This window comes from Xyrauchen texanus, chromosome 34, assembly GCF_025860055.1.
Source record: "Xyrauchen texanus isolate HMW12.3.18 chromosome 34, RBS_HiC_50CHRs, whole genome shotgun sequence".
Lineage (NCBI taxonomy): Eukaryota > Metazoa > Chordata > Actinopteri > Cypriniformes > Catostomidae > Xyrauchen > Xyrauchen texanus.
The window spans coordinates 9,256,462-9,378,993 of NC_068309.1; the positions used below are offsets into that span (position 1 = coordinate 9,256,462).

The following is a 122,532-nucleotide window of genomic DNA, read 5'->3' on the forward strand; positions in this document are numbered from 1 at the left end:
TACCTTCTGCAGTTTTGTGTTTCATAATTACTGTTTAAATGCTGCTGAAAAGCATATCAAATGGGACTAAATTTTTTCATTTTGTTTCGTTCAATAACTTTTTCATTGCAGTTCCGGAATTCTGCGGCCTCCTTTCCAAATGGAAACAGGTTAGTTTAGTACGAAATAAATGAAAGATTAAAAGAAAATTTAGTTTTAAGCCCCATTCACACCACCAGTTTCACTGTGCAAAAAAGCAACACAATTGCATTAATTTCAATGAGAGCAGAACGACTTCCGGCGATATGAGCTACAGTGACTGTTGGCGACAGAGATCGCCGTGGCGGGTGACGGGACAAAGTTGTCGGGACAACTTTATGGAAATGACGAGCAGAATTCAGGAGCAACTACCAATGAGAGTGACGATATTGAAGTTCACGTCATCCATCTCCAGGCAGTGAGTGTGCTAGATACTGGAGTCGAGAGCAGGCAAGACGGAGAAGGTATATGTCGTCTGTCATCGATTTCACTGTTCTATATAATTTGTCTGTAATCACATATCATCATTGATATAGCCTAATAACAATGTCGCGTGGAAAACCGTGTCAGTATTCTGAGTGAGTTTGATTCACATATTGATAGATCACTAACAGTAAAGCTACAGCAGTAGGATCTCCAACCAGTGACACAGATTGCAGTGACAATTCCGATGTGGTGTGAATGGGGTTTAAGTCTCTGTGCTAAGGGTCAATAGGTATAGCTGCAGGCCGGAGATCTTCAAATGGGGGTGGAATCTCCAAATGAGGGAGGAGTTACTTCAAAATGTGGCGGGGTTACACCAAAAGGGGTAAAACAAAAGGGAGCACAAACTCATAGGTCTTGGGTCTTTATCTGTAATAAGTTGAAAGAGTAGATGGGGAAATTTGAACGCTGCTGTTAATGATTGGTCACAGTGTATTGTGCTCAAGCTTTCTGTGACTTCCTTGTGCAAAAAATTATGCATGCCCACAGAGGCAGGGTTTTAAGCAAACACATGCATGCTGGGACATTGAGACATGTACAAACACACACAACACAAACACCCACAAATATGCACAGTCACAAACACCCACACACTGCACTTAATTAATTAATTGCAGTAATTAAGATGAATGTCAACCATCTGCACTGGCACAGAAATACAACAACCGATGCAGCTCTTGCCCGAGATCACACATTTTCACATTCCTCAATTCCACCCCGTCTTCTTTGTCCTTAGAAAGAAACATTAGTTTGGCAAGAGTGTCTGGGCACACAGCCAGCTATGACTGTTACGGGCGTGATGGAACTCTGTCTACCACATTGTGTTAGTGTCCAAAGGTGATAAGTGAATTAACACATGCTCGCAAAGGTGTGCGAGAAAGTGTCCGTGAAATTATAAGTGAGATTTGTGTGAAAGAAAACTAGCACAGAAGTTTTTGCCTATATGCTTTGATGTTATGCCTGATATTTTGGCTTTGCCCATCCCTAAAGCTTGTGCTTCCACATTTTGATAAATAAAAAAGAAAATGTAAAAAATATTATGTTGTGGTTCCAGTTTTGTGGTGTTACAATGTTGCATCCTTGAACTAGAAACTAACAAATTAAATTATGTATTAGGTTAATGACAAAAAAGGAGAAATTGTTCAAAAGACATGCACCAAGTTCTTCAATTTGATATCTTTATATTTATGTTGGTTTCATAAATTTTTGGAAAACATTTTTTTAGAATTTAAATTTTTTTAAACACAGTTTTCAACCAAAAAAAAAGTGTGACTCGAAAAAAGTAGTGTAACCATCAACTAAAACATACTAAAATAGTAATAATAGCCGTTATATACTATAAATTACTGATTACTTCACTAAAATTGTAATCAGATTACTTTACTAAAAATGTCATCAAAAAAGATATTACATTACTAATTCCTTTATTGTTGTTACTTTCTAAAACATTTTCAGAGAAAAGTCAATAAACTTCATTGAATGTCATTAACTGTAATCTGATTACAAAAATGTCAAATGTAATGCATTACACCAGATTACATTAATTAATTAATTATTCATTGTGAATATTGTCAATCATCAAGGATATCATTTTAGCAGCAATTTTCATTTTAACTTCATTCTCATGGAGTATAAAGCGTAGCAGGTCCATCCATGAACAGTCTAGCAGGTTTTAGTATATACAAAATTTTTTAAAATAGAATAATGATAATAATAATACATTTTATTTTTTATAATAAAATAAAAAATATACAACCTTGCTTTGCAGGGCTCCCTAGAGGCTCGGGGGCCCTAAGTGGCCCTAGCTTATAGCAAGAAACGGCCCTGGTTTTCACACACACTTAACGTCCGCCCCTGCCTTCTTGGCCTGCAGAATTTCACTGTGCAAAGGTGACCACAGCTTACTGCCAATAAATAGGACAAAGATGTTTTTTAAACTGCTTTACCTTCGCAAAACAAATAAATGTAAATAACCGTTCAAGAAAGAACAATGCTCCTATTTATCGGAAATACAAACGCAAACTTAAAATCAAGACTAAATGTTGCTTAAATAATAACCTTTCTGAAGAATTTAAATGTAAACTTACTGTAGTGGTGTATTCGACATTATGCGTGTATGAGCAGGTAGAGTGTCGTTTGTTTTAGATAATTTCTATTGTAATATCCGGGGCTCGAATTGAGGGGGGATGCAAGGGGATGCCATCCCCCTTGTTGCAAGAAATACCAAAAACCATCCCCCATTACAATCCCCTTTAGATCAATTGTGTCATGTAGCCTAGGCCTCTTACATGATAGAACTAATCATAGAAGTAAAATATTTAATTCTCTACGTTTGGTAAATAACAGACTTTAAATATAGGCGATTAGCACACCAGATTGACATGTTTGGGGTTGTCAGATTTCAAGAGGTGAAATCAGATCTTTACACTTAAGCAGTTTGGAAATATTCTGCCAGTGTGAAGCTTTAGTTGTGCAATTTGGCAACCATGAGCATGTGAGCTCTCTCTCCACAAAGTTTTCTGAAAACACTGGTAAACAGGTGTGTTGGAGTTTAGCGACGATGGGTTGACTAGCGTATGGAAACTTACGCCTAAAGGTAATACAAGTTTTTAAAAGTTTTCCGGACTTTGCAAAAATGGCAAAGCGAACAGTTAGAGGAAATGTTTTGTCTTTCTTAAAAAAGAACAGAACTGATGGTAAGATATTGCTATGAAAAATGTAGTTACAACACGAACATGTTTTTAATTTACGTTTGTGTGTAGAATGACTTTTTCCACCACTGTTTAAGCATCCTTCATATAAACAGCCCAAACATCCCTTATAGTTCGGTTATTGGAGTAGAAACAAATGCATGTGTGTCTGTTTCTTTCATGATCAGAACATGGATTTATTCACAAAATTAATCATAAAATACAATAACAGAGGGTAACAGGTATAGGCCTAAATATGGCCATGTTTAAGGGTCAATGACATGATGATAATAACATGCTGTAACCTGCATGTATTTGTTGTTTGTGTTGACCATAAAACTGAGTGGACACCTTGAGACCCTCAAGACAGCAAAAGACCCAAAAGACAAGTTTAAAAAAAAAAAAATCTTTTTTTATGAAAAGGCATTTTGTTCTGGTTATGTGGTGTAACCCTGAGAAAATTTAGCGATGTTTTTGACTACAAAAAAATCATCATATGAATAAAAAAATATTAAAATGTTTCAAAGCTTTTTAATTAAAAATTATGTTTTCTATCCTCTCATGCATTAGTAATGTAAATTACATTATATTTTACTCTATGGTTAAACAACATTGTTTGTGTGTGACAAGCACTAATGTAAACAGACACACAGGCTGTGTGCATGGATAATCACGCTCGATCAGCATGTTTTCACTGTTTATGTTATTATGTTTTAAACTGTTATAGTGGTGATTTGTGATAGTTTGGCTGTCTCTTTCAGAAAACAAACATATAATGTGCCTGAAATGACTGTTTGAGTTGCTGATTGTGTGAATGAACTGCATCAGCACCTAGTAAGCAGATGTGGCTGCGTGCATGGGAAGATCACGTTTAGATATGATGGCTTTGCATATACAAGCTGTGAACTGTTATTGTTGTACTTTGGTGACAATATGGCTGTTTATTACATAAAATAAACATATTATGTGCTTGAAAAGAATCTTTGAGTAGCTGCTTGCTTGATGGATGACAACCGCTAATGTAAACAAAGCATTTGATGTACTGACTGTGCCTATAAGAGCTGTAAACTTTTTATCGTGGTGACATAAAAAGTTGGATGTATGAAGTTGGATGTATGTACACGGGCAGTAAAAAGTTTGGAATAATGTACATATTTTGCTATTATGGAAAGAAATTGGTGCATTCAACTGATCACAAAGTATAGTCAGGACATTAATAGTGTGAAATATTACTATTACTATTCGTTTTTCAGAACTTCTGAAACTACTTCAAAGATTTCTCGTCAAGAAATTCACCATGTGCAGCAATGACAGCTTTGCAGATTCTTGGCATTCTAGCTGTCAGTTTGTCCAGATACTCACATCTGACATTTTACCCCACACTTCCTGTAGCACTTGCCATAGATGTGACTGTCTTATCGGGCACTTCTCACACACCTTACAGTCTAGCTGATCCCACAAAAGCTCAATGTGTTAAGATCCAATTATCTGTTGTCCAATGTCTGTGTTTCTTTGCCCACTCTAATCTTTTCTTTTTTTTTTCTGTTTCAAAATTGGCTTTTTCTTTGCAATTCTCCCCATAAGGCCTGCACCCCTGAATCTTCTCTTTACTGTTATACATGAAACTGGTGTTCAGCAGGTAGAATTCAATGAATCTGTCAGCTGAGGACATGAGAGGCGTCTATTTCTCAAAATAGAGACTCTGATGTACTTATACTCTTGTTTAGTTGTACATCTGTCCTTCCACATCTCTTTCTGTCCTTGTTAGAGCCAGTTGTGTTGTCTTTGAAGACTGTAGTGTACACCTTTGTATGAAATCTTCTGTTTTTTGGCAATTTCAAGCATTGTATATCCTTCAGTCCTCAAAACAATGATTGACTGATGAGTTTTTAGAGAAGGCTGCTTCTTTTTGCCATTTTGACCTAATATTGACCTTACAACATGCCAGTCTATTGCATACTGTGGCAGCACAAAGACAATATTAAGCTTCATTTAACAAACCAAACAGTTTTCAACTGTGTTTGATATAATGGCAAGTGATTTTCTAGAACCAAATCAGACATTTAGCACGATTACTCAAGGATAAGGAGTTGGAGTGATGGCTGCTGTCTAAATTTTATCAAAAATTACTTTTTCAAATAGTGATGGTGCTGATTTTTACATCAGTAATGTCCTGACAATACTTTGTGATCAGTTGAATGCCACTTTGGGGAATTAAAGTACCAATTTCCTTCTGAAACAGCAACATCTATACATTATTCCAAACTTTTGACCCTCAGTGTATATAAAACAAACAACTGTAAAAGACTGTATAAGTAACTGTTTGAGCGAATATAAATTACATACACTTGACCAGCGCAGCATGTGTCGGCTTTAAAGTCGCTTGTAACGTAAATGGCTGTTGCAGAAACATATGTGACGCTACTCTGCCGGGCACAGTTATTAACCACATATGTTAACACATATGTGTAGCAGTAAGTATGAAAGGGCTCATGTATGTATGGTATGAAAGGCTTTTTTACTGTCAGCTGTCCTATTAAGTATGTGGATGTAACCTAGAAAATCTTGTGTCACATCACTATGTCTAAATAGACTGAGGTCTCTCAAAATTTTTAAATGTTAAACTCTGTGAGTGGGCCGCGAGTGGCACGTTTTCGTTTCAGTACCCATAATAACACTATTATTACACTGTTCGCATTGCAAGCGTGAGTCGCGAGGTAAAGCATCCCAGACACAGCAGTGAGCAGATAGTTTGGCGTTGAACTTATTGTGGCCGTGTGGCTCACCCTGAGCTCCTCGGCTCTGGGAGCAGTACCACACTAAAATAAACAGGAGATTATAGAAAAGACACAAAAGCAAATCAAAATTAATCAAATTGAACCTATAGACCTTATTCACGCTAGCACCATATTTTATTTTTAACGGCAATGACAACTAAGCTGTGAGGGAAACTTATAAACTTGAAGTCTCTTCAATGGCACGAATGGTGTAAAGCTGTAAAAAAAAAAACTAGAGCTGTCTATTTAACGTGTTAATTCAGTGCGATTAATTTGACAAAAGATAACACATTCAAAAAATTAACGCAATTAATCGCATGCCCACGGACGTATAAGGAAGATTCCTGAGAAATGCAAGCTTGTAGTACTACCTGTTTACTGCAGAGGCCAGTAAGTGACATTTGAGCTGTATGAGCAACGCGCAGTTTATATAGAGAAGAAAACACTTGAAGGAGCGCAAATGCGATCTAGGGGATCTCAAGATGTGTTTAAAGATTGAGTATTAAACTATATTTAACTTGACACAGTAACCTAAACATTTTATGTTTATGACGCAACACACCCGAGACGCTACACAGGCATGTCTGATGCAGGTGTGACGGGTAAGGTTGCTAGGGAGGGTAGAGTCACATGGGGTAACCTCCTTGTGGTCGTAATTAGTGGTTCTCGCTCTCAATGGGGCATGTGGTAAGTTATGTGCGGATAGCAGAGTGTAGCATGAGCCTCCACATGCAGAGTCTCCACATTGTCATGCACAGCGAGCCACGTGATAAGATGTGCGGATTGGCAGTCTCAGAAATGGAGGCAACTGAGACTTGTCCTCTGCCACCTGGATTGAGGTGAGTAACTACCCCACCACGAGGACCTACTAAGTAGTGGGAAATGGGCACGCCAAATTGGGAGAAAAAGGGGATAAAAGAAAAGAAGAAAATATGGCACTAGTGTGAATTAAGTCTATAGTACACTACAATTTATATATGTCAGCATGCAAGTAAACTCAATAAAATAACTTATAATAGGCAGACAACAGGGTTTGGATCTCTGAAGAAACAGATCTGTTCTGGGGTAGCAGATGGTTTCTGGTCTGTGTGGTTATGGAATAACTGGACAAAAACAAATACAAAAAAATTTGACAAAGAATACATTTAAAGAGATTATTCGTTCAGAAATGAAAGTTTAAATAATAATCCATATGACTGAATGTTCTGAATTTTCGCTATCTTAGTCACCTTTCACTTTCATTGTATGGAAGAAAGATACAATAAAAGTGAATGGTGTCTGTGGGTGTCACGATCCCCTGTTGTCTGCCCTGTGTTTCACCTGTCACCTGTCATAAACTACATTTCCCAGAGTTCCCTGCCCTCATCACTGCCAGCAGTCATTCATTGTTCTCACCTGTTTGTCATTTGATCATCACTCTCCCTGTGTATTTAAACCCTGTTTGTTCTCCAGTCCTTGTCGATCGTTACTTGTTTGTAGATGTTGGATGTCGATGTGTCAGCCCAGTTTACCATGTTCATGTACCCTTTGATGTTTTCATGTTTTTGTTTCATTTTTCCCATCATGGATGTTTCCTTTGTTCCTGTCTGTCTTGTTTTCACCTTTATAAATAAAACCTGCACTTAGATCCTCACTCCTCGTCTGCCTCCTCCTACTAACATAACAGTGGGTTTGTTACAACATGAGGGAAATTAATAATGACAGAAGAAACTATGTACTATGTACAAAGAAGTCACAAAGGAGCTTAAAAACTCACATCTAATATTTTAGATTTACATTTGCAGGAGATTCCTATGAAACCTGTCAAGAATATGCCCAGATCACATTTCATGCCAAAATTGTAAGAAATAAATAAATGAAAATTATATTTTCCTTATATAAAATGAAGACTATTTTTAGGATTATATGCATTTTTGGCATTGTGACTATTGTGATTATTTTCAAGTCAATAATGCACATCTTATCACTGTGATACGGATAATTGTAAAGTATTTATAAATTATAGTATTTGTTGTTCTGCCTTTTAATTTTTGATTTTATAATTTATTAAAGAGTTTAAAAAATGTGTGCATTACAGTTCTGAAAAATGCTTAATTTCTTTACACAAAATATTATTTCCTGTTTTAGTACTGTTGATTTTGATGGAAAATGTGACCTGGACATGTTTTTATTAGATTCACCCATCGAGACTTATATTTCTGGTAGCTGGAAAGCTATTGTGTTTAAATTGTCATTTAAATACCTGACAATGCACTGCACACTTTCCATTTTAGAGTACTGTATATAATGCGACTGCATGAACTCAAAGGGGATGTACATTTAGTATCTTTATGCTAAATGAAGGATGAACGGTTTGTTGGCAAACACAACATTGATTCAAATCAAAGGTTAAATGTCTTTCTTGTTTCTTTCTAGTTTTTGTGTGGCGGCATTTATCTTTCAGCACATCATGGTGTTGCAAATAAATATTTATCACTGTCTAACACTTGGTTATTTCTGTTCTGCCAAAATAGTCTGAGCTTCAAAGACAGCACACTGAAGGTGCCGTGCAATAATGTATTGTGTTCTCGGTTCAATGGCTGTACGCGCGTCACAGGCAATAAGAAGTAAATAGGTTGATGGCACGTCTGAAAGACTCTAGGCTGTCTGCTCTTAAGATAATTGTCTGCACCGTGACATGTCTGAAAAGCGGGATGAAATTTTATTTCCACTCCACCCTATAGGGTGGGGTGACTAAGGGAAAATATGCACTGTACTCAAAATAGCTTCATAATATGCTATTTATTATTTATTATGTAAAAGTATGCAAATGTTTTGTACTTTAGTGATGTTGTGTGATGAACCAGAAAATAAAATGGCAAGAGATAAGACAGGTAGCAGATGCTTTTCTGAAATGCCTTAAAAGGATAGTTCACCAAAAAATGAAAATTCTCTCATTATTTACTCAACCTCATGCCATCCCAGATGTGTATGACTTTCTTTCTTCTGCTGAACACAAAGTTTTTTAGAAGGATCTTTCAGCTCTGTAGGTCCATACAATGCAAGTGAATGGTGGTCAGAACTTTGAATGTCCAAAAAGCACAAAGTCAGCATAAAAGTAATCCATAAGACTCTAGCGGTTAAATCCATGTCTTCAGATATGATAGGTGTGGGTGAGAAACAGATCAATAAGTACTTTTATTACTACAAATTCTCCTTCCTGACCAGTAGGTGGCGATATGCACGAAGATGCGAATCGGCAAAAACAAAAGAAGCTGAATGTGAAAGTGAAAGTGGAGATTTATAATAAAATAACTTCTGGAGACATTTAAACCAGTGTTAATCTCGTCAACGAAATCACTGACAAAAATGCTCAAAGGTTTTTTTATTTTTTACTTCGTCAACGATAACAAAGAGGAGAGGGAAAGGGTGCATCATGATGATAATTAAACGATTTCAATAAAGCTACTGTTGACGAGAATATGACGAGATAAAAAGTATACTGCAAGATTTTAACAGTGCAAGATATAAACAGAACAAGAAACATCTTGAGAATATAGAAGAAAATATTAGACATGGATTCAGGGGCGTCGCACCCGTGGGGGATGTGGGTGTTTTAACACCCACACTTTTCCCGATGAGAGGGTTCAACACCCACACTTTTTCTGCAATTTTGCCGCAGTTTTGCACAAACGCCTTACTACAGCCGCTCCTCCGTGTCTCTGGCCGCTCTGTGACTGCGCTCGCTGCGGCTGCCTCCTCTCCCCCTCCCTCTCCTCTCAAACATGACACCGGCTTTGAGTGTGACCGGCTGATGATTGGCTGTTCTACCTTAAGTCCCGCCTCTCTTGGGGTGTTAGGTTTATCGGTTAGCTCGTGCTGAGGAGGCGGGAACTTATGGTTATGGTTATTTGCATCTCCCTTTTCCAGGTACTTTGAATGAGTGTTTATGCTTTCGAGGTTTTTAAATAAGCTTGATATGTGTTTGGGAAGATGTTCTGTTTATGTTTTGTTGACATGTCGAGTGTTTTCGGTATTATATTTAGTTTTTTAGACTAATGCTAAGTGGGATATTGTTCAGCAGCTAGCTAAATTTGGTTATGTATGTGGCATGCAATGTATAAAGTAACTGCGATGAAGGCAGGGAATTGATGAGGAGGAGGGACAAATTGTCATTGTTAAGCAGTGTATTTATGGGTTTATTGCCAGTGTAATTGATTTTGAAATTTTGAGCATTGTTTGTTGATTAGCTGAATACTTTTGTGGATACTTACCTGTTGTGTTTGATTGTACCTGTTGAGAAGAAAAAAAGTGAGAAATGATGACATTGTTTGCATACCTTTTGAAGAACTATGAAAGAAAAGTGTATATTATTTTATGTTTAAAAACAGTAAATTGTTACATTATTTATACCACCAGAGAAAAAGCTTTGTGTGGGCGTTTTTTCAGGGTGCAAGTAAGCAAAATTTAGCAGTCACAGTCCTGTCAGACCCATGTCACTATCAAGCTTACCAGTCTTTTTGTCACGCAGAATCATTAAGATGCAGAAAAGAAAGAGGCAGGAGAAGATTGACACCTTTTTCAAGAGAAATCTTGTAAGTGAAAGTTAAAAAATGTTGACATTAAACAACAGTAGCCTATTACCATTAGATATTGTTTGCATTTATTTCATGATATTACTTTTCAATATTCACTGAGGTTTGCTAGTGCCACAGCTGTAACTGTTTGACCCTATTCCTTTACCACTGCACCCTTGTTTAGGAGAGGAAGTTGCTGGAGGCATTAGTTTCAGAGAGAGCACAGGAAAATTCACAGGTGAAATGAATGTTACCGTTTGTGAAAGAGGTCTATGAAGGAAGAGAGGCCGTGTGTGTGTTTTAGGCATGTGCCGGTATCACATTTTCATGCTGCGGTTAATTGATTGAGCTTTTATCACGGTATACGGTATTATCACAATATTTTAATTCCACAAGAGAAACGGATGGATTGGGGGGGGATGTAAAAAACAACAACTTGCATCACAATAGGTGTAATTGTGATTGGCAAAACATTTGGTAACTAAACAGAATTTTATTAAGTTTAGTGACAACATGTTACAATGTTTACATGGTACAATGACTGGTAGGCTACTGTTTGTATTATTGCTTAGCACAATTTTCATGATTTCAGTTCAATTCTTGATTTGATTTCAATCTTGATTCAATATTGACTTATTTGGATAAATATTAGGTAGGCTACAGTAGATAGCCTACATGTAAATTTTTCTCAAGGAAAAATATATCTCACATAATGCTGTAATCATACAGAGAGCCCTATCAGCTGGTATTATTAAAGTTTGAAAATAACAAATTAAATATAATGTGGTTTTCATTATAATAACAATTATGTAATGACACAAGTAAAAATATAATAAATATGTAATATAGTGCACATAGCCTATTTAGCAAAATTATTTTTTCTAGTCAAATAACGAGCTGGTAATTAAATGGCTTTCCTGAGGTAAATGTAACGTTCTGTGACAATATTGTTCTCCTGCAGTTTTATTGACATCTTTCCGTGGTTGAAAAACACTGATTAATCGATATCAAACCACATCCATCCCCCGCACTTTTGAAAAGCTTGCAACGCCCCTGCATGGATTCATCTAATAGTTAATCCAGTAGTGTTTGGGATTTCTCCGCTTGAGCTGTGTAGCCTAAGTTAAACGCGCTAACACCGCTTTAAAACGGAATAAATACCTCATTCAAACGCATCCTATTTATACATTAGTTGAATCACTATATCCGGAACATACTGTATATGTAATATAACAACTTACATCTGCACAGTGAAGCGAATGAACAGGTTAACTTAAACTAAATGATGCGCTAGTCAGAACATGCGTAATTTACGTTGCGTTACTTGCGTTGTGAATACGCGGTTTCCGTAGGAAACACGCTACACGCGATGTAATGTCCTTTCACAGACTATTATTCAAAATACAATAGACTAACTTCTATAGAGTAGCTAATACTTCAGTCTATTCATTATTATTTCAGGAGCTCAGTTTTTTTCTCAACAAGAACAGTCATCAACTAAATGATACAATTTCCGTTGACTAAAATTATGTAATTTTCGTCAGAGTAAAATTAATATGACATGACAAAATATTTACTAATTTTAAAGGACACTTTCTTCATAAAACTAAAATTACGGCTAAAACAAAAAATGCTGTCTTTATGTGCTTTTTCATGCCATAATAAACTGAATAGCAGATTAGAAAAGGACAATATTTATACTGATATCTGAGAATGACCGACATAGTGAGGGTTGCTTAGGTATAAATTGATCATTAAAAATCGACCAATATCTATAGGAAGCAATAAGTTATAAAATTGCCAAACAAGCATTTTTGGTGTAGAGGTGGTGCTGAAATAAGACTCTTATGTTGTCATTATTTGTGCAAGTACCCTGTGCAAGATTTGAATCCCACAGAAGATAAAAAGGTCTTTAGGATTTATCAAAGATCCCTCTCTATCAAGATGATGCTGATATGTTGCGTCCTCCTCCACAGAGCAGCCATAAAGAACATGTGCTGCACTTTGCCATACAAATTTAGTTCATTTTTCACTCATACAGTGAGCCCAAACAGTATTTGGACACTTAATACACACTTAAAATGTATGAAATTCCATGTCATTAGATACAAATCACAAACCTAGGTGTGGCATAAGCAAACAAATGAGTCTAGACACTTTGTTCACTTTTCTGAGCCATCTTTGCAATTACTTTTAATCTGCTGGTTTTTTATTGAAAGTCAGATCCACTCAAGTGTATTACATTAACCAGTGACGTGCGGTGATGTCTTAAAGAGGCTAGGCACTGAGTTATGAAAGCCAGATTACCTGATTTATTGTTTAAGCTAATACGTAATAACAGTGAACGTTACGCACAAGTGCGGTATATCAAGAAATGTACAAATCAGGATGTATCGTGTACACTCACTCACTCTCTCACACACACACACACAAGCGCGTAAACAGTGAACGTTACGCACAAGCGCAGCATATCAAGAAATGTACAAATCAGGATGTATATCGTGTACTCTCTCTCTCTCTCTCTCTCTCTCTCTCTCACACACACACACACACAAGCGCGTAAACAGTGAACGTTACGCACAAGCGCAGCATATCAAGAAATGTACAAATCAGGATGTCTATCGTGTACTCTCTCTCTCTCAAACGCACACACACACAAGCGCGTAAACGGTGAACGTTACGCATTTATCAGATCCTTCAAAACCTCTCGGTTTTCCTTTACCTTTTCATTGTGGTAGGTTATATTCAGCTTCCTTTGCTCGTCAAGTGCAAGGTTGATCCGAGATTTTCCAAAGGTTTTCAGTGTAATTTGACACTGGATGTGAGCTGACGACTTTTCATGCTTGGTTAAAGCTGCTGGCAGGTTGTTCAAATCACAATATCCTGCTGAAGTCCAAACAGTCTGACTGTTTGAAAAAAGCAGGCAGGGATAGCAGTACAGCCGCTGATTGTTAGCGCAGCCACATAGCCAATCTTTTCTTACATACCAATCAGTTTGAAATGATCGGATAATTTTTGGGCCCTTTTGCTGTGCTAGTCCATCTAAGGCTGGCGTAGACCTCCCTTTTGCAATTAACTCATATTTGGTTATAAAATTTCTTAATTCCGTGATTACGGCCGGTGTTCTGTCATTTTGATTTTGAATTTGGCGGGGATTAGGCATGTACGCTAGCTGTGGTGTAATGACGTTAGCTACGCAAATGTCCAGGAATATCTCGATTTTAATTGGTTCATGTCTGATACGTAACGGAGATGATTACGGGCATAACATATTTACGTCAAAAGGCACAGCAGATTTGTGCTTTTTGCCGTACATGTTAAAGAATACAGGATCGAAGTGCGCATGCGCTACATGGGTTTTCCGCTTGTCGTCTGCATGAATGGACCGTAAAAGCACTGCTTATTCTACCATATGTTTTTAGTTGATTATGCGTAACTGCTACATTTGTCATCATAACGTCTAAACAATTGGAATAACACACATATTGCATATATAAATCACAAGAATAAAAAGTAAAAATACAAATACAAGTTTATTATTTAATAAACATTTTATTTTTGAATTTTGGCAGGGTAGGCAGTGCCTAGTTTGCCTACCCAGACCGCACGTCAGTGACATTAACTATGTACATGTTCCACTAACATTTGATAACCAGAAAGTGGCCAAATACCTTTTTCTTGATTTTGAACAGTGCATCTATTTTTTTTACAATTTAGGTGTCTTTTCTAAAACTTCTTTGTCAAATGTTTTGCATAAAATGTATGCTTGTGCTAATTTTAAAATAATATTAAAATGTATATTTTATTATCGAATGCAATAGCATTAATTGTGTCCAAATACATTGCAAGACCACTGTATAATGTTACCTGTGTTTTACCTTATTGCAGGAGTCCTTCTCGTGTATAAAATTACACATTTACAAATAATAATCTTAGGATCCCTGCTCAGGTACTATTTATTATTTTGGCATTCCTACTATAAATATATATAGTTATAGCTAGATACAACATTGTTAGTCAATACCAGGCTTTTTACAGTATACAGCAATAGCCATGTACATTCATTTACAGATTACTTTAATTGGTACACTAGCTGAGGTCTGAGTGATATTACTGTAAAAAAGTAAACTTTACAGTAACTAGCTGTAATTATCCCATATATCCCATATATTATTATTTTAATATTTTATTTATTTATTGATTATTATTATTATTATTATTATTACATAAAGTTTAAAACACATTTAAAACACAGTTTCTATTTATTTAATTTTTTATTGGAGCATGGCAAGAATGGGGGAACTGGAGCATGACATATAGTAGTTACATATAGTAAAACATTGAAGTAAAAGACTACACAACATAGACAACAGTTAAAAATGTATGGTTACAAGGATAAACATTTTGTGACAGATTGAAGTAGGTCTTGTCAGTCAGTGCAGGGTCACCAGGATCAAGTGAACACTGAAAAAAAGAAAATTTTATCAATGTTAATGTTAAAGGTAATGTCGTTTATTTATTTAGCACAATTAAAAACAACGGGTAGTTGACCAATGTGCTGTACAATTTGTAAACATATGCAAAGCGCAAAAATACACAAAACACTAATATTATACAACATGTACATCTAACTTCTCACATAAAAACAACAAGCTACTAACATATCGGCAACATATCAGTAGGAGTTAGACAAGAAAGCCAGAGAAAAAAGATAATTTTTTAAAAGAGATTTAAAAGATACCACTGTGGATGCAGTTCTAATATGCTAAAGGCAAACTATTCCATAGCTTCAGAGCCAACACTGAAAAAGAACGATCTAGACCTCGGCAGACAAAGGTTTCGTCTAGACCTCGTGACAATCAGTCATTTTTGGTCAGAAGACCTGAGTGATCTTGGCAGTAAGTGTATCTGTAATAAATCTGAGACATAGGGTGGTGCCATACCATTTAGAGATTTAAAAACAAACAACAAAATCTTAAATCAATCCTATAATGGATTGGCAACCAGTGTACAGAAAACAAAATTGGAGTGATGTGGTCCCGGTTTCGAGAACCTGTCAACAATCTTGCTGCAGCATTTTGAACAATTTGCAATCGTGTCAACGTTGATTGACTAATCCCTACATATAAGGAATTACAGTAGTCCAAACGTGATGACACAAATGCGTGCATCACTCTCACCAAATCATAAAATGACAAAAATGGCTTGACTTTTGCCAAAATTCTTAATTGGAAAAAGCTTGATTGGACAATCTGTTTGTCAAATTTTAGGGAGTAATCAATAATTAACCCTACGTTTTTTACTATGTGTTTTCCATAAATGGATAAAAGGCCTAAATCAAAACAGGCGAACCCAGATACATTAGGGGGTGAAAACACAATAATCTCTGTTTTGAATTAATTTAAATGCAGGAAATTGACAGCTAACCAAGTTTTTAAATCATTCAGACATGCTAGAAGAGGCCCTAACAAATGATCCTCCTTTTTTACTGGCATATATATTTGTGTGTCATCCGCATAACAATGGAACGATACTTTGTGTTTTTTAAAAATAGCGACAATTGGAAGCATTTACATTTATGCATTTGGCAGATGCTTTTATCCAAAGCGACTTACTGCAGGGACAATCCCCCCGGAGCAACCTAAGTTAAGTGCATTGCTCAAGGACACAATGGTGTTTGCTGTGGGGATTGAACCAGCAACCTTCTGATTACAAGTTATGTGCTTTAGCCCACTAGGCCACCACCACTCTAGCATATATAGTGAAAACAGGATGGGTCCCAAAATGGATCCTTGAGGAACCCCATATATAAGTGGTGCCGACAATGACGTAAATTCATCCAGGGCAACTGAAAAATGTAATTATAGTTTAATATTCTTGATTTTATTTTGTTCTGTACAACACAAACAAATATTTTTAAAAGAATATCTCAGCTCTCTTGGTCCTTACAATGCAAGTAAATGGTGACCAGACCTTTAAAGCTCCAAAAATCACATAAAGGCAGCATACAATTAATCCATAAGACTCCAGAAGTTAAATCCATATCTTCAGAAGCGATATGATAGATGAGGGTGAGAAACAGATCAATATTTAAAATATTCAGACCATATATTAAAATGCTGCCATGATGTGCTTTTGGATCTCAATTTTTGGACATCATTCACTTGCATTGTTTGGACCTGCAGAGTGGAGATATTATTCTAAAAATCTTTGCTTGTGTCCTGCAGAAGAAAGAAAGTCAAACACATTTGTGATGCCATGAGGGTGAGTAAATGATGAAGAATTTTAATTTTTGGTTGAACTATCCCTTTATTCCTTCGATTTTGTAGCCATGCACTCTCTGACTAACAAGCAGCTTGTATGTGTGTGCAAACTTTATGTATGCGTGTGCTCCGAGTGTGTGCCAATTTGCACCTGAATGGTCAAAAACAAGTCTTGTCAAGGTATTAATGTAAATCACAGTCAGTTATGTCTAAAGTGAACAGTGCATCTTTCTCATATCTCACAGTGCTCTTACCCATTTCATGATACAAAGAGCCCTGTTTCACCGTCACCGCTACTGGTTTTCGTGGAGATGGCTCCTCAATCTTCATTAACTCATTACAACACTGTTTCCATTGGCCTACACAGAAAAAAAAAAAAGACTGTCAATCATAAAACAGTTCTTAGTTGTTCTGTCCGAAGGTGAATGCATAATTGTACATACCTGAGAACTTAAACAATGGTTTCGACTCAGCTATGAGAGAAAATTAAGACAATATTTTGCAACAGAGTCCAAATGTCTGAGTCCACTAGGCTTTACTACTGGACATTATCAGCACACTAGCTTGAGTGACCGAAATTGTGACCGCATCCCAATTCAAGTAGAATTGCAAACTTCCATGACTTTTAGCATTTCTAACTATTTGGTATGCCCCCCTTTTGCTTTATTTACAGCAAACACAACAGCTGGCATAGAAAAAGCTGATGATCCATGTTATCCAGCATAATTTGAAAATGTTCCAAAGAGCTTCTTAAATATTTCTTCATTTTATTTGTTACATTTGTTTAGATGCATGTTTAAATCATTTTTTTTTATGTGGTCTCAGACTTTTTGGACCAGTTTACAGTAAGAGGTGTAGGTCAAAGCTATGCATGCATGCCATGTAATAAATACCTCGCATTAAAATAACCTTGACAAGGATGCTTTTTATGAGGCGTTATGTAAATGTGTCTGCATTTTTATGTAAAATATGTATTGAATGTCAAACCTCCAGGAACACTAGTAGACATTTATCAACATCTCAAACCCATCACATTACACTTGTCATTACTTCACACTAAACAGCCTGCATGTTTTCCAACTTATGACACATAAAGCCACCAGACAAGGACATACTGTAAGATGTGGCTGAAAAGAATGAAGAAATGCTGCAAGTAATTATAGAAAAACTCCTTTTTCACAAACAATAATAATAAACCCCTGTTTAAGTAGAAACCATGACTGACTACACGTAGACCCACGTCTCGACAAGATTTCAACCAATTCAATGTATATCATGTTATCATATATGATAAGATGTGACGTTTGCATAACGCCTATTCTACATTCTAGATTGGGATTAACAAACAAATGTGTAATAAGTAGCATGCATTGTACTCTTTCCAGTTGCATAAACAAAACAATCAAATTACATTCAATGTTGTGATACACTGCAGTGAAATTTATATCTTTTGAACTTGAATGTCGTAATTCAGGATGTTATTCAATAAGGTTGCTTTTTTCACTTTGAATTAAATATTGCTCAAATAAATAAAAGTATGCAAGTTACTCAATGTGCCATAAATTATGTTAAAGACTAGTTAAAATATTTTTCTGCATTTGCAATCTCTACTTACTTGATAAATAACATTTGTGATCGACCGATGTGGGTTTTTTTAATGGACGATGCTGATATCTAGAGAGCAGGATGGCCGACATAATCTCACCGACCCCTTTATTAGGAACGACTGTACATCTACTTATTCATGTGATTGTCTAATCAGCCATTTTTGTGGCAGCAGTGCAATGCATAAAATCATGCAGATACAGGTCAGGAGTTTCAGTCAATGTTCACATCAACCATCAGAATGGGGGGAAAAAAAAAATATCTCAGTGATTTGGACAGTGGCATGAATGTTGGTGCCAGACAGGCTGGTTTGAGTATTTCTGTAACTGCTGATCTCCTGGGATTTTCAGGCACAACAGACTCTAGAATTTAATCAGAATGGTGCCAAAAACAAAAACATCCAGTGTGAGTCAGTTCTGTGAACAGAAACACCTTGCTGATGAGAGAGGTCAATGAAGAATAGCCAGATTGGTTTAAGTTGACAGACAGGCTGCGGTAACTCAGATAACTGCTCTGTACAATTGTAGTGAGCAGAATAGCATCTCAAAAAGCACAACATGTCGAACCTTGAGGCAAATGGGCTACAAGACCACATCATGTTCCACTTCTGTAAGCAAAGAACAGAAACCAGAGGATGCAGTGGGACTACCATCTGTGTACCTCAGCAGAAATCAAGATTCATCAGACCAGTCTATGTTTTTCCAGTCTTTAACTGCCCTGTTTTGGTGAGCCTGTGTCCACTTTAGCCTCAGCTTTCCTGTTCTTTGCTTACAGAAGTGGAACCTGATAGGTCTTCTGCTGTTGTAGCCCATTCGCCATACGGTTCAACATGTTGTGCATTCTGAGATGATATTCTGCTCACTACAATTGAACAGAGTGGTTACCCGAATTAACCTTTCCGTCAGCTCGAAACAGTCTGGCCATTCTCCGTTGACCTCTCTCATCAACAAGGGATTTCCATCTGCAGAACTGCCACTCATTGGATGGTTTTTATTTTGGCACCATCATGAGTAAATTCTAGAGACGTATGATGAGATTTTACATTTTACATTTTTGCATTTGGCAGACGCTTTTATCCAAAGCAGGGACAATTCACCCGGAGCAACCTGGAGTTAAGTGCCTTGCTCAAGGACACAAAGGTGGTGGCTGTGGGAATCGAACCAACAACCTTCTGATTACCAGTTATGTGGTTTAGACCACTACACCACCACCAATAAATGCGTGTGAAAATCCAAGGAGATCAGCAGTTACAGAAATACTTAAACCATCCAGCCTAGCAACAAAGATCATGCCATGGTCGAAATCACTGAGATACCACTTTTTCCCCATTCTGATGGTTGATGTGAACATTAACTGAAGCTCCTGAACCGTATCTACATGATTTTATGTATTGCACTGCTGCCACACGATTGGCTGATTAGATAATGGCATGAGTATGTAGGTGAAAAGGTGTTCCTAATAAAGTGGTCGGTGAGTTTATATATATGATGTATGACATAGTAAATGACATGTACATAAAATTGCTAAAAATAAACTAAACTTTTATTAAGCACAATTTTTACTCAATTTCGCACAAACCTGCGTTTGCTAACTTTGTGTGCGGTTTGCTAAACTAATCAGCCAAACAAGATAATGTTTTAGCTGTGCCGGATCATTTAAAAACACCAAATATAAGCAGATGTATAGGCTGCAGCAATATATCGGTCAACCACTAAATAAAAGCTAGTTTAGAGAAAAACGATTTATATTTGTCTACAAAACTATTTTGAAGCCTTTAGGCCAATTTTGTCCAAACTTTTGACTGGTTGTGTAATAGCTGATTAAAGATCACGACAATGTTCAGCCCAGAAAATTCAAAGGTTGTGTGAATATAGTATATGGCTACAGGCATTTTAAATACAGGCAATTTTTCAACTCCTCCCATTCTTGATTTCTTTGTTTAGTGAAACTGCTATCGGTTGTCAGACCAGGACAAAGACTGTAATACATGGTGCAAACTGTGTTTTGAGATACTGGTCAAACTGAGGTGATGCCCAGACAAATTACAAGACAGCAAGAGGATATGCGTGCTTGTTTGATTTGGAAAACAAAGTCGGTATCTCATGTTTTCTTCAACAAAATTTTGCTTAACATGTTGAAAAATTTGTTGAGCAAGCACTGCTATTCAAGCAGAACATTCATGTATTTCAAGCAGTCATGAATCTTTGTCAGGAAGTGCTAAAGGTGTCAATGATCCATTTTACAACAAACGATCGTATCTACTTCTTTTGCCTTAACAACATTATAGTTTGTTTATGGTAAACTCTAATATGTATTTCAAAGCAGTTACATTTTAATGCTTGGGGTGAAATCCTCCTACAATTTTCTTGATTTTCCAGTATTTTTTGGTTTTACATCAAAATTCTTTGGGTAAACATTTATTGATATATTCTGTTATTTCCTTGAACCAACCATTTGAAAGCATCCACCCATGAATGTCTGTTTTCAGTTCAGTTCAAGAATGTAACCTAGAAACCAAAAACACTGTTGAGTGAATGTTCCATAGTACAGCCATGGTTGGCTGATTGACAATAGTTTATATCTTCTAAAATGTGGAATTTCTGAAATCATAAATGTTGGGCTAAATGGAGCCAGTTTCTGCCATTGGCAGCCCAAAATGTTCAAACTGTCTGACATAACCATAACAGTACGACTCCATGTCATGAACTGAAAAATGAGAGATTAAACATACAATGCATAAATAAATACTGTACTAATATATATATATATATATATATATATATATATATATATATATATATATATATATATATATATATATACATATATCTATATACACAGACTGACTATCCAGCAAATGAAGTACAGTAAATACTACATGATGTATAAATGCTACATTTAAATTATTGTCCTTAAAAAGGCTCCATTTTTTTTTCTCTCCAAAATGTAGTTTCTGTTCATTTTGGGGTTAAATAGGACCAAACTTTTTTTTTTTTTTTTTAACTCACTTGACAGGCAGAGGGTTTACTCATAGTATACACAATTTTCCATGGAGCAAGTGTACAAGGGGCCATTCAGACTGAACACATTCTAGTGTTTAAAAAAAACAAAAAACTGAATTCTGGTGTCTCAAGATTTCTTTTAAGGGACTGTTCAGATCAAATGCATACTTGAATGAAAAGAAAAAACTGAATGCAATACCACGAATGGAACAAAATGCAGGTATCTCCAGACCATTTAGTTAAACAGCAAAAACTGCATATGTCCAGAGAGTTAACAGCACATTCTTGGTACTTCTCATGAACTTAATTTAACTTTGCACAAAATTTGAAATACATTCTCCTTGGACATTTAACAAACTAAAATGTGAAGGAATGGTAAATAGTAATAATAAAAAAAGATTTTGTGGTTAAGTAAATATAGCAGAAAATATTAAGTACTTTCTACTTTGAGTAAGTTATTTTAAGCAAGAACATGGAAATATGAAGTAATTTCCACAGTACATTCAAACATGTAAAAATGAATGTTCTAGCTTATAAGTAAATATTATTTACGATTGTTTGTTATTTTTACATTGTGTCTTCATGTATAAATCCTAAAGTAGAAAACCATGCCACATGTATTTGCTAATTTGAGTAAATTTCACTGATAAATATAATAAGTAAATTTTACTTAAGATTTTAAAACTGGTGTTTGTTGCATGCACTTGGCTTGAATTATTAATGAGCTTGCATGGTTTTACTGTTTTCAAGTTTATTTACATTTGTTTTTATTGTTATTTGTGTTATATTATTTGGTATCTTCTTGTATTGTGCAGTCAAGTTCATTTTCTGCTCAAAATTACCGGTTCATACTCAATAAAATAAAAACTAAGCAGTGTTGGGGAAGCTACTTTGAAACTATAGTTTGGCAAGCTACAAGCTACTCATTCATAATTTTAAGTAGTTGAACTACAGTAAAGCTACTCTTTTGAAAAAGTAGTTAGCTACACTGCGAGTTAAAATCAAAAAGTAGCTAGCTACATTGAAGCTACTTAATGAGGCAATATATTTTTTAACGTTACCATCAAACCAATAATATAAATAACAAAATTTACACTAATGACATTTATTAATGTATTAAATACACTGAATTAATAGTAACTTTAATACAGTTAATAATGGCCATAAAATACAAAACAAAAAAAAAAATTTTTATACATCACAATTTTCAGTCCTGCTGCTGCCAGGTGTAGCCTACTTCCCTAAAAATATATATTGTTTTATGACAAACTCTCCTTTGGGTGGCATTTTTTGTTCTTGTAACATAATATTTAGTGTAGATAATATGTGAATAAAGACTCAGGGCTTGTTTCTTCCCTCACCTGGGTTCATGCTCATTGTATTTTCTGACATTGAGACTTTTTTGCCATTGACATGCAAGTGCCAGCTTTACAGGTGTCATACAGAGGTTGCTCTACAAATATTTATTCGCTTTGTTCAGGTCCAAAAAAAGTGGACGGAGGGTCATCTTAGATCAGGGGTCGGGAACCTATGGGTCACAAGCCACAAGTGGCTCTTTGTTGAAAAAAAAATAAAGTGGCTTGCTGAGTGTCTCACCATTCACATGATCGTTTAAAACTTTCTAGAGATAATTATCCTGCAGAAAGTGTACAGCCTACTCCTGGTGAACAAGGTTTGAAATGAACACCTGCCAAAGTAGTATTTTGCTGATGTACCAGTCAATGTGGAAGGCGACCTGTAAGACTTCTCGGAGTGATATATTTCAAGAAATTAGACAAAAAGATGCATGTTTGACAAAACGTGATTAAATTTTGAAGAACAGACAAAAGAAAAGCTGCCGATGGGTGTCTGATTTGATAGGTGCGCAGTGAGCTCTGCTGTTCACGAGTGCAATGAAAGCACTTCTCCTAGACATGCACATTCATAAAGTTTTGGGCCTTGTTTCCCAATAACTATTGAGCTTAGCTGTTAAGAGCATTTTCTACAAGTAATTTTATAAATCATAAAATAACACAAGACACGTTCACCTTAAACCTAAAATTTTGCTCCATTTTCTTTTCTTTAGGCAGCTTTAGGAAGCTTATAGGCTTATTTATTATGATGATGATGATTATAATAATCTTTACATTTATAATTGTCTTTAGTTCTTAATTTGTACCTGTTGCCATGTACTGGTACTTGCGTGATGGCAAATGGGGCCATTGGAGACTGTAAATGTTTGGATTTGGGGAGGTAGTTAAATAGAAGATTTTTTAAAAACCTAGTTATTTTAATAGCTTTTTTAGTTTAATTTAAAGTGCAATTTGAATTTAGAAAATGTCTTAAGTTTTTAAATTAAAAATTTTCAAAATTGGCTCCTTAGTGAAAAGTTGAAATTTTTTTGTGGCATAATAATAATTATTTGCAGAATATAAATTATTTCTATTACCAATAATTTTATTTATTTTACATGAAATTAATAGTTAATGTAATGCTAAGAAATTGAGAAATCAAACCGTTTTGCATGATAGTAATTATTATAATATATACTGTACATTTATAATATTGTGTGATCTATTAAGAACAAAGTGTCTGAAACATTATTTGTTTCATTGAAGAATAAAATGGTGTTCTTTTATTAACCATCAGAATCTCTTATCCAAGTGAGCTGTAATAAGCGCTCAGTAGATGACGGTAATTCCCTATTTTTGTTTGTGATCTGTCATTACAAAAGATGATGACGCTGCCTGATTCTGATCAGCAGACAGAAATATGCTGCCAGATCGTTGGATGTTTTGCTCCAACACAAAAAGGAAGTCTAGTAGTTATAATCTGACCATTGTAGCGTTTGGTCACGCTAAACCACTACTTGCTGTATAGCAGAGGGGAACTGGCTCCCCCAGCTGAGCATGGTTTCTCCCAAGGTTTTTTTCTTCCATTAACTAACATGTTATTGAGTCTTGGGTTCCTTGCCATAGACACCTTTGGCTTGTTCACTGGGGGCCTCATTGTTGAGGTATGATTTTCAATGACATTCTTCAGTGAAATGATGACTTTAAGACATTAAAAGTCATAACAGCATAGTTTTCTATAAAGCATGTGTATTTGAAAGAATGTGTATTGTGAAAACTGCTATACAAATAGAAATGACTTGAGTTGACTTATGCCTAAAAAGATTCTATAAAGAACCTTTTTATCTGGCTACTGAGAATCATATATGGTTCTATTTATTGAACCCTTACAGGGTTTTTCCTGGCTCAAAATGAGGCGGAGGAATACTGATCAAAAAGTGACATTAAAACACGTTAACATTGGTTTTGCGTTAATACACTACTGATGACCTGGTAACTGAATACTAGTGTTAATTTTGTCATCTGTTTTTTAATTTAGTCAGTCGTAATCCTGTCAAATATCCTTTTTAGTTTTTATGTATTTAGTCAATCTTATCCTATTCTTTTTTTTTTTGTATGCACATATACACACACACACACACACACATTTATTGATAAAGTGACAAAATCTACGAGGAAAAAGCAAAAGAGATTTCACGAAGTAAACACCTAGAGAATTAAATTGATGTCTCTTCTAAGAACGATGCTGCTTATATTCAGGAATTGTTGAAATATTTTGTATTTGGTTGAATGTGAAAAAGCAACATATTTGCAAGACAAGATTTTAGTAGCCACTGGCACGTTAATATTCACAAAGTACTTAGTCCATCTTAAAAACCCTGAAAGTAGCTTGACAAATGGAAAAAATCTTTACATTCATCGGAGGCTTAAAACTGACAAAATATATCATCAGGGTGTACGTTCATGACAAAATGTATAGCTTGTGTATTTATTTCATGGCCTTATGATAATCTAGGTTGACTAATGGCATTGATATTCTTATGAGTCATATGAATATGATCAGATGAGTCATTGCAGAAACGGTTTAGGTGTGACTCCCCATCAATATTTTATATTCTCTTTCTTCCTCCTCCTCCTCTCTCTCTTACTATGACTTCTTTTTGCCATAATTTTTTTGTGCATTTATTTTTATTTATTTTGGTAGTTGAGATGATTTTAAATACTTAAAATTATATTAAAAAAATACAATAATAATAATTATATATATATATATATATATATACAGTGAGGAAAATAAGTATTTGAACACCCTGCTATTTTGCAAGTTCTCCCACTTATAAATCATGGAGGGGTCTGAAATTGTCATCGTAGGTGCATGTCCACTGTGAGAGACATAATCTAAAAAACAAATCCAGAAATCACAATGTATGATTTTTTAACTATTTATTTGTATGATACAGCTGCAAATAAGTATTTGAACACCTGAGAAAATCAATGTTAATATTTGGTACAGTAGCCTTTGTTTGCAATTACAGAGGTCAAACGTTTCCTGTAGTTTTTCACCAGGTTTGCACACACTGCAGGAGGGATTTTGGCCCACTCCTCCACACAGATATTCTCTAGATCAGTCAGGTTTCTGGGCTGTCGCTGAGAAACACGGAGTTTAAGCTCCTTCCAAAGATTCTCTATTGGGTTTAGGTCTGGAGACTGGCTAGGCCACGCCAGAACCTTGATATGCTTCTTACAGAGCCACTCCTTGGTTATCCTGGTTGTCTGCTTCGGGTCATTGTCATGTTGGAAGACCCAGCCTCGACCCATCTTCAATGCTCTAACTGAGGGAAGGATGTTGTTCCCCAAAATCTCGCCATACATGGCCCCGGTCATCCTCTCCTTAATACAGTGCAGTCAGCCCTGTCCCATGTGCAGAAAAACACCCCCAAAGCATGATGCTACCACCCCCATGCTTCACAGTAGGGATGGTGTTCTTGGGATGGTACTCATCATTCTTCTTCCTCCAAACACGGTTAGTGGAATTATGACCAAAAAGTTATATTTTGGTCTCATCTGACCACATGACTTTCTCCCATGGCTCCTCTGGATCATCCAAATGGTCATTGGCAAACTTAAGACGGGCCTTGACATGTGCTGGTTTAAGCAGGGGAACCTTCCGTGCCATGCATGATTTCAAAGCATGACGTCTTAGTGTATTACCAACAGTAACCGTGGAAACGGTGGTCCCAGCTCTTTTCAGGTCATTGACCAGCTCCTCCCGTGTAGTTCTGGGCTGATTTCTCACCTTTCTTAGGATCATTGAGACCCCACGAGGTGAGATCTTGCATGGAGCCCCAGTCCGAGGGAGATTGACAGTCATGTTTAGCTTCTTCCATTTTCTAATGATTGCTCCAACAGTGGACCTTTTTTCACCAAGCTGCTTGGCAATTTCCCCGTAGCCCTTTCCAGCCTTGTGGAGGTGTACAATTTTGTCTCTAGTGTCTTTGGACAGCTCTTTGGTCTTGGCCATGTTAGTAGTTGGATTCTTACTGATTGTATGGGGTGGACAGGTGTCTTTATGCAGCTAACGACCTCAAACAGGTGCATCTAATTTAGGATAATAAATGGAGTGGAGGTGGACATTTTAAAGGCAGACTAACAGGTCTTTGAGGGTCAGAATTCTAGCTGATAGACAGGTGTTCAAATACTTATTTGCAGCTGTATCATACAAATAAGTAGTTAAAAAATCATACATTGTGATTTCTGGATTTTTTTTTAGATTATGTCTCTCACAGTGGACATGCACCTACGATGACAATTTCAGACCCCTCCATGATTTCTAAGTGGGAGAACTTGCAAAATAGCAGGGTGTTCAAATACTTATTTTCCTCACTGTATATATATAATATATATATATATATATATATATATATAATTATGATCTGTTGAGTCATTACTTTCTCACTTACAAATTACTGAAATTTTCAATTTAGTTCAATTCAGATTTTCACCCATAAAAGCTGAGGGTATTTTATTTTTTAAATCTTTACTTATTTTTATTCATAAAAGGATAGCTTGACTGTTATTTATTTTAATTGTATTCATTTTTTTTTTTACCACAGATGAAGCAAGGGTTGTATCGACAGTGCCAAATTCTCTTAAAAGGTACATTTTCTTAGATGACGTTAAAGTCATACACCACTGATAAGACTAAAATCAATAAATCATACCCTTATAATTTTTTTCTCATAAACATATTTAACATGAATATTAAACAATGTAACACCAATGACATATTTACATTTCTTGACAATTTGAATAATTTTTAAATGACTGAAAAGTCAAGGGACATGCTCGTCACCATACTAACAACCTTTAAAAACCTTTACAATTTTAACCAAAAATCTGTTCATCTATCTCTATAGTTTTCAACCTTTCATTCTCTCATTCTTGCTCTCCTTCATTAGGTCATCATCCCCCCCATTTTTAAGAGCGATTTGGGATGAATTCCAGTTTGATCATGTTGTTTTCATGTACCATTGATGTACATTATTTCCTTTAAGTAATAAACACTATATCCTCATACCAAAAAGTAAAAAGCGGTCAAGTGCTAGCAAATACAAATGCCGACTCGCATATTTACACACAAGCAAATGCTACTGCATGCACAAAAAATGAGTTTTCCATTATGTCATTGTTTATCTCTCGCTCTCTCATCAGTAAACAAAACATCTTATGAATGATTGCCAAAATGTAATCGACACAACCTTGCTACTATTGTGGCTACATTAAAATCTTTCTTATTACTGATTCAAATAATTGACACACCACACCACATCACTCCACTACACACAACCCCTCGTAATTAACATTTATTTATCTTGTAGAAAATATCCCAGCAACAACGTTTTACTGTATTTTTAAATCTGTAAAATTCCAACGATCCAAACACACAGGACTTCCATAAACTTGCATTAGAACAGAGCAAAAGCCTGTTTACTAATATAGAGGATGGCAACAGCTGTCAAGGCAGAATTAGTCAGTATTGATTTTAAGGCCGAGCTTAATGCAGGATCATTTGTCAAAAACTGCATTTTTACAAAGCATTGCAGCTTATTCATATTTTCCCTGTCACAATTGCAAACATTGCATCATAGTTTTTAGTGCTGTTCTTCAAACCTTTGAAATCTGCTGTATATACTCTATATTGTTTATTTTACTTCTGTTTTGTTTGCATAGGTACCGTCAGCCTTTGAATGTCTTCTATTACACTACATGCTCAAAACTCTTACAAATACAATCCCACAATACCTAACTGTTGCAGTCACTGTATAACAATAAAGCTGTGTTGTGTTCAAAGGCACTTTGTAACGAAGGTGCAGTATCAGGGAGCAGTAACTTAAAAAAAGCTAATAAATCTATTTTAAGCTTTCACCTGCCTCTAAAATTTCAATAAGACAGGCCTAACTGGTCGCCAACGTACTGCTAGATCATGTTTTGAAGCGGAAATTAAATATTTTCACACCTTTAGCATTTAAAAATTCCTGCATATGCAATAACTTAAATTTTTCACTTTTACATTTTTAACCAGCCAAAGGCTCGCTCGTGTGTGTTTCGCTGGAAAAATGTTGTGGCCCCTCCAGCAAAATAAACCAGTTCAATGCTTCATGCTGACAGAACAGGGAAAGAGGCATTTATTTTTAACGGAAACAATGCAAATCTTTTTGCGGTCTACTTAAATATTTTTTTTTTATGCAGTTATCATTTTATAAAAGGTGTAAGGCTTTATATAAAGGTGTATAGACATTTCTTACATTAACAAAAACATACTTTTTATAAGTACTATAATTGCAGATTAGAAAATTGGAATTTAGTGTCTCATTATAATGGCAATAAGATTGGGATCACAGTAAACCTTTCAATTTGAGGCTAATCAGAACTGGAAATGCCTTTTAAAAGTGTGAGACTAAGGCAGCTAGATATTATATAAATAGATAGACAGACAGACAAATAGAAAGAACAACAGAGCGATGGATGGATGGATGAACAGACGGACAGATGGATAGATGAATGGATGGATTGATTATTATCATTAATATTGGTAGTCACTTCCAGTCACATGTTTTTAAACATAGAAAACCAGATTCATCAAATTAGTCGCACATACATTCTGTTGCGAGCATTAGCCACAAAATGTATAAAACAAGCTGTGAAATTCAGAGTGACAGCTACTGTTGTGTATAGTGTTTTTTTTCTTTCAATTTTAAAATATGTATAGTTTAACTGCTGAAATCAAACATTTAAATTCTGCTTCACTGGGAATCTTTTTTGGGAATTACTGGTCTAGACTTTGATATCTGTCCGCTTGGTAATTATAAGCTCAAAACCAAATTCTAAAAAATATAAATCAGTATCTGAACAATGCTGGCTATGAGCATTTGGCAGAGGTCAATTAAGCATTTCTATGAAGGGTTTACAGTATGACAATCCTTCAATGTGGATTTAAATAGTCACTGGAACTTATTGTCATATCTCAATTTTAACTAGTGATACTACAAAACAATCTTAATAGGAAGCCTGGTGTAGAGGGTGGATGTGGGTATAGCATGGTTTGTCTATGATTTCTTGTATATTCTGGAACAAACTTACTCATGTCATAGAAATGCTGCCAGAACGCTTCCATCCAGCTGTGTGTGTCTTGAGGCGTTTGCATGAGAAGTGTGTATGTAGTCTCATTGGCAGACTGGTTACTTATAGTGATACTTTTGGTATTTAATGCAGGATCTCTGTCTGTGGCACGCACACGAGTGTCCTAAAGCAAGTATACAAATAAACATCTTAAAAATATGGTTCCAAGACAACGTGAACATAATAATTATGATAGATGGCCAATGTAGTCAACAACTTCCAACGTCAAGTAAGCTGTAACACTGGATTTACAAGACACACATAACATATTTTGCATCCTCTTCCTGAAAACAGAAGCAATGTCACATGCACGCACTAATTAATGAAGCATGAAGAGTTTTACAGCAAAACTCTCACTTATATAACAAGACGTTATGTAGTTTGATTTGCAGTATAGACACATCGCTAACGTTTCAATATAAAATCCCAAACTTAGCCTTGTTGAGTGCCCTCTATTGGCTAAAAGGTGCAAGAATGAGTGTCTGAACAGAGGTCACAAAAAGGATTAGTACATTTAAACTGTATGAATTTCATTGCATTAGATAGCAAAATACCAACTAGCGTCTAATATTGTGGCTTCATCTGTATGCACTGACTAACCTTATTAATTGGAATAGTGAACATTGGTTTCTCTAAAGATTCAGTATCATCTTGCTGCTGGTAACACTTTAAATCAGCCCCTTTCAGGACACCGTAGACGTCTATCCAATCCTCCGGACTGGCCTCTGACTGCTAAAAAGAGAGGTAAGACACTGAATATATGTAATGAAAAAGGGACATTTTTACCCATTTGATTATTAATAATACATGATCTACTGTATATGAACTTACCCCAACTCTGAGTTTCCCACTCATGACCTCTTGAGTCATACAGAGAGGCTGGGCCACAAGCTGACAGCACATATTGCCATATAGTGGCAACCAGAAAGAGGAGTCCTCTTAGACACATAAACAGACAAACAAAAACATGCTAACATGTGCAAAGAAACATAGGCTATACAAAGAAATACATAATGCAAAACATAAAAAGGTTCTGACAACATTCCCAAAAAAGTAAACGAAATAATGTTTTCTTACCTGTGCCAGATATGGTCAGGTCATGGGTTCGGAAAGAGTTCTGTACATGACACATGGTCAGAGATTTGTGTGCGAGGAGCTGATATTTAGGGCCCCTGAGGAAAGGAGGCAAAATTTAGGGCCCCTATGACCATGTTACATTGTCTTACAGTGTCTGAACTGACATTTTAATTCTATTTTGGAGTTGTTGTACATAAAATGGTCACAGAAGATTAACTAAAACTCAAATAAAAGTTGTATTTTAAATAGTGAAAACTTAGAGGGGGGGATTTCCTAAAAACATGTGCCGCCATATTTCATTGCAAATACAAATGAAAAGAAAGAGATAAATAAGCCTGTTTTTTTGTACCATAATGAAATCCACAATCTCAGTTCTCATTAGGGCAAAATTGTCACAAAATGTATTACAGTAATAGGAACCATTATGTCTGAACAAAAGAAATGTGTTATTATTAAAATCAGCATTAAATCAAATTAACGCCATTAAATCATCAAAAATACCATGATGTCTAAATACTTCTAAATTCAAACAATAGATCATTTAATTTTTTAGCATTACAGTAATCAGAATTGGTGGGTCATTGGTTTAATTATCATGAAAATGCTTAATTTTCTTTGTGTAAAATATAATTTCTTTTTTTTTTTCTCGTTTGATTTTGGGGTGAAATATGGCCCGAACATGTTTTTGACAGGTTTTGTGAGATTCCCCCTAAAATATTGAATTGGTTTCAAAATCAATCAATGTCTCTCAGCATATCATTGTGTTTTTTTCTCTGCTGTTTTATGTTCTAGTGTCAGACTGAGTGAATGTTGAGATAATCTGACAAGGTGTGTCTGTCTGTATAGACTGACTCTTCGATTGCATGTTTTCATGTTTGCGTCTGTGAAGTAAATGGGCAATTGACATGACATATACTTTTACTGTCATCAAAGAAAACAGACAGTATTTTTTCTTTTCCATTTTTATAATTTGGCAGGAGAGCAAAGAATACATACTTTGTCCATACAGTTGTTTGTTCATTTCTATATACCTTATATAGGTATATTATACCAATATACCTAAAAATCGCCCTGCAGTGTAACAACACTGTGCTGCGGGGTGACATGCTAAACTGTATTTATTGTGCAAGCAGTTCTCATAAATCATCGCAGAGCCATTGAAATGAACAGGGTTTGTACAGATGCTTCAAAGTTAAATTCAAGGACTTTCAACGACTTTTCAAGACTTTTTTTTTTTTACATTTTTATTTGTTTTCAAGGACTATGCTCGAGATGTCATTAAAACTAATTCTTTATTAGATTGTAAATACAAATATTTGATTCATTCAGTTAATTGTTTTTTAAAAAAACACCACTTACTACAAGTAAAACATATCTCAATGTGCATTTTTAACATTCTCACAGTAACAATTCATGGTTCCTTCATGACAAAATTGATGTGCAATTATAGTGTGCTCCCTTAAAACGCACTTCACATTCCAACAAATGTAAATAACTGGGTCCATAAACAGTAGTCCATATGACTCGTGCTGTGTTCCATGTTTTCTACAGTCACACAACAGATTTATGTGAGGAACTGACTGAAATTGCAAATGTCTCAACAAATGTCTTTCCATCGTACAAAATATAGACATTTTCCGTTCAGTTTTTGCCCATAAACACTGAGGGTAAAAACGGTGTAAGTTGACATTATTTGTATTCATAAACTTGGCGGTTGTTCTCTCTTCTATTATGTAATTTTGTTTCAAGAACAAAGCAAGTTAACACTAAAGAGGTTTAAATGGGTTGCAACACCAAATTTTGAGGGTTTAACGGGGTAAAAACACCACATTTTTCTGTGTAAGATATTACAGTTAAAATGTGAATTTATAATTTTTTTAACTTGCTGGGAAAAATCACTATATGCATATTCAATTAGCCTCTGAACTTCAACCTTAAAATGTATTTCCACAAAGTTATGTATTAAAATAAAATGTTAAAACATAAATAAATGGGTTTTAACATTAATAACCCCTTTGCCATTTAAATCAACAGACAAACATTCTTTTAAAATTAAATTATTATTAATATTTTAGTTATGCTACTTTGCACACTTGTTCGCCTTGCACTAATGCTTGTATTAAAAATAAGTACAAAATAAACACATAAATAACATGTCATCGAAGTGGTGTACCAAATGAAGGAGACAAGGATTTTTTTTCAGGCAACTGACCATTTCAAATATATTTGCAAACAAATGTGCAAAACAGAGTCAAGCCATTTCATATTATTAAAGGTTAGGATATAGAATATCCTTATTTTTTCTTCTTCTTCGGCTATTTTCTAGACTAAAAAAGTCAATGGACATGTTTGTCAACATATTTTGATATTGATCCAAATGTTGTCAGAAACAACCCATTTTGTGAGACACAAAGCTTTCTTTACACAAGGGGCGCTAGAAGGCTTGAGATACTGAATCCTCAATTGATCTGCATTCAAATCTCAGAATATTTACATCTCATCTAATTTTTTCACTCTGTAGAGTAATTAGGGGCCAAGCACGAAGGTGCTATGGCACCTGTTGTATCTGTTAGTATTATTATTATTCTAGCTGGGAGTCTATGGTAGCCTGTAACTGTACAAAGGAAAATTATTAAATTTGTCACACTGATAGGGGTGGTCATGAATAGCCACCCTAATGACCATAATGCCTCTCCACCACATTGAAAATTTTCTACAAGTCATCTTGGTGGCTCAGTTGCCTCCATGTCTGAGACAGTCAATCCGTGAATCTTATCACGTGGCTCGTTGAGCGCTTTACCATGGAGACATAGCATGTGTGGAGGCTTCACGCTATTCTTCGTGGCATCCACAGACAACTCGCCACACGACCCACCGAAAGCGAGAACCACATTAAAGCGACCACGAGGAGGTTACCCCATGTGATTCTACCCTCCCTAGCAATCGGGCCAATTTTGTTGCTTAGAAAACCTGGCTGGAGTCACTCAACATGCCCTGGATTTGAACTCATGGCTCCAGGGGTGGTAGTCAGTGTCTTTACTTGCTGAGCTACTCAGACCCCTGTATACATGTTGTGGTGCAGTGGATAGCACACTGAACTGTGGAACATAAAGTCATGGGTTCAAATCAATCCAGGGACAACTTGCTCTGTGAGCTGTCTGAATTATGCTCTAAACAATGACAAACCAAAGCAGCTTCATCAGGCCAAAGACTATGCTTAGAGAAGTGCGGATAACATCTTGTACAATCAGGCCAGTAACACAATAAAAAAAGAGATTAGAGTGGCTAAAAGAAGCTACACTGAAAAGCTGGAAAACAAGTTTTCAGCTAACAATCCTGCATCAGTGTGGAGAGGCTCGAAAGACATTGCTAACTACAAGACAAAATCCCCCAACACTGTAGGGAATCGACAACTGGCTGATGACCTGAATGTGTTTTACTGTAGATTTGAAAAGGCCAGTCTTACACCCAAACAAACATGAACACCCTCTGCAGGTTCCTGGGCTCTACCATCTCACAGGGCCTGAAGTGGGAGACCCACATTGACTGTGAAAAAGGCCCAGCAGAGGTTGAACTTCCTTTGCCAGTTGAGGAAGTTCAACCAGCCACAGGTGATGATGATACAGTTCTACTCAGCAGAGTCTGTCCTCTGCACTTCAATAATGGTCTGGTTTAGTTCAGCTGTGAAATCTGACATCAGAAGACTACAAAGGACAATTCTGACTGCTGAGCGGATTATTGGATGCCCCCTGCCCTCCCTTCAGGAACTGTACACTTCCAGAGTGAGGAAAATGGCTGGAAAAATCACTCTGGACCCCACTCACCCAGCCCACTAACTTTTTGTGATTGCTCTATGCTTGGTATATGTCCCTTTGGTGACTGTCAGTGTTGTAGCTCTGTTGTGCGGTGGACTGTGCAGTAACCTGTTGAACAGAAATTTGGAAGTTCAAATCCAACCTGAGGCGATGTGTAATGTTGTGTGTTTGAGCTTTATGTCATATGTAATCTTTGGGTTGTGGTTAATGCTGTGCAATGCTTGCCATTTCGGTGCTTGGCCCCGTAATTGCTGCTTGCAGCTCTATTTTGTAATTAAAACTGATAGCTGCAAGGATTCATACTTGTAAAATCAGCCACAGCAGTATCTATAAATTTTTTGTTTTAAATCCTCCAGTAACAATTGATTATGATTGGCCCATTCTGAACAGCGCTGCCAAAGGTAACAGGTGCCACGTGACAGCACCACCTATGCACTGCTTCTGCTGTGGTCTGGACCTATGCCCTTATGGTTAAAAAGAACTGGCTCATAAGTGTAATTTGTTTGTGAATATGATTCTACTGGTTGCATTTCTTGCTGCACACCCAACTGAATAGCACATCTCTAAACACTGTCACAGTGTGTTAGTACAGTGTTTCGTCTGCACCAGCAGAAAAATGTGCAGTATGTTTTTGAACCATTAACGGAACTGACAGTCATGAAAATTATCCGGTATTTAATACATTTTTTTATCAAAGTGGTTCTGAATAAGAAGCATACGGCACACAGAGAGAAGTATGCAAAAAAAGATTTAAAAAATCCTTTAATTCTCCATGATTCATGACATGAGCCATGAGTGAGAGCAAGAAGTGGAAACAAATGAATGCATTTAATTTATTAAATGATTTAAGCAACGTATTTAACTATTTTTGATCATTCAAGCACTTTTTAAGCACCTCTTGGTAAAAATGGCTATTTTCATGGGTTTTCCAGGACCTACATTTTAAAAAGCCAAATTCAAGTACTTCAAGCACTTTGTACAAACCCTGAATGAACTAGAGAATACAACATTTGATTAAGGAGTTGAACATTTAAAATAAACAGTTGAAACCATTTTAGACAACATTTCCTAATTGTACTATAATTATTGTGCGTTCAGATATTATCTTTGTACTATTAAAAATTCTAACTAGTAAATTCAAATAGTTGAACATGGTTGTAAAACGTCACCAGTTACAGCAACTAACTTTCTTTTATGAAAATATATTCTACTGCTCAGAACAGTGTATTAATGTGTACAGTAAGCTGTACATGTTTGTAAATGCAACACATATGGTACAAACAATCACACATATCCTAGTACTCACTGCACAGACAGGGCAGGCAGCAGGACCGGAGACACTAATCCAGGTGAACCCCCTTCCCCGGATCCCGCCCCGCTGCTGTGGGAACTGCAGGAAGCTGCCGTCTCCAGAGTTGCCATGAATTTCTTACTGGAGGCACGTGTAACAGAGCTTCCGAGGCGGCTCAGTCTCCTTGCGGAGAAGCCCATGCAGAGATCCTCCTCCACACAGCAGCTGTACAGCTCCACCCGCAGGTCGAAGCCTGGAGGTACATCAGTGCTATGAAGGAGAGAGAGAGGAAACTAGAGGTTTAGGATTTCTATTAATGTTTCAATAATATATATAATAATGCCTAAATAATATATATAATAATATATATAATAATATATGCCTAAATGAAGAATTAAAACATTTAAAGGGCTCATATCATAAATTTTTTTTAGAAGACTAATTTTCCTAGATCTTTTGATATATAAGACATTCTCATTCACTATTCACTTTCATTGTATGGAAAAAAGGATGCAATGAATGTGAATGGTGATTGAGACAACTGCCTTACATTTCTTTTTGTGTTCTACAGACGAAAGTCATATTAAACAAACAAACAAACAACAGAAAAGTCAGTTGTGTCAGGTTTTGGGGAAAAAGGGACATAAAACGAAGAGTATCTCACAATATCACTGTGTCATCGAAACAGATGTCTGTGAGTGTTCTGTCCACAATTACGAGATCGGTGTCATGTATCTCTATCCCAACCTGCAGCAAGCAGAACACAGCACACTGGTGCAGCTCTAAACAGAGAACGAGAGAATTAGTGAACAACTGACACAAATATTAATGACTTGGTGCGAGTAATAACTTGTCAGACTCACCCCCTTTGTTTTTGAAGTACTCAGAGTCTTTCCACATAAGAGGAATGCGGATATCTGAGGATATTAATTTGCACAAAACATTATAAATTCAAAGTATATCAAATACACAAAAATTATAAATTAGTTAGTCAGTCTGTGTTTGTTACCCCACAATGTGTGTGTGTGTGTGTGTGTGTGTAACCCCACCTGAAATGGCTACTTTTCCTGTGCAAGGTAATCTCTCGTCAAAAGCCCCGCCATCAAATGACCTTAAACAAACAAGCAAATCAATCAAAATCCATTCATCCATCCAAGCCATCATCCATCAAGCCACTATCTACTTTCCCATCCATCAAATCACCAGCTACAGTACTTTCCCATCCATCCATCCATCCATCTCATTATCTATCCATCCAAATCAACAGACTAACCAAATCATAATCATCCTCAATCCATCCATCCACCAAATCAACAACAAAACAAATTACCCCTCATCCATCCATCCATCCATCCATATCAACTAACCAAATAATTATCCACCCATCCAATCCATTAACCAACCAATCAAATCACCATCCATCATATCAATACATATATATACACACATGCAAATCAACAAACCAACCAAATCATTATCCATCCATCCATCCATCCAAATCAACTAATCAGCTAATCAAATCACTACTCATCCATCCAATTAACTAACCAGCTGATACAACTGCCATCCTTCCATCCATCCAAATCGACTAACCAAATCATGATCCACCCATCCAATCCATTAACCAACCAATCAAAATCACCATCCATCAAATCACTATCTATATATCCAAATCAACAAACCAACCAAATCATTATCCATCCATCCATATCAACTAACCAGCTAATCAAATCACTATCCATCCACCCAATCGAATCACCATCCATCATATCCCTATCTATATATCCAAATCAACAAACCAACCAAATCATTATCCATCCATCCATCCATCCATCCATCCATATCAACTAACCAGCTAATCAAATCACTAGCCATCCACCCATCCAAACCATTAACCAACCAATCAAATCACCATCCATCATATCCCTATCTGTATATCAAAATCTACTAACCAACCAAATAATTTTCCACCCATCCAATTAACTAACCAACCAATCAAATTGCCATCCATCCATCCATCCATCCATCCAAACCTACTGACCAACCAAATCATTATCCACCCATCCAATTAACTAACCAACCAATCAAATTACCATCCATCCATCCAGCCATCCATCCATCTCTAACATCACTTGATATGTATATCCACCCCTCTATAAATCTGTTTGTCACTCCCAAACCACTCATTCATCTCTCACCATTACCTGCGTCCAGCTTTCTGCATGGCCTGGGCTTCCTTCATGCGTTGCAGCTGGCTCATAAGTGCCATTATGCGGCTGTTAGAGGTAAGGAGGGTCTTGGAGGCCTCCAGAGCCTGATCTCTCTGAGAACAAGCAGCTAACAGCTTACAAGCCCCTTCTCTGATCCTGACCTCCCTTTCAATCTGTTCCTGGACCTTACAGTCCTGCAGAGACAAAGAGAGTTTCAACCAAAGTAGTTCTAAAAGCACTAGAGAGGCATCTGATTCTGCTTCCAAAAGTGTGGATACTCTTGGCTCAAAAGATGATGCTGTTGGGTTGGAATAACCCAGAAACTTTTTGTGACCTCAAAAAGGACATCAAAAGGAAATGAGGCCACGGTCCAAAAACCAGTGTTTAAGAGCAAAGCAGGTTGACCGTAGTTTAAATTGTTTTGGATTAACAGGAACATATTAATCTTTTGTAGCATGTATTTTTCCCTATGCAATCAATCCACTTATAACATTGATCAAGGATTGTTTCCATTTTCCATCCTCTTTCTGACCCTTAAACGTGTTAGTTTGAAGTCACGTCACATGTGACATGAATTTGTGGTAGTTTTATGGCACTGGTATAGGTTACTGTGCAACACTTCATTAACACGGACTGTCTTTTAAAGCATTTCTTTTCTTGTTTTACATTTTTATTTAATATTTGAGAATATGATAATCGTTTGACTTCATTTTACGCACTTATGTTCTTTGCAATAAACAATAGCTACGACACAGTGCCGATTGGTTTATATTGATTTGCTGCCCCCTTTTGTGGACGTAGGAGAAGACAACGGTTTAAAAATCAGATGTCTTATAGATATACCTGAAATATTTTTTTAAAATTCAAATAGGTTTCGACTTAATATTTCAGTGAAAAATTCGAATTTAGTTTCTCAGCCCAGTTGACAGCCCTACTACACACAAACACACACACATGCACACACAGCTCTCACAATGAGATCCTTGTTCATTGCCCTTATCACAAGAGAGTGCTGTTAAAAACTTACAGAATAAGTCATGAAATGCAAATGCATGTCTGTATAAAGTTCAAATGAGGTAAAAAGATTTGTATGGATATTTTGCTTTAGCTTTAGAAGCCACTGCATCATGAAGCGTTTTTCTCAAAGTAGGCCAGTAAATTGGTCACATGCCGAGCTGACTCGAATTAACTCCCTCAATGCAGAATACATTGCACAAAAGTGAATTTTTTTTCATGCATTTCAACCAAGTCGATTTCGATGGATAATAATTTTGTAAAATGTACTTTCTTAGTGCATTTTTTCTAGTATAACTTCAACTACCAGGATGAACACAAATGCCTCATTTGATCACCTTCAAAACATACTTATCTTGCCATGCAATATTGGTTTCACAAATGATGTTTTAAAAATGCATAGAAAGCTCTATCCACAACTTTAGAAAGTCACGGTCTATGGCATATGCAACGCACAAATCATGTTTCAAAGGTGGACCAGCCACAAACTCTGACCAGTTTAAGCCTCTTTAGTACAAGACCAATTCAGTCCAAAGTTCACGCTTACTAATACTCACTCAAAGGGCTTAAATATAATAACGTATTGGTTTTTTTTTATGCACAGGCAGTCACACGTTTGTTTTAAGTGCCTAAAGTATGTTTCCAGTGCTCTGAATGGCCACTGTTTTAAACTTAAAACAATATAGTTTTGCCATATATTTTGATAAAGGTGGGACCAGTGGCAATTGTCACACAATTTGTTGACACATCTCAGCACATGCTCAATAAAGTCATCTCTCTTCCTGAAAAAGATTATATTCTTCTGCTTTAAATTTTTTCGAATTCTTTACATTAAAACTTCTATTTCACCTCTATACTGTAGTTGATTAAAAGTAGCTGGTAGAGATCAAACAATATTTTATCTTAGACGTGAGTCTGAGAGCAATTAAAATACAAAATACAACATTTGATGTTTTGTGACTTATTAAATTTTTCCATTTCCAAACAAAGCCTTCCACAGTATAAAGATAGAAATGCACTAAATAGCACCAATTTGTGTAACATTAAATATTCCCAAAGTCTAAGTGGGAGTTTGACTGATTTAAATTACTAGTCCCCACATAGGTTGCATAGGCTTATTCATTGCAATGGGCATTAAATCTCTTAAACGCTCATCCTCCACAATATTAGTCTACCGGTATCCGCTTTGTAACAGCAATGATCGCATCAGAGCGCCAACGCCATCAACTCACCAAAAAAAGCTCTTGCAAACAAACACGTCTCATTCTGTGATTTGCTGTGCTTCAGTGGTAATTAAAATGAGCCTTGAATAGGCTGAAAAATACTTGATTTCGATCACAAGTCCCATCTGGTCTTGTTATGTGCATCAAATAGCATTAAGAGTTCCTTTCACCTTTTATCACAGAAGTGTGGTTGTATGTGTAGAGATTATTTTATTTACTTAGATAACCTCTGTGGCTCAATCACAGGAGAGAGCGTAACAGTCAACCAGCATGTTACGACAGTATGCCTTTTATGCCAAGCTTGTAGGCACTCCTTGTTAGAAGGCATCTGGCGTGTGGGATGTGCTTCAGTGTAATACTCCAGGCAGAACCATTACAAAGGTTTCGCCATTCACACCAGTGTTTATGCTTTATTAACGGTCAATGCTTTAATTGTGATTAAATCAAATTAATCGCATGCACAATTTATTCTTGACCGCTTAAAGATGCACATGTCCGATTCACTGTGTTTTCAGAGATTAAGTGGCATTCTACTGTTCACACGTACAAGTGAGCGCTTCTCGCAGAATAATCACATGTAACAACTTTGTACTCTTCTCTGTCAGTCATCTGGAAACAGTTTGCAAGTATAGTGTCGTATATTTAAAGCTGAACGCTGCAAATGACCCCGACCATCTCAGGATCTACTCGAGTTTAGTTCGCTTTATTTCCACAGAACAGTGTGAACACAACTCTCAGGTTCACTGTATTTTGACATTGTAATTCCAATGATTCCAGGTGTTTGTGGTTGTATACGTAAAGCAGAAGGCATTCAGAGACATGCAGGACTACAGGTGAATTGTCATGTGTAGTCATATTAGTTTAGTACAGCCTCAGAAATGGTGCTTGAAGAAGCTTCTCTTCTTGTCTACTCTTAAGCCTTTATGCATATTGCAAATGTACTATTATAAAAATAATAGTATATGGTACTATTATGTGTTATTTATGCTTTATGATTTGTTCTATTTATATTCATTTCTATAAATAGTAAATGTATATATATAGCAGAAAAATACATATAATCTATTTATAAAACAATCAAAGTGACTGGTACATTTTGGCATTCACCAGCCACTGTTAATTTCATTATTACTTGGCTACTAACCAAAAACAAATACACGGACACAAAATATTCATTACGCTATTATGTGAGAAGAAATAAATCGCTGAGGAGTTGAAATCCACCTCCGGATTGCATCGGAGTTCTGTTGGTGTTTGATTGCTCATTATCATGCTCATTAAAAGACTACTTCACAAATAAATAAATAAATAAATGCACATAAAACATTGATTTGAGCTGAAATAATTGTATTAGCTTACTTGTAGAGATCGCACAGTAATCCGAGAAGAGGGAAAGATGGCTCGCAATACCCGGATGAGTGGTCCGATATGTGGATCAGACCGCTAGATGGAGTCATTCACCAATCAGAAATTGAGTATTCCAGGGAGCCTTTTAATATATACATATATATATATATATATATATATATATATATATATACATTTGAAGTCAGAAGTTTACATCCACTTGGATTGAAGTCATTAAAACTCATTTTTTTTAACCACTCTTAAGAATTATAGTTTTAGCGTTTAGAAATCTACTTTGTGCATAACTTGAGTAATTTTTCCAACAATTGTTTAGACCTTTAATTGACTATCACAATTCCAATGGGTCAGAAGTTTACATACACCAAGTTAATTGTGTCTTTAAGCAGCTTGGAAAATTCCAGATAATGATGTCAAGCCATTTAGACAATTAGCTTCTGATAGGAGGTGTACTGAATTGTAGGTGTACCTGTGGATGTATTTTAAGGCCTACCTTCAAACTCAGTGCCTCTTTGCTTGACATCATGGGAAAGTCAAAAGAAATCATCCAAGACCTCAGAAAAAAATAGTGGACCTCCACAAGTCTGGTTCATACTTGGGAGCAATTTCCAAGCACTTGAAGGTATCACGTTCATCTGTACAAATGATAGTATGCAAGTATAAACACCATGGGACCATTCAGCCATCATACCACTCAGGAATTAGATGCATTCTGTCTCCTAGCGATCAACGTAGTTTGGTGTGAAAAGTGCAAATCAATCATAGAACGACAGCAAAGGACCTTGTAAAGATGCTGGAGGAAACAGGTAGACAAGTATCTATATCCACAGTAAAAACAAGTCCTATATTACATGACCTGAAAGGCTGCTCAGCAAGGAAGAAGCCACTGCTCCAAAACTGCCATAAAAAAGCCAGACTACATTTTGCAAGCGCACATGGAGACAAAGAGAAATTTCCTCTGGTCTGATGAAACAAAATTGTAACGGTTTGGCCATAATGACCATTATGTTTGGAGGAAAAAGGGTGGGGCTTGCAAGCTGAAGAACACCATCCCAACCATGAAGCATGTGGGTGGCAGTATCAGGTTGTGGGGGTGCTTTGCTGCAGGAGGGACTGTTGCACTTCACAAAATAGATGGCATCATGAGGAAGGAAAATTATGTGGATATATTGAAGACATCAGCCAGGAAGTTCGCAAATGGGTCTTCTAAATGGACAATGACCCCAAGCATACCTCCAAAGTTGTGGCAAAATGGCTTAAGAACAAAGTCAAGGTATTGGAGTGTCCATCACAAAGCCCTGACCTCAATCCGATAGAACATTTGTGGTCAGAAATTAAAAGCGTGTACGTTTCAACCATGTTAAACAATTTAAAGGCAATGCAACCAAATACTAACAAAGTGTATGTAAACTTCTGACCCACTGGAAATGTGATGAAAGAAATAAAAGCTGAAATCAATCACTCTCTCTACTATAATTCTGACATTTCACATTCTTAAAATAAAGTAGTGATCCTAACTGACTAAATGTCAGGAATTGTGAAAAGCTGAGTTTAAAAGTATTTGTCTAAGGTGTATGTAAATTTCAACTGTATGTGTATGTGTGTGTATATATATATATATGTATGTATGTGTGTTTTATGTACCAAAAGATAGAAGGCATGTTTTTATTTATAAGGAAGCATTTTATAGAAGCAAATACGCTTGCCCAAGTTTAACCTATATCTTTAGATAAAACCTCTTCAGGAGTAAGAGGATGGGCAGTACTACTGTAAGATTTTCAAAAGAACTAAAGGCAGGAAAAAGTGGAAGGTGGTTTAGCAGGGTCAGTCCTCAACTCTAACACCAAAATTAGGGGAGGAAATTGAGTGGAAATTGACATGTAAAGCATGACAATGATGATTATAAAGTATCAAGTGGATTCCTGACAACAAAATCTATGGGACAAAATGTCTTCAAATTACACTCAAGTAACAGCAGGTGAATCTTATGAAAAACATGTAAAAAAAAAATAAAATAAAATCATATCAATTAAAACAATTCTTTAATCAAAAGTCATAATTTCTTATTTTAATTTCATTGGATTTTGGGGTGAAATATGACCTGGACGTCTTCTTTGCGGGTTACATGAGATTCACCATAATGTGTTACATGTAGGTGCACCTCCAATCATACACAAACTGACAAACTCACTCTCAGACATATGCAAAAACAAAACGAGGGTTGTGAAATTGTTCAGGTCTCTTTTCTATTTTCGCCTTCATTCTGTTTATGGTAGTCAGATAGTTTGGCAGTAAAATACCTCTGTAATCTGTTTACATCCTGTAAACTGTGTTGTAAGGTGCAGCAGTTACGTAAGAGCTGAAAAGAGGGTTATCTAGGAGTATGTTTTAAGATTAACACAATTATCTGCATGATAATAATTAGGAATTTGATTGTTTATCCATCAGGTTGAGATTAAGAGATCTAATGCATCTTCAAGGAATTTACAAAGGTAAATCTCAATTTACTTTAGCCTCAAATCCAAACCGCAGTTGAATGTGTGCCAAAGGAACAGTCTTAAGAGATTAGATGTCATGTAGACATGTCAAGGGCTAATTAGGACTGCGAAATGATAACACAAGTGCTTATGGTTCAAAAGTACATCAAATATCAAGTATGATATTTATGCATTGCAATGCGATAGTAATGTGATCCTAAACCAGAATATTTGTATTCATGTATGACTGAGCTCTGCAACAAGAGATTACATACACACACAAACATTTCTTGTTATGACTTGTGAGTGGTGTTTCACATTGACTTTTTTGTTCCCTGACTAATAGTCGGCCCTATCATGTTGGTTCTTGCTGCTCAGTCTATCATTCTTTAGACAGCAAGCATTGTGTGAAGCCTTGTGATGCCCTCTGGGCCACTTCTACAGTATGTCAAAAAGGATGTCCTTTAGTTCTTTATAAGCAAATTGGCTAATATCCTTGCTGCCTAATGACACCTTGCCAAAGTACCTAATCCCACCCAGACAAATTGCAGTAATCAAACTGTTGGACACTAATTGATGTAACAATGCTGAGCATTTCCTTAATAATAAGGCCACAGAAGAATGTGTTGAATTGAGTGCAAGTTCACCTGTTAAGTGTTAAGTTTAGAAAGTAGGGTAATCCACAAGTACATTGAATTGCTCAGTGTTTATTTATTGACTTTTCAGTTGTTTCATTCAAGTAACAACTTTGTTTCAGACGTTTCTTGAAAGAAAAAAAAATGGACACAAGTGAGAATATAGTTGATATACAGTGACAGTATAAAGCTATACAATTATGGATAGCATGAGACATATTTTTGGTCTGGAAGAATGTGATGAGAAATATTTCACAGAAGGGAGTTCATATTAGAGGAATATTCTATGTTCAATACAAGTTTAGCTCAATTGACAGCATTCGTGACAATGCTGATTACAGCAAAAAATAATTCCGACTCGTCCCTCGACTTCTATCCCGAGGTCACCAGAAGCGGCCAGATCCAGCGCCATTCCTGCTTGGTATCTGACTCCACTGCTACGAGACTCTGAGTTATGATGACTAACTGCAGCTGATGCCAGCCAGATATCACTTCAGTCTATTACGATGAACCTCAGAGGATGAACTGATGCCAACTCCAACCACAAGACATGGAATAGCTCATATGCCATTGCCTGAAACTTGTATTTAGGATAGACCTCACCCAAATTACCGGCCGGTTCAACTGGGAAGCACCTCACTGATCTCGGCCTGCATCACCTTGATCTAATGATGGACTACACTCTTAAAATTGAATAAATAGACTGTCAATTAATTGCCAACAAAACCCTTCATCAGCCAACTAACAACAGACAATATATCTATATGAACTTCTGCAGTTAATCCAAGATATTAGTCATTCATTTTACAGTTGATACAAAATCTTTGCTTAAACACTGGACCTTAACGCTTACTTAATTTACACATTTTAAACTATGAGCTGCGCTGCACACAAATAACTAATATTGGCATTATATGTATGCTGTTAGTCAGAGGGGAACTGGCCCCCACAGTGAGTCTGGTTTCTCCCAAGGTTATTTTTCTCTATTTACCAACATCTTATGGAGTTTTGTGTTTCTTGCCACAGTCGACTTCAGCTTGCTCACTGGGGTTCTAAATACAATTATTATTATTGAATTACTTGTTTTTATACACGCCTCATAATCGTATTTATTCAAACACAATGATCACTATAAGACTTATATATATATATATATATATTACAGATTCATTGTCTGTAAAAGCATGATTTTCAGTAAAGCTGCTTTGAAATGATGTGTTGTGAACGGCGCTATGCAAATAAAAATGACGACTTCTATTTAAAAAACATGGTTGTTGTTGCAAAAATCGAGGTTACAGTGGAAGTGAATGGGGCCATTTTTGGAGGGGTTAAAGGCAGAGATGTGAAGCTTATAATTTTATAAAAACACTTACATTCTTTCTTCTGTTAAATCTCTTATTTGAGCTTTAGTTGTTTAAATCGTTTTTTACATCGTTTGTATACCACAAATGCTGTCGGTTGATCTTAGCTCTATTTGAGCTATTCCTTTATAACAGCTAAATATTCCTTTATAACCTCTAAATATTCCTTTATAACCTCTAAATATTCCATTATAACCTCTAAAGGATAGATACTTGCATGCAATATAATTCCACTCTGGGTTTGAACTGTTGTGATGGTTATTCTGTGGATGTACAGGTGTGGTGCTTACCTGTGCGGAATCTTCCAGCACGCTCAGCCGGAATCGTCCTCTCTTCACCTCCATCTCCATTGCGGATCCACGGGCCACTGTGGCTCTGGAAGTTTGGTTTCTGCAGAACATAATTTTGTATGTATTATGTTGAATATCCGCTTAAAATAATCGACCGAGTGCACTTCGAAATGCTAAGTTGAAATGCGGTATTAATAATTCCGCCCTAAATGTATGAATTTATATGTTAAAGGCCCCATCAGTAAAAAAAGATGTCAAATCCAGTTGGAAATGTAGCTGCAACGATGGAAAGACGGGGTGTTTTCTCATTGTGTGATGTGGGTGGCGCTTGAAGTTTTCAACACACACCAAAACAGCGCCCCCAGTGCTGTGATTTATTAAAATGAACATTAGGAGGAATAGTTGCTAATGTTTTTAATGGTATTTAAAGCAAATTTACTCCAGAGGGTGTTTGACGAATTGAGTAAATCTATTCCTCCGTTCAACCGCGTTCATATTTCAGGACCTATTTTTCCATCACTGGAGAAATCGGTACATTGGAAGAACAATCGTTTAAATGTGCTAATTCCATGTATTTCTACCTGAGGTACAAATGGAAATCGGCACAGACAGTCTTTATTAAACTATTTTTTTTTAAATACCACATCCAGAAATAGAAATAGACTTTGATTGGTCTATTCTGGAGAAAACCGTTCCAGCGCAAACCCCGCCCATTTAAGAGTCTTTCATGGTAAATGCCATTCTATCCAATCATTCTATTTTAACGGAATGCAATAACGTTTTTATTCATACAGAATTTACCCAGACCTTTAAGGAATGTTCCAGGTTTAATACAAGCTCATTCGACAGCACAATGACAGCATTTGTGGCATAATGTTATACATAAATAATTTTAAGGTTACAGTGAGGCACTTATAATTGGGCCAAGTTTATTTAGCGTTCAAAGACAGAAATGTTATAAGCACTTACATCAATTCTTCACTTAAAACTTGTTTATTGTGAGCTGTAAAGTTGTTTAATTTGTCATTTTGACGTTACATCGTCATGGCAACGAAGTTTTAAATTACAACAAGGTTAATTGACAATTTCATCACAGTAAAATAATTTTAACCTAGATATTCTTATGTCTTGTTGCTTTACTTTTGAAACGGTATGTATGTTAATGATTACGGCTTGGCCCCATTCACTTCCATTGTAAACGCCTCACTGTAACCATGATTTTTGCATTTTTTTAAAAGAGGAGGAGGGACAGGTCCAAATAAATTTTGTGGTAATAAACATTGTCACAAATCCTGTTGATCTTATTTTATACTGGAATATTCCTATAAGTTTTCCATTTTAAATATTAGATATACAGTAATAAAAATACAATATTCAATGCAATATTTACAACATAATACAACATTTTATTCACATATTTACAAATACATAGGTAAAAACATTTGCTTGTGAACATTTGTGAACAAATATGAAAGTATAACACTGAATAATAGGTTAGACTTGCTGGCAAAACGCATACATGATAAAATGCTGCCAAAATGGCAGAAACAATCTAAAAACGTAATGCGCATAGACAGCATGGTACAAAGCTTATTAAAATGTTGGTTTGTTTTAAAACTGCTTTTTAAAGTTAAAAAAAAAAAGCAATAAAGGAACTGATCAAATACAATATTTCCAGAGATGAAAATTTGGTGCTGATTCGTGACTGAGTAAAAAAACAACACCATTCACAGTTATGCTGAGATCAAACATGAATAGTTTTACAACCTAACATTGGGTGCAGTGCAACTGCATCAGAAAATTTGAATTAATACTTTAAAATAAAATTATCCTTAAAAATTAAAATGTCATAAAATTAAATCTGTTAGACCCTATTAATGTTTTGAGTCCTTTAACCAAGAGCAAGTCTGATCCTTGACATGAGGTGTCAATGCATTTTTGCTGTATCTCTTCGGGTGTGGTCCTTCTGATAGTTCAAAACAATAGGCAATATTTTACAACATTTTTGACTGGTTAGTTGGTTCATTGTGTCTGGGTCCTTCTTTCAACCTCTGGCCTCAATCCATGTCTTCTAGTTCATCAACCTCAGTAAAGATATCACTGAAAAAGTACTTGGAGACACTGGTGGGTTCTTCCTCGGAGTTCTGCTGAAAGATACAGGGAAAACGAGAGATAATTATAAATATTTGACACTAGATCAAATCTAGTTATTTAGTAACAAAGTTACAAAGCTTTCAGGTGACCATAAAGGCATTTACAAATTGAAATATTTGACTACAGATCAACTGTACCTCATTGGCAGATGCAATGGACGAAGTAGGAGTTGGTGAGGGTTGGTTAACTCCAGGGTTTGTTGCCGTGGTAAGAGGGCTGGACGCTATTGGTTTCTTCCCGAGGCATGCAGTGTTGACTGTTGGTTTCTGGGGGCCTGGCTTCGCCACTCGTGGAGCTGCAGGTGGCCCTTGGGTGTTCTTGGAGGAAATAAAGGACAGGAAGCCTTTGGGTCTTCTACCAGGTCTATGGGAGAAATCCAAATAAACAAATTGCATACACATTTACTGTAATATTATGCCAGACTGTTCTAAAATATCAAGGGCATATAATTTAGGCCACGTCTACACTAATATGTTTTCATTTGAAAATGCATTACGCTACATTGTGGCCTTCCGTCCAGACTGAGACAGCATTTTTGTCCGGCAAAAAGCTTTTCGAAAGCACTCTCCCAAGCGGATAAATTCCGGAATGTCTTCACGTTGCAGCGTGGACTGGGAAAATGTAGATATTCGAAAATGATGACGTATTTGTTGTCATGTGATGCAGTCATGTAATCCATTCAACCCATAACAATCAAGATGGCGGCCCATATTGTAGTGGCGTTTTTGTGCCTGCTTATCCAATTCGATAGCATTGCACAAAAGACAAATATTACTTACAGCCTTCACATTGCATTCCTTCAAAGGCGACGGGTAGTTTACTCGTAATTGTTTCCAGCAGCAGAACACGAGGTCAACTGTGTTTCAGACCGTACATAGAATGACACAAGGACACTCTTCTTACCAAATATTTCCTGCATGTGCAGTAAGGGGATTTAAGCATTTTCAGACGGTTTAGTGTGGTTGAGCAACGTTTGAAAATGGCAGTGTGGACAGAGTGCATTTAGAAAACGAAAAATCTGTTTCTAACGTGGACGTTGCCTTAATCAAAACTGGGTCACTTTAAAATCAAAACAAAGTCCAGTTGTCAGTGTCAGCCATTTTCCACCAATATTAATTGTTTCAAAGTCTTAAAATATTCAAGTCTAGGAGAACTTAATATAGACCCACCTTGCAAGTACCCCAGTTGTTGCAACAGGAGTGATTTGATTGACACTTTGTGAGTCTGTCCCTGACCCACTAGCCTCTATCTCAGCAAATTCATCTGTGACTTTGCCCGGGAGGTCCAACTGTCCCATAATGTGTTGGGACGAGCCTTCCTGGTCACACTCTTTAGAGGTATCTTCTTGACTTACAAGCTGAGGTGAATCAATCACATCTGTGGAAGACTCAGGAGGAGTCAGTGTTGGGAGTGCTGGATTATCAATGGACGATGAAAGACCTCTGGCCATCTCTCTGTCTGAGGCGATGGCTGATGTTGTTGAAATGGGAGCTTGTACAGTTTTATCTGGCACTGATATTGTCTCTTGTGAAATGAGAAGTGAGGTAGTCTCTTTTAAAGAGAGTTCTGGTGTGTCCTCTTTAGCATGGGCGCCTCGAGCATTTCTCCTTGAAACTGGGTTGGGTTTAATTTGCAGCTTTGCTAAATATGAAGGAAATAGAAACAAAGTGTAAATTAAACGGTTCATTGGTAGAACCCACAATTCTACAAAGCATAGCTGAGATTGGCCACATGATTGGCTGATTAGATAAATCACATGATTAAGTAGCTGTACAGGTGTTCCTAATAAACTGCGTGTATCAGATGTGAGTCTTATTCATATTTCTAGAAACTGGAATATTGGCGTAATCTGGTTATTGAAACCAGGTTAGTTGGGCATATACATGATGCATAATTAATCGGAATATGACCAAATTCTGGAATTAATATCAGAAAATTGTTGTGCACATAAATATATATTACTGGAAAAGACCTGCAGTAAATATTCCAACTTATTTCCCTTTTCTTACCTCTCCTGGATCTCTCAGGTAATTTTTTTGTCTTCTCCGGATGTTCCTTCTCTTCAACACTCCGCTCTGCAACAGGCCTTTCCAATACTTCCACTAAGACATAAAAAACAGAAAATGGGTTATGGGTACAGTGTAATGGACGAGCAGTTGTAACATGACCAATACATTTCCATGCTGACAGATTTATAATGAAGAACTGAAAACCTTCTCACCATGATGTTCTGCCTGGCTTTCTGCTTTGACAATCTAGAGAGAAAACAACCAAATTATTAGTTACCCATCAACTTTTCAACCATTTATCAAGCATCTTAGGTGATGAAAGCAAAGACATATTTTTTACCCCATGAGATCTTGAAACTGGTGTCTTGCATTTCAATTCTCCTGTCTCTATTGTGTTCCCGTCCCCACCTCCTTTTGTCTCTATTTCCTCTTCCTCGGACACAGGAACTAAAGCATCTGTGATCAGAAGATGAGATACTTCCCTGCTCTGTTTCACCATTTCATTAGTGCTGAAATTAAGTGTAGTGGGGGAAAAAGTGCATTAATAAAATAGATATTTACATTTTCAGTAGAGAATGTGAGAGAAGCTTGTCTGTGCAAAAGCAATGCTTGATACTACGATGCTAATGTGTTCTGAGTGTATTTTAAAAGTTACTATACGGGAGGTCACGTGACGCCATGCGAGGTTTGGATGTATGAACGGCGAGCTCTGTGCACTTTGCTAGTTTTAATACTTTTTAATGTCATAAACTAGTGAGATTTGACACACACTGATCCATAAATGTTCTATAATGAAAATATGTCACAGAATTCAAAATCCTCAGGCTCTGGATACATTAAAAGACACTTACGTGCTCAAGCTGATGCCTCCGAGCAGACCACAAGCCCGGGAGCCGATTTGGACAGAGAACTGAGGGAAATTCGGCGAGAATTGTTAAACATGTCGGCAATGCTGACATTGTTGCTGACTTGTAGGATCTTGCTTTAATACATTGATCGATCACTGCCATAGAGACAAAATTCACTAAGGTGGTTACAAGAGTGGGGGATGTCGGAGATGGTGGATTTAGAGCACCTCTGGGAGAAGTTGGAGGATATGGAAATCCGTAGTGGGCGGAATAACGTCCATATTGTTGGAATTCCTGAGGCAAAAGAAGGTCGGGATATGGTGAAATTCCTGGACGGGCTCTTTCCGAGTCTGATCGACATAACAGGCCATGAGCTGGAAATCGAGCGAGCTCACAGGGTTTTGGCTCGGCGATCCGCTGAGGGAGACAGGCCCCAATCAATTCTGGCCAAATTTCTGAGATCATCCGATAAAGATCTTGTGTTACGCAAGGCGAGGAGTAAAGGAAGGCTTTCTTGGAAGAACCACAGCATTTTATTTTTCCAGACTTTGCGAATTCGACAAGAGAGAAACGTGATCACACTTACATCAACGGACGGTCGCTTTTAAACTGATGTTCCCGGCCAAATTGAGAATAGATGCTAAGGATAGCCGTAAAATATTTACATGTCTCCAACAAGCAATGTTTTTTCTCATTTGTCAAAATGTAAAATGTTAGTATGAGTGGATTGTCTCTCTCCACGTGTAATGTGAATGGGTTGGGACACCCCATAAAATGAAGGAAGGTTATTTCTCTTCTTAAATGTTAGAAATATTATATAGTTCCCCACAGGAAGCTGAAAGATTTGGGAAGATATGGGGTGGATGTGTTTTCTTTAGTGCTGGCTCAAGTAAGAGTCATTACACTGATAAGTGAGCATCTACAATTCAAATGCCTGAAACATATTAAAGATAAATTAGGGAGAGTCATTATTGTTTTAGCAGAAATTCAGGGGAAAAGTTTTATTTTGGCTAATATTTACGCAGCTAACGCTGATGATCAGGGCTTTTTTATAGATCTTGAAAACCGCTGGCACCCCTCATGAGAACTCGTGGAGTTGGAAGGGAATATTAAAAGTGCTGAGGCAGTGCTGAAGCACCGAATATCATCTGATGGCCTCAGAGAATTGACATGATTGAAATACAGACATAAAACTATTCAGGGCAAGACAGACATACTTTGAATCAGGGGACAAAGCAGGGACGCTTTTGGCTAGATTATAAAAAGCAGAAAGAGTCTTTTTCTACCATTCCCTCAGTGATATCTGCTGGTGGTGAAATATTTACCCCGGCCATTGATATTAATAATGCTTTTAAAGAATTCCATCTTCATCTCTATATTTCCACGTCTTCGTCTACTGATGAAGATATTAGAAACTTTGTGGAACCATTAGAACTCCCTAAACCGATGACTGAGCAAATAAATTCTCTTGATTCTGAGATAAACTTGGAGGAGCTTGGCGAGGTAATTAAGGCCTTGCCTTTAAGGCAAGGCTCCGGGGCCAGATGGCGTTTCCATTGAATTTTTTTTAGATCTTATGCTACAGAATTGGCTCCACTTTAGCTAGAAGTTTATACGGAATCGTAAAAAAATTGAAAGCTTTTGCCAACCATGACACAATCCCGGATCAGTCTGATTCTTAAAAAGGACAAAGATCCAAGCGAGTGTATGAGTTACCGTCCAATTTCCCTGATCCAGCTAGATGTAAAAATATTGTCAAAAATGTTGGCTAACCGATTAAGTAATGTTATATCTCTTATACATATAGATCAGGTGGGGTTTAATCGGGGCCATGTTAACATTAGGCATTTCATCAATATCATGTGGTCAGTGGTGAATGATCAGACTCCGGTTGCTGCCATCTCACTTGACGCCGAAAAGGTTTTTGATATGGAAGAATAGGATTATCTTTTTAAGATTTTGGAAATATACAGGTTCGGGAATACTTTTATTGGATGAATTAAGTTACTTTATAGACACCTGATAGAGGCGGTACAAACAAATGGATTAATGGTACGGTACAAACAAATGAATTCATTTCAGATTATTTTACTCTGGATAGGGGCACCCAGCAGGTTTGCCCTCCTTCTCCATTATTGCTCTGTCTTGCCCTGGAACCATTAGCAGGCGCAATAAGAAATAGTTTATTTTCCAGGGGTGGTGGCGGGAGGTATGGCGCATAAGCTTTTGCTTCACGCAGACGATATTTTATTATTCGTCTCTGACCCCACTAGATATATGCCTTTTCTCCACAGAATTATTAATTCCTTTTCCAAGTTCTCAGGATACAGAGTCAATTGGTCTAAATCTTTGAGTTTGAATTCTTTGAGTTTGGGAAAACTGAAAGGCCTACCAAAATAAACTTCAAATCTGCATTCATTTGGTTAGCAAATTGTCAGCAGGGAAAAACAGGGACACTTCCTCACAAAATCTTCCTGTTTATTTTTGAGGCATGTGTAATGTTCTAGAGTCCAGGTGGACATACAATTAAACATTTGAAATAAAATGTACCTTTGAGTATCAGTAGGTGTGAGGGGCTCAGTCCCAAAGCCCACCTCCTTTTCTAATGAGGGTGGGATTTCAGTGAGAGAGAGTATAAAGACAGGTTCATCAGGGGCGGGGTCAGCATATGTGTCCACTGATACACTTCCAGGATGTTTTACTGAAATTCTTATAGTGTTTTCCTCCGACATGGTCACAGTGTTCTCTTTGGACTCAATTTCAGAAGCAACTTGCAAAGGGACATCTTTGATTTCCTAAATAAAAGAGACATAACGTATGAGTGACTGATCCTGAATGCCATGTTATAGCCTAGCTCTTAAGTGTTAAATGAATCTATTTTGAATAAATCAAATTTAGATTTCACCTCTACAGATTCGGCATTCTGTCCATCTTTTTCTTGTTGAACTTTATTTTGGGAAACATCAGGGATTTTAGTGTCAGTGAAAGTGCTCGTGGAAAAGTCGACAGCAGACAGTGTCTCTTTTGTAACTAAAAGGAAAGGGTTGGAGTTGGGGTTAGAGTAACCCTAGTGCAATCTCAAACAATGTCACTTATTTGTTTTAACAAAACAGAAAATGATTTTGCTTGGTAATTATTACGCTGTTAGGGTTAATCACATGAAATCTCTCAAGAAACTCCAAAATGGAAAAAAACAAAAAATAAATTTGAATAAAGAAAATCAAGCTTATTTTTAATGACATTTAACCCTCCCTTTGTCTTAAGAAACTGCACCCCCCTTTTGTCCTTCAGGTCATTTTTGACCCATATTGAAAACCATTAAAAATGCATAAATTCTTATATTATAATAACTGTACAACGCCAATAATGACCCCCTAAATATTAATGAATTAACTATTTTAAAAATAATTTTAGTTTAAAAAAACTGGCAAACATTGGCAAAGAATGACTTAATTTTATTTTAAATTCAATCACTTTGGGCATTTCATATTATCTCAACTCTATTACAACAATTACAGATTTATTCTGCTTGTAGAAAATCTACAGTGTACATTTTAGAGTTCCAATTTTTATACGATCCTGTTTCACAAATTAATTTCACAATTTAAATCTGGATTTAAAATGTCCATTACAATACATCTATTCCTTTAAATTGTTTCGGTGGTGGTCTGTGAGTGTGCACAAACACTGTTTTAGAGAAAAAGTATACAATTTGTGGGAAAGATGCAGTAACAAATGAAGCAAGCGAACAGTATGGGGCTAGGGTCTAAATCTGAGAAAAAGAGAAATATTTAGGTCAAATTTGATTCATATATGTACAAAAAACAATTTAAAGCTGCATAACATCCAGAAAGTCCAAAGTTGAAAGTTCACAACTGGTTTTCCCATATGGGTCTGGGTTCCGGAAGTATTTTCCCCATTAATTTCTTCCATAGACTTTTAATAAAATCCTTCATTAAAAAAAGTTGTGAGCCATGAACCCAACCAACCAGCTTTGAGGTGAATCACAACATCACAAACTTTGTTGTGAGGCAAAAAATATTTGAAAATCGGACATAAAGACAAAAGGTACAAGGCTGTGTACTTATCATGTTTCATGAATGCGAATGATGTCATTGAATAAAAAACGATGGGAATATCTAAAACTATTGATTTTAGGTTGTTGATTATAAGAATAGAAGCAATTTATTTTACGTTTATTGCAAAATATTCAGATATGTCCAAATACAGTACTGTGCAAAAGTCTTAGGCACATAAGATATTTCACAAAAACATTTGTCTTAAGATAGTTATTTATATCTTCAGCTTTATTGAGTCAAAATGATATATAAATTTTAGACTCCCACACATTCCTTTTGCAAATAGAATAGAAGAACAGGGAGCACTGCAACAGATTGCATGACCTTACAGAGCCCCCCACTGAACATCGAGTCTGGGATTACATGAAGAGACAGAAGCAACTGAGACAGCCACAATAGATGGAAGAACTTTTTTCACAAGTGCCTAAAACTTTTGCACAGTACTGTATATAAGTAGTTTAAGGGTGAAGGGAGACCGACTCGACTGCATCATTCACAGTGCGTCATGGGAGCGCGTGGTCGCTCCGAGCCACATTTTGTTAAATGCGGTTTTCTGATTGGTGGATCTTTCTCTGCTGTACCATGGGTAATGTAGTCATTTACTATGAATTCCACTATCAAACACGATTTTTAAACAATGAAGCTGAGATAACGCAGACGGCTGGCTTTAATGGAAGCATATAGCATCAATGAACAACCTCGTAGCTCATGGTAGGTCTGTCTTTAAAGGTTTTTATGTTATCGTTGAAAATCAATTAGTCTATGGGATAAATTAATGGGATTTTTACTTCCGGTTTTAAATAGTTATTTCACATAAATATGTAAACAAATACATTTTCTTTTTAATTTAGCTTGTTTTGATGGTATTGACAAAGTCACGAAATTTGGTTCCGTGGCAAAAACAATAGAAGAGTTAGGCTAATTTGCACTTTGACATCATTATCATGACAATTAATAAATTTTTCCCACAAACTTTTCTATCGTACTATGATAAAGTATTTTTATACAGTATAATGGTAGTACTTTGTTGTATCAAAATATAATTTATTCACATTTTATTTAAAATACAAAAAATGTGTCCAGACAGACTCATTTTCAATACTGTATTACAGTGATGAGAATAAAAAAAAAAATTGACATTATAGGATGAAATGTGCTAAATTGTCATGAAAATATTGTCACAATGCCCAGAATCATAATGTCCTAAAAATAGTATTTTCTTGCAAAAAATATGACCACAAAACACTTCTTCATGATGTTCATCTACTCACAAATATTTATAAAAATAGTGGATAATAATGGCCAAGTTCAAAGTCTCCCACCTACTGTTGTTGATAGTGTGCTCTGTTGGGACTGAGTGCATGTGGGTCTGGATGTACGAGCCAAGTTCGGTTTAGGTTTTGGTCCACGGAACCTCCTGACAGGTTTAGAGGCCTCATCTGATATGCCACGAGACACACATACACTGACACACACAACATTCAGAAATTATTATTGAGAAAACTAATTTTTATCCATGAATATCTGAATTATCTCCCCATAAGCAAGCATTTTTACTCATTCCATATGCAAAGATGTTAGCCGATTCATACCAGAGGTACTTTGCTCATAAGTCTTAAATGTCAATAAAGTGCAGGATGCTGCCCCTTTAATACCTGTTTGTCAGCTGTGGTTCTGACCTTGGCTCTTCAAGTTCTTTTCTATCTTTTTTCACACTTTCCTCTGTGGCTACATCATCATTCTTTCTCTTCAGAGATGAGACGGATCCATTATCATCTTCAGCCATTCTTTCAGGGACAACTTTGGAACTTTCCTCTCTCGTTTCAGACAATGTACCTGACTGTATTACCTCAGCGTGGACTGTAGGAGAGTCTTGTTGCGAGTGATCCACAGGGCCAGAATCTTCTTGTATAGGTTCTGTTGTATTTTGATTCTGTTCCATGGAAGATGGACCACTAGAGTTCTCCAAAGAATCAGTAACATTAACTGGAGTGACTTGCTGCAGCTGCTGTGCTCGTCTGCTTCTCAAACCTTGGCCAATATTGGGTTTGGGTTTAGAGAAACGACACCTTCTAGATGGTGGAACACTGGTGGAACTAGCCAAGTTCTGCATATCATGTTGGCTGGGACCATGAAGAGCATCAGATGTCTGTGATTTGATTGGCTCCTGTATTGAGATGGTGTCCTCTACAGAAGGTTCTGGCATACTATTCCCAGATGTGGAAAGGTCAAGATCACCTTTTGTTTCTGATTCGCAACTTATAGACGGGCCCAACATAATTTCTGAAGCATCAGCTCTGAGCTCGACAACAGTGTCTGTGACAACTACTTCCTGTTGGACGACTTCCTCATCGACAAGGCTTGATGACTGCTCAACCATTTCGTTTTCACCTGAAAAACATTAACATACCTTTTCAGATTTAATATGAGGGAAAGTGCCAGTTTAGATTGAAGCTGGAGTGTTGATAATGAATCTTCTCTTGCCTGTGCAGGTTATTTCTACTGCCTGGATAATCTGACCAGAGTTCCCGATGGCCAAAAGAGTTTGGGCTGCCTCGTTGTTAATCTCCTTACACACTTAAAAAGAGATACATCCAAGATGAAACATCAGCATTTTATATGAATGTTTCTGGGTTCAAATCAAGATAAGCTTTATCACCAACTACTACATGCTGTCAGATAACTTAATAAAAATTACGGTTTGTTCCACAGTTTGGAAAACAACTTTTGAGCTTGTATTCTTGACTTAGTGATTATCAAGTCTTCTGTACAAAAAATAAATAAAAATCATTGCATCATGTGAAAGCTACTGACATTACATAGTCATGACAGGAGTTGAAATGTTAGTGTGCAATTCTTCAGAAGTGTCATTTTAAAATGTATTTTAACCAGGGCCGTCAATCGATTAAATTCAAGCATAAAAGTAATCCATAAGACTTCAGTGTTTAAATCCAAATCTTCAGAAGCAAGGTGATAGGTGAGAAACAGACTGATATTTAAGTACTTTTTTCTCCTCCCTGTGCAGAAGGTGGTAACATGCATGAAGAATTTGAATTGCCAAAAACAAAAAGAAGAATGCGGAAGTGAAAGTGAAAGTGGAGATTTATAGTACAAAAAGGACTTAAATATTGTTCTGTTTCTCACCCACACCTATCATATCACTTCTGAAGATATGGATTTAACCACTGGAGTCTTATGGATTACTTTTATGCTGCCTTTATGTGCTTGTTGGACCTTCAAAGTTTTGGCCACCATTCCCTTGCATTGTGATTATCCTTATCCCCATAAATATAGTTTGAAACTTAGAAAAAACACGCCAAGAGATCCCTGCATTCAGAATTGCACTCTGTCCAGCTACAGGTGGTACTTCAACCCTAAATTGCTCCGATGGTAGGAATATTCCTAATTATGATATGGGGACATGATTAATTGCGTTAATTTTTTAACTATGAATTCGATAATTAATTACACAGAATTAAAGCATTAACTCAACGGCCCAATTTGACTGTTTATGCCACTACAATGTCTTGCCCCATAGACTTCTATTATAAGGGCATAGGTCCACATACAATGTTTGCTTGATTTAACACACTGAGATGTGAGTTAAGATTATATTCTGGTAAACAACAGCATGATAGAGATGCTGGCGAACTTGTATTCAAGCCAGAACAATCATTAAAAGCTGAAATATTTTGAATACAACAATTCCACTGTATGATAAACCAGTCCACCTTACCTTCCATGTGATCTGGGTCAAGGAACTCAATGACATCCTAGAAAACAGAAGTAACAACAACAACATCTTATCAACTTCTCCAAAGACCATAACATCTATTTAATTGATTTAAGTTCAGAGCAGTTGAGACCACAAATGATGCCACATTATGTATCCACTCTATCAATGAACTGATGATCACTGAGTACACTGAGGCACCATTGCAAATAAAAAGGCAACCAGATGAGGTCAGGAGACTTACAATGAGCAGATCCAGTTGATGTTCACAAGGGACAGAACCAGCAGGCATTACAGACTGCTCACATGACAACTCATGGCACAAAGCATTCTGCGATGTGCCCAGGATATCAGGCACGTTCACAGAGATGTCCAGCTTTGAGCCAGAATGAATGACCAAAACAAAGAAGGACAATGTAAGGGGGGAGGATTTCACATGCAGAAAAAAAAATATGAGCGAAATGGTGAAAGCATCGACCACAGCCAATGGAGGACATTTTGAAAATCACACAAAGCCAAATCAGCAAAATTAAACATCTATTAGGCCCGAAACATTCTCTATGCAAGTACGTGAATGCAAACACTCTTTTAACTTAAGGTATAAAGTCTGGTCCACCACATTGCAGATTATTCTGCCCATGAACCGCCTAGTTAGACAGACTGTAAACGCTAATGTTGTCATTACTGTAAAAATCAAGTTGTCTTATTTCAACATTACTTAAAATGTCAAGATTTGAACTTACTTTTGAAAACAATCCACAGATTTATGATTTTAAGAGTACAAAATTGAGGCTATAGTGAATACCCATAATGCCTTGCGCTTGAATTTTTTAATTATGTGTGCTTGGTCAATGTGGGCATTTAAATAGCTGTTATTAAGAATCCATTAAGGATTTTAGCTCTTTTGTAATATTATTAATGTTGTTTTTGCAAATGGTCGTTTCGTTTGATGTCACCAATAGGGTGATTGGTGTCCCCTTTGGTCAAGTTGGACCCTGTTAACACTATCTCAGTTCTCCTTAAGCATATGCAACTCCAGTACCTGCTTCTATGCATTTCTGTGGATAAATAAGTTTATATAATGATTGACCTAGAATCAGTTCTAATCTTCTTTATTTAAGCTGTGTTATTGTATGAATGTATCTTGATATCTTGCTATCAAGTGTCTCAAAGAAAACAGAGTATCTTTCAAAGATTTAGTACTGAAGTTACTGCAACAATATACAACGGACCATGTGCTTGCAATACACTGGCAAATCATTAACATCAGAGTACTTGCGTAGTGTATGTTTCTTGCCTTATTCTATAAAAAAATATATATATATATATTTATGCAAAAGGGAAGAACACCAGACTCAAGCAGGGGGCATTTAGTTAATGGACTTAAAACACCACACTGATGAATGGGCAATAATACAAAGACACACCTCTTCCATGGTTTCTACCACTTCTGAATTAACTTCGGGTGGTTGGCGAAGACTCATTGGCACAAAGGCCTGGTTTTCGTCTTCAGGGTTTGATGGAAAGTCCTCCTGGCTCAGGATAACACCATCTTCTTCCTCCTCACCCACTTCAGTTCCAAAGGCCCGTAGGGTCACCAGTCTTGATTTCCCCCTCCTCTGCATGCCCTTTTTCAAGCTTGGGCCCCGTTTTAATGTGGCCCTCTGGCTGGAAGCCTGAAGGCCTTGACCACGAACTTTGGAAGATACAGGCAGATCTAAGAGTTCTTCCTCGTCGTCTTCTTCCTCTGCCGTTGCCTGTATCACATGCTGAGAGAGTTTAGGGATCCGTCCCGACCTGGGTAAAGGGGAAAGAATGATTAAGTAACATAAACAGGCAAGAGTGCTTAGAAAACTTCCACTCTCCCACTGCCTGGATGCAATACCTGGTTGGTTTATTGAATATCTGTTCTTGTACAGTACTGAGGTCAGGTTCTTCTTCCAAGTCTTCCAAATCATGGAGAAGAGCGGACAGTGACCTTTCCCTTTCTTGAATCGTGGTCACCTGAATAAAAAGTGAAAAGGGTTTGAACCTACAACTTTACCAGGCCAGACCTTTAAAAGGAATAGGTAGGAATAGTTTAAAAGCATAGTATTGTACAATGGTGACAAAAACTTTGAAGCCCAAAAAGCACATAAAGGCAGCATAAAAGTAATCAATATGACTCCAGTTGTTACATCCATGTCTTCTGAAGCGATGCAACTGCTTTGGGTGAGAAAAAAATTAATATTTCCTTTTTTACTTTAAATCGATACTTTCACATCTGAAAGTGAAAGTGGTGATTTATAGTAAAAAAGGACTTAACTATTGATCTGTTTCTCACCCACACCTTTCACGTCACTTCAGAAGACATGGATTTTACCACTGGAGTCGTTTGGATTATTTTATGCTGCCTTTATGTGCTTTTTGGAGCTTCAAAGTTCTGGCCACTATTCACTTGCATTGTATGGACCTACAGAGCTGAGATATTCTTTTTAAAAATCTTTGTTTGTGTTCTGCAGAAGAAAGTAAGTCACATCTTGGATGGCATGAGGGTGAGTAAATGATTAGAGTATTTTCATTTTTGGGTGAACTAACCCTTTAAATCTCCTTTTAATATGGATTTTTAGAGTTTATAAAGTTTTTAGAGGATTTTTGCTTCAACATAGAAGCGATAAATGTCAAGTAAATTTTTCAAGTTCTGGAAACTTGTCCTCTCTCTTATCAAACAGGTGCAAACGTTACCTTGGAGGACTTGTCCTTTCTACTCACCTCCCTGGCTGAGGCACCTCTTTCAGGGCACCTTTTCCCCCACCTGTGGCTAAGGTTCGGTATGGGTCTCTGTTGTCGACCCGTGAGCTGGGCCGGTTTAATGGCAGGACTCTTGCTTATGTTCTCTGATGAATCAGACTCCTTTAACCTGCTATGAAAAGTGTTATTTTCAGTCACAATAATGATTTCATCACATGTAATTTATTAAAGGTGCAATAGGTCATTTTTGTTTAAGTTTCGCTGGCCAATACACATCAGTGGTCTTGGTGTAAAGACAAAAATAGTTGATACTGACACCAATCAGAGTGGAAGTAGCAAAAGTGTTTTAGTTACAGGTGTATATATCACCTATGATTAAAGCTAAAGTATGTCATTTCTGCGCCACTAGCAACACCAAACGGAACAGCAGAAATATTCTGTTTTCAAAACAGCCTTCTGAACACGCCTCGTCTGCTATTTGCCAAACAAAGAGATTGTCCTGGCCCAAACTCATGCCATTGGTTGAGTCGATGCAAACAGATTCAACCATTTAGGTGATCAAAACATGCTGGCCACCTTAAGGGGGCGCACCGCCTTAAGTAAAGATAAACAGCTTTTCTAGGCCAATTAAATTATTCTTCATATCATGTGAGTACATTGTTAAAAACATATTTGTAAAAGATATGATTTGTTTTTTAAGGTGTAAACTTTCCTAAGTGAAAATATAAATTAGCGCACCTTTAAATTAATAATGTGAGATCTGTAACCTCTCTCTTTTTATAATATAGTCTGGCTAATTCATACCTGTCATCTGGTGACTGACTGTCAGAAGCCAAATTTTCTTCAGGGTCATCCACTGCAGCTACATTCCACCAATGAAAAATATCAAAAATAAAATTAAAAAACTTATTCAACTCAGCACCTATATCTAAAAGAAACATACTGCATACTGTAAAAAGGCTGCTGACCTTGAGGTAAATGTTCCTATTTTTTTATGTTATTTTCATAAGAGAAACAAAGTGTACATTTTAAAATAAAAGCAATATTTTTGAGGAAAAACATGAAGTACAAAGTTGGAAAATAGCAAAAAAAAAAAATATATATATTTTCTATGGTTTCAGCCCTTTTAAGAGTTAATGCGTACCCTCACCATTGTTATTTTTTATTCTCCTCTTCAATGATTTTTCCCCCTTGCCTTTCTTTGGAGTGCCATCACTTCCTCCATCATTTGAGAGGTCTTCATTCTCTTTTTCTCCAGTCTCCACATCACTGTCAGAATCCTCTGAAGTGTCCAAATCCTTTCTTTTAGCCACTGCATCAGAAAATGTAAAAGTAACAATTACCTGACAATTGTAATCAGATGAAAAGACTGAAAGTTAGAAAATGTAAATAATAAAGAATAACCCTTTACTCGCCTCTTGGTTTCCTTTGGGTTGACCTTGGGTTGAGTGTTTTGTTGTTCTTTTTCTTCATTTTCTCATTTTTTATGATCTGCTCCATCATGTTTTTGAAGAACTCTACATCCAAACGTCGCTTCTCCTCTAAAAACATAATCTCCAATTTACATCTTTTTCAACAAGTGCTTTGTCAATTTGATTAGGAATGAATTAATCTTATAAAGGAATAGTTCACTCAAAAATGATAATTCTATCATCATTTACTCACCCTTATGTCATCTCAAACTCGTATATCTTTCTTTCTTCTGCGAAACACAAACAAGGATATTTTAATAGAGATATGATGTCTATTTGTCCATACAATGCAAGTAAATGGTGACCAAATTCAAATTCAAGCTCTAAACAGGACAAAGTCAACATAAAATAGATCCATAAGACTCCAGTGTTTTAATCCATGTCTTCTGAAGTCATCCAATCAGTTTTGGGTGAGAACAGACCAAAATATAACTCATTTATTACTGTACATCTTGCCGTTGCAGTCTGTAGGGATGATCATGATTTCAAGCTTGATTACACTTCTTAGTGCTTGACGCATGCGCAGAGCGCTGGATGGCATTAGAAAGTGTAATCGAGCTTGAAATCATGATCGCAATGGAAATAAATTATATTTTGGGCTGTTCTCACACAAAATCGATTGAATCGCTTGTGAAGACATGGATTAAACCACTGAAGTCTTATGGATTACTTTTATGTTGCATTTATGTGCTTTTTGGAAATTCAAAGTTTTGGTCACATTCACTTGCATTGTATGGACAAACAGACATCATATCTCCATTAAAATATCTGTTCCGCGGATGAAAGTCAAACGAGTTAAAACGACATAAGGTTGAGTAAATGATGAGAGAATTATCATTTTTGCCTGAAATATTCCTTTAAGATGTTATTTTAAGAAGCTGGGTTAACAGCAAAATGTAACTTACTGAAAGCTTTGTCTACCCTCCATGAGTTATTTCTCTCCTCTTTTTTGAACTTGTTCTGGGGAAACATGAAAAACAAAAGAACAGTCCCTAAAGACGATTTTGTATATTATGGCATAGTTTTGTGGAGATGTGTCCAAAACTAGCAAGGATTATACAATGAAATATGCATAAATGTTGCGTTCACACTGAAAGGCGTGAGAGACCGTTAGCGATGCAACCAATGCAGTGACTACCAATAGGAGTGACTCCCACATGATCTGCTGCTTGATACAGTTGGATACAGCAACCAAGTAGGAACGCTTTCTCAAAACCAACATTACAGCAACAAGGCAACCTCAGTGTGAACACCCCTTTAATCTGACAAATGGAAGTATAAACTACAAAAAGTCCCGTTACAGGCTTAAATCTGTTTAGACAATGAAAATGGTTTAATACTCCAACCACACTAAAAAGAGCATTTACCTTAATCTCCATGCGAGCTCTGTGCGGAAACAATTGACCAATCATGGAGAAGTCTGTCCCCACCATGCTGATGGCCAGATAGAACATTTCTGTCTCTGGAATTTCCAAAATAAGAGTTATACCCAATAAAGGAGCTCCTTGCACAACATATTTTGGATTAAGGCCTAAAGGCATAGCTTCTAACCTCCATTAGACCAGGGTTTGGTGTAGGAGCCCTTCCTGAAGCTGGAGTAGGTGGTGGTGGAGCCACGTTCAAATATTGGATCCCTGTCTTCAGCTGGATTGGGTCCTTTTGCCCTTAAAACCTGGACTGTTAAACTGAACAAACAACACAGAAACAGCATAATATCAACCAGATTCTCAAGACAGCATTCAACTAAACATTATGGACCAGTGCACCAGGCTTTTGATGGTGCTTTTTATTAGATAGTTAATGGAACAGTCTTTCCGAAGCAATATGATAGGTGATGAACAGACCAACATTTTAAATCGTCCCCTCGATATTGCTCTCAAATCAATTATGGTGCCTGTGATACAGGCTGGATGTCAATAACATTAACTTTCAATGATTCTCAGGCGACATGTCCAAATGTTGTTGAAATTAATGGAACAGTTCAACAAAAAAATTTAATTCTCTCATCAATTACTCACCCTCATGCCATCCCAAATGTGTATTTTCATTGTCTGCTGAACACAAAAAAGAAATTTGAAAGTCCAAAAAGCACATAAAGGCAGCATAAAAGTAATCCATAAGACTCCAGAGGTTAAATCCATGTCTTCAGAAGTGATATGATAGGTGTGGGTGAGAAACAGACTAATATTTAAATCCTTTTTTACTATAAATTCTCATCCCTGCCCAGAAGGTGGCAATATGCACGAAGAATGTGAATCGCCAAAAACAACAGAGAAGAATGTAAAAGTGAAAGTGGAGATTTATAGTAAAAAAAGGACTTATTGATCTGTTTCTCACCCACACCTATCATATAGTTTCTGAAGACATGGATTTAACCACTAAAGTCGTATGGATTACTTTTTTGCTACCTTTATATTCTTTTTGAGCTTCTAAGTTTTAGACCCTGTTGACTTGCAATATATGGACTTCTAGAGCTTAGATATTCTTCTAAAAATTTCCATTTGTGCTCAGCAGAAGATGAAAATCATACACATCTGGGATGGCATGTGGGTAAGGAAATGATGAACTATACCTTTAAACCTGACACAACAAGTGTACAGGGATATTTGATTTGAAATGTTTTAGGCTATTTCAGGCTATTCATCACACAAATCTATGAAATGGCTTCAGAAGACTTGGAATATAGCGCATGAATAATATGGAAAAGTTATTGTGTTTTTTGTTCTTTTAAGCTTGACAGACAACGTGCACTGTCATTGTATGGACAAGAGAAAAAAAATTCTCCTTTTGTGTTCCATGGAAGAAAATAACAGAATACGGGTAATGGAACGACACAAGGGTGATAAAATAATTACATTTTTCATTTCTGTATTAGTTGTTGTTGTTCCTCTTATGAATAAAAACATTCCTCTTGTTTCAGGACAGGGTTTGACTTCTCCAGCATGAAGATATGATTTAATACAGTGCTGTGCAGCATTTCTATATGAGCAGTATGAGACATCACTGACCTCTCCTCGTCTATAATCAGAGACCCATCCTCTGCCACTTTCACCCTGGGCACCAGTAGAGGCTCTTCTCCCTCTGGCTGAGTTTCATCCACTGTCTCTGTCTCCTCCACTTCCTCCTCATGACCAGCATCTCCAGCAACCTCCTCTTGAACTGGTGGATCATCTGCAGTCTCAGAAGAACTGGAGAGAAACAAGAAGATCTGATAAGTCCAGGACTTTTATTTTGTGACACTATACCAAATATATGTTCAGAATGGAATATTAGCGTACAGCACAGTATATCTAGTATTTAGCCAGCTGTGTCGAGTTCCTGCTAAATAAATATTTTTATTTTGCATTTTTAATCCAATTTTGTGCTAAAATGTCACTTAGTTCAAATGTTGTATAATTAGAATACTAGTGCAGCAGTATACAACACTATAATTTATTTAAAAAATAGTAGGTGGTTTGCAATTCCGATTGTACCCTGACTTATAGGACATATAAAAGCATAATACCTTATATATTATAATATACTTTATATTAGGGATGTGCCATTCATCTAACAACTGACTAACAATAAGTGGGCTTTACTACTAACATACATTTTTTAAGTGTTGGTGGTTTTAATGAGTTGTTACATCATAACAACATCTGCTGAATGTTGTTCTAACATCCGACAGTTTTAATGACTTAGAAGAAGAGCAAACGCTCTAAAATGGCAATGTATATGTACTATCATGAGACAGACAAGCTGATCAGGCTTACGTCGGTTTAGGAGAGTTTGGTACTACTATCTCTGATGCTTTTTGCTCCTCTTCTGTCAAAGGCCTGTAGAGAAAACAAGAGTGTGAAATAAATCATAATGACACGGAAAACCAGAAATCACAGACATTAGTCGTTTATCATAAACCCTATACAACCTGAACATGCATCACAAATCCAATATCAACACAAGAAGTCTCTCTTGTTAATTCTAGTGTCTACATGCACACCGACTTTAAGTTTGGAACGTACTTCATTGGGTTGGAAGCAGGCAGGTAATAGATCAGTTCTCTCATGGTCATTTTGGTGTGATCCTTCCGTGCCTTGCGTTCTTTGATTCCCATCTTGGGCTTCTTCTTTTCTCCCTAGATTTCAGCAGGGATAAGAATTACATGTTTATAGTAAAAGTCAATCGATATATCGGATTTACCGATTAATCGGTACCGATAGTTGCTTTTTTAGAACTATCGGTTTTCGACAAAAATGAATGCAGGTATTTGCTGATATTTTTTCGTATTATTCCTCTTTGTTCCTCTGGAACATATTGCTCATACAGTAAGTATAAGCCCATCCAGAATTGATTAATTTATAGTGTTACTATTGTAATGCATTCTAGATGATTGTTAGAGTGCACATTTTCCTTTTCTTATGTGTTTGTGTGAGCTGGAAGCACACACATTTCAAAATAAGAGTCCCCGGTGTATTTCAAGCTTGTTTATAGTTAAAAGTCACGCATTATGCACCACATTTTTGGGGGGGTTGTAACTGGGATTCTGTTTGCACAATAAACTGTAATAAACTGATTTTATTCACATTTGACTGTTGATGTCTCTATGTCTGAGCCCCTCACTGTAATGAAAGACTAAGAAAAATTGTTTACATTCATTAAATACATTTTCAAATTATACAATTAAATCAAATTATCGTCCGGTAAATCAGTCATCGCCCTTATCCACTACTTTAATTATCAGTAACGGCAAAATCCATGTTCGACAACTAGTTCCATATATAGAGATTATTTTTCCATATACCAATTCAACATATCCCAAAAATAATTGGAACAGAAAAAACAGTGATACAATGAAAGTTTTATTCAGTCTGAGATTAAATGTAAATAACACCCAAAATAGGGATAAGAAATTCATAGAATATTAACAAATAAAGAATATTTATAGTAAAAAGGACTTAAATATAGATCTGTTTTCACCCACACCTATAAAATTTTCAAGACATGTATTTAACTACTGGAGTCGTATGGATTACTTTTCTGTATACTTTATATGTTTGGAAATTCCTTTGCACCATCGTTTACAGCATCAACAGGTGTTTTTGCATGTTTTAGTAAGAGATATGTAAGGTATAATGTCCAGTCAGTTGGTCATTTTTGTAAAATAAACTCCAACACACAACAAACAAATGCAAAAAACATACACACCTTGGTTCTGCTCATCTCTTTTTTAAGAAGCTCTCTAAGTTTCCGAGCCCTGGCCAACCTGATCATGTCCGCCGGGTCATTTAGAGTTTTTAAAGACCTGAGAATCTTAGAAGACGATTTATTTTCTGAAAGTCTTTCTACTAACAGGTCAGGTTCCCTTTGCTCCAGGGCAACCCCAGAATTACTCTCCTCTTGTCTGGCCTTGTCTTCCACTGCACAAGGAGCTGGACAGTCTGGAGGGTCTTCATGAACCAAAACAGAATCAGGTTGGGATGTTTTAAGGGGACAAGTGGACTCCCCTTCCGGGCTGGTCAACTGCACAATAGTATCCTCTGATGCTCCAATCTCTTGTGTCTCTGTCTCACGGATGTTCTGCAGTGATGCTTCAGGTTTGGTTTGAGATTTGGGCTGCCTGGCCCCTCCAGAAGTTCTTAGTCTTCCAGGGGCCCTGGGGCTGCGGACAGACTCGATGTCTAAGGGTGGCTGAGGGGTCAACTCTGTATTGGGGGCTGATGCTTCAGGTTCAATGGGTGTTACGGGTTTGACAGGGGACTTGGGTTGAGTCTTCGGAGTCCTGGTGGAAGCTTGGGAGGCTCTTGGTTTTGCCAGGTTGGGAAGAGCCATGAAGCGTTTCCTCCTCTGTGGACCAGATGTCATGGAAGTGCTTTTTGCAGCTTGGGATTCATTTATTTTACATGCTACATCACTGTTGAGACATGATAATTTTATATAGAAAGCATGCACAGTGCTAAGCAACATCAGCACATGTTGAATAAAAAATAAATGTTGTACATTAAATATATTATCTGAAATTTGCTTTTTATTCACAGTGCTTGCAAGGCAGCATTGTATTAATATTTCTTCTGATTCTGATTCAACTATTTTGGTTTGGGTTTGTTTTAAACCCATAACCTAAGTATAAGACTTCTGTTATTAATTCAGCCCAAACCACTTAAAGTAACAACTCTATTTAAACATTTATTTATTTTAAAACACCTAAGACCGCTATCTTTAAAACACCTAAGACCGCTATTTTTGTAAAATTTTAAATGTCCAATTGATTGACATTGAAATTTGCCTACTGAATTGCAGTTGGTTTTCATTCTTACATCAATTTGCATATTGAATTGATTGGTCTTGAATTCTTTGCATATATTTAACCATTTATAGTCACTATATTACCACTATATTATAAACCTTCTACTTATTATTGTTCTATCTTGGTAGCACTAACATTTCCATAACCAAATGCAAATCTAGTTTAATGTAATAGATAGTAGACTAAAGGAGTCAGACTCACTCTGCATGGCTAGCAGCCTCCAAGTGTTTCCCTTGTTTATTACTCTGAGCAGCTTCCTCATTGGTCTGCTCTGACGCTACTATAGGGGGGTCCGTCTTGACCATCTCAGCCATGACATCTAACCCCACAGAGGGGGTGGAGTCAGCAGGGGTCAGGGAAGGCTGAGTGTTATCTTGAGACGCATCTCGAGAAACTGTCAGAGCTCGACCCGCGGGCTTCACATTGGGCCGCACGCTAATTCTTGATCTCCGTATCATCTTTTTCTGTGAAGAGAGAAATTTGGTCAGTTTGAAAAACATGAATTGAAAAGGGCATCACACTTCAAATTTCAATGAAATTCCCATTATATCCCAACAATAGGCTATATGCAAGACAAAAAATATATTTGTGGATTTTTCTTTGCAATTCTTCCCATAAAGCCTGCACTCCTGAATCTTCTCTTTACTGTTGAACATGAAACTGGTGTTCAGCGGGTAGAATTCAATGAAGCTGTCAGCTGAGGACATGTGAGGTCGCTATTTCTCAAAATAGAGACTCTGATGTACTTATCCTCTTGTTTAGTTGTACATCTGGTCTTCCACATCTCTTTCTGTCCATGTTAGAGCCAGTTGTACTTTGACTTTGAAGACTGTAGTTACACCTTTGTATGAAATTTGTATCTTTGCTTGAAACTGCCCAAAAAATTAAGATACATTGTATAGCCTTCATTCCTCAAAACAATGATTGACTGACAAGTTTCTAGAGAAAGCTGTTTCTTTTTTGCCATTTTTACCTAATATTTACCTTAAGACATGCCAGTCTATTGCATACTTGTGGCAACTCACAAACAAACACAAAGACATTGTTAAGCTTCATTTAACGAACCAAATAGATTTCATCTGTGTTTGATGTAATGTCAAGTGATTTTCTAGTACCAAATGTGCAATTTAGCACGATTACTCAAGGCAAAATGACTTTTTTCAAATAATGATGGTGCTGTTTTTACATCAGTAATGTCCTGACAATACATTGTGATCAGTTGAATGCCACTTTGGTGAAATAAAGTACCAATTTCCTTTCGAAACATCTAAATCTGTACATTATTCTAAACTTTTGGCCACCAGTGAATATATATATATATATATATATATATATATATATATATATATATATGTGTGTGTGTGTGTGTGTGTGTGTGTGTGTGTGTATGCATAATATACTATTTGAATTATATACTTTACATTATTACTTTTACATAACATTTATTTTACTTAAAATTCCCCTTTAAAATATTTAAAATAAGAAAATGTGCACTTCTGTGAACAGGCCACATAATCTCAAAATGGTTATTTATTAATCTGTTTATTTATCTGTTAATTAGCATGATTACAAAATCGATCACCTACTGTAGATCATTATAATTTTAACAGGTAAAATAAAATAAAAAAGTAAATATCCATAGTATAGCTAGATTTATGTCATTCCATCACAGCCATGCTATATAAAACGTTAACTGAAACGTATATGCTGAAACAGTTTGTCTTTCAATCCAATTTGACAGTTGAAAGCAGTCATGAAGCCTTAGCTCAAATGTGACAACATTAAACATGAGAGAATCATTACAGCCTTTATAGGCTGTAATATATATATATATATATATATATATATATATATATATATATATAGGTTAGAATCAAATCAGTTCATGCACTCCGATTTGACACGTTTCAGTGGTTTTAATGTGTATTGCTGTTTACTAGTGTTTGGCCAACTTACTACCGAAACAATAAATCACGTGTTCACACCATGATTAAACATTAGATTAATGGATCGATTCGTTCGTATTTAATGCCCAGTTGCTGACTCGTTTACTTTTGTACAAGCTTTATCTTGAAATATGTTTACTTGAAAGGCTATTGGTCATCTAGGGTCCCTTCAAAACAGTCCATGTGCAGATCGGGTTCTTACAGCAACTCAACATAATTTTGTATAACATTGCTATGAGGTATATATGTGACAACATTGTGCACTTACTTTATTTTGAGCTCTGTACCATGCGAAAGTAGTTTATTGGTAAAGCTTTAGCGGCTCACATCCTCCATGCCTGTTGTTTGTGTTTGCACATGCGCAGTTCGCACGGAGGTCCGGAACGAATGATTTCCTGTCCTTCACTTCCACCCGGATAGTTTTCAACACGGACACGTTGCTGCGCAATGTGATTATTTACGATGCTAGTAATATATAATTAAAAATTAGTTTTGATTACGCATAGTCGTCCATAAAAAGATGGATAAGTCGATTACAAGCAATCCCGCTTCTTCAGAACCAGTGGCCGGTGAAAACAAAGGGGAAGGCAAAGATTCAGCTGTTGTGTCAGGCAATACAGCAACACTGTCCCTGCCTGAAACTAATCTAGTGTGTATTGAATACCCTGGAGTTGTAAACAATTGTGACAAAATGCTGGACAGCATTGGGCGGGAAGAAGGGGTATCCAAGGTGATGATATTCTGTTTATGCTTTAAATGAGACAGACATATGGTTTAGTTAGACTGATTTGTTTAGCAGTTTTATACCATGTTGATGGGAAGGTCAGTTTTATAACTTGTATATCAACCCTTTAATTCATGTTGTTTTGATGTCAGAATGGAAGAACGGAAATTATACTTTGTAGTTTAGAGAGCCACAATAGCTGGATAAATTAATTTAAAAAATCGTAAGTCCTTTAACTGCTAAATTGTCCCTTTTTTAAATCAAAATTTGCCTTTACTAGCTCATTTTAAATTGTCCTGTGATGTGACCAATTAAGAGCACAAATAATCCATGTCGTCTCTCAGTTAATATGATGTTATTAAAAACTACATGTATATTAATTATTACATTTTAAAATATAAGATTATTTTTTAATTTTAGAGTGCAGTTGTCGACTACAAAGAACAAGTAGTAACATAATTAAAATAAAAGTGGTCACAAAGGTATGTTGCTAAAAATTATAAAAGTAGTATATGTGTGAATATAATAAATACATTAAAGGGATAGTTGACCTAAAAATAAAAATTCTCATCATTTATTCACCCTCATGCATCCCAGATGTGTGTGATTTTCTTTTTACTCTGCAGTACACAAACAAAGATTTTAAGAAGAATTTCTCAGCTCTGTTGGTCCATACAATGCAAGTGAATGGTGACCAGCAATTTGAAGGTCTAAAAAGCACACTGGAGTCGTGCAGATTACTTTTATACTGTTTTATATGCTTTTTGGATCTTCAAAGGTCTGGCATGAGGGTGCGTAAATGATGAGGATTTTGGTTAACTGTCCCTTTAAGATTATTAAATGTGAGTAGTACAGTGGATTGTATCTTAATCAGAGATCTTTTTCACTATGAACAGATATATGGAGATTCCTCCAAAAGACTGGAACTCCGCTTTCGGCCGAAAGACCCATTCTGCCATCCTGTGTATGGTAATCGTTACTCCTCCACCAACTTGCTTCTCAAGGTGTGTCGCAGAACACGCAAAGGAAACAGTGGGGAGACCCAAATCAGCATGGAGATTGTGGGACTCATAGGAACCACCTATAAATTTCAAGGTTTCACTTTTACCTAGTAGTATTCATAGAAAACATGGTTGTTTTGTTCTTTTGCATTATTATTTTTAATAATAAAAAACTACTATCACAGAATCTCACCTTAAACCTTTTATTTAGTAATGGCTGACTTCCAATATCTGGCAACTCACAATGATCCAGATGGCAAACAGGTGTCTTTGTATGACAAGATCATTTTGAGTAAACCTGAGAAGAAAGAATTCTACGACAAACCGGTGCCTCTGTTCCTTCCTCCTCCCATCTTCTCCCGTCTGGACACGCCTGTGGAATATTACTATCGGCCGGATGTACAACACAGGTAAGCTGGGGAAGGATATGTATTCTTAAACCGGTAGACTGAGGCTGGAAATAAAGAAAGATCGGTAATCAGTTTAATGATATTTTTAACAGATGTTTATACTTTTCCTTACTTTTATTAGTTATCGTTTCTTTTAAGTCCAATACATTTGATATTTGGAGGACGAAACCTGCAAAAAATAATAAATAAATCAGCATATTCTTGTATATATACATAATTAAATGGGCTAGGAGATATACAAATAATGAAATAAATACATTTACAGATCAATGCAAAAAAATACAATATAAAACAAATAAATGGTTGGGGAAATGGAAAAATGTTAAAGGAAATGCAAAATTTAAAGTTGATTTTTAATTCTATACTTCTTTAATTATTCATTAATTTCGGTATGTAGTTCCGTATTTATTTTTCCTTCACGCAACCTGTTAATGAGAGGATGTCAATCAAAATCAGTAGGCGAATTAATCCATTGGCTGTTTAAAAAGTTGTATAAGTGTTTCGCTTGACTATGACATTAATAATGACATTACCATATTTTCACAATCAATAAATGAATGAAAGTATAGCAAAGGATCTCGCTCTTACGATTCTCCAAACTATTCGATACGTCACAGAGCAATGTTGAAACTGCAAACTCCCATTGCTCTTGAGGATCTACCTGTTATTAATTTGATAGTTTGACTGATGCATGACCAGCTGTTGACATCCTCTTATTAGCTTTATTTTTGCAGGTTTTGTCCTACATAGATATTTCCCAAAACAAAGATGAACTTGCATAGTGTGAGACAAATCATGCAAGTCTCAGATTTGAAAATATAATTTTTTTTAAGTTACATTAATTAAGCAAAGAGACAAGTGTACCTTACCAATAAAGCAGCTTTAATAAATGTTTTGTTAATTGTGTGTAATATTAGTCTTGTAAAGCAGGCTGTTCACCTTCAGAGGTTAGTGATGAACTATTTTGATATAATTGTGTTTAAAACAAAACAATAATTAAAAAATCAGTATTGCATATTGATTATCAGACACTTAAAAAATTAAATTCAGTATCAGTCATAAAAAAATAAATACCAAAAAATCTATTGATCTCTAGCTGGAAGCCAACAAGTTCACCTTAAATCTTTAAATTACATGTTAATGTTATATCAATATTTATGGTCACTGTATTTTTTGCTTATGGACCTTATTCACAGTAGCACCATGACAGGGATGAAAACAAGGTTGTGAGGGATAGACTTACCATCTCTTTAATGGGTTTGTGACAGTTCTTTGACTTTCTTGCGTAAAGGCCTGTTGACACGGCTCCATCCACTGGACTGGATCTGGTGCCCCCTTTTTAGTAAGATCAGTTAGCGGGCTGGTGACGTTCGAATAATCAGGAAATTATCACAACCTGCGATAATAGTCAGCCAGCCCTAGGAACTGTCTCATTTCTTGGGCAGGCTGCAATCACTGCGGTTTTATAAATTTGGGGCCACACCTGCCCTCTGACCCAAATGGAAGCCCAGATACCATACTTCCACCCAACCAATTGATTTCGCCCACACAGCTTTTTGAAACAAGGCCTGTATGGTCCTGCAATGCCGTCAAGGCCAATATCAACATTCACCCAGAGAAACTGAAGCACATCCTCCCATTTATGGCCTACTACATGGTGATAAATGAATGACTTAATTACCCAGGTTAATGCATTGAGATATCCAAGTAAGCCATTTGTAGGTTGACTTCCAGAAGAGTGTATGTGACTGTGGTGCTTTCAAAATATTGTTCTGTTTGAGTATTAAAACATTGACTCAACAATAGGCATGATTTTGGGGGTTTGTGACAGTTCTCCAACTTTCTTGTGAAGGAGGAAGCTGGAGCTGGGTAAACAATCCAGCATAAATCTTTATTTCTAAACTTTTCTTAACACACACTCTGTTTGCTTCTCAGCATAATCACACTGAATACACACATGAAGACTGCTGTGTGCTGCCTGTTTACCACAGGTGTCAATCCTTACCGTTCTTCCTCTCCCAACCTCGCCCTCCACAGACATCACTCGGCCAAGCCCACATACACCCCATTGCCTGACTCAGGCCGAGGAGCATTCTGGCCTGTCACTTACCTCCTTATAGGTTCACCTCTGGTCCGAGCTCCTCCCTCTCTGGGACCACCGTCGCCAAAGTCCCCACATCACCATAGGGTTGTACTGTTGTTACAACAGTTTTTGATTTTTCCACAGACAAATAAATTTAAGTAGACAACAAACTCCAAAAAAGCACAAGTTTTGAAAATTAGACATGATCTAGGACTTTTAAATGGCTTTACAGAAACTGTAATCAAATAAGTCAATCCTTCAGCCTCATATGCATTCACTTCAAAAATCAAACATGGCTCTACTCTGAATAAGGTCTATTGATAAGTAGTTGGTATCAAAAATATTTGTCATGAATGATCAGATAATACTCTGTCCATTGAGAAAGATCAGCTGTACATATGTTTTAGAGATTTGATTTGTTCATTATTGAATTTGTTGATTTATTGAATTTGCTTGGCATCACTTCCTAATATACAGCAACAGGGAATCTGCAGTCCAGTCTGTTTTCTATAAGGATCATCTTATTGCCCAGAATCGGGCTCGCCGGCCAAACAATGCCATTTTTGTCAACTTTGATGACAAGACCATACCATCAGAGCCTCTGGAAGCTGCTGTGATCAGCTGGAGGAAGCTTAGTGTTCATACTAGTGATTTAAAGGCAGAGGAACATATGAAACAGGTTGGTAAAATTGCTGTTCGTCTATTTAATGTATTCAGGGGATTCTTTTTTAATAGATATCAACAAACCCTTGAAGTATAGAAAATAGTAATGCTTGCCTAAGCAAAAACCACTAATAATGAATAGTCAGTGTTCTCAGTCATGTAAATGGATATCATATCCATTTAATCAACTTGTTTTTGGTGACCTTTCGCAAATATATTTTTCTTTTAATATCCGTTATCGTATCCTAATCCTACTTGTGAATCAAAGCTCTTTTATTTGTTGAAATGTTGATTCATTTGACTTCACCCACACAGCTTTTTGAGACAAGGCCCATATGGTCCCGCAACGCCATCAAGGCCAATGTCAACATTCACCCAGAAAAACTGAAGCACCTCCTCCCATTTATGGCCTACTACATGGTGAGTAAATTCATTACTTAATTACCCAGGTTAATGTACTGAGACATCTAAGTAAGCCATTTGTAGGTTGACCTTTTTTCAAAACATTGCTCTGTTTGAGTGTTAAAACATTGACTCAACAAATGACATGATATTGGGTAGGACTATATGTTTCACTGGACAGAATTATTTTTGCAATTCCATTTAGTGGCACAGAAATTACACACAGCAGCTTTAATATTTTGGTTTGTTAATGTATTGACATGTATTGGGTATGTGTGCTATTTATACTAATACATATGAACACACCTCTTGAAAGTAGTTTTAATGTGTAGTTGACAGGGCCGTGGAGGAGTATGTGGGTCAGATTTGGTTATGATCCTCGGAAGATACCAGAAGCAAAAAAATACCAGGTTCTGGACTTCAGGATCCGCTATGGAATGAAACACGGTGAGTGATCAGCCAAAGCATATAAACTACTGCAACACAATTTTGATTAAAAAAATCTCAAATTTAAAACAATTCCTAGACAAACTTAAAAAAGAACTCAGTCCCATGTCAGTTCTACTAATTTAGGCCACATCCATTGTGATCCATTTTCATTTAAAAGCTAATTGATTTTGCTATGTTTATGCCCCTCATCCACACTGGAACTATGTTTTCCTCCACCAAAAACTTTTGAAACGATGACAGTAGGAAGCTGAAAACGGATTAGTGTGGACATGATGACCCCAGCTTTGAGAACAAATGTGGATACTTGCATGATTTCTTCCTGTCTTTTCTGTTTTTTCTAGGATATGGAGTTAATGACATGATGGTGAAACCTAAGAGAAGTGCTTATCATTACAGTCGTCCAACCACTGTCCACAGGGCAGGTACAGCATAGGATAGGATATTTACAGGATATTCTATATAAATGTAATATACTGTGTGTGTGTGTATACAACCCTCATTTTCAATCACTGATTTCATGCGTCTTAGCATGCTCTCTACCAGTCTTTCACTTTGCTGTTGGGTGACTTTATGCCACTCCTGATGCAAAAAAAACCCAGATCATCACCAAGCCTCCACCAAATTTCACAGTGTGTGTGAGGCACTGTGGCCTGAAGGCCTCTCCAGGTCTCCGTCTAACCATTAGACAGACATATTGAGGATCTGTGATGATTTGGGGGTGCTTCAGCAAGGCTATAATCAGGCAGATTCATCTTTGTGATGGACGCATGAATCAAGCCACATACAAGGTTATCCTGGAAGAAAATTTGCTTCTTTCTGCTCTGACAATGTTCCCCAACTCTGAGGATTGGTTTTTCCAGCAGGATAATGCTCCATGCCACGCAGCCAGGTCAATCAAGGTGTGGATGGTGGAGCACCATAATCGCGTGTGTACCTCCTGGAAATGTATATATGCCAATTTTAGCCAAAGGAAATGGGGAAAAATATTAGTGATGTGTAAAAAACGGATAATGCATTAATTGCGTACATTTTTTAAAATGCGCTATACAGTCAACTATTAATCGCAAAAATGAATGTTCAATTTCCCAGCGTATATGTGTATATATACAGTGCCTTGCGAAAGTATTCGGCCCCCTTGAACTTTTCGACCTTTTGCCACATTTCAGGCTTCAAACATAAAGATGTAAAACTGTAATTTTTTGTGAAGAATCAACAACAAGTGGGACACAATCATGAAGTGGAACGAAATTTATTGGATATTTCAAACTTTTTTAACAAATAAAAAACTGAAAAATTTGGCTTGCAAAATTATTCAGCCCCCTTAAGTTAATACTTTGTAGCGCCACCTTTTGCTGCGATTACAGCTGTAAGTCGCTTGGGGTATGTCTCTATCAGTTTTGCACATCGAGAGACTGAAATTTTTGCCCATTCCTCAACAGCTTGAGCTCAGTGAGGTTGGATGGGGAGCGTTTGTGAAAAGCAGTTTTCAGTTCTTTCCACAGATTCTCGATTGGATTCAGGTCTGGACTTTGACTTGGCCATTCTAACACCTGGATATGTTTATTTGTGAACCATTCCATTGTAGATTTTGCTTTATGTTTTGGATCATTGTCTTGTTGGAAGACAAATCTCCGTCCCAGTCTCAGGTCTTTTGCAGACTCCATCAGGTTTTCTTCCAGAATGGTCCTGTATTTGGCTCCATCCATCTTCCCATCAATTTTAACCATCTTCCCTGTCCCTGCTGAAGAAAAGCAGGCCCAAACCATGATGCTGCCACCACCATGTTTGACAGTGGGTATTGGTGTGTTCAGGGTGATGAGCTGTGTTGCTTTTACGCCAAACATAACGTTTTGCATTGTTGCCAAAAAGTTCGATTTTGGTTTCATCTGACCAGAGCACCTTCTTCCACATGTTTGGTGTGTCTCCCAGGTGGCTTGTGGCAAACTTTAAACGACACTTTTTATGGATATCTTTAAGAAATGGCTTTCTTCTTGCCACTCTTCCATAAAGGCCAGATTTGTGCAGTATACGACTGATTGTTGTCCTATGGACAGAGTCTCCCACCTCAGCTGTAGATCTCTGCAGTTCATCCAGAGTGATCGTGGGCCTCTTGGCTGCATCTCTGATCAGTCTTCTCCTTGTATGAGCTGAAAGTTTAGAGGTACAGCCGGGTCTTGGTAGATTTGCAGTGGTCTGATACTCCTTCCATTTCAATATTATCGCTTGCACAGTGCTCCTTGGGATGTGTAAAGCTTGGGAAATCTTTCTGTATCCAAATCCGGCTTTAAACTTCTCCACAACAGTATCTCGGACCTGCCTGGTGTGTTCCTTGTTCTTCATGATGCTCTCTGTGCTTTAAAAGGACCTCTGAGACTATCACAGAGCAGGTGCATTTATACGGAGACTTGATTACACACAGATGGATTCTATTTATCATCATTAGTCATTTAGGTCAACATTGGATCATTCAGAGATCCTCACTGAACTTCTGGAGAGAGTTTGCTGCATTGAAAGTAAAGGGGCTGAATAATTTTGCACGCCCAATTTTTCAGTTTTTTATTTGTTAAAAAAGTTTGAAATATCCAATAAATTTCGTTCCACTTCATGATTGTGTCCCACTTGTTGTTGATTCTTCACAAAACATTACAGTTTTATATCTTTATGTTTGAAGCCTGAAATGTGGCAAAAGGTCGAAAAGTTCAAGGGGGCCGAATACTTTCGCAAGGCACTGTATTTATACAGTGCATCCAGAAAGTATTCACAGCGCTTCACTTTTTCCACATTTTGTTATGTTACAGCCTTATTCTAAAATGGATTAAATGAATTATTTTCCTCAAACTTCTACAAACAATACCCCATAATGACAACGTGAAAGAAGTTTGTTTGAAATCTTTGCAAATTTATTAAAAATAAAAAACAATCACATGTACATAAGTATTCACAGCCTTTGCTCAAATAGCAAAGTTGAAGCACCTTTGGCATCAATTACAGCCACAAGTCTTTTTGTGTATGATGCTAAAATTGGCACACCAATTTTTGGGCAGTTTCTCTCATTCTTCTTTACAGGACCTCTCAAGCTCCATCAGGTTGGATGGGGAGCGCCGGTGCACAGCCATTTTCAGATCTCTCCAGAGATGTTAATTCGGGTTCAAGTCTGGGATCTGGCTGGGCCACTCAAGGACATTCACAGAGTTATCCCGTAGCCACTCCTTTGTTATCTTGGCTGTGTGCTTAGGGTCGTTGTCCTGTTGGAAGATGAACCTTTGCCCCAGTTTGAGGTCCAGAGCGCTCTGGAGCAGGTTTTCATCAAGGATGTCTCTGTACATTGCTGCATTCATCTTTCCCTCAATCCGGACTAGTCTCCCAGTTCCTGCCACTGCAAAACATCCCCACAGCATGATGCTGCCACCACCATGCTTCACTGTTGGGATGGTATTGGCCAGGTGATGAGGTTTCCTCCAGATATGACGCTTGTCATTCAGGCCAAAGAGATCAATCTTTGTTTCATCAGACCAGAGAATTTTGTTTCTCATGGTCTGAGAGTCCTTCAGGTGCCTTTTGGCAAACTCCAGGTGGGCTGTCATGTGCCGTTTACTGAGGAGTGGCTTCTGTCTGGCCACTCTACCATACAGGCCTGATTGGTGGAGTGCTGCAGAGATGGTTGTTCTACTGGAAGTTTCTCCTCTCTCCACAGAGAAATGCTGGAGCTCTGTCAGAGTGACCATCAGGTTCTTGGTCACCTCCCTGACTAAGGCCCTTCTCCCTCGATCGCTAAGTTTGGCCGGGCGGCCAGCTCTAGGAAGAGTTCCGGTGGTTCCAAACTTCTTCCATTTACAGATGATGGAGGCCACTGTGCTCTTTGGGACATTCAATGCTGCAGACATTTTTCTGTACCCTTCCCCAGATCTGTGCCTCGATACGATCCTGTCTCGGAGGTCTACAGACACTTCCTTGGACTTCATGGCTTGGTTTGTGCTCTGACATGCACTGTTAACTGTGTGACCTTATAATATACACAGGTGTGTGCCTTTCCAAATCATGTCCAATCAACTGAATTTACCGCAATCAAGTTGTAGAAACATCACAAGGATGATCAGTGGAAACAGGATGCATCTGAGCTCAATTTTGAGTGTCATGCAAAGGCTGTGAATACTTATGTACATGTGATTTTTTTTTTATGTGGTTTTTTTTAATGTATTTTTTAATTTCAAACAAACTTCTTTCACGTTGTCATTATGGGGTATTGTTTGTAGAATTTTGAGAAAAATGATTAATTTAATCCATTTTGGAATAAGGCTGTAACATAACAAAATGTGGAAAAAGTGAAGCACTGTGAAAACTTGCACATCAGCCATATTCTTAGGATGTCTTGAGGGAACGACTCTCTTGAGGTCATTCCACAGTATCTCTATTGGATAAATGTCCTGGCTCTGAATGGGCCACTCCAAAAATTTGATTTTCTTTTTTCTGAAGCCATTCTGTATTGGATTTACTTTGAGGCTTAGGTCATTGTCCTGCTACATCACCCAGCTTCTACTGAGCTTCTGCTGGTGCATAGCCACCCTGACATTATCCTGAAGAATAATTGGATATTGGATGCCAGGTTTGCCAACTCCTGACTCTAATCAGCTTTTGTTGATGTCATTAGCCCAGAGGTTCAAATACTTTTTCCAACCTACACTGTGAATATTTTGAATTATGTATTCAATATGTACAAGAACAATTCAATTAATCTGTGTGTTATTAGTTAAAACAGATTGTGTTGGTTCATTATTGTAACTTGTATCAAGATCAAACCAGATATTTAGAAAATTTTATACATGAATGCTGGTAATTCCAAAGGGTTCACATACTTTTTCTTGCCACTGTATAGTAATTGTAAATATAGAACTGTCAGTGACAGATTTTGCCATTGTTATAATGTAGATGAGCAAACACATTCTGTTAGTATGTAAATAAATCCGCTAAATATTACTTAATTTAGTTTACCATGTTGATCATGTTTGTTTTGTTCACTTCTTGAGTTCCCCAACCTGCTAGTGTGACTGACATCATCCAAGAGAGTCCTTCGACATCACGACCCAAACCTGCCACTGCCAAATACATTCTGAAGGTATTCTGTATTATTAAATTTTTCCTTTACCTGGTTTTGTATCTCATGGAGTCGTAAGGCACTTATCATTTCTTTAGTGCCATGTACAACAACTACCATAATACATTGAGAATGGGTTTTGAACCGGTTTTGTGGAATCTTCTCTCTCAAGGAGTCTGTTTACATATTCCGGGAGGGGATGCTTCCTCCTTACCGACAGATGTTCTATCAGTTGTGTGATCTGGATGTAGACAAGTAAGAACTGATCAGTTTCTTCATCCATCCATGAAAATATACATCCCTCTCTTTCTCACCCATGCAAATCTTTTTTTTCTTTATTATTAGAATAAAGGCTGTTATTCATAAGAATGATGGCAAAGAGGAAGTGTGTGATGAGAGAGATGGCTGGTGTTTGCCCCACACGGCTGATGAGCTCAGGAATATCATCTCTGGAATGATCCAACATGTCGTCCGTGCCAACCGACCAGGTGAACACAACAACAACAACTCAACATGTGCAGAAATATTCCCAAAACAAAGTCATAATGACAGATTACAAGCAAATATTAAAAGGGATAGTTTAGCCAAAATGGAAAATAGTCATCATTTACTCACCCTCATGTTGTTCCAAACCCGAATTACTTTCTTTCTTCAGTGGAACACAGAAGATGATGTTAGGCAGTATGTTAGCCTCAGTCACCATTCACTTTCATTGCATCTTTCTTCCTAACAATGAAAGTGAAAGGTGACTGAGGCTATCCCAGTCCCTAACATTCTGCATTACATCATCTTATGTGTTCCACAGAGGAAAGAAAGTAATATGGTTTTGGAACAACAAGAGGGAAAGAATTTACATTTTCGGGTGAACTATCCATTTTGATGGAGATTACAAGTAAGGCTAATATTTATGAAATATAATAAGAATAATAATATCGGACAAATAATTACTAAATTAATTTTTTTTTTTTTTGTCTGTTGATGTAGCATCATCCACCCCAAAGTCTAAAAGAACTCAACCAAAAACTGTCGACAGCGGAGAGGAGGATGATGAAGACGAAGAAGATGATGATGACAACGAAGATTACAAGCCCTCTGAAGGGAGCGACAATGACATGGAAACTGAGATTGCAGATTACATGTAATTCTACTTTAGTTTAATGTATGGCACTTGTAAATGGTCTTTGTTTGATGTTTGTTTGATTTTACCAGAATAAATGGTTTATTAAATAAATTGGTGGATGATGATTTTAATTTATCAAGCTTATATGCGTGCGCATTCTTGAAAACTGGCACTTTTATATGGACGGCGGACTTAAATACATAGAGCCGCCAAGTATAAGTATAAGTACTGTATAACATTGACCGATCTCATTCAGAACAATCTCTGTATTTATTAAAATGCACTGAAAGTACTGCAGTTCGGAGACTAATTGTAAATTAAAAGCTAAGTATAAGTGACACTTATGCAAAGATTAAGCTTCTGTTTACCTGTTGAACACAATAACATGCAGTTTGTGTAACTAGTTCCACACAGATCCTAACACAGTATAAATACACTCACTGAGCACTTTATTAGGAACACTATGGTGAACTAGACTTTTAAAAACATAGTTTGTATAGAAGATAATGATGTGTTAAAAACAATACATATTAGACATGGAATCCTAGTGCCTGAATTCACGAAGGTCCGATGCTGGCCCAGTTGGGAAATCAACGGTGGGTTCTGGTGTGGTTTCACTGCAATGGGTTAGAGCCCAGCTGGAGAGTCCCAGAACAGAGTGAGATCACCAGTGGGGAATGGGTTTACTGCAGACGTACCGAACATTTTATTAATGCACTGACTGAGGTGAGACTATGCATGTATGTAAATTAAGTTATTTGTGATTAATATACAGTATGTATCCACTCATTGAGCACTTTATTAGGAACACTATGTAATGAAGTGCTCAACGTGATCTGCGGAATATCGACGGCTCCTCTGGAGATTGTCAAGAGCACCAAATTCCTTGGTGTTCACGTGGTAGTGTTGGTCCCTCAACACCAGCTCCATAACCAAGAAAGCCCAGCATGGTCTCTACTTTCTGCGAAGGCTAAGAAAAGCACATCTCCCACCCCCCCATCCTCACCACATTCTACAGAGGGACTAGAGCATCCTGAGCAGCTGCTTCACTGCACTGTTTTGGATTGCAAGACCCTGCATAGGATAGTGTGGACAGCTGAGAAGATCATCGGGGTCTCTCTTCCCTCCATCATAGACATTTACATCACACGCACCCCTCACACAAACTCTTCACCCTCCTGCTGTCTGGCAAAAGGTACCGAAGCATTCGGGCCCTCATGGCCAGACTGTGTAACAGCTTCTTCCCCCAAGCCATCAGACTCCTCAATGCTCAGAGACTGGACTGACCACACACAAGCCATGCTCCTTACCTGAAGCAGCGCATGAGTTTGAGCTCCACCCCATCAGGCCTTCAGAATTTCTGCAGAATCCCCTCAACACTGCAGTGAATTGGCGTCTAAAGTCAGAGTATCAGATTCATCAGCCAATCAGATTGAATTATTTGTTCTTGTGGGTGTGGTCTTTAGGATATGTGCCTTCTAGCTGGCCTTGTGTGACGCAATCACGCTTTAAGTAATGTATGTAATTTGAAAGCGAAGAGCGCGAGATCTTGCTGACGAGTCGGCTGTTACTGCCACATCACCACTGAGAAAGATCCTTATGGATTTAAAAACACAAGATGTTCTGCATGATCATGCGATTGATTAATTAAATAAGAAAGGAGGACTGATTTTTGCATTTTTATGGCAACATCAGGAGTTTTCTAAATGTAAATTAGGCTGCTTGGGCATTCAGTGTCGGATTAAGTTTTGAAAAGTACCGTGTACCCTGAAGGCCTAGACTTTAAATGCACTGTGAGCTACTGGAAATAATGATACATCCGTAAATGTATTACGAAACAGACGGGACAAAAATCTGTGCCTTCTTGAGGAGATATTCATATACAGCCGTTAATGTATAACGCGATGCTGACAGGACAAAAAGCTTATATCTCAAAATATCCAATCTGTGCCTGCTGCACCTGTTATAAAACATATCGTTAATATTAATAAAGCAACAATATTGACAAGAAAAAGCGAAAATCCCTCACCGTCCTTTGCTAGATAACTTTAGTAGCATTAAGCCCCAAAAAATGTCAATGACAGGTCTGCTTATCAGTCAAACTGTGAATGCACTGGTTCTGTATTAATGTAAATCGAATAGTCATGCAGTAAAGATCATGTCAATGTTTTAAGTAGTTCTATTTTTCATTAGATTACTTTTTAATATTTAATTGCTGCTGTTACTGCCCAGCAAACACATAACGTTCTTCTAACATTCCCTTAACGTTTTGAGAACGTTCTCCTAACCTAAAGAGAATGTTCTATACACGTAAAGAAAACTTTCTTGGCTAACCAAAAGGGAACGGTAGAATATCTGTTCTGGGAACCAGGAGCTAACATTCCCAGAACTGTTCGCAGCACTATACTGTAATAATGCTTATCTGTGGAATAGTAGTTCAAAAATCTAATGAAAAATATTTTAGGAAATTATGTTTTATTCATGTTCCCAGTGGACCCATTGCAGTACTTTCAAGGGTGCTCAAAGGCCCTTTTAATTATTGTTTTTACTTTAAAAAAATGTTGTTACACGAAAATGTAGATGGAGAACCACCACAACCTCCCGCTTTTCTGTTGCATAAGAGGTTGCAGATAATATGAACTAATGCATACTCAACCATAACATCACCCTACCCTGAGAATATTCACTGATGTAAGCCATGTCATAACTAGCCTCAGTCTCCCTTCTGCGCTTTTATAGTTTAGATAATTAATGGGTTTGTCAAATGATTTGACTGTCAGCAAATACAAAAGTCCTGGTTACGATTATAATACAATATAAGTTATAATTAATTGTAAGTTAGCAAAGGAGTAAGCTGCCATGGCATACACCTGGTGCATAAAAAAACATTGTTTAAAGGGATTCTTTGCCCAAAAATGAAAATCATCAATCACCATTCATTTGCATTGCATCTTTTTTCTATGCAATGAAAGTGAATGGTGACTAATAACAGAACTTTCTTCTTTCTCAGTGTTCCTCAGAGACAGAAAGTCATACGGCTTTAGAACAATAAGATGGGAGTGAATAATGGGTTGCACACAAAACCTTACACTGGCATAAACCATATTTCAAATGGTCACAAGTTTAAAAGTCACATAATACTGCAAGATGGCACTGATGAAATTAACATCAGTATCTATCTCTAATAGAAACATTTGTGTTTGTGTCTGCAGGTTTCAGTCCATTTCTAATGAACACCACACAAATCTTCCATGAGAGTTTCAAACAGCAGCACACATGGTGACCATTTACATCAGCTGTGTACTTTTGTGTGAAATCTATATATAGCTTTGTCACACACTGAAAGCGAGATATGACATCTGGGCTGTTTATAAAAGCAGAGAGAACTCACCTCAGTTCTACACCTGCCTCCGCTACATGATGAAGGCGATGCTGCGAATTGTCACCACTGTTGCCCTCTTCCTGTGTACAGCAAATGCAGCCTCTGTAAGTCAAAAAATGTATTTATTAACATATGATATTGTAATATTCATCCCGCTATGGTAAGATGTTGCCATATATCAACATTTGTTTTTTATGTCAAAAAAATGTAAATGGGAAATGTATTTCCTTGTTACAGAATATAGTATATTGCAATAGAGGTAGTTTTTTCATTTAGTAATACTTAACAGAAAAACTGACTTTTTGAAAGTGAATTGGGATGGAAAAATGGAAATTATCTGTTCAATTTTAAAATATCAATTTAACTGTGGACATATTGCAGTTGGGGGTTGTGTACACAGAGGGAGGGATGGTGCAGGGAAAGAACAGAGCAGTTGGACTCTTACGCTATATGGACGTGTTTAAGGGAATCCCCTTTGCCGCACCACCTGGCAGATTTCAGAAGCCTGTTCCTCACCCAGGATGGGATGGTGTGTATGTGTGTCTGTCACAAAACATCTGGTTGTTCAACCCATAGGAAAATCGTAAATTAGATCTCTCAATTGTAAAGTTATATGCAATGAACAGAGAGAACATGTAGACTTTTGATTAAATTCCTGCCTCAAAGGTGCCTAATCTCACATATGTCTCAAATATTAACTGGAAAATTTCAGTCAAATTCATCCAAGATCAAATTATTCTCAACATCATTGTCCACATTCATTTTATAGCTCTATACTCTTACTGTGTCAGCCACTTATTTCTTATTTCTATTTTTTAAGGAATTTCAGTATAAACATCTGAGGAAAAAGTTGATAGAAGGATGAAACATAACAGATCTTTGCAATAAAAGTTTCCTCTTGGTAGACCATGTCAGGCACAGATTAGTGTCTAATCATTCTTTCTGTATGTCCTGATGTCTAAGCTAATGTAACCCTGGCTCTACCTGGACAGGTGTTCTGAAAGCCACAGATTACAGATTGAGATGTTTGCAGTTGGATTTACTACAGAATGACATCAAGGGCAGTGAGGACTGTCTCTACCTCAACATATGGATCCCTCAGGGCAGAACTGGTAACACAGACTACTTTACAACCCCCCCTTTATTTTGTTATTCAAAGCTTTATCCCTTTTTTAATTCATAAACAGCTGTTTAAGTCACAAAATCATAAATATTTCAATCAGTTTTCAGACTGTAAATATTAAATGTGTATATCTGCTTAAGGTTAATTTGGTCAAACTTTCTATCATAATATATTGATGGCCTCAATACTAACAGACTTGGGGCTCTATTTTCGTGAGTGTGCAACATCTTAGAAAATTTTCGTGAGAGCGCTAATTCTAAACACATTTTTGTGCCAGCACAAAGCACAAGTGGGCATATGTGGGAGGGTTTGCGCTATCTTTGGGTGTACGCGCGCAAACTGTGGGTGTATTGTATTTTCATTAAAGTGGTGCAATTTGTTATTTTCATGAGAATTAGGTAATTGCGCTAAGACGTTTCAAAAGCAGGTCTGTTTTCAGCGCAAAGTCTAAACTCAGTTCCTGCATTTGCAGTTTGGAGATTCCACCAGCAGGTGGTACAAAAGCATATGTCCAAACTCTGAAAATACAGTGGAACATAAAATTATGTCCTTGATGATCACTATTGTAGTGTTTTATTAAACAAATATTTATGAGATTTCTGTTAAACTATCTTTAGGTCATGTTTATTTTTCAGTTATTATTATTATGTTTATATTTACACTTGTATTTATGATCTAATTTGTATTGGTATTTTTCCACCTGTTGTCTTAATCGGATTTTTAAGTCAATGTAAAAGAGGCTGGTGGAAGAAGTTGGAGGGAGTAAAATGTGTTATTTTATCAATTACCAATTCTGACAAGAGCCACATTTTAAAAGGAGCGTGACACTGTCGTAGAAATATGCCTGACATTCAAGGCAGTAATAGTAATTTATAGTAATAGTAATTTACATAGAAATGTATCAAAAACACAGAGAAACATACAATTGGGTCTGTTTGGCACACAATGGCCGCAATGACGTTGCAAAGGCCACAGAGAACCAGTACGTCTTAAAGTGGTTTTAAACATTTATAGAGGACCTGATGGACACTGATAAACCATTCCACAATATAGCCACAAAACTCTCATTTTGATTTCATGATCTTTAATATCTAATCCTCTTGCTCTTATGAAGTGTCTACCAATCTGCCTGTTATGGTGTTCATCTATGGTGGTGCCTTCCTGATGGGTGGTGCTCAGGGTGCCAACTTCCTGAATAACTACCTGTACGATGGAGAGGAGATTGCAGACAGAGGAAATGTCATTGTGGTGACTTTGAACTACCGTCTTGGAACCCTCGGATTCCTCAGCAGCGGAGATTCTGGCATTCCTGGTAAGAATACAATCGATTTTAATTATATTTATATTTATATTTGTATTTATTTTTTTTAAAAAACACACATTAAATATCACACTATGAAAAATAAATCGATTAGAAATATATACTGGGGTCCAAAAGTCTGAGACCACATTTAAATTCCACATAGAAAAATAGGGGTCTATTCTTTAACATTAAACAGTTAATGCATTAGGTATCATGAACTAACATTCAATAATACTTTTTACAGCATTTATTAATCTTGGTTACTGATAATTTCTAAATGTAAATTTTTTTTATTGTTAGTTCATAATCCATAAGCTAATGTTAACATATAAAACGTTTAATGTTTAAAATATATTAGTAGCAGTGTTGGGTGTGTCGATTGCAAAGTAATTAGTTACTGTAATCTAATTACTTTTTAATAAAAAGTAGTGTAAAACATTATTTTAATTCTTGTAATCAAAATACAGTTATTGAATTTTAATTAAAGTAATTACTTTTAATTACATTACTTGCGTTAAAGTAATATGCATAATACATTTAAAATATGATTTCATATGTATGTCTGTTAGTGTTTCTGTGCGGCAATGAATGAGGAAATATAGACATTTTGAATGAGCGGAAAACCAAAAAACTTTTCTAAGAAAAGTGATTTAGAAAGTAACTTAAAATAATTAGTAATGTGATTACTTTTTAGATGAAGTAATCAATAAGTTAATTTGATTCAATTTAAGAGACATAATTAATAAATTTTAGTGGATTACTTATTTTGAGTAACTTACCCAACACTGATTAGTAGTATATATTGAAATTAACATCAGCCATGATTAATAATTTTTGTTTGATGTTTGTTCATATTAATTAGTTAACTAATGTTGATGAATACAACCTTATTTTAAAATGTTAACATAAAGTGTAAGAATATGGATTTTTTTTTTAATAAAAACGTAATACAATATTACTTATTTTTAATAAGAATTAATCATTAATACTTTTACTTGCTTGTATTTCATTAGAAAATAATGCAAAATAGAAGCATTTTCAAGTGGTTTCAGACTTTTAGACACCGCTGTGTACAGGATGTATGTGGTATGTACTTTATGTATTTATGGATGGATGGATTTATTGATAAAATGACACAAGCATGTCTTGGCTCATAGGAAACTATGGCTTGTGGGATCAGCATGCTGGTATTGCTTGGGTACACAGGAACATCAAAGCTTTTGGTGGCGATCCAAACAACATTACTGTCTTTGGCGAATCAGCTGGGGCAGCTAGCGTGAACTTCCAGGTGCTGCATAACATGCAACAATCACCTGCTTTTTTAATTTTTTCTTGTACATTACATATTAATGAGTATTTCATTGTGTCACATCCTACACAGATAATTTCCCCAAAAAACAAGGGTTTGATCCGCAGAGCTATCTCTCAGAGCGGCGTTGCTCTCTGTCCTTGGGCTGTGAACAGAAACCCACGAGCATATGCTGAGGATGTGAGTTGCATATTCATTTTCGGTAACACTGTCTATGAAGCCCATATTTATAATGCATTGTAAAGGCATTATAAATATATTATAATGCATTTGTAAAGTCTAATATAACATGTTGTGTACATTATTCCAAATGTTTTGCTGCCGATTTGCCACAATATTAAAACCACCCGCCTAGGTCCCCCTCGTGTGCCAAAACTTAGCTTAGATGCTGTTCTTCTCACCACAATTGTACAGAGTGTTTATCTGAGTTACCTTAGACTTTGCCAGTTTGAACCAGTCTGGCCATTCTCTGACCTCTCTCATCAACAAGACATTTCTGTCCACAGAACTGTCCCTGTTTTTTGTATTTGGCTCCAGTAAATTCTAGAGTCTGTTGTGCATGAAAATCCCAGTCTAGAGTTTACTCAGAATGGTGCCAAAAACAAAAAACATCCAGTGAGCAGTAGTTCTGTGAACAGAAACATCTTGTTGATTAGAGAGGTAAACAGAGAATGGCCAGACTGGTCTAAGGTAGCCTAACTCAGATAACCGCAATTGTGGTGAGAAAAAAATAAATAAAAAAATTATATACATATATATTAGGTACACTTTAAATAAAATAACACCCATAAGATATTTTTACGTGGTTTTACAATATAATAAGACATTACATATGTTTTAACCTTTGCTTTACAAGTGTTTTTTTACAAATTCATGTTATGACTATATATGAAAACATATATTGTTTTGTAACTTTACTTAAAGCAAGTCAAGACCACTTATAATGGTATATGATCACAGCCATCCTTATGACTGTTCACACTATGCTGCTTTTGTAGACAGCACTTTTACGATTCCTATACTGTGTACATTAAAACTTTTGAGGATAAATTTGGATGTTTATTGTGTTATAATGCATTACAATCCTTTTGGTATAACTATGCTTTATAAATGGAGTTACAATTATTTATGAGAAGTTATAACGTATTAAGATGCATTATGAGACATTATAAATGCATTATAATGCATTTATAATGACTTTACAATGCATTATAAATATGGGCTTCATAGAAATCATGCAGAAATGTGTGTGCCAACGTTTGTGCATGTTGTAATTCAACAATCTTGTACAATGTGTACAGTACAGTTCTAACTAAATAAACTTCAATGTTTCTTGTCAAAAGCTTATTTTAGACTTTATTTTAGAAATCATCAGAATTCAGGCAAAATTACCCATCACTGTGAAAAAGCACCCACATTTAGTTCAGCTGGTGGTGTGTGATAATTTCCCACCCTGCTAACTGTTGCTTAGAACTAATTGAAGTGGGGTGGTTGCTCTAATTCCCAGCCTTTTTGAAAAACACTGTCCTCGATTTGCAAGACCATGTTTACTTAGTGAAGTCACCTGTTTAGTTTTACAAGCAGCTTGGCATTTCTTCCAATTTAATATCGGAGTGTTAAAAATTTACGAATAAATATCTCAACAGGATTAAAATCCATTTTACAATTTTCTATGAAGAAAAGGAGTTTAGTTTCATTTTTTGCTTCCCTTTTTTTTTTGTTTAAAAACAAAGATCGTTTCAGATACAGGTACACTATTATTGATCTGTCAAAATAATATATTGTTGGCAGCTTTTCATTCGCTATCTGGTCCAAATTATCCTTTTTTTATTATTTTTTTTTTATAAAGCTACAGAACTGATTTAAAGCATTTATGCATACATTTTTTACTCAAAATTCTGAACATGTGTGTCCAAACTTTCGACTGGTAGTGTACTGTAGATAAATACATTTTGTGCGCTTTTAGATCGCAAAGAAGGTGGGATGTCCCACTGATGACGGTATGGTGTCCTGCCTGAAGATAACAGATGCAAAGGCTCTAACACTTGCAGGGAATGTGCCCCTGAGCTCCTCTTCCTCTGGTAAAAACATTATTAAATAAAAATCTCACATAATTGAACATAATTCATGGCTTTATGTGGGACTTTAAATTTTTTAATTATACTTTACTATACACAACCTCATGCTGCTCCAAACCCTTATAACGTTCTTCCATGGAACACAGAAGGAGATATTTGCCTCAGTCACCATTCACATTCATTGTATCAATGAAAGTTAACAAATCTGAAAACCTTCTCCAGAACCCATTGTACACAAACTGGCTCTGTCTCCTGTCATTGATGGTGACTTCATTCCCGATGATCCTGGAAACCTTTTCCACAATGCTGCTGAGATTGACTACATCGCTGGAGTCAACAACATGGACGCCCACCTCTTTGCCACCCTCGACGTCCCCTCTATAAACAATGCTTTGGTAACTACCCCTGTGTAAGTGTGGCACATTATAGTACATGGTCTACAATCATTTTGAGAAGTTTGACATTTTAAAGACCCCATGAAATCAGAATTGGTGTTTTGTAGTTTTTAGTACATGTAGATTACCTCTAAACTAACAGACATGCTAGTATACTACTAAACACGGACTAAATTAACTTAAAGCAGATATACACATTTCAAATGTACAGACTTACTCTTCTGCGAAAATGGACCAAACATTTTGATGACTCATCCTGCACTCAGGGGCATATTCAAATTTAGGGCTTTTCACACAGTGCATAACCCTAGGTTGTCATCTTTTTAATGCCTGGGTAAAGCAATTTTGAAAGAGGGTTAGCGGCTGTTTTAACCCTGGTTTATGAAACCCTGCTCCAGAGGATTTTTTGCAGAGTCACGTGTTTCAGTGAATGCCACACATGTCTGAGGGTGACACAAGTTCCATTGCAACACATTCCCATAGTGAAGTTTCTTTCAAGGAAATAAAGACAACATGGACAGGTCCAAGGATAAATATTAGATGTAATAACTGTTGCATTGTTTCCGCCCCAAGTATGCCAGGCTAAAAGTCCTGGCATACTTCACTTTGCGTGTTCCATTCCGTCTCATGCACAGTTGTGCGCGCACAGCTTTGAAAGTATACCTCACGCGGATGAGCGCGAATGGACGCATTCGACACATGCGCAGCATACTTGCTTTGCTATACGCTACGTACAGACATTAGTCGTCCGTAGTCGTGTCATTTCCAGGACATCCACTCTGAAGGATCAAAAAGAAGAAAAACTGAGGATCCGCCATAAGAAGAAGTAAGAACAACAACAACAAAACGATGGAGAAGGATATGATCTTCGACTACTGCCTGACAGTACAATCCAACTGTGCATATCGCCACCTAGTGGACTGTTCTATCTCAGCAGTCAACCTTGCACATGCGCATTTGTCCGCGCTGACCGTCGCGGACAGGCGAAGTACACTTTGGGCTTAAAGCTGCAGCCAAAATGCGAGCATTTTTTTTTGTTTTATTGTAAATATTATTGATTGATTCCCTTTAAATAATTGTGTATGTATTTGTGATGTAACCTCTGGTTAATGAAATTAGTAAATTCTGCGTTTTTCCTTTTGTTCAGAGTAAAATTAGCACCCACCATCCCCCCAAATGTGGATATTTTATGCTCAGTGGTGGGTTAATTATGTGGCGGGCAATTTATACAAATCTTGGAGTAGAATGTGACAAGACAGAAACACTCGCATTTGATGAAACTCACTTGATTAGATTTTGAAGAGCAGAAGAAGAAAAGTAATTGATGCGTGTGTCTGATTCGCCATGTATTCAGAGGCGCTCTGCCACCCATAAGCGCAGCGCTTCTCATGGAACACGCGCATGCAGAGTGCTCACAGACATCTGAAACTAGTTTGCAACTGCAAGAATAGTGTCGTCCATGAGAACGCTGCAAATGATCTCAGACCATCTCAGGAGGTGCTCTAAATTTAGTTTGCTTGATTTCCACGGAGTAGTTCACACTTTCACATTCTTCTTTTGTTTTTGGTGATTTGCATTATCCGTGCATATCACCACCTACTGGGCAGGGAGGAGAATTTATTGGCAGACTAAAAATTGCAAATCATGTTTGACTTTTGTCAAGTCTAAAGGCTATTTGCTATTTTAAAAAAAGGGACAAGTGTTCGTCATGCCATTTCATGGGGTCCACACAGGAAAACAAGAATATGATTTCAACAAACTGAAATTCATCCATAACAGATCAGATGTCAGGAATCTCTTGAATGCCCTCACCCAAGATAAGGGACCAGAGGCTGGTGCTGCGACTTTCCAAGAGTACACTGTCAGCTGGGGTGATGGGCCTAGTGATAAGGACATTAAGAAAACGATTGTGGAGGCTGAGACAGACTACATCTTCCTGGTGCCAACACAAGCAGCCTTGTATCTGCACTCTGATCTTGCCACGTGAGTTGAGCCCATCTTCTTCAAAGCAGCTGTCAGTTAATTAAGATTTGATGCATTAACCTTACGTTGATTGGACTTGTTTATTAAAAAGCATTATGTTGATTTTGATCAAACATTCTGGTGTTATGGAAGTCTTATCTTTTGTATTTTCTTTGGTCACTGTCATTATAGTTACAGGAGTTAGTATACAAACTTGACTTTTGTTAATCATAAAAGTAATCCATCATAGTACTAATTACATCTCTACAAAGTGTATTCAGATTACTTTCCTGATCAATTTATTGGAAAAGTAATCAAATTACTAATGACTTTACTTTTAAGTTATTTTTTTGTAAATCAGGAACTGTAATCTGATTACAATTATTTAAATGTAATGGATTACACTACTTGTAATCAAATTACACCCAACACTGTTGACTTCAGTTATTCATTTATACAGACATTATTAAAGCCACTACTGTAAACTGTTCTATGAACAGGACATTTTGAGACTCCCACCTGCAGGTAAATGCGGCTGTCTATCCCTGACTGTTTGGACGTAGACACACTTCGCCTTTACAAGTTAACTTGAACTAGTTTCAACTGGCCAGCAAGTTATAATTATTTAGACTTGTTCATTCAAGAGGTCAGACCAGGCCTGTTCCTTCTAACGTTATCTTTTAGCTCTTGTCTATCCTAAATAAACACTGTCTGTCTTTTCCCCATCAGTACTGGAAAAACCTACTCCTACCTGTTCTCCGAGTCCTCTCGCATACCTGTCTTCCCCACCTGGCTGGGTGCTGATCACGCTGATGACCTGCAGTATGTATTTGGGAAGCCCTTTACCACTCCACTGGGCTACTTTCCTCGCCATCGTGATGTCTCCAGATACATGATCTCCTACTGGACCAACTTTGCCAGAACTGGGTAATGCTCCAAATGAAGTACCAGCTTCCTTAATGACTTTGGCTATGTGGACAGGAAGATTCTGATTATACTGTAGATTATTTTACTCTTAAATGCTATAGATGTGTAATTTTTTCAGTGTTAAAATATTTTCTTCTAGCTCAGTATAATGATTTGAGTCAAGTGACAATGGCTTTCCTTAAAAGGGATTTTGAACTCTCTCTTGTTCTCTCTCCCTCACAGTGACCCCAACAAAGGTGAGTCAAGTGTGCCTGTGGCCTGGCCCCAGTTCACCAGCACTGGCCATCAGTTCCTGGAGATCAACAACAAGATGAACGAAAACAGTGTGAAGCAGATGCTGAGAACTCGCTTTGTTTATTACTGGACCTCTGTCTATAGCGGCTTCCCTACCGTCCAGAAGAGCTGAGCAATGCCAATTTGACCATAGATGCATGTAGCTCAGTATTGATGAGTACAAATTATCCAATAATAACTCATGCAATAAACAAAATATTTGATAACCAAAATCAGCTGTCATTTTTTTTCTTCATTAAATTGTTTTCACAACAAACTTAGATTTAAATGTGAGAAACTTTACAATGAATATTTGTGAATATTAATACATATAAATACTAATAATTTAATTCATAATGGATTATAATAATACATTGTTATAGTTATAATAATTAATAATTATTTAATATATATTTGTAAAACGTACAATGTACATTATTACCATAAGGATGCGCAAAGGAATTGCAATCATTACTCTATAACTCTAAAGTCAACCATTAAAGGGATAGTTCACCCAAAAATGAAAATTCTTTCATAATTTACTCATGCCATCCCAGATGTGTATGACTTTCTTTCTTCAGCAGAACACAAACGTAGATTTTTAGAAGAATATTTCAGCTCTGTAGGTCCATACGAAACAAGTGAATGGGTACCAAAACTTTGAAGCTCCAAAAAGCACATAAAGGCAGCATAAAAGTAATCCATGCGACTCTATAGGATGTCAACGTCTTCTGAATAATTCTCCTTCTTGCCCAGTAGTTGGGGATATGCATGAAAATGTGAATCGCCAAAAACAAAAGTGAAAGTATAGATTGATACTAGAAAGGACTTAAATATTGATCTGTTTCTCATCTACACCTATCATATTTCCTCTGAAGACATGGATTAAATGACAGGAGATTTATGGCATTACCCTTTAACTTGTATTGACCAACAGAGCTGAGAAAGTCTTTTTTAAGAATTTTAGGCTAGGCAAGACGATATCTCTGGGGTGAACTATCTCTTTAAGAATCTATTTCTATTTGGTAAATCAAAATATCTTTTTTTAGGGCCCCATTCACTTCCATTTTAGGAGCTTCACTGTAAACTCGACTTTTGCTTCTTCTTTTTTTTAAGTCAAAATAATTATTTTTATTTATTTATTTTGTGGTAATCAACATTATGCCACAATTGCTGCCAATTAAGCTTAACTTGTACTGAAACCGAAATATAATTCCACCTTTTAACATTGGGATCTCTTGGACCATCAACATATATCTTAACAGAACAAAAGGGTTAACTTAATCAACTGTCTGTCATCTAAATTACGTAATGTTTAAATAATCATGCCCCCCATAATATAAAGATTTGCTGTACACACTGCTTTTCTATCACGCTGATATGTCACCTGACGTGTGGGCGTGTCCTCACGGATGTCAATCAAGCGCCGCATCACTTATCCACGGCGTTCTTGATCGCTACGGTAATTTGCTACGAGTACGACCATTAAAAAAAAAGTGAAACAACAAACAAATCCGCTTTCCGTCTGCAAAGAAACTACAAGGGGAAGGAGGGATTAAGAGCACTGATTGCAATATAGTGTACAGGCTACTGTATGTGTGTCTGTGTGTGTTGCAGTGCGACAGAGTTTCAGTGACACTGAATCAGCGCAGGTGTGCATATCTCTGTCATGGACAATTCAAGCACATCGCTGATGTTCAAGGCAGTTGCGGTGGCCGCGATCGGTCTCATCGCCGCTTTCTTCATGCACGTCCAAGATCCATTAGATTCGCTGTTTGGAGCGGGATACCCAGAACTATGGCGGAGAACGGGACTGGTCGGTGCCCCGGCGCGGGCAGCAGCTTGCATCTTTGCGGGAGTGTTCCTCCTGGCGATGGGCTGGTTGTATAGACTGATATTCGCGCCTCTGGAGCTACTCCGCGGTGTGGATGAGGTGGGTTACATCGCGGAGGACGGGCGCTCCCGGGCGCAAGCGGCCAACGAGGTGCGGCGGAGGCGCAAGACTGGTGAATTACCCCCGGTGTACCCGAACGGCTGGTACCGAGTTTTGGACTCGCACATGCTGGAGAGAGGAGATGTCAAGAGTGTGACTGTGCTGGGTAGGTAAAAATACAGGGCAAACATGCGCAGGTGAGACGAAATCACGTCAATGTAAAATGTCGCACAATTTATTGCTCTTTGGGGCATTCAGAGAGTGTCCTGTGAGACCCATTTATTGATCAAACAGTTTACTACAGCACAGAAACTATTTAAAGCACACAGTAAAAACAAACAGTGAAGGTAGGTTACGTTTTACTATTTTTTTTTTCTTACTTTTTTTTTATTACAACAAATAACATACACTGATGATCCAAAACATTATGACCACTCACAGGTAAAGTGAATAACGTTGATCATCTCTCCTAACAAGGCCACATGTCAAGGTCTGGTTAGATTAGATGGTAAGCAAACAATCAGTTCTCATAGTCAACATGTTCAATGCAGGAGTAAAGACCTGATCGACTTTAACATGGGCCACATTTTTATGGCCAGCCCACTGGGTCAGAGCATCTCTGAAATGGGAAGGCTTGTTGGGTGCTCCCAGTCAGCAGTGGTGAGTACCTAAAGACAATGGTCCGAGGAGGGACAAACCACAAACCGTCGATAGGGTGTTGGGCACCCAAGGCTCATTGATGCAAGTGGATATCCCTCCTGGGGTTGGGCTGAACCGACATTGTATAAAAATATTTATTTTTTAATGGTTATGGAAGGAATGTGTCACAACAAACAGTGCATCGCACCTTGCGTATGTGGCTGCGTAGCAGCAGACCAGTCAGAGTGCCCATAATGGCCCCTGTCCACCGTCGAAAGTGCCTACAATGGGCACACTAGCATCAGAACTGGACCTTGGAGCAGTGGAAGAAGGTCACCTGGTCCGATGTGTCCCGTTTTCTTTTACATCACATGAACAGCCATGTGTACGTGTGAGCCGTTTACCTGGTGAAGTGATGGCACCAGGATGCAATGTGGGAAGACGACAAGCTGGCAATGTTCTGCTGACACCCTGGGTCTGGCCATTCATGTGGACATCAGTTTGACACATGCCACCTACCTAAACATCGTTGCAGACCAGGTACACCCCTACATGGCAATGGTAATCTGTGTTGACAGTGGCCTCATTCAGCAGGATAATGCACCCTGCCACACTGCACACATTGTTCAGGAATGGTTTGAGAAACATGATGAAGAGTTCAAGGTGTTGCCCAGGCCTCTAAATTCCCCAGATCTCAATCCGAATGAGCATCAGTGGGATGTGCAAGTCTGATCCATGGCAGCTCCACCTCGCAACTCACAGGACCGGATCTGTTGCTAATGTCTTGGTGCCAGATACTACGGGACACCTTCGGGGGACTTGTGGAGTCCATGCATTTGCGGTTCGGCGCTGTTTTGGAGGCACGCAGTGGACCAACCACATATTAGGCAGGTTGTCATAATGTTTTGGCTTATCGGTGTATAAACGTTTTGATCACAAAAAGCCTTGGTCATGGCACCATGGCATGCCCTTTCAGAACATGGGTGCACGTTTTACCTTCAAGTAATTACTTTTTGTAATTCCCATTAATCTGAATTGTGATTGTCAGTATTGTAATACAGTATAGGTAATACAGTGTTTGAATTAAAATCAGCATAAATTTAATTACAACACCAACAAACAAGGAATGTTCCCCTAATATATAGGCAAAGTGTATGGTTCCCATTTGGTTCATTTTGTGGGGAACCAACTCTTAATGTTCTAGTAAAGTATATATTTCAGGTTTTATTTTTTTATAACTATAAAATAGGGTTGCTCCGATACCAAAATTTTGGATTCAGTACGATATCAGCCCTGGTACCTCGGTATCGATAGTAACTCGAAATTAAGGCAACAAATAAAAAACCTCAGAAAATTACTTGTCTAAAAGAACTGCATTAAGTTTTATAGATACAAATTATGCCTTTCTGTTTTACTTTTTTCTGGATACCAAATGTTTTAATGAAATATTATGATCAAATCGTGTTTAATCAAATACATACTGTACAGCGTTAATCAAATATATATATATATATATATATATATATATATATATATATATATATATAATTGGTAAAAAAAGCACAACATAGCTTTACAATATTAATGAAAACATTAAATGAAAACAATATGGTTATGGCAAAAGGCTGCCATGGCTGAATCATATCATGATTGAATGATATTCAGTACACTTGCTTATGTAATATTGCTTACTGATAATAATACTAATAATATAAGCATTTAATATTTTAATATTATTACTATGAGTATTATTTTGAATATTATACTTTTATACAGTAGTAATATTTTTTTCTGTCGTAATGTCTTCAATTTCACGTAATCAGTTGAATAAAGCTCTCATTTCAGCTAGACTTTTATTTTTAAAGATTTTTAAACTTCTTCCTGTTTGTAAAGGGTTCATTATATCAAGCTTCCCATGACTCGTGAGCAGAAATCTCCGAGCTGCAATGGAGAAAGAGTTCATTTGAGAGTTCACAGCCATTTATACACTCAACACACTAATCTGTGGCTCTGCAGATGGATACTATTGGACACACTGCATGAAAATCAAGCAAATGTGTTGATTTTGTGTGTGTGTTCTTGTATGTGCTAGTGTGTGTGTGAAGTAGATGCCAGGGCAGAGAGGTGCCTCTTATTCATACTGGCACGCATGTGAATGTATATTATTTCATTAATTGACATCGTTCTGCTGTTTAATGTCACACTTGGCCATATAGAGGCTTTTTTATTATTATTTTCAAATGGTCTTTTATTTCATCTCAACTCTCACATTACATTACATTTTGCTAATGGCAGCATACCATTAAATTAACAAGATGATATCGTACTGTGACAGGGCGGAGGGCGGGGCCAGGTCGTGATTATACACACCCGGTCCCTTATCAGGCTAATTAAGCATCCGAGAGGGATAAAGGCCAACTGCGGATGGTGGTGTGACGGGAGAGAGATCGTCTACAGTCAGCTGACTGTCATGTGTGTGTTTGTGTCTTTTTGGTGAAGTTTCTCATTAAACTATAATTTTTAGTGTTAAGCTGGTTCTCGCCTCCTCCTTTCCCTTATGTTCCCTTTACACTGGTGCCTGGAAGTGGAGGAACGGCCACCAACCGCAAGGGGAGAAGGGGCTCACATGTGCTCAGCTGACAGCTTCATTGAATTCTACCCACTCAACACCAGTTTCATGTACAACAGTAAAGAGATGACTGAGGGGTGCATGCCTTATGGGAAGAATTGCAAAGAAAAAGACACTTTTGAAACAGAAAAACAAAAACAAAAGTTTAGAGTGGACAACAGATAATTGGAAAAGAGTGTTATGGATCTTAACACCATTGAGCTTTTGTGCGATCAGCTAGACTGTAAGGTGTGTGAGAAGTGTCCGACAAGACAGACACATCTATGGCAAGTGCTATAGGAAGTGTGGGGTGAAATGTCACCTGAGTATCTGGACAAAATGACAGCTAGAATGCCATGGATCTGCAAACTGTCATTGCTGAATGTGGAGGATTTTAAAGTCGTTTAAGAAGTTCTGAAATTTCTTTTCAAATTGTAATTGTAATTTTTCAAGTTATTAATGTCCTGACTAAACATTTTGATGAATGCCACTTTGGTGGATAAAAGTGCCAATGACTTACAGTGCAAAATCTGTACATTATTCCAATATTTGGCCGCTAGTGTATGTATATGTGTGTATGTATGTATGTGTATATATACAGTGTGTATATATATATATATATATATATATATATATATCATACATGGAGTATAGCAAGTTAAGTATTAAATGCATTCTAACATTTTGCCTAATAACTCATTAAACTTTGTTAAACTTTTGTTTTAATTTCCCACCCTATCTGTAACCATGTGAAAGAGGAGTATTCATCATTGATGTCTCCACACATACTGTATTATTTTCAACATTCACTGTTTACTAATTACCATCGTCTGTTCATATACAGACTTTTAATGCATTATGTTATTTTCCACTGTGTTTCTGGTTTGATTTTGTAGTCTGAGACTAGCGTCTTGTTTTCAGGCAAACTGCATTGCAGGCAAATAAAACTCCTCGGGTCAGCATAAAAGAAAAAAGTCCTGTAGGTGTAGTCCTGGTGAGACAAAATTATTTTACAGTGTGCTGCTATGCCTATTCCTGGACTGGTCATATAAAAACTGCAACTTGCCAAAGAAATTAAAATAAAAATGTATTAACTGACACATAATTTTTTATTAGTATTTAATTATATACTGCCCTCATGATATAAGTTGTGCATTTCCATTTGCATTTATTTGGCTGGTGTTTGTTATCCAAAGCGAAAGTATACATTTTATCGAGTATTTGTTATCCCTGACAAGTAATATGATTGAGAATCAACTATTGTCTAACACTCCACTAACTCGCATTAGTTAAGAGTAAGCTACACTATTTGATATTACAGTAGTTGTAGGAACTCACCAGTGTTGGAGCAGACCTCCTTACCCTGTGTTTGGGCTTTCGAACCAGCCAGTCCTTTCTAAACTAAAATTCTTTCACAATGACAGTCCAGGCCACTTACCCAATTAACCTGGAGAAGTTCCATGGCTCTCTATGAAAAAAATATATATATATATATATATATATATATATATATATATATATATATATATATATATACAAAAAAATAAACATATAATATTACAATTATATTTATTTATTTGTTTATGTATTTATCCGTTTATCCATGCATTTGTTGTTGTTTCTCTTTCAGGACAGCAGGTGGCGGTGTTTCGTGGCCAGGATGGCAAGGCCTATGTGGTGGATGCTTATTGCCCCCATTTAGGTGCCAACCTGGCTGTGGGGGGAAGAGTTGTCGGGGGTTGCATCGAATGCCCCTTTCATGGGTGGCAGTTCCGTGGGATAGATGGAAAATGTGTGAAGATTCCCTATGCAGATAAAGGTGATCCAGGAGGAAATTGAGATATAATTTTTCTTTCTAGATTCAATGACTGTGTAGATGGCAGAAACTTTTTAATTCAATTTTTCTAATGACTTAATAGATGGATGGATGCATGGCATATTTTAATGCATACAGGAATAGTTCTCCCAAAAATTTAAATTCTCTCATAATTTACTCACATTAGTCACATTGGGCAACCTCCTCATGGTCGTGATTAGTGGTTCTCACCCTCAATGGGGTAAGTTGTGCGTGGATCGCGGAGAGTAGCATGAGCCTCCACATGCTGTGAGTCTCCTTGGTGTAATGCACTGCGAGCCACGTGATAAGATTTGTGGATTGACTGTCTCAGAAGCGGAGGCAACTGAGACTTGTCCTCTGCCACCCGGATTGAGGTGAGTAACAGCGCCACCATGAGGACCTACTAAGTAGTGGGAATTGGGCATTACAAATTGGGAGAAAATAAAGAAGAAAAAAACCCTACATATTAGACACGTTTACTAACACCTTTATGGAATCCTAGTGCCTGAATTCGCGAAGGTTCGGTGCTGGCCCAGTTGTGAGATCAACGGGCAGGTTCTGGTGTGGTTTCACTGTGATGGGTTGGAGCCCAGCTGGAGAGTCCCAGAACAAAGTGAGATCACCCTCGGGGAATGGGTTTACCGCGGACGTACCGAACACTTTATTAATGCACATATTGAGGTGAGATTTTATACATGTGCATAATTTCAAATCTATTGTGATTAATACAGTACATGTAATATACAGTATATATTGCCAAAGGAATATTCTGACCATTAAACTTTAGTATAAAATTTAGCAGACGGAATTTTGCTCAGATTAATTCATAGATGATAACTTTGTTGTCAGATTTGTGAAATATTTGTCATACTTATTTGTCATAACTAGTAAATGGTCATTGAATATTGATTTTAGTTTAAATTATGTTATGTGGGAAAATAGAGACTGCAGAGTAATATGAGTACTAGCACAGCTATGTAGGAAATCAGTTCAGAATGCTGTGTAAGCAGTCATATTTGTGTCTGTAGAGGTTTAGTTGTATCTATTTGTCATTTTTACATTAATGCACACTTTTGCAACTTTTATATTTTCTCAGGAGATTCCAGAGAATGCTGCAGATATTGCACACTTGGCTCATTTGCACACTCCAGGTATTGTCAGTGGAGTTGATCTGCGATACACTAACAGCAAGACCTGGGAGTTCATACGACATGACTGGAAGGTTGGATACCCACACAAACATCCATTTTTAAGGAGAAACGTTAACAGTTTTGATATCTTTATGTCACGGAAAACCAAGATGCATTGCTAATATTGCTGGCAGAGCTAAAACGGATAACACAACTGTCATAAAACTGGGTTCAAGGTTGGGGAGATATTCTATGTAGCATTATACTTAATAAGTCCACTTATAAAATTATTTTTCACCCAAATATAAAAATTCTGTTAACATTTACTCATGCGTATATGGTTCGAAACCCGTATGGCTTTATTGCATTCGTGAAACATAAAAGGAGATGTTATGTAGAATGTTTTCCATACAATGAAAAGACCTGTGAGTTCACAGATACTCTGACATCATATATCTGTTTCTGTGATGATATATACATCCATACTAGGACATTTTTATCATTCAATAACAATAAAACATGGTTTACAGGAAAACTCAGACAACTTCGTCATGCTAAAGAGGATGCTTACAGAAATGGGGATAAAATATTGTACAGCCAGGCCAGGAACACACTGACTAAGGAAATCAGAGTGGCTAAAAGAAGCTACTCTGAAAAGCTGGAAAAAATGTTTTCAGCCAACGATCCTGTATCTGTGTGGAAAGGCCTGAAAAGCATCACCAAGTACAAGACACCTCCCCCTCACTCTGTAGAGAGTAAACTAATTTCTGATGAACTGAATGTTTTTTACTGCAGGTTTGAAAAGCCCAGTTTCAACACCTCCACTCTCCTGTTATTCAACCTGCACGTATGATCTGTGAGGAGGATGTGTGCCGGGTCTTTTGGAAACAAAAGACTAGGAAAGCTTCAGACCCAGACAGTATTTCACCTGCCTATCTGAAAGTCTGCACTGACCAACTGGCCCCTATCTTCACACAGATGTCCAATAGATCACTGGAGTAGTGTGAAGCTGCTTCAAATGCTTCACCATCATTCCAGTCCCCCCAAAAAACAAAATCACACGACTTAATGACTACAGACCTGTCGCTCTCAGGTCTGTGGTCATAAAGTCGTTTGAGAGACTGGTTTTGGCCCACCTGGACCCCTGCTTGACCCCCTTCAGTTTGCTTACCGAGCAATCAGGTCTGTGGATGATGCTGTCAATATGGGACTACTGTACATTATATCATGCAACACCTCGACAGACCTGGGACTTATGCAAGGATTATATTTGTGGACTTCAGATCAGCCTTCAATACCATCACGCCTGATCTTCTTTCAACCAAACTCACCCAGCTCTCCGTGCCCGCCCCAATCTGTTGATGAATCACCAACTTTCTGACATAGGTAGCAGCTTGTGAGACTGGGGAAACTCGCATCTGGGACACTCACTATTAGCACTGGTACTCCTCAGGGATGCGTTTTCTCTCCTCTGCTTCTCTCCCTATATACAAATGACTGCACTGCAAAAGACCCCCTTGTCAAGCTCCTGAAGTTTGCAGACAACACCACGGTCATCGGCCTCACCCGCGATGGTGATGAGTCTGCATAAAGACATAGGTTGATCAGCTGGCTGTCTGGTGCGGTCACAACAACCTTGAGCTGAACATGCTCAAAACAGTGGAGATGATGGTGGACTTCAGTAGAAATACCCCTGCACGCCAATTCCCCCCACCATCCTGAACAGCACTGTGGCAGCATTGGAGTCATTCAGGTTCCTGGGCTCTACCATCTCTCAGGACTTGAAGTGGGACACCCACATAGACTCCATTGTGAAGAAGGCTCAGTAGAGATTGTACTTCCTTCAAAGTTCAATCTGCCACAGGAGCTGCTGACACACTTCTACTCAGCTGTCATTGAGTGTGTCCTGTGTACATCTATAACTGTCAAGTTTGGTTCAGCCACCAAATCAGAGAGAAGGAAACTACAACGGACAATCAGGACTGCTGAGAGGATTATTGGTGCCCCCCTGCCCACTCTCCTAGACCTGTACTTCTCCAGAGTGAGGAAACACGCAGGTAGAATCACTCTGGACCCCACACACCCTGCCCACTCCCTCTTTGAACTGTTGCCCTCTGTCCGACTCTACAGAGCACTGAGCGCCAGGACATCCAGTTACAAGAACAGTTTTTACCCTAAGGCCATTTTCTCATGAACAATTAAACTGCCTTAGGACTCCCCCATATTGCAATAATGTGAATACATAACTACCACTTGCACTTGTACTTACATATGGCATTCTGTTATACATCCTATTATTTGTATGTCTATTTATAACTCTTACTCTGTGTCTCACAGTAATGTTCTGTGTTTCTCCTATCACCAAAAACATGTTGTGTATGTGAGAACACATGGCAATAAAGATTCTGAAGTTGAATGGGACAGACGCTGTATTCCTTTATTCTATATTCCATGTCTTCTAATCCCATACTTTAGCTTTGTGTGTGGCAAAAGAAAGAAATTGAAGTCATTATTCACTGAAAATATGGCACAATGTGTCTTGAAGTGCCATATTTAAATGTATGCAAATAGGAATGAGATTCAAGAGCTAAAGCAAAGGAAAATATTTTCAATGAATAACTATCTTTCAGGGTGCTTTTTTGGAGTTTTTTGTCCTTTTTGGAGCTTAACATCCACTGCTAACTATTTGCTTTTGTTATGTGGGAAAGAGCAGCTCAGAAATTTGGAAAATTATCTTCTTTTGTGTTCCTTAGACGAAAGAAAGTCATACAGGTTTGAAATAGGATGAGGGTGAGCAAATGACAGAATTTTTTGGATGGTGATCTATCCCTTTATTGTTGATCAGTGATTATTTGTGTTTGTTTTTGCCAGGTGGAGTGGAAACCAGAGCCGGAGCCAAACAAGCACTGCTCACAGATGTTGGTGAAACATGCTTTAACTGTGTTTGGTCGCCACTGGCCTCTTCTTGATTTGGACGTCCTGGCAAGACAGGTAGTGATTGGATTGTCCGCTAGAGGACGCCAGTGAGCTGTGCAAATTTGGAGAAATGCCTAGAAATGTGTGCCGTGATTAGCAGAATGGAACTTACCTCATGGATCATGTCTTGCAGACAACGCCAGTGTCCTGATCTTTGTGGTCTGAAGGTTGTTTGCTGTAATGATAAACAAGTAGTTACCGCACAAAGAATGCTTTTGTGTATATTAAACATCAGCTCTTGTGGCATGTGTCAGGTATACAAATGAGATGTATCCTTTTTTGTACAGTGAAGTATTGCTGTACTCAATACAGATGTGCAAAAATCTGGGTTACAATGAAACACTTTCAATGGAAGTGAATGGGGCCAATCTGTAAATGTTTAAATACTATTTCAAAAGTATATTCAGAAGACATAAACAATATGCGTGTTAACATGACTTTAGTGTGATAAAATCGCTTACTAACTTTTTCAGTGTAAAGTTATATTAAATTTTACAACTTCGAACTTGCCATGATGATGAAATGTCAACAAACCCTAAAACCTTAAATGACTGTAAAAATTATGGTTTAAACAACTAAACAGCTCAAATACTACATCAGATTTAACAGAAGAATGAATGTAAGTACTTAAATAAAATTATAAGCTTCTGCTTTTAAACCCTCCAAAACTTCACCCGATTCACTTCCAATGCAAGTGCCTCACTGTAACTTTGATTTGTGTTTTTTTAAAGAAAAAGGACGGATGAGTCTAAATAAAGTTTTTGGGTATTCAACATTATGCCACAAATGCTGTCGACTGAGCTTAACTTGTATTGAACCCAGGATATTCCTTTAAGTGGATGTATGAGGTCCCCTCAACACAGGTGTCCCAGCACATGGGTCATGACCTGTAAGGGGGCATGAAATTACAGTGTTTTATAGTAGTGGAGATTTGATTCATCCCTGTATGTCAAGTCTTTTGAATCTGTTTACCAAAAAGATTAATTCAGTCACCATTTCTAAAGGTCATTTCACCAGTAGGTGGCGACAAATTAGAGTATTTTATGTGTTATGTGATTCATTGAATCATTGAGTCAACTGCTTTGAAGTGATATTGTGTATTGTGAATAGTGCTGTTCAAAAATAAAAAATAAAGTGATTCATTTTAAAAAATTGTCCACTTGTTCTCAACCGAAACAAATGGATGATTCATTCAGTTTAAAATGTATTTTAAAGACAGCAATTCATTCACAAATAAAGCACTACTAGTGTTTAAAGGCTTGAGACAAGTGAAGCAAAAAGATTGTACAAAATGTCATATGGTAAATAGCTGATTAAAAATGCAATTATCTGCATTGTTACATAACAAGCCTAACATTATCTTGCAAATGTGTTGCTTGATAAGTGTGCTTGTGCTATATTGCAATGACATTAATATATCTTTTGTATTTTATTTTTTCATTAATACATTTTAAGTGTGTATTAATTATACATAGATGTTTTGGGGACACTGTATTATATAACAAAAATATTCAACTTTTCTATAATTTCACAAGACATCTTTGAGAGAAAACAGTGGTTGATTTTACACTTTAGTTTCTAAGAGACAGGAATTGGTATTGTATATGTACAGCAGACCACGTCTCAAAGGCATAATTTTCCTTCACTGTTCAGTTGTGTCGCTTTTCAGAATTTGTGAATGTGTTCTTTGAAAAGGAACTGTCATGTTGCCATAGTGATAGTGAATAAACCTGATGGGATGTGTGAGAACGATCATTATTCATGGCTAAGCTTGGAAAAAGTGCAGTAATGAATATACATGACAGATAGATGTAGACTTTCAATGACAATATGCAAATATTCAGCAACATACAGTACCATAGTATCATAACACATACAAATCATATGCGACAATTTAACTTTTTTGTAATTACAAGTAGTAATTCAGATTATGGTGGTTTTACCCTCTATGCACTAGCCAGTGAAAATGTACATAAATGATATATTTCATATTTGTAGGTGGGCCCAGGTGTTGTCTTCCTGCTCTTTGAACACAGTTTCCTGGGTCGAGGTGTGATCGTACACTGCGTTACTCCAGTCGAGCCATTACTGCAGTGTGTATCACACACCATCTTCTACCAGAGCACCATCCCTCCTCTGGTACCAAAGTTCATTCTGCGGGCAGAGTGCATCCAGGTAATGCAGACAGTGGTGGTTCTCGCTTACTTGGTGCCCTAAGCAAGATCGGATGGTGCACCCCCCTTATCGGCCCTTATATATATAAATAAATTTCACATTCTATTAACACTGACATTATACAGTACATAACTTAAATTGCACAATTACATTATTGCTACTTCTGCTATTACACCTAATGCCTAATTTAAAATGTAACCCTCCCTTCCTAGTTTTCATTGATGCAAAATCATCAATGACTTTGTCATATCTGCCCAGCAATCACATGGTTGATACTAATTATTGCAAGACCACTAAGAAGATCCTGTGTCATGGTGAAGCCTACCTATAGGCCTACTGTTTATCATGGTTATTTTATGTGTGTTCATAATGTAAGAATACCTGATCTATATAACCATATAGAGCCTTTAAGTCTGAGTAGCCTGTCAGAGCACCTTTCTCACATCTTGATCTTGCAAGCTGTGCGGGGGCAGGGTGGCACGATTTGGGGCACCTATCTCCCATGGCGATCTTGCGAGCTCTGTGAGGGGCGGGTTGGCACAATTTGGGGCACCTTTTCCCATCGTGATCTTGCTAGCCAGGGGCGGGGCAGCACAATTCGGGGCACCTTTCACCCATCACATTTTGCAAGCTCAGGAGGCAGCCTGGCAGGTATCCTGTGAGCGTTGCCACCCTAGGCGCCTGCCTATATCGTCTATGCCAGGATCCGCTACTGAATGCAGACATAGGGATCTGGCCTAATAAATTGAAATATCTCGTCAGTCTGATCGCACTCTTTCCAAGGTCTTCTTCACATAGTTGTAGCTGTTCCACACAAATCACTCAATTTGTCCATTCAGTGGCAGTGAATAGTGACTTGGCTTTCAAGCTTAAAGAAGAATCATAAAATTAGTTCTTGCATTATATTCCTAGCTAAGCATCTTCTGAATGCAACTAGTCCTTAATTGTTTCCCAATGACACAACAAACAAAAACTGTATCCTAATGTTTACAACTAACCTTCCAAAGGATGAGCTGTTCCAAACAGTAACTGATGGTTTTGTTGTTACAGTTTGAACGAGATGTGATGATCTGGAACAACAAGACGTACATCTCCAAACCCATGCTTGTAAAAGAAGACTCAGCTATTCAGAAACACAGACGCTGGTTCAGTCAGTTCTACAGCGAGAACAGCCCTAGACTGCGCTACCAGCATGACACTCTGGACTTCTGAAAACAAACTACATTTCAACCGATATGGGTTGCTAAAAAGCGAATATTTTTTTAACTGAAGATGTCAATAGATGATATTTAGTGTTGATATATAAAAACTTTTAATTTGCCAAATGTAATCATTATGCAAACAGAAATTATGCAAAAATACAGTATAAAAAAAAATTATAATTCTTGAGCATTTTTTAAATGAAAGATTATTCCAATATATAGCCTGTGCTAAGAAAATAATGAAGCAAATGCAAAATAAAAGTGCACTTTCGATGGATGTGGGAATGACACTGTGCTTTTTAGCATATTGTTTTATTTAGCAATAAGCTCAGCAAAAGTAAACAATGTTTTAAGTTTTATTCCGTTCCTTAAAATCTCTATATATAATTATATAAACATTGGTTCATTTTATTTAGCCTTTGAGCTCATTGTAGGTTTAATGAAGCACTAAGCTCAACCAAGGTGAACAGAACCTTTATATTCCATAACATTTGAGCCCATACATTCAGTATGTTTGCAAAAGTATTTTCAAGTGAATACCGTCAAAAAATAGGGGAGTTGTTTTCTTTTTTTTTATTGCAAGGACCTTTCGTCTTTGTTAAAGTGCCTCAGACAATCGCAAGTCAGTAGATGTCAGTTGCACCTTTCTCTATACTGTGCTGCTAAACTTCCTTAATTGCAGAACTGCACAGCTAATGCAGTCTAGCTTTACTGCAAAAATTGGGATTGTCTGTAGAGTCCTCTAAGCTTTATCAAGCAATTAGTCAAAGCTCAGAGTTGCCTTCCATTTCTGAAGCACCAGATCTTATAAATAGAGTTCCTGATTCTTAGATGCAGATTTATAACAACCCATAATCCTGCTCCAACTGTTTTCTGAGATTTTCTTTTAATTTCCATCAGGAATGTAATGATCATTATGATTTTTTACAGTAATAGTATCATAGTAATATCATTAGTAGTGCTTGATAAGGCAACCATCACTATTAATATTGCTTATACTTAACCATTTAAGCTCAAATGGGCCACAGGCCCACAATAGAAGCTCTACTTTACAATGCATGTAGGCATTATGACCAAAACTGAACAAGTGCTTTGAAATTGGCAGCCAAATCAAAAGTGTTTCATTTTGATAATGTATGAATAATTTTGCACTGTAATATTATTGTAATCAGTAAAAACATATGTGTCATATGTTGTTGGATATCTTTCAAAGAGTAGAATACAACCAGCCTATTTGTTTTACTCACAGAAAACAAATACCAAATAGTCTTTGACATTTATATTTCATGTAAACTAATGTTGCTCACATGCCACGTTTTCACTTATTACTTGACGAAAAATACACATAACATAGAATATCGATTACTTAGAAGAGAGCACTATCTTTCAAACGAGCCCACATATAAGGTATTCGTATGCATAGATCATAAGATTATTGACATGAAGCTCAATGTGTGCAGTGCACATACTGTTTCTGGCTATCTGGCATCTTGCAATCTGACTGAAAAAACATTTGCTTTCCTGGATCAGATGATATCATCAGAAATGTTGTTGCATCATGGAACGTTAAACCAATCAGATTGTGTTCAGATCGGTGCAAAAGTCATCCATATTTGGGCAGAAAAAGACATGATTGGTGACTGTTAAATATGGCCACCAGTAGAGCCAAGTACATGACAGACTCAATGATGACTCAGATGGCACAAAATAAAACTCATTCTTTGTGATATGGACAAGTATGTCCAAATTTTGGTGGGGCCAATAAGCAACCACATAGAAAACCACTGAACACCATAGCAACCACGTAGCAATGCCCTAGTAATTTGCTGAAAACCACCTAGAACACTTAAGCAAAAAGGAAGTTATACTTAAGAACATGCATAGTAACACCTTGGCAACCACCCACAACACACTAGTATCATGGGGCCACTTAAGCATGGGCAAGCACCACTCAAATTTTCTTCAGAAAATTTAACAATCTAGATTTTATATAATGACTTTATATAATAACATATTACTACTTCTTTAGTCCCTTTTTTCTATTCACTGTGTGTCTAAAATCTTTAGTGAAACAAAAGCTTAATATAGCTTTGATTCATTTACAGTATATGGGCCTGACCTAAGGCCCTTTTTCAGGTTTCACCCAAATAAGTTGTTCATTCACCAAGCTTTATCATTAACGATGGCTGCCACTATCCATTATTAGACCAAGATGTATTGTAGAAATTAGGGTCCACAAAATAGCTTCCAAGTGCAATTAGATATGTTTCTATCAATTGCAAACTATGATGATTATTCACTCAAACTGGCCTTGCTGCAAGTCTATAAACTGCAGTTCTATACAATGTCTGTCTTTAAACTAAGTGGCATTAATGAATGCGTTTGACCTTGCTGACAAAATGTGTCTATTATGACATGCACCATATGTTAGGTCTTGCCCAGTTAATATATCCTCATTGTCATCCAGTGCGAACTCCATGTTGGTAGTTTGCCCTAAACATATGCTGGTATACAGATGTTTCACTCTCGTTAATTAAGCCTTCTCAACAGCTTCTCTCCTGTCAAGTCTGCTGTGTCTTGTGTATTTTGTGTCTCTGCATTCAAAGAGCGTGTATGGATGTACAGTTCCTATGATGAATGTTTCAGTACTGACTGGAACAAAAACAATGGGAGGACAATTATGACAGACCTTGTGACAGTCTGTAGGCACTGGGGATGAGATGATCTATGAGTTTAAAATGACTCAGTAGCAGCCATATCACCCTGTAGCTCAAGAATGGTTGTCCACTGCAGCTAAGCAGGGTTGAGTCTGGCTAGTACCTGGATGGGAGACCTCCTGGGGAAATACTATGGTTGCTGTGGGAAGAGGTGTTAGGGAGGCCAGCAGTGGGTGCTCACCCTGCAGTCTGTGTGGGTCCTAAAGCCCTGGTATAGTGACAGAGAAATTATACTGTAAAAAGGCACTGTCCTTTGGATGAGATACTCTTCTAAAAGAGTAGTCCTGGCCAGATTTCCCTGTTGGCCCTGCTCAATAATAACCCATCTATAAACTGGCTCTATAACTCTACTCTCTCTTCACCACCAATAGCTAGTGTGTGGAGAGTATACTGCTGCACTATGGCTGCTGTTGCATCATCCAGGTGAATGCTGAACACTGGTTGAGTAGAATCCCCTTTTCACTTTTTAAAGCGTTTTGAGTGTGGTGTCTGAAAAAGTGCTATATAAATGCAACATTCACAGTCATTCTTTAAGATGCATGTTGGATTTATAGTGAATGAGCTCAGCATTTGCACTCAGTTGTTTGGTTCATGGCCAATTAAATTCAGAGTATTCATATCATAATTATTGGGGGGGGCTCTGTAGCTCAGCGAGTAAATGTGCTGACTACCACCCCTGGAGTCATGAGTACGAATCCAGGGTGTGCTAAGTGACTCCAGCCAGGTCTCCTAAGCAACCAAATTGACCCGGTTGCTAGGGTTGTCTTGGTTGCTATAAAGTGGTTCTTGGTGGGATGCATGGATGCTGCAGAGAATAGCATGAAGCCTCCACACCCACTATGTCTCCGCGGTAACGTGTTCAAGCCACGTGATAAAATGCGTGGATTGACAATCTCAGATTTCTCAGTGTCACTACGCTACCACGAGGACTTAGAGTGCATTGGGAATTGGTCAATCCAAATTGGGGAGAAAAGGTGAGAAAAAAACATCCTAATTATTGAAGGTTTCTCAAAATGGAAAACTGAGAAAGTCCTACAGAGTTTCAAGGTTGTATAGAATGATGTATTCATATTTAGTAGTGTTTGCTAAGGCAAGCATCAGTATTACTTTTGCTTTATTTAGGGATTAGGGATTTAAAGAAACCCCTAACTGTAAGTATTAAACTTTAGTGTGTAACTCCCACATCATTTGTGCTATAAATATTAATAATACCTCAAATTGTGTGGCTTTTAGAGGAAAGGTCTGTAATTTTAACAATAATTTACCATAAAAAGTACATGTACTCTCTGGCTAAAAATAATATAAATTGTAACCATTAATTATATGGGAAAATCATACTTTTTATTTCTAAATTTTTTTAGCATAAAACTATTTAAAAGTCTTTTTAAATATATTGCTATTTTTTGTTTTTACATATATTTTATGGTAACTACTCGTTAACCAATTTCATTTTTTTTTTTTACTGTAGCATTTTTACAGTCTTTTATCATTAAAATTATGGAAATGTTTTACAGTGAGCCACATGGCAATAACCTGGCAAACACCCACAACAAAGCACCACTCACAAATTATTTTGAAAGGTTAAAAATCAAGTTTACTTTGTTATTGCCACAGGATTTCAGATATAAACATATGTAATAATGGAAATGTCCTTTTAAATTACATTGTAATACTATCACTAAGTACAGCTAATGGTATATTTGGTTTGGTTTGTGTTTCTTTGTCAATATTTGTGAATCATTAAAAAATGTTTCCTCATTCATAAATTGCAGATTATCCTGCATTTGGTATCTTATCTTTAAGTAATAAGTGTCCAAATGAAAACTGTTTTCTGTTTATAATGTTAAAGCTTTAAACTAATACAGCACTTTGACCATTACATTGTAAATTAAGCATTAAATGCATTTTTTTTATTATTTATTTATAGTTTTTTGGAAGTCAGCTTATTCAAGATATATCCCCTGAAAACAAGTCTTAACCCTCCTATTGCAGTGAGAATCTGCAAACATCTTTTGCATTCGCAGATCAATTTTGACCCGATGGAATTCAAGCTTATAAATCATTCATAACCCGATGGTTTTCATCTAAAATGTCTAGGTTACTGTTGTAACCTCCGTTCCCTGATGGAGGGAACGAGACGTTGTGTCGAAGAAGCGACACTAGGGGTCTCTCTTGAGAGCCTTGCGCATTGATAAATTGGCAGACTGAATTTGCATGTCCCGCCCCCGGACATATGGGTAAAAAGGGAGGGAAATGCGTCTGTTCATTCAGGATTTTGCCTGAGGAGGCTGACAGTGAGGTTGTGCTGTAACAGTGGCTCGGTTCAGCGACGTGGCCGGGAGGACACAATGTCTCGTTCCCTCCATCAGGGAATGGAGGTTACAACAGTAACATAGACGTTCCCCGTTTGATGCTCCCTTCGACGTTGTGTCGAAGAAGTGACACTAGGGGTCCAATTTTAATCATGCCATGCGCTGAACCATGTATGTGCGCTGCTGACACAGGTGCGGGCAGGCAGTTGCGTGCCAAAACAAGGGGGAACAAGGCGACGTGCCAAGCATGGGAGCAAGCTGCGCCAGCCGTGCCTTTTCTCTCTCTATGTTTCTCGCATAGAGTTAAAGCGGCTGGGGCCATCTTAACGCTATCACATGCATCGGGGAAGGCGTTCTTTCCCAATTTCTATTCTTTCAGGGGGGAAAGACCCTGCGGAGACCACACCTGCCCAGGCTGGGGGAGGTAAAGAGTGGTGGAATACATCACATGGGATTCTAAGCCGCAAGTGGTGTGGTGGTAGATCCTACCTCATTGGGATGGAGGAGTTGCTACAAACACGGCGACCAGAGTGCAGTGAGGACTGCCCAAGGGAGACGCGGGTGCGCTCGCAAGGGGACCGTACCGCGGAAAATACACACAGGGGGACAAGTCCACATTGGGGCCCAACCTGTGGAGCACCTATTCCAGTACAGAGTAATCTGAGTACTCGCATTGGGATTGGTCAGGGAATTCCTCAGCTGAATTCGCGGACCAGAGGGCTAGAGAGGAGTCATCCAAGGAGCCGAGTTAGTGGGATCTCCTGGGATAAGAGTGCAAGATTTTACCTCAGAGGAGGGGAAAGGGCGCTAGGTGCAAGCGGTACACCTGGTCAGTTGTTACCGAGTTCTACAGGCTCGGACCTGAGGAAACACGGGATGAAACCGACTCAACCCTGAGATTGTAAAATCTCGTAAAGGTATTAGTAAAAATCTCGTAAAGGTGCCTTTGGCCAGTGCCTACGAGGATGCCACACTTATCGTAGAGTGTGCTTGAAACTGCAAGGGGGCGGGCATGGCCTGGGTGCGCAGACCCGAGGAACCAATCATCCAGCCGCGAAGGCTGTGGGGAGGACGGAGGATTCCAGTCCAACCCCACGTTGACAGCAGCCTGGGCAAGCATGTCGGCCATCTGGGCGTCAGCCTCTGACTGGGCGTGCTGACCCGAGGGTGGCAGCCCAGTCGAGTCTTCCGCGTCAGACGCAGGAACACTCTCTGATGCAGCGGTGAGCTCATCATCCAGCTCAGGGGGCTCAAGAGGATAAGCAGACTGGCCGTGAGGCGAGTCACTGTCACCCCGAGCCCGGGCGGAAGTCAACGAGCGTGTTGGGGGCGGGTGGTTCGTGGGGATGTACTCGGCGAAACCGAGCCTGCTGCCATCCCCAAATCACCTCCATCGCCAGCCGGGTCGTCCTCACTCCCGTGGGAAGAAGGAGCGACGCGGGGGGCGGCTGGAGTGGCGTTCCTTTTTAGGAAGGAAAGCCACAACCGCAACATTTCCATGGTAAGGTTCTCGCAGTGAGAACACGAACCATCCACAAATGCTGCCTCGGTGTGATCACGGCCCAGACACGAGGCAGCGCCTGAGACCGTCAGGAGTGGAGAGCACTCGACCGCATCCAGGAACTACACGGGGGAGGAAGGGCATCTTTATAAAGACGCGTCCTAAAAAGGATGTTCAACGCCGCTGTGTATTGCTCTTTTAGAGAATTAAACTCTTTTACAAAAATGATCTTTTAGAGAGGGCTGTCGAAGTGCCCAGGGGCAAAGCTGCACTGCCGTGCAGAGAAGGAGAAAGCCGCTGATATGCGCCGTAGATCCAACAGCATACGCTCTGAGAGATGAGATGAACAGTCTTGTGAATTGCAGCTCGCTGCTCACACAACCGTTCGGCTCCGAAGAAAATTTCTGAATTAACAGATGCAATTCCCTCCCTTTATATCCGTATGTCTGGGGGCGGGACATGCAAATTCTGTCTGCCAATTTCTCATTGGCCTTTTCTCAAGTTCAGAGATGCGTGAGGCTCTCAAAAGAGACCCCTAGTGTCTCTTCTTCAACACAACGTCGAAGTGAGTGACAGACGGGGAACTATACAGCACGTCATTAATAAGTATAATGTAAAAATATTGACAGGAATATTTGGCATGTTAACTGACAAATATAAAAATATAATTATATGCAATTTTTTTCAGAAATAATACAATTTAGAATTTCAAAATAATCATGAACTACAGTAAAAAGCAGTGTGATACATGTGAAGACATCTTTTTTATCAACATTTCCCTGAAATTGTATCTAAATATAACATAACATACATCTAATGTGAGAATTTCTAGTAATTTAAATGAATTGTTTATTACACATAACTGCTCAATACAACTTGGTGGTAAAAATGTATGAAACCAACTTACTATTTTTCAACTAAACATCATCAAAACAAATGTACAACCCAAGTATACTACATTATTACTTCTTTACTATTTACTTCTTTACTTTTAAGCTAAATCTATTCTATTTACTTGCAAGAACTGCCGAATGTTGTTGCGTGAGTATGCTGCTGCATGAGCTGATTTGGCATCAGATGGCTGCAGAGTAAAATGTGGACAATTTCTTCTTTAAAGACCTATTTATGCTAATGTGTGCATGAACCAAATCTTGCCACACACCTTTTAGGCCATAGTATCTTTTACTTTTGTGTATTTGTTCATGCATGTTTGTAAAGATGCAGTCCCAGTGAGAGACAAAAATGTGTGTGAAAGTGTATTGGAAATTGGCTACATGTAAGGGAAGTGTTTATAAGACAAAATCGCATTTATAGATGTACAAGAAAAATGTACATAATATCCTACGTAAAGCCCCAGGTCAAAATTGACCCCCAAATGCAAAAGATGTAAAAAAGTTTTTAATGGTTATTTTTAATTATATTTAAAAATATGAAAAATAAATATTATGTGTATTTTGATAGTCTTAACCAATTTACAAAGTTTTGTTCCCGTACTAAAAATGATGTGGTATGTAAAAAAATATTATCTACCTCTCCCTGGTCCAAAATGACCGAACACAAAAGGAGGGTTAATATCTTATGTAATTCGCTTTGCAAGTAAATGTGTTCTTTTGAAGGGGCTTCGATATTTTACTTGGAAACATTTTTTGCACTGCTTCAAAAGCTCAAACTTTGATTACAGCAATCAGGATTGGATAGCTGAGAATGTTTTTATTTGTTTTTTTCTTGCCTAGAACAGGCCACTCCTTTTTACCAATAAGCCAGCAGCAGTGATGCAATGTCGCTCTCTTTTGTTTTTTAACAGGCCAAATGAGGATAGAGGTGCATAGCAAAACTTCAGAAGTTATTAAACTTCAGGCACTATCTGTGATGTTGCTTTTAATTGCATACACTTTGGAAGTGGGACAAGATTTTCTAGAGCACCACTGATGTACTTTGGCAATGAGTTCGGCTTCCGTCCTTGAGACTGCTGATCCGGCAGTAAAGAAACAAAGACAACAGGCAGATTAATTTACCAAACATCTGCGTCTATATCACATTTACCTGTAATGACTCATGTCCAAGCAGTGACAGATGGTCCTGACAAGATTCTGAAAGAATAAAAAAAAAACAACCTCAAAGTAACCTTGATGATTAATAAAAAATTAACTACGTAATTGCTGGTTCTTGCCATTACGAAATGCACCGTCACAATGCAAGTGCGTTAATCACCAATCACTTTCAGATGTCTTTATCAATAAAATGAAAGTGAATGGTGACTGAAATGGAAAATTCTACCTAACATCTACTTTTTGTGTTACACAGAAGAAAGAAAGTCATACAGGTTTGGAACAACACGAGGGTAAGTAAATAGTGACAAACGTTTTTGGATGATCTATTCATTTAATACCACTAAAAAGGAAATATTGTCTCAGAAACAAGACAGTGATGGCAAATCTCCCATGGCATTGAACACAGATGTCCCAAGAACTGCCCATAGGTAGTGAAGGATCTTCAGAATTCTTCTTCTATCGAACACTAATGAACGGATTGCACAGGGAATACCATGCACAGTGCCAGAACCAATTCCACAGATGGAACAATCAGCATGACGTATAGAAGAATGAGCCAGGAATCTGATAACACAGGACCACCATGTGTGGACAGTATGGCTAGCTTGATTTCCAGCTTGGCTGTAAATGAATGCCCAATTTGCAATGAATCGTACATCTCTATGGGCAGGCAGAGTATGGCATTGCTGAACTGCAACCATAAAGTGTGCCAGCTCTGTTTGACCACGATCAGCATGCTAAAGTGTGCCGTAGACTCTAGTTGCATTCAGTGTCCCCTGTGTTGACAGAAAACCCCTCTTTTTAGACTCCAGGAGAACACGCTTTATAATTTTAACCAGACTGGGAGACACAATTACACCGGCAAATCAGCACATTATAAATAAAATATATCTTGTGCTTGTCTAAACTGAGCTGCTTTGTTCGTATTTTCCTCCATGTTCTTGTGTTAATGCTGTTGTTTGTTTTTGCAAACTGACCGCAGGCTGAGGACTCTAAGGGGAACTAATTTATCAAACTTGACAATAGATGCAACCAAAAATAACTAAATGCTTGCCCTTGCAAAACGGCTACGATGCTGTTCTGGGTGATTTACTGGGGTGTTGCTATGTGGTCACAAATGAGCTCTGAGGATTTTTAGTGAATTGCTATGTGGTTGCTAAGGCATTTTGTATGGTTGTTAGGGGGTTAGTTATTGGTCCAAGTCAAAAGAATCCACCCCCAAGTCTCTTGGCCTGGGTCTCTCCTTCAATGTAAGTCTATGGGCATTTTACACCAGTTTTATTCTCTTCCTGGAATAAAATTGCAAGTCCGATCACTAAGTACTGTAATACAATTCTGCTCAACAGGCCACCTGATCTGAGCTATCATTCATGATGTCATAATAGTCGTGATTTGGGTGAAAGTGGATAAAACGCACAGTTGTTGTAGCATCCCTAGTGTTTGTAAGCCCGTTTATCGGTCCAGTGACGGTCTCCAATAATACGGGTGAAGGTCTCTGCGCGTTACTGTCTTTCTTGTTACGCAACACAACAATATTAAATGAAATACATTTTCTCTTATGTATTACCTCGTTATTTCATCTGACTCCATAAATGAAAAAGGTTTTTAATGATATCTGAGTATCATTAAAAGTGAGCGAATGTTTGATTATTCCTTTAACTCTTTAATTATACTTTACCCGTTTAGATTAAGAAACTATGTCGCTTTGAGGTCCTCGCGTGTTTTCTCTACACCGCGGGTCTCACGATCACAAGCGGCCAGTATTGGATCATCAAACAGAGGTAATTGCTATATACCTGAGATCGGTCACGTTCACACAATCAAAGATAGGCTACTTAAGTATAGCCCCATGGAATTGCACACACTTGAATGTAACTTAACGTTTTCTTCAGTAGAGGTCACGGCCACTACTACAGATGTAAGTTGACCAACATAACTTCTCTTAGTAAGACACACCCAGATTTAGACTGGTCAAGCAGCGTTTGCTGTTCTAAACGGAAATTCCCTTTTTGTCTTTGCAAATCAAGTACACTTGAATCGATGCCAAATATTAGTCGTCACTAATCTGATGCAGACTTGCGGTAACATAAGAATCGTTCAATCCGTTTGGGAAAAGCAATTTCAGAGTCAGTCAGAATAAATCAAATGTTGACAATTTATTGACCAGGTAACATAATCAATTCATCAATTCCAATTAGACAGTGATAAGTCAAAGTTAGACATTTTATCAAAACATAAGAAATTCGAATGGCTATGACCTGAAATAAATTACAAACAGTAAACTGTTTGGGATCGTCTGATTACAGAGAGCCCTGAGTAATGTGTTACATCTCCTTATATACCCAAACCATGGACAAAGGGGATTTTGGGAGTGGTTAGGTTTTGAAGTCCTGGGGACATACTTCATTAACATACAAGCAGGGATGGAGACAGACCTCCAGAATTATAAAGCATTTGGCAAAGACCTTATAACTTTGCTGTCATTAAGTTTACAAACCTGGGAATAAGAGCAGACGCACTGAGACATTTTAAATGATTCCAAACATGTTACACTAGTTACATTATTTGTATACATCAGATATAGACTTTTGTTACATACAGATCTTAGGTGATTCTGAGCTGGATGGGGGAGAGAGGAGAGAATGGGACAGATGTGGAAGGGCAACAATGAGGTGTGAATTTGCAGTCTTCGCTCAGTGGGATGTGGTGCCTCAGGAAGAGTTGCTAATTGCGAGAAAGTTAGTTTGTTGATTTTCTCAAAGATCATACATTTGCTCTTTGCCTTTGAATGCAAACACATTGGCACCCTGCCTTACATGTTCATTTCATTAGGAA

The 122,532-nt window shown here is 37.4% G+C and overlaps 5 protein-coding genes across 9 annotated transcripts; 3 read left to right on the forward strand and 2 right to left on the reverse strand.

Annotated features, from left to right (window-relative positions):
- Positions 1 to 14,785: 14,785 nt before the first annotated feature.
- On the reverse strand, positions 14,786 to 46,961 carry LOC127627326 (rhotekin-like). Of its 2 annotated transcripts, none has more exons than XM_052103672.1 (12): positions 46,663 to 46,961; positions 38,292 to 38,491; positions 37,137 to 37,198; positions 36,951 to 37,004; positions 36,752 to 36,869; positions 36,103 to 36,357; positions 30,982 to 31,076; positions 30,736 to 30,842; positions 30,505 to 30,633; positions 29,866 to 30,028; positions 17,042 to 17,146; positions 14,786 to 14,988 (listed from the first exon to the last, which is right to left on the reverse strand). In XM_052103672.1, exons 1-12 carry the CDS (start codon positions 46,771 to 46,773, stop codon positions 14,978 to 14,980), a joined length of 1,410 nt encoding a protein of 469 aa, XP_051959632.1. In that variant the 5' UTR covers positions 46,774 to 46,961; the 3' UTR covers positions 14,786 to 14,977. The 2 variants fall into 2 exon arrangements, with proteins under 2 accessions (XP_051959632.1, XP_051959633.1); XM_052103673.1 differs by having other exon boundaries at positions 30,505 to 30,636.
- A 1,044-nt stretch (positions 46,962 to 48,005) lies between these two features.
- Positions 48,006 to 72,273, reverse strand: zgc:162472 (uncharacterized protein LOC553495 homolog). Of its 4 annotated transcripts, none has more exons than XM_052104811.1 (28): positions 72,188 to 72,273; positions 70,175 to 70,437; positions 68,875 to 69,580; positions 67,692 to 67,804; positions 67,443 to 67,505; positions 66,696 to 66,875; positions 65,239 to 65,372; positions 65,055 to 65,149; positions 64,593 to 64,647; positions 63,631 to 63,756; positions 63,366 to 63,527; positions 63,020 to 63,077; positions 62,237 to 62,384; positions 61,371 to 61,489; positions 60,913 to 61,282; positions 59,730 to 59,861; positions 59,489 to 59,525; positions 58,237 to 58,329; positions 57,408 to 58,143; positions 57,075 to 57,217; positions 54,579 to 54,703; positions 54,224 to 54,468; positions 51,166 to 51,334; positions 51,038 to 51,071; positions 50,826 to 50,918; positions 49,986 to 50,457; positions 48,954 to 49,179; positions 48,006 to 48,809 (listed from the first exon to the last, which is right to left on the reverse strand). In XM_052104811.1, exons 2-28 carry the CDS (start codon positions 70,429 to 70,431, stop codon positions 48,720 to 48,722), a joined length of 5,181 nt encoding a protein of 1,726 aa, XP_051960771.1. In that variant the 5' UTR covers positions 70,432 to 70,437; positions 72,188 to 72,273; the 3' UTR covers positions 48,006 to 48,719. The 4 variants fall into 4 exon arrangements, with proteins under 4 accessions (XP_051960771.1, XP_051960769.1, XP_051960768.1 ...); XM_052104809.1 differs by having other exon boundaries at positions 48,006 to 48,806; positions 62,237 to 62,387; XM_052104808.1 differs by having other exon boundaries at positions 62,237 to 62,387.
- A 68-nt stretch (positions 72,274 to 72,341) lies between these two features.
- Positions 72,342 to 83,954, forward strand: gtf3c5 (general transcription factor IIIC, polypeptide 5). Its single transcript, XM_052105019.1, has 11 exons — positions 72,342 to 72,649; positions 73,540 to 73,738; positions 73,856 to 74,054; positions 76,615 to 76,816; positions 77,116 to 77,220; positions 77,535 to 77,649; positions 77,994 to 78,074; positions 82,677 to 82,765; positions 82,917 to 82,999; positions 83,090 to 83,232; positions 83,729 to 83,954. The coding sequence occupies exons 1-11, from the start codon at positions 72,440 to 72,442 to the stop codon at positions 83,884 to 83,886; spliced, it is 1,584 nt and encodes a 527-aa protein (XP_051960979.1). The 5' UTR covers positions 72,342 to 72,439; the 3' UTR covers positions 83,887 to 83,954.
- Positions 83,955 to 87,230: 3,276 nt separating this feature from the next.
- LOC127628244 (bile salt-activated lipase-like) lies at positions 87,231 to 96,847 on the forward strand. The gene is made up of 11 exons (XM_052105024.1): positions 87,231 to 87,350; positions 87,628 to 87,775; positions 88,239 to 88,358; positions 89,484 to 89,681; positions 90,830 to 90,960; positions 91,054 to 91,161; positions 92,948 to 93,062; positions 93,282 to 93,468; positions 95,234 to 95,437; positions 96,146 to 96,343; positions 96,566 to 96,847. The coding sequence occupies exons 1-11, from the start codon at positions 87,282 to 87,284 to the stop codon at positions 96,747 to 96,749; spliced, it is 1,662 nt and encodes a 553-aa protein (XP_051960984.1). The 5' UTR covers positions 87,231 to 87,281; the 3' UTR covers positions 96,750 to 96,847.
- Positions 96,848 to 98,113: 1,266 nt separating this feature from the next.
- Positions 98,114 to 111,438, forward strand: zgc:92275 (cholesterol 7-desaturase nvd). The gene is made up of 7 exons (XM_052104785.1): positions 98,114 to 98,715; positions 103,427 to 103,615; positions 104,136 to 104,314; positions 104,730 to 104,855; positions 107,635 to 107,754; positions 109,738 to 109,914; positions 110,965 to 111,438. The coding sequence occupies exons 1-7, from the start codon at positions 98,286 to 98,288 to the stop codon at positions 111,124 to 111,126; spliced, it is 1,383 nt and encodes a 460-aa protein (XP_051960745.1). The 5' UTR covers positions 98,114 to 98,285; the 3' UTR covers positions 111,127 to 111,438.
- Positions 111,439 to 122,532: the final 11,094 nt, after the last annotated feature.

Coding starts and splice junctions, on each gene's coding strand:
- LOC127628244 (XM_052105024.1), top strand. CDS start 87,282: ATGATGAAGGCGATGCTGCGAATTGTCACCACTGTTGCCCTCTTCCTG. Junction 87,776..88,238: donor TCCTCACCCAGGATGGGATG/GTGTGTATGTGT, acceptor CTACCTGGACAG/GTGTTCTGAAAGCCACAGAT. Junction 93,469..95,233: donor GCTTTGGTAACTACCCCTGT/GTAAGTGTGGCA, acceptor CATCCATAACAG/ATCAGATGTCAGGAATCTCT.
- gtf3c5 (XM_052105019.1), top strand. CDS start 72,440: ATGGATAAGTCGATTACAAGCAATCCCGCTTCTTCAGAACCAGTGGCC. Junction 77,650..77,993: donor CCGCTATGGAATGAAACACG/GTGAGTGATCAG, acceptor TGTTTTTTCTAG/GATATGGAGTTAATGACATG. Junction 83,000..83,089: donor TGTGATCTGGATGTAGACAA/GTAAGAACTGAT, acceptor CTTTATTATTAG/AATAAAGGCTGTTATTCATA.
- zgc:92275 (XM_052104785.1), top strand. CDS start 98,286: ATGGACAATTCAAGCACATCGCTGATGTTCAAGGCAGTTGCGGTGGCC. Junction 107,755..109,737: donor TGGACGTCCTGGCAAGACAG/GTAGTGATTGGA, acceptor TCATATTTGTAG/GTGGGCCCAGGTGTTGTCTT. Junction 109,915..110,964: donor TGCGGGCAGAGTGCATCCAG/GTAATGCAGACA, acceptor TTGTTGTTACAG/TTTGAACGAGATGTGATGAT.
- LOC127627326 (XM_052103673.1), bottom strand. CDS start 46,773: ATGTTCTGCAGAAACCAAACTTCCAGAGCCACAGTGGCCCGTGGATCC. Junction 37,199..38,291: donor ATGCAGAAAGCTGGACGCAG/GTAATGGTGAGA, acceptor TGTTTGTTTAAG/GTCATTTGATGGCGGGGCTT. Junction 30,029..30,504: donor TCACTATTCCAATTAATAAG/GTTAGTCAGTGC, acceptor TACTTGCTTTAG/GACACTCGTGTGCGTGCCAC.
- zgc:162472 (XM_052104808.1), bottom strand. CDS start 70,431: ATGATACGGAGATCAAGAATTAGCGTGCGGCCCAATGTGAAGCCCGCG. Junction 67,506..67,691: donor CCTGCTTCCAACCCAATGAA/GTACGTTCCAAA, acceptor TTTTCTCTACAG/GCCTTTGACAGAAGAGGAGC. Junction 48,810..48,953: donor CCATTGCATCTGCCAATGAG/GTACAGTTGATC, acceptor TGTATCTTTCAG/CAGAACTCCGAGGAAGAACC.